Source organism: Pyrus communis, chromosome 5 (genome assembly GCF_963583255.1).
Source record: "Pyrus communis chromosome 5, drPyrComm1.1, whole genome shotgun sequence".
Classification (NCBI taxonomy): domain Eukaryota; kingdom Viridiplantae; phylum Streptophyta; class Magnoliopsida; order Rosales; family Rosaceae; genus Pyrus; species Pyrus communis.
The window spans coordinates 21794861-21935879 of record NC_084807.1 but is presented as its reverse complement, the minus strand read 5'-3'; the positions used below and the strand labels follow the sequence as shown (position 1 = coordinate 21935879).

The 141019-nt window shown below is 37.2% G+C and overlaps 16 protein-coding genes across 20 annotated transcripts in view; 7 read left to right on the top strand and 9 right to left on the bottom strand.

Annotated features, from left to right (window-relative positions):
* Positions 1-8825: 8825 nt before the first annotated feature.
* On the top strand, positions 8826-14113 carry LOC137733900 (uncharacterized). Its single transcript, XM_068473116.1, has 3 exons — positions 8826-8948; positions 9143-13010; positions 13636-14113. Exon 2 carries the CDS (start codon positions 9156-9158, stop codon positions 12999-13001), a length of 3846 nt encoding a protein of 1281 aa, XP_068329217.1. The 5' UTR covers positions 8826-8948; positions 9143-9155; the 3' UTR covers positions 13002-13010; positions 13636-14113.
* Positions 14114-22788: 8675 nt separating this feature from the next.
* Positions 22789-24654, top strand: LOC137733921 (small ribosomal subunit protein uS12-like). Its single transcript, XM_068473137.1, has 4 exons — positions 22789-22918; positions 23758-23913; positions 24021-24147; positions 24305-24654. The coding sequence occupies exons 1-4, from the start codon at positions 22914-22916 to the stop codon at positions 24443-24445; spliced, it is 429 nt and encodes a 142-aa protein (XP_068329238.1). The 5' UTR covers positions 22789-22913; the 3' UTR covers positions 24446-24654.
* A 14108-nt stretch (positions 24655-38762) lies between these two features.
* Positions 38763-42342, bottom strand: LOC137733266 (salt stress-induced hydrophobic peptide ESI3). The gene is made up of 2 exons (XM_068472412.1): positions 42262-42342; positions 38763-38846 (listed from the first exon to the last, which is right to left on the bottom strand). Exons 1-2 carry the CDS (start codon positions 42340-42342, stop codon positions 38763-38765), a joined length of 165 nt encoding a protein of 54 aa, XP_068328513.1.
* Positions 42343-43148: 806 nt separating this feature from the next.
* Positions 43149-45632, bottom strand: LOC137735566 (uncharacterized). Its single transcript, XM_068474989.1, has 3 exons — positions 45484-45632; positions 44382-44651; positions 43149-43430 (listed from the first exon to the last, which is right to left on the bottom strand). Exons 2-3 carry the CDS (start codon positions 44598-44600, stop codon positions 43317-43319), a joined length of 333 nt encoding a protein of 110 aa, XP_068331090.1. The 5' UTR covers positions 44601-44651; positions 45484-45632; the 3' UTR covers positions 43149-43316.
* A 3092-nt stretch (positions 45633-48724) lies between these two features.
* On the top strand, positions 48725-54151 carry LOC137733880 (protein GET4-like). The gene is made up of 12 exons (XM_068473084.1): positions 48725-48863; positions 49438-49517; positions 49833-49911; positions 50056-50137; positions 50400-50550; positions 51217-51307; positions 51695-51778; positions 51960-52006; positions 52917-53045; positions 53404-53488; positions 53594-53680; positions 53892-54151. Exons 1-12 carry the CDS (start codon positions 48816-48818, stop codon positions 53907-53909), a joined length of 981 nt encoding a protein of 326 aa, XP_068329185.1. The 5' UTR covers positions 48725-48815; the 3' UTR covers positions 53910-54151.
* Positions 54071-58187, bottom strand: LOC137733881 (uncharacterized). The gene is made up of 3 exons (XM_068473085.1): positions 57994-58187; positions 54502-54841; positions 54071-54273 (listed from the first exon to the last, which is right to left on the bottom strand). Exons 1-3 carry the CDS (start codon positions 58149-58151, stop codon positions 54208-54210), a joined length of 564 nt encoding a protein of 187 aa, XP_068329186.1. The 5' UTR covers positions 58152-58187; the 3' UTR covers positions 54071-54207.
* Positions 58188-58329: 142 nt separating this feature from the next.
* LOC137734879 (pentatricopeptide repeat-containing protein At2g16880-like) lies at positions 58330-62153 on the top strand. Its single transcript, XM_068474192.1, has 3 exons — positions 58330-60776; positions 61058-61146; positions 61241-62153. Exon 1 carries the CDS (start codon positions 58373-58375, stop codon positions 60689-60691), a length of 2319 nt encoding a protein of 772 aa, XP_068330293.1. The 5' UTR covers positions 58330-58372; the 3' UTR covers positions 60692-60776; positions 61058-61146; positions 61241-62153.
* An 8057-nt stretch (positions 62154-70210) lies between these two features.
* LOC137733155 (LOB domain-containing protein 1-like) lies at positions 70211-71504 on the top strand. Its single transcript, XM_068472317.1, has 2 exons — positions 70211-70637; positions 71061-71504. The coding sequence occupies exons 1-2, from the start codon at positions 70269-70271 to the stop codon at positions 71388-71390; spliced, it is 699 nt and encodes a 232-aa protein (XP_068328418.1). The 5' UTR covers positions 70211-70268; the 3' UTR covers positions 71391-71504.
* A 5844-nt stretch (positions 71505-77348) lies between these two features.
* Positions 77349-79400, top strand: LOC137734894 (ATP synthase subunit d, mitochondrial). Its single transcript, XM_068474211.1, has 5 exons — positions 77349-77621; positions 78112-78193; positions 78689-78753; positions 78858-78944; positions 79026-79400. Exons 1-5 carry the CDS (start codon positions 77451-77453, stop codon positions 79125-79127), a joined length of 507 nt encoding a protein of 168 aa, XP_068330312.1. The 5' UTR covers positions 77349-77450; the 3' UTR covers positions 79128-79400.
* A 2746-nt stretch (positions 79401-82146) lies between these two features.
* On the bottom strand, positions 82147-88760 carry LOC137734702 (calcium-dependent mitochondrial ATP-magnesium/phosphate carrier protein 2-like). 2 transcript variants are annotated; one of them, XM_068473963.1, is made up of 8 exons: positions 87025-88760; positions 85308-85725; positions 84807-84951; positions 84573-84688; positions 84380-84458; positions 83434-83667; positions 82551-82883; positions 82147-82514 (listed from the first exon to the last, which is right to left on the bottom strand). In XM_068473963.1, the coding sequence occupies exons 1-8, from the start codon at positions 88163-88165 to the stop codon at positions 82512-82514; spliced, it is 2469 nt and encodes an 822-aa protein (XP_068330064.1). In that variant the 5' UTR covers positions 88166-88760; the 3' UTR covers positions 82147-82511. The 2 variants fall into 2 exon arrangements, with proteins under 2 accessions (XP_068330064.1, XP_068330063.1); XM_068473962.1 differs by having other exon boundaries at positions 82147-82883.
* Positions 88761-90692: 1932 nt separating this feature from the next.
* On the bottom strand, positions 90693-93085 carry LOC137735452 (mitochondrial import inner membrane translocase subunit TIM14-1-like). Its single transcript, XM_068474875.1, has 3 exons — positions 92894-93085; positions 91686-91864; positions 90693-91229 (listed from the first exon to the last, which is right to left on the bottom strand). Exons 1-3 carry the CDS (start codon positions 93023-93025, stop codon positions 91073-91075), a joined length of 468 nt encoding a protein of 155 aa, XP_068330976.1. The 5' UTR covers positions 93026-93085; the 3' UTR covers positions 90693-91072.
* Positions 93086-94163: 1078 nt separating this feature from the next.
* Positions 94164-97874, bottom strand: LOC137735019 (protein IQ-DOMAIN 3-like). Of its 2 annotated transcripts, none has more exons than XM_068474372.1 (6): positions 97450-97874; positions 96796-96886; positions 96334-96702; positions 95705-95935; positions 95404-95523; positions 94164-95237 (listed from the first exon to the last, which is right to left on the bottom strand). In XM_068474372.1, the coding sequence occupies exons 2-6, from the start codon at positions 96868-96870 to the stop codon at positions 94539-94541; spliced, it is 1494 nt and encodes a 497-aa protein (XP_068330473.1). In that variant the 5' UTR covers positions 96871-96886; positions 97450-97874; the 3' UTR covers positions 94164-94538. The 2 variants fall into 2 exon arrangements, with proteins under 2 accessions (XP_068330473.1, XP_068330475.1); XM_068474374.1 differs by having other exon boundaries at positions 96334-96699.
* Positions 97875-103629: 5755 nt separating this feature from the next.
* Positions 103630-108663, top strand: LOC137735673 (protein REBELOTE-like). The gene is made up of 13 exons (XM_068475121.1): positions 103630-103835; positions 104168-104231; positions 104735-104843; positions 104945-104996; positions 105096-105196; positions 105360-105425; positions 105587-106117; positions 106334-106636; positions 106802-107125; positions 107229-107435; positions 107849-107938; positions 108021-108113; positions 108308-108663. Exons 1-13 carry the CDS (start codon positions 103724-103726, stop codon positions 108479-108481), a joined length of 2226 nt encoding a protein of 741 aa, XP_068331222.1. The 5' UTR covers positions 103630-103723; the 3' UTR covers positions 108482-108663.
* A 2744-nt stretch (positions 108664-111407) lies between these two features.
* Positions 111408-113483, bottom strand: LOC137734411 (uncharacterized). The gene is made up of 2 exons (XM_068473684.1): positions 113462-113483; positions 111408-112448 (listed from the first exon to the last, which is right to left on the bottom strand). The coding sequence occupies exons 1-2, from the start codon at positions 113481-113483 to the stop codon at positions 111610-111612; spliced, it is 861 nt and encodes a 286-aa protein (XP_068329785.1). The 3' UTR covers positions 111408-111609.
* A 947-nt stretch (positions 113484-114430) lies between these two features.
* On the bottom strand, positions 114431-115681 carry LOC137734410 (bidirectional sugar transporter SWEET15-like). The gene is made up of 4 exons (XM_068473683.1): positions 115477-115681; positions 115215-115376; positions 114876-114995; positions 114431-114784 (listed from the first exon to the last, which is right to left on the bottom strand). The coding sequence occupies exons 1-4, from the start codon at positions 115603-115605 to the stop codon at positions 114431-114433; spliced, it is 765 nt and encodes a 254-aa protein (XP_068329784.1). The 5' UTR covers positions 115606-115681.
* Positions 115682-140788: 25107 nt separating this feature from the next.
* Positions 140789-141019, bottom strand: part of LOC137735340 (uncharacterized) — a 4897-nt gene continuing 4666 nt past the window's right edge. For all 3 annotated transcript variants that reach the window (XM_068474759.1, XM_068474761.1, XM_068474762.1), the window contains one exon: positions 140789-141019. This exon is cut by the window's right edge and continues 337 nt beyond it. The gene's annotated coding sequence lies outside the window, so the exon portion shown is untranslated.

Genomic DNA, 141019 nt, shown 5'->3' with positions numbered 1-141019 from the left:
TAGTAGGGTCTCATTTTTTACTTCGTTGTTAGATGCTTTGAAGCTTAGAGTGATTACCTGTTCGGGTATCGAATCATCTAGGGTGACAAGGACTACGCCTGCTCTTAAACATTTGTAGTTGGACATGCCGTCGACATGCAAATGCCAAAAATCTCCATCAGGTGGAACAGGCACGACTAGGGCGTGTTCGGCTACCTCTGTTGCATCGTTGAGCCTCTATGTTGCGTCATGAATGCGTGGTAGGGAATCATAGAGCTGGGGCTATGTTACACATAACAGTAAATGATCAACTGCTGATATTGGACCACTCTAGAACTAAATTATGAGGAAATAGTCGGCTAGGGCCGTGTGATAAGCAGCATAAGGTAGTGCTCAACTGCTGGTACATGTTGCTTCTATGTAGAATCTTTTAGGGTGATGAAGATAAAACTTGTTTCCGGGTTGCAACATTTATCGCCAAAGTTAGCTTTTGGATTTCTAGTAGCATCGAAGAGAGCTTTTGAATTGTGGAATATAGATAGTTGGGCCCCAACTCTTCTCGTATGATGGTAGAGTTTATTGTTGCTTCAGATACTATCAAACATATGAATAAGTCCTCCACTGCTTTCGGTTTGGATAATAATGAAGTGATGTCGGGTACTTCTTCAAGTCCTTAAATGTGCATTGGCGAGCTTCGTCCCAAAGTGCATGCTTCTCTGCCAAAATGAAAGAGTCTGCTAGAGTTAGATCTTCTTTCATGATCAATTTTCCTAATAGCAGGTAGTATGCTGGAAGTCCTTTTTGGAAGGCTGTTTTAGCTATCGAGTCATTGCATTCGACTATCCTTACCTTCTCTACTTTAAACCTCTTCACATAGTCACGAAGCGACTCTTTTAGGTTCTTTTTTATGTTGAACAAATGGTTGGACTTCTTTTTGATCGAGCGATATGATGAATATTCTTTGGTGAAAACTAAAGAAAGTTCATTGAAACTTTGGATAGATTGTGGCGGCAGAGTGTATAACCAATCTTGCGCCTCGCCTTGTAAAGTGGTGGTGAATATGTTGCATATGAGATTGTCGTTATTTCGATAGAGGATCATTGCACTTCGGGAGTGCTTTAAGTGTTTCTCTGGGTTTTCATCCCATTTGAAAGATGTGAAATGTGGCATGCTGAACTCGCATGGAGGCTCTGCTTGCTCGATCTTGTCCGTGAAGGGTGACCTGCTTATGTTGGTCATGTTCCATCGTAATGCTTCGTTGGTGACCTTGTTACGTTGGAAATTACGCAATCGTTTAGTCAAGAGTCTTTCTACTTCTTTCTGAATTTACCTTTGTTGGGCTAACAGAACTCTCGGCTGCCCCCAGCCTTGACTTGTTGGTCTAGGCTGCTCTTCCATGTGTTTGGCTCGTTTATGTCACGGATGCGGTGCGTGTGGTGCGTTCTTAGTAGGCGATCGAGTTTTTCGCAGGCTGCCGGTTTAACTTGAGCCGGATTATGTGACTGTTTCTCTTCGTCCGTCGTGCTGCTTACTCCTATATGAGGTGAATGATGCTTATTATGGGCTTAGCCATAAATAAACACTTCGCTTGGAAGGTTGCTCATGGTGACTATCAGAGTGTGACCCCAACCATGAATGTACGCTCGTCCGTGGGCCTAGTCGAGAGTGCACGCTCCTCTACGTGCTAAGACAAGAGTATACGCTATCTCAGAGGCCCAATAAGGAGTGTACACTGCCCGAACGCTCGGTTCATGGCTAGACAAATGACTGTTTGCCGGGACGCTGCTAGAGAGGTTCTTTGTATACCATTGTCTTATTTTGGGACACCTCATCTGGGGCACGTTGCATCTCGGTGTGTTACAAAAGCTGGTTCACCAAGGTCGTCTGCTGTGCAAGGGCGCTTGTTAACTCTATGATTTGTCGAGACAAGTGTTGTTCTTCATTTGGGTTAGAATAACTTGGAAGGAATGTGTCTCCTTGAGCAGTGGAAGTGCGGTAAACTCCGGGCGCAAGATTTGAGTTGGGAAATGTCAAATCTGTAGAAAAATGTGGTGAAAATGCTCCAGGTTCAACCGTCAGTCTGGAAATTTATAGCCAGGACGATTGAATTAATCTTGGATCGATTTGGGTTACTTGGAAGGCCACGGGAGCAGGTTGGGCCGCGGGAGCAGGTTAGGCCACAGGGCAGGCTAGACTACGAGAGTGGGCTGCTTGACAAGAAGAAGTTAGACCACGGGAGTGGGTTGCTTGACGGAAGTAGGTTGGACCACGGGAGTGGGCTGCTCTGCGGAAGCAGGCTAGGCCACGGGAGAGGCTGAGCCACAAGAGCAGGTTAGGCCATGAGAGTGGGTTGGGCCACGAGAGTGGGTTGTTCGACGAGAGCAGGCTGGGCCACGAGAGTAGGTTGCTCGGCAGGAGCAAGCTAGGCCACAAAAGTGGGCTACTCAGCAGGAGCGGGCTGGGCCACAGGAATGGGCTGCTCGGCGTGTGGCGCACGTGCGTGCGAAGCTTGGGCTCGGCTTGGCAACGTGTTGGGCTTGTGTTAGGATTAAAGTGACATGGCTTGGGCCATAGCCTTGGTGCCGTGAGTTTTCGATGACACAACTCGGGCCGTGGTATTGACATCATGGACCTCGCCGTGGGTGGCTACCATGGTGGCCATCGCGGTGGTTCCCGTGGTGGTGGTGCTGCTCCACTTATTGTCACATTTAGCCTTGTGAATCACCGTGGTCCCATCCCTTGAATATTGGAATTTTCACTTGTTGAATTTTCTAAATTTCTAGCCGTTGTACTTCTCTTTTACGTTTTATCAAAGAATCTTTGCAAATAAAAAATTCTAATAATAAAAACGTAGGAAAAATATACAAATGGACAAGAAAAAATAGAGAAAAACCTTTTATGCAAGAGTCTTCTATGAGTGTGTGTACTTCAGCTTTCAATGAAAGCACCAATTTGTGGATGCAAATTTCTTCCTCCTTGATCTTGGACAAAATTGCACCTACAAAACAAATAACATCTTTGGTCAAGGTCAAGAGCCTCACGAACCCACAATGAATTTGGGAGGGGGGCTTTGGCCGAAAAACCTTTGATGCCAATGTTAGAATTTTGAGAGAAAAAATGTTTAGGGAATTTTTGAGTGTTTAGCAAGAGTCAATACCTAGGTTTTTAGAGGAAATGAGGTTGAATGTATAGTGCATGGCTGGTCCATTTGGGAGAGAAGGTGACCGGCCTTTTGTGTATTTTTTGGGTGTAATTAGTGGTTTAATTGGCCATTAATAGATTAATTAGGTAATAAATCCATTAACTGGCCAATTAACATAATTTAAAAGAAATGTTTTGGGGATTACCTTGTAGAGATGATTTGATGAGGATGGATGAAATAGGTTTAAAAATAAATACTTATTTGGTCTCTTTTGACTTGATTGTGGGATCTTTGTCCACTGCTCATGCATAGGAATTCGAGTGCGGTAATTTTGTCCTTTTTGCCCCAAAATCCACGTGTTGCCTCTTCATTATTTTTGGCTCCACAAATCACAGCCCTTGTCTTTTTTTTATGCATTGATTTTTTTTTATTTTTGGGAAGAAAATAGAGTACGCATGTTCTTTTGAGAAGAAAAATAAGTATGGCATATGGATTGGCTTTGTTGATGATATCATTCTTTATACATGTATAAAATTATACTCTTACCACATATTTGTATCATCATTGTACTATCTCTCTAATAGAGAAGAGATGCGTTGACGGGCCCTACCTTTATTAGAGAAATGATACAAATGATAATACAAATAAAAAGTAAGTGTAGTACTACTCTTCCGTATAATAAAAGACACGTATATTTTTGTCAGGGTCACTACTAGTCAGTTGTGACCAATTAAGGATAGCCTAATAGTGTTATTAAACTTCTTTTTCTTTTTTTAAGTCTTTTTAAGTCGATTTCACTTTGGGTGAGGAACTTCAAAATTGAAGAAATCGATTACAAAATGTTAGATTAAAAAGGTTATAATTTAAATTACTACTTAGAATAAGTCATTTAAAATTAGTTCTTATAAAAAGTTGTAAACTTGTAGTTAGAAGTGAGTGTGGCGAATCAAACCAGTATGATCCGGTTGTCGATAAAAAGAGTCAAACGATTCCAATATTGATTCTGGCCTTATTTGGCACATTTTATAGGACACTGAATACGACTATTTTATACAAATATGATGTTTGGGGCATTTTCGTATTAAATAGCCATCAAATAAATAAGTAGGCCCATCTTTATTAGTACGCTCCACGGCGTACTAATAATCCACTTCAAAAGCCATGTATAATTAGTCGGGCTCAAAATATACTAAACACCAATCCAAAACCAAGCCTCGCATCATCATCATCCTCCTCTTTATGCTGCCCGTTGGCTCGTCGTCTTCTACACAGGCAACAACTCATCATCACCATTTGAACCCCATCCCATGAAATCCGTATCAGAGCATCTATTTCTCCACTTGCTCAATGATCAATTACGTGATTCCAATTTTTTATATGTCGATCTGAGTTCTCCCATTTTCACCTTTCGATTTCATCCCCAACAACTCCGGCGAGCTCTCCACCTCTAGCGAGAGTAGTCCCATAGTCACCGAGAAAGTCTCATCTAATAGACCCTTCCTCGTCCATTCGCCGACCCTTCCTTCCTATCGATCCATTGACCCATTCCTTTCCTGTCCACCTGCCCCACTCCCTTATTCTTTTCCTCCTATCGTTCCTTTGCTTTTCGAATTCTTTTTTAATTTTATGTATTTATTTAGTAAAATTTATGGTTTTTAGAAAATTATATTTGGTTTTCTTTTTTCTTTTCTTTTTCCATTTTAACATCAATTATTCTATGAATTTTTTTAGAAATTATTATAGTCCAACGTATTATATGATACACAAATTAATCCGATGCATCATCAAACGTCTGACAAATTTAGTCACTACTATTCGGTGACTATTTATCTTATCTGATTGAAATAGTCAGTATAGTTCGAGATGTCAAACAATGTCTTTGATTTGTTAGACCTCGTTTGGTTATTTGATTTTGACTAATCAAATCTATGTGAATTGAATGAGACTGATTATAATTTTTTTTACTTTAATTTTCTAATAATACTGGAACTACTAGATTTGTAGACTAAAATTTATAAATTAAATGATATAAAAATTGACTATTTAAATATTAATTAATGCACTTAATTTTTATCTATTACACATCATTTGAGTTGGTTCATTGATACGATCAACTTCTAAACTTTTGATTTTGTGGTTAGGGGAGCCAGACGAGACATAATCCAAGGGGTTTTATTTTTATTTTTTTTATCACAAATGGTCCCTGAAATTGATCATCACCATCAAGATGGTCCCTGAAATTAAAAATCAATCAATGTAATCCTTGAAAATAGGTGCTGCAAATCAATGTGATCATTCCGTTACAATTCTGTTAAAAAATATGTTAAGTGTTGATGTGGCACATAAATGGGCCCCACAAGATTTACAGGTTTTTATCACAAATGGTCCCTGAAATTGACCCACACCATCAAGATGTTTACAGGTTTTTATCACAAATGGTCCTTGAAATTGACCCACACCATCAAGATGGTCCCTGAAATTAACCTCCACCATCAATATTATAACAACTCGTCCCGAATTTTTACGGAATGAAAAGGTAATGTTGTAATTTCATGTTGGGTTGGGATATTGGTTTAAAATATTATTTTTGAGGGCCTTAATAGATGTGCCCAAGAGGCCCACCTTTAGAGTTTGTCCCCGGCCCACTCCATTCTCTCTCTCTTTCTTCCTTTCGTAAGTCTCACTCTCCCTATCACTTTATCTCTCTCACTCTCACTTCACTCCCTTATCTCTCAGCAAGCACCGAAGGGTGCCATGGGGGAAAACACCACCTGAGAAACCACTCATTTCACCCTCTAACCTCATGAGCTCAAACCTGAGCCCTGTAATGTAGGAAAAACCGAGCCGTGAGACTCTAGCTCCAAGCTCTGATGAGAACAAAGTTCCCTAATACGACTTCGAATGATTTTGTAACTTTTCCGATTTGGGTAAGCCTCAAAACATTCCAAGTGTTTCTCTTTTCGTCCCTATAGTTCTTTTCTAACCATGTTGTTTTTTGATGTTAAAATATGAAGAAACACCTTGGATAACTATATTCCCAATTTTCCAACGAGGTGTCAAGACTTGCAGACATTTTACGATCGTATTCTAGTCATAATTGGCCACGAGGAAGGTATATTTTGACTCCTTGCTTCACGAGCTTCATTTTGGTATTTTAGTTCACTTGTTTTGACTAAGTTTTGAGCTCTGTCGGAGCTCGGGAATTCTTCGGCCGATTTTCGGCCTTCTTCTTCCTTGGGTTTGATGACCCACAAACCTTAGACCCAAAACCTAGCCCATTTGAGCAGCCTTATCCCTTAGCCTTTTAAACCAAAAAACCCAATTAAATAACCGGGCTTTCAAGCCCAAAACCCTAGTCTAACCAGGCCCTTGGGCCATGCACCTAGGCCCAGGCCCATCACCAACCCAACCCGTTGAACCCAAACCCTTGACCCTTTGAAGCCAGGCCTTTGGGCCTAGGACCCTTCGGCCCAAACCCACCAGCCCAACCCGGATGAAATATTCTTAGTGTTAACTTTTTGTTGACTTTTTCAAAATTTACCTGGGACCCTTCTTAGGGTAATTCGACATCCTGAATCCATTTTGGACATTTGTTTTCCCAAATTCAATCATTTTAGTATAGTTTTATTAATTGGACCTTTATGTGCTTAGGGGCAATTACTTGTGGCGTTTTCGCCTTCACTAGTTTGCGCGACTCTTCGGTAGCGAAGTATCTGTGAGTGGACCCTTTCTAAAATGCATGTTTTAATAGTAGAAATGCATGTATGAAAAGCATGATTTAATGATTACATTTTATGAAACGTTTTATGAGATATTATGCTTATTGAGAATATTTTGAATTACCATATTTTATCGAACTCATGTTCTTTGTAGTATAGATGAGAGATGACTTTATACTGCATTGGGCCGAGAGATATTATTATTGGATACCACTATTTATCACACTACTTATGAGATGTGTTTATGAAAGATTTTATGGCATGCTAGGGTTTCGGAAACCTATTACATATTCTGCTATTGATGTTTTCATAAAACTTTGGGGGTTAGTATGTTGATAACTGTTTCGGTATTATATATATATATATATATATATATATATATATATCAACTTGGTCTACTCATATTTGTTTTGCGCCCCTTCAGGACTTAGAATTGAGTTGTACAATCCTGGCGTCAAGATACTTCCACATCGACATCTTTCAGTCCTCTTGGTGTAGGACCCATCTCTTAGTTCATTCAATTTATATTATTTCTTTTTAATGTTCTAGATTAATGCATGCTCTAAACACGTTGCTTAAATACATATTTATTATATTTAAATTTCTATTATTTTATTCATATTTCATGTTCTTATGCGTTCTAATATGGCTTCGTCACATTCAGGTGTCAGCCATCACGTGCCTACCCTAGTGTTTGAGAGATTATCAGGGTCGAGCTTGTCAAATATGGTCTCTACAATTGAAAATCAATCAATATAGCCCTTGAAAATAGGTGTTGCAAATCAATATGATATTCCACCATAATTCTGTAAAAAAAATTGTTATGTGCTGATGTGGGTTTAATAATTAATTTAAAAAATTATCTAAATATCTTTTTGCATAATGGAATTTTTTTTTCTTATAGTAGGGCCTACTCCAAAAAAATATTCATTCCATAAATTTTCAAAGGCACAAGATTTGACCAAGGCCTAAGAGAGGGTGTGGATATAGTTTTCAACCAACAATGGACGCACATTGGTTATAAACACATTATCTCAAGGCAGACCTCGTTGTTCTTTGCATCACCGGACCACCAGGAAGTGCAAATAAGCTCTCCAAGATTAAGGTTGTGAGGATGTTGATCGCCTAAATGTTAACCGTGATGTCCCAGTAGTCGTTGCTAATGGGTCAAGTTGTCACCAAAGGTGATCTTGATCTAGGTTCAATTCGGTGAAGGATGTCGAAGTGTGTTTTGAGATTTGTTTAGAGAATAGAGAGCTAATGAGGTAGAGAAATGTAGACTGAGATCGGAGGTGATTGCAGGATTGAGTTTTTGAGTTGACAAATTTTTATTAACTATTAAATTATTAAGCCTATTTGTAATTTTTTAAATTTAATTAGACTTGTGTGACCCATTTATGTGTTACATCAGTACATAATAAAATATTTTACAGAATTATGACAGAATGACTACATTTATTTGAGACACTTACTTGCGAGACAACATTGATCAATTTCAATTTCAGGGACCATTTTGATGTCGTGGGTCAATTTTAAGGACCATTTATGAGAAGAAAGGACTTATGTGGTCCATTTATGTACCACATCAGCACTTAACAAAATTTTTAACAGAATTGTAACGGAAGGACCACATTAATTTACGACACCAATTTTCAAGAACGGTATTATTGATTTTCAATTTCAAGGATCATATTGATGGTGAGGGTCAATTTCAATGATCATTTGTGATAAAAACCCTAACAAAAAATCGCCGCGTAGCAAAATGAAAGCAACACAGCTATCTTCGAACACGTGTTCCAGATTTATTGGCCCTTCACAATCCATCCGTGACGGGATGAACTCAGCCGTTAACTCCAATAAACTCACGGAAGGCTGAGCTGACCAATCATTGAAAAGTGTGAAAGAAAAAAAATGGAATAGGCACAAAAAAGCAAAATTGATCAGCTCCTGCGTTCAATTTTAATTTTAATTTTTTCTAGGTCTCCCAAAAGGACACTACTTCCCTCGTACCCAAAAACGCAAAACTCACAAGCTCTCTCTCTCTCTCTCCCCCTCTCTCTCTCCCCCCCAAACCTCGAGGGCTTTAATCTTGTTCAGAAGATCTGGAGGTAAACACACACAATCACAATCCCTGAAGCTTTAAACTTTCAAGTTTTGTTAATTTTGTGCTATACTTTTCTCGATATTGCTTGGATTTGCTCGGTTTTGTGATTAGGGTTTATCATATTTTCGATTTTTTTGGTAATTTTTGGAAGTGTAAAATGAAAAGAAGTTAAATTTGATGGTTTTGGAAAATACCCAGATAAAATATCTCAATGGATGAGCTAACGGATAAAGATGTTGATGTGGGTAGTGGGTCAGAGTCCACTGTGAGTGCTAGTGGGCATGTAGCTGGTGAAACCCTAGCTGGGTCCGAGGCTTGTGTGATTGAGGGTCAGGTTGAGGGGTCTTTTGGGGAGGATGTTGGTGACGATGAAGGCGGTGATTGTGATGGGGGTGATATAATGGTGGAGGTTCTGGGTTCTAATGTCTATGTTGGTGGAGTTTGCACTAGTGGGGATGGGGACAATGAAGGGGTGGGTCATGATGATTCGGTTGAGGTTGATATGGGGTTGGAGGGCAATGTGAGATCTTCTGGAGGAGATGGTGGTGAAATGGGTGAGCTGGATTCGGTGGCTGCAGTTGTTAGTTCAACAGTCATAGAAACCGAGGTTTTTCATTTTGAGGAAGCTGAGATGGTTGTGAGGCAGGATGTGAATTCAGAGGAAGTTCGTGTTTTGGATGAAAAAGCACAGGATGCCACAGCAGAAAATGGAATTGGGGGTTCCTTGATTGGATCTGTAGGTAGTGAAACACAAGATGTTGTCAGTGAAGTAGTTGTGAAGGAAAGTGTAGAAGTTTCTGTGGGAGGATTGGTGGAGGTTGTGGAACAAGAAAGGAAGTTGGTTGTTGGTGAGGTTGATGCACTCAATGATTTGAAGGCACAAAAAGCTGGTTTTTCAGATGATGTAGTATTGAATCCCGGAATTGAAAAAGCTGCAGTGGTTGTTAGTGAAGAAGGTTTGAATCCCGAACCCTCAAGTGAACAAACCAAAGTTTCTGTTGCTAGTGGTGATGTTGCTGGGTTGGACAATGTAGATATTTTGACTTCCGAAGTTGCAGGTAAGGAAACTGATAAAACTAATGAAAATTCAAGTCATCCAGTAGAAGAACAGCTGGTTAAGATTGAGCCAGTGGGTGGCTGCACCCATAGTGGCAGCAATGAACCTGAAGATTCAGTGTCTTCTCCTATGCCGCCTCAAGTAGTTCATGGAAGTGACACGGGAGCAACAGGTGCACAAGATTCTGAAAATTATCAGTTCTTGAAACCTGAAGAGAGCGTAGAGGACATGGTTCATGATATTGCGTTTGTTTCAACTACCTTATCTCTGCCAGCTCAAGTAATTCCTGGAGGTGTAGTTTCAGTAACAGATAAGGGGGGCCTTTTGAATTCCAAAAAGGACCTTCACTTGAAACCTGAAGAGAGTATAGGCAAGAACACGGTCCATGATACTGCACTGGTTGAATCAAATACAGGGCAAGAGATGGAAGTGGACAGACACGTTAATGGTGCTGAACAGGATAGCGTAGATGGAGCAGATCAATCCCTGGAGTCTGGAAGGTGTTTAGAAAAGACTGCGACAGCTTATGTTGATCGAGTTCATCCTGATATTGAAGCGGAGGAAGTGAATGAACAAGTGACTGATGCTGAGGGTGTATTAAATGGAGGGGAACAGATAGAAGATGAAGGCCAGGACATAATGGGTGGATCCACTGAGATTGCAGCAGCAGATGATAATATTCTTCTGAATCCATGCGTTGAAGTAAATAACTCTATTGATCCGAACTTGAAAAGTGAGACTGTTCAGAGGAGATCACAAGCTGATATCCACATCACTGATAGTGGGGATATTACTCCCATGGACACTGAGGAGGTAGGAGTTAAAGAACAATTTAATGATGCTGTGCTAGATGGTTTACATGGAGGGCAATACATGGAAGGCGAAAAAGAAGCTACTGATGCTGAACAACCAAAAGCCGGTGAAGATGAAATTCTTAAACAAGAAGCTATCCAGGGAAGCTCAGAAATTGTGCCTCAACCGAGATATGAGCTGCCACCAGAAAATCATGTGTTTTCTGCATCTGATTTAGTTTGGGGTAAAGTGAAGAGCCATCCATGGTGGCCTGGACAGATATTTGATTATACTGTTGCATCTGAGAAGGCAATGAAATATCATAAAAAGGATTGCTTTTTGGTAGCATATTTTGGGGACCGTACTTTTGCTTGGAATGAACCATGTAGTTTAAAGCCTTTTCGATCTTACTTTTCCCAGTCAGAGAAGCAATGTAATTCAGAAGCGTTCCAGAATGCTGTCAATTGTGCTCTGGAAGAAGTTTCGAGACGTGTTGAATTGGGGCTAGCATGCTCTTGCATACCAAAAGAAGTCTATGAGAAGATTAGGTTCCAGAAAGTTGAAAATGCCGGGATCCGCCAAGAATCAAGTAGAAGAGATGAAGTGGATGAATCGGCCAGTGCCAGTTCTCTTGAATGTAATCAATTGCTGGATTACATAAAAGCTTTAGCACGGTTCCCATCTGTTAACTGTGACCGATTAGAAGTTGTGATAGCTAAGGCTCATATGCTAGCATTTTATCGCTTGAAGGGTTACTACAACTTGCCAGAATTCCAATCTTGCGGAGATATATTGGAAAACAGAGATGAAAGGATTGAGCATGCAGCTCCTAATGGCAAGGAAGCTAAAGGTACTTTCTCTGGCCCCGAGATTATTACCTATTCTCACAAGCGTAAACACAGTTCAAGAGATTCTAAGGTAAAAGAAAGAAGCCTGTCTGAATTAATGGATGGCGGCTTAGATTCTCTAGATGGCGGTGATTGGTTGGATGGGAAAGATACTGGTGGTTTGGTCTCACCATCCTCTGGCAAGAGACGGAAGGGTTTTGAGTATCATGTTGATGACGATGGAAGGAAAGTTAGCGGAGCAAAAGTTTCTAATACCACGCCTGTCCCAAAACAGTCTTTTAAGATTGGTGAATGTATCCAGAGAGTTGCAAGCCAACTAACAGGGTCTCCTATTGTGAAGTCCAACAGTGACAGACCTGCCGGGGATGGATCTGATGTTGCCTTCCAGAGTTCTGGTGATGTCCATAGAGGGAAAGCAGTTGATAGATCAGAGTACTCGTCGTTAGATGAATTGCTGTCACAACTTCAGTCGGCAGCAGAAGATCCACGGAAGGATAACCAAAGTTTGAAAACTGTTGTTAATTTCTTCTCTGATTTTAGGAATTCTGTAGCTGTAGGTCAGCTTCCTGGGATAGAGCATTTAGCTGTGGACAAAGTTGGTGGGAGAAAGAGGAAGTCGTCAAATTCTGCTTTTGGGTTGCCTGAAACTTTTGAATTTGATGACATGAATGATACTTATTGGACAGATAGGGTAATCCAAAATGGCGTTGAAGAGCAAACACCTCGAAGGGGCAGGAAGGCTAATTATCAACCCATTGTTCTTGCCCAACCAGAAAAATCCCCTCAAGAGGGTCGTAGGCCATACACCAGGAAGCGGTATTCCCAAACCATTAATGCTTTGCCGCCAGAGAAACCTGTTGGCTATGTGGATGAGAATGCCCCAACAGAACTTGTTATGAACTTCTCTGAGGTGAATTCTGTTCCCTCAGAAGCAAAGCTGAATAGAATGTTTAGGCGCTTTGGACCTCTGAAGGAAGCTGAAACAGAAGTTGATAGGGAGAGCAGTCGTGCTAGAGTTGTTTTCAAGAAATGTTCTGATGCAGAGGTTGCTATTGATAGTGCTGGAAAATTCAAGATTTTCGGATCAATACCTGTAAATTACCAGCTCAACTATACTCCATCTCAGCTCAACTATACTCCGTCTATCCAGTTTAGCATTTCTCCCAGTGCCACAGCGCATGATCAGGAGATGCAACTTGTTCTCCCCTCCCATGATCATGATATGCACCTTGATCTCTCCGCCCATGACCAGATGCAACTTGATCTTTCCACCCACGACCATCTGCAACTGGATATGCAACTTGATCTTTCCTCTCATGACCAGATGCACCTTGATCTCTCCACCTTTGATAACCTATGAAGTTGTCAGGTAACGATGGACCTGGATTAAATTTAATTGCACTGATCTTTGAAGTTCTGCTTAAGCTTGCTTTGTTACAAACTTTAAACTACATCTGTTGATTCCGATGTGATCTGAGGTTGTAGTATTTAAAGGATTTATTTCTTTAAAAATAAAATAAAAAAACTACAGTAAGTGAACGGATAGACAGGTTTTGGAAATTAAGAATTGACAAAAGGCCTTCGTATGCCCTGGTTGGTCTCAAATAGATAACCTGTGCCAAGTTTCTTTTTTCATTTTCTTTTGTTTGATGGGGCCCCGGGGGAGGTGAAATTTATAGAATGACATTGTGTCCTGAGCAGAGCTTTTGTAGTTGTTTCCAACTCTATACTTGGTATTGGGAGTTCGATATCAGACTGAATTTGATCTTACCTTTATGTTCCCTGGCACTTGGACCAATGTATGGGAATAAGGTTTTACTGTATGTGGCATAAGAATAATGAGCAGTTTTAATTCTATATCCTTCTTTGATATTATGCAATTATCTGATGTATTCTTTCAATTTCTGATCTTTCACAACTTAGGTTTGTAGTCTTCTATCTGATATCATTTTGCTTCTGTAGTTAACTTTTCTTTCATACATGTTTTATTGCAGGGAGAGCAAATGCTGAAGAAGAAAAAGGAGACAGTATGCGGGAATCTATGCCCTGGGAAGCCCTAGGACGTGCAAAGCTGAATCGGCTGCTGAAGGAGGTAACCAGACCATGTATTCATCTGGTTATGGTGAATTTAATCTGTGCTGAGGTTTCTTGCTGTTTTCTATTCACAAAGATGCCTGTATTTTTTGCTTCCTTCTGTACTCTTATGTGTTTGAGGGTTCTTAGTTTGAATGTACAGCAGAGATGGCTGATCCTTCCTTGATGGCTACAATTATGGCATCATTTTGTATCCAAGAATGGGGCCAAAAGATCATGTATGATTGTGCATTATCCCTAGTTGAATAACGGTGACCGATAAATTTTTCTAAAACCATGCTGATTGCTGGAGGGTCGAGGGTCGAGGGCCGTTTTGGCCCTCGCAGACTTGGAGTTCCAAAAAGCATGGGGGAAAAGTAATTTGCTTTGGCTATGTGACATGTTGAATGCGCCTTATCTACCCGGGAATGCAAAGCAGGATATGCAAAGTCCAGTCCTAGTTCATTCCCATTGGTAGGTATATTGTTACCATCGTGGAGGTTTTTCACGGGTGCCGGTTAAATCTTCGGTGATGAGAGTGAACTGTCCGGCGAGACTTATGCCTGTCTGGCCTCCCCCGTCCTGCAACCATCCTCTTTTCTTGTCCTGATCGGTGAGTGGCTGCCGTGTGTTTTTGTTTCCTGGGCTGGTATGTTACCCAGTTGGTCGATGGATCCAGATGGACCAGTTGGTGTGTGAAAGATTTTCCAACAAAGTCTAGGCACTGCCCCAATCAACCAAATGATTATCCACAGAATCCATTTGTTAAATATATGGATTCGATAACAAAAGGTGTTTTTTTTTTTTTTTTTTTTTTTTTTTTTCTGAACAAATCATATTAGCTATACTAAGGGATGTGGTGTTAATATGGTATTTGAATTTCACAAAAACGCAAAGCATTGGTCCTTCAAACCAATTTTGTAAGAATATTTCCGTTAAAAATATAGGGACATTTGTGCAGTTTCTTGATTTACTTCTAAGAGAAATGTTAAGGAGATTCTCGAAAGTGTGACTTTCCATGGACTTTCTACCAAAATATTTTACAGTGTGAGCACGGGAATTGACATTAATCAGTAAAGCAGTAGAGAGTCTCCTTAGCATTTCGCTACTTCTGATCTTAAAAGCGATTTATGTGCATTTCACATCCTCAATTTTAAAAGAAATTCTCACAAGGTTTGTGAAAGACCAATGCTCCACTTTTTGACAAAGTTAAAATACAAACTAATTTCTTTCTCCATGCAACTCCAATATCATATGAGGTAGTAGCATACTTTTGGTTTGAGTTCAACGGTACGCCAAAGTAGAGTCGATGGCTAGGTCGGTCTTTGAGATTTTAGAGGTCCTGTGCGAAATTTATAAAGGGCCCATCTTAAGATAGTTTTTCAAAATAAACTTTAGGACTTACTGATTGTAAATTTACAAATATCATTAAATAATAAGTAAAAAGAGCTACAATCGTAACTTTCACTAAATATTCAAAAAAAAACTTCAATCTTAAACCAACCAAACAAGAAAAATAAATAAATAAAAAAAGCTTCAAAAACTCTACCCTCAATTTTTCACTTGAATATATAACATTCTTATATAATAAATTTAAAAAAAAATAATTGTTTTTTTTAGTGTTGTTATCGGCATTTCAAATATCTAGCTGTGCGATCCAAATTGTTATATATATTTAGGAAAAAAAAAATTGGAAAATACCCCAGAATGGGACCATTTTTAATCTTGGGACAAAATAGGATAAACCGGCCCTGCACACCATGCACAAAATTGAAATTACTAAAATACCCACATATCAACAGGTTATTCCTCCCATTTTCTGATTTCTCTTTCTACTCTCTCTCCCTTCCTCTCTCCCTTCTCTCACTTTCTCTCTCTACTCTTTCTCCCTTCCTCAGATCTCTGAGCTCTGATTTTGAAGCGATGGAAGTCTAAAGAAAGGCGAGAAGATTGAGTTGGGCTTTGGGTTCACCTCATACCTTTGATTTCGAACAAAGGGATGCAAGAAAGAGGTGAGAAGAGTGAGTTGGGTTTTGTACCATATTTTCTGTTTTGGCCAGAAAGTTCCATTTTTTCTAGCGACTAAAGCTTCGGCAGGCATAGTAAGGTAGGGTGTTTAGTTCTAAGTTCCTTCATTAATGATTTATGGAATAAATGCATTGTTTGTAAGATGAACTAATACTTAGAAGTTAAATCAGGGTTGGTGTTTCATGTTGGGGCGTATGGGCTGTGGAATAAATTTCATGTTTGACGTGCTACAAGACTAGGATGGAACAATTTCTAGTTTAAGTGTTCAATTGTAGAAATTTGTGAATTTTTTTCTGTAATATGCATGTGGTGCGCATATGGTGTGCATGGCTACATCTTAATATGAGAAACGGGAATGTTCACTAGTTATGATGCACATATGTTGTGCCCCAAAGTTTAGTGAGTATGACCACAACCTAGTTGGCCTAGGCGAAAAACAAAATTTAAAAAAAAACTTAGAGGACGTTAAGGGTCATGCATGTTCATGAAAATAACGACAACGAGTAACATGTTTTCCATGTGTAAGGTTAAGCGGTGGTTGATATACGTAACAAGACTTTTCAAACTGTCACGATAACCTTATATACATAACAATTATGTTTTAATTGTATCCACTATACCAATATGTTGTCGTTGAAGTTTCTCTCGTTTTGTGCATATCATGTGCATGTATTGTACATATTATGTGCATGTGGTGTGCATATAGTGTATTATGTGTAGATGGTGCATATTTACATCTCCAATACTCTTCGCATTAACGTAATTTACTACTTTTTCCTTTGATTCAAAGGCAGGTCCTGGAAATAGGAAAAAAAGCGAACGAGTTTGTGAAACAATTTCCTTTGATTCAGTTGGGTTCTTTCGTGCCCATTCAAACTGCAATTTTTTCAAACCCTTGAAACATTTGAACCCAATCAGATTTGATACCAAATTCAAATTAATGAATCTTCGATTCTTCATACAAAGTTTAGGGTCATTTTTCTAATTTCGAAGAGAGAGCTATGAGCTATGGGTTTTTGGATTGAGTCCATATTTGTAAGCATAACATGTGCATGTCCTGTGCATGTCATGTACATACAGTGTATGAGCGAGCTTAATACGAAGAAAACGAACGAGTATGTGAAACAATTTCATCCATATCCTTCTCTCTTCCTTCTTTCCACTTTGATTTCTCTCTTTTCCCTCAAATTTATCTCTTCTCTATAAGGCAACTGACATTTAATACGTTTTTTCATTTAATTGTAGCAAAAGCCATACCCTATTTTAGTGCTTGTAAATTTGGATCGAGAGAGGGAGAAAATATAAGAAATGAAAATCCACATATAAATCAGAGAAATGATAAAAAAATAAAAAATAAAAAATGAAGGATTTGGGTCTCCTCCAAGAAACATCAAACCAATCACTTCAACTCCATAAATCCATTAATCAAAAAGCAAAATTAAGTAAACCCAGTTCACAAAACCAATGAATGAAAAGGTAAAAATCGAAGAAGATGAATGGGTTAGAGAGAGAGCACTTAAGCGATTTTTTTAAAGTACTAATAAAAGTAATTTTTTTTTTTTTAATATGTAGCATTATTGTATATATATATCGGGATCCTATGCGATTGCAGCTTTCATTCCCCCTCAACGCCTCTTCTGCCCAAAGAAGCATCCGTGAGAGTTCAGACTCGAGAAGATCAAAATCATGCTTCGATTCGACCATAGGTAAGTGAACTTACATATCTAGAGAACATTTTGTGATTGTTCAAAGGCATACATATTCATGATCCAACAACAAATAAAATAAACATCGTCATAGAGGAAATGAAAGAAAATAAAAAGAAAACATCACTTTTCCCCTTTTTTTTGTTGGTGGTAAATTGCATACATCGTTGACTGCAGTTGTCCGTTGACAAATGGTTTGACTATATATTCAGAGTCGCAATATTGCATGCATATCAAACGGATGATTTTTCACCGAAAAATATGTACAAAATAGGATACCAGTAAATCAGGCGTTTCTTTCAGTTTCGGTATCTCCAATAATCGCCGTTGATTGATTCTCAACACACAAATTTGATTTTTCTTGCTTCGAATTGTCCCTCTTCTCTTAACTTCTCTTTCTCCCTCGTCAATCGTCATCCAGTAATATTAATCTTCACTCCAAGAAGCTCCAGAACAACAGCGATGTCCTCCAATGGCGATTTTCAACTTGGCTTCCCAGGTCCTCTCTCTCTTCAAGAAACTCATTTCTTTTTCTTTTTCTTTAAATTCTGTTTTTTTTTTCCTGCATTTTCCCAAAAGCCAATCTTCCCAATTCTGCGAAATGAAACATGAATTCCGTAAAAAGGTGACAACTTTGGTACTAAAGCAAAATTCTGATTTGTACCCAATTCAGATAACAGGGAGAAGCTTGATGGGTCTGGACTGTTTAAGACTGGGAGTCCACAGGACACCACGAATCCCAAGTTTAATGTCCGAAAGAGTTTGGCTTGGGACAGTGCCTTCTTCACAAGTCCAGGTTTCTTATTCAGATATATATATATATATATATATTTATATAAAATATGTTGTATATAAAAAGGTCTTAATTTCTTTGATATTTCTTGCTCACTCTGCAGAAAGTTTACACTTTGTGCATATTTTTAGGGGTGTTGGAGCCTGAGGAGCTGCTTCAGACTATGAATTCTCAAACCACAGGCAACGCCATTAACTTTTTGGGGTATGAGGAAGCAATGCTATTGCCTTCGGAGTCTTTGGAACCCGAAAGAACACGAAGAATTAACCGGTGTAGTTTTCGTAAAAGTTTAGCTTGGGATAATGCCTTTTTCACTTCTGCAGGTATGTGTTTTTCCTGGTTGAAAAAATCACTATTACATGTGCTTGTTATAGACACTCTCTCACTGCATAGATTTCGGGTTTGGTTTCTTGTGATCAGGGGTTTTGGATCCTGAGGAATTGTCTATAGTTAACAGAGGATTCAAGAAATCTGAAAAGCATCAGCTTCCCAGGATTCAAGAAGTTCTCAGGCCTGCTGAGTCAATGTCTACAATTAATAGTGGATGCTCCTCTTTGATGGCAAGCCTTGAGTTCGAACTTTTCGAAGATAACAGATCATCTGCACAGAAACCGACTAGTTTATCGGGTGTAACAACTTCAAGTCTCAAATCGAAAAGAGGCAAAGGCCTGCAAAGTGTTCACTGTAAGTACACTGACTTTCGCTTGTAACAAATCAACCCCACCTTTGCCTTCTATCATGTGGTTTGTGTAAACGTATCCTCGTTTTGCTTATACATTTCAGCTTCCAAGAATCCTGATGCTTCTCCTCGGATGAGGGTAAGTTTCTTTCGTTATATTTTGGTGAGTAATCATGTTTCTGAGGTTGTTTCAGAATGAATGTCTGTTTTGGAATTCAGATGAGAGCTATTATGTCAACATCCGAAAGGCAAAGTCTAAATGCGCGTGGAACGGAGAAGATCTTAAAGGAGGCTTCTGCTTTCTCACAAAAACAGGTATGTCATAATTAAGTAGAATGATCTATTTTTTACTCATTGTTTATGCGTAAATGTGTCTGTGATTTTAGTGCGTTCTGTACTCATATTTTTATCTAACTGAGTACTGATGAAATGAAGCGTGCTGCTGGAAGTGGGAAACTGAACTCATCAACATCTCGCAAACCACCAAAGATATCTAGCCGGATTAACCAATCTTATACACTTGCAGCGAAAAGGGCTTGTTCGGGTGGAAATAATGAAAAAATGGGAACTGCATTGGCTGCACCTGGTAAGATGGAAGATGACGTAAAATATTAACCATACCAGTGTTTCATTTTCTTTCTGCAAATTTGAAGTGTAACTCAAACAAAAGCTGATATGATCTGCTTGCAGGACAATCTATGAATGTGTCAAAAAAACCTTGCTTAAGCGCATCGTGCAGCATCACCAATAGTCTTACACCGCCCACAAAAACATCTCCATTCTGTTCTCCCACTACAACACAGAAGTCTCGGGTTTATAGTTCTCCCTTGTTCAGTAAATCTCCATTGTATTCGAGGAGCAAAATTGATTCCTCACTTGTCAATTCGGCCTCCCGTGGTTTTACCATGGGAACTCCTTTGAAATCCACAAAGAAAAACAGCGGTGAACTGGAAACTTATTGGCAGCCTTCAACTCTATTGTGCACACCAAAGTCGTCCCCTTATACATCACCTGCTAGTTCCTTTGATGGCTGGTCCTCAGCATCTTCATCAACGTCTGTGAATCAAAGACGGAAGAAGTCTGAGGTCGGTCTGAATACTTTCATCGGCGGACAGGCTTCTTTTGATAGTGATATCTCTCAGGAATCAATTCTGGAGAGCCATTCACAGGATCAACCCTGCATTGGACATGGAAATCAAGCAGCAATGCTCTTGAATCCACGCGATGGAAATATGTCAACGGGAAGTAGCCCTATTCCTAGCAGTGTTTCTAAACATATCAAGCCCTCATGTCTCCGAGCACCATCACCAAAGATTGGCTTCTTCGACGAGGTCAGTTCATATGGATTCTTGTACTAAACAAATGATTTCAGTGTCTCAAATTCGCTATATGCTGTTGAGCAAAAACTCATTAAATTGTACAACATCTCTTCAATCGACAGGAGAGTTCACTGGTGAGATCAAGTGGAAGTATGCAGTTTCATTCCGGTATACAAAACAGCATAGTGTCTAGAAGTCGAACAGGTAACGGTAACACTAACAGAAATGGATCTGAAAATCAAAATGGCAACCTTCAATCTCCTAGAACATCTGACAAGACGAGGAATGCGAAGCTTGCATTGCGGAAAACTGGCTCTCCCTGCCCTACGTTCAGCATCAGTCCTCGGCGTCCAGCGCACATTGAAGTTCAAAATGCTGCAGAAATTGAGAGTGATGCCGCAGAAAGCAAGAATATGGGGAAGGCCCTCAAGAGGGTGGGCAACCAAGCAACCAAGGAGAATGAGGAGCCCAACATGCATTGTCCTGCAGGAAATAACAAGGAAAATAATGCATATTACTTGAAACAACAATTGGATTGTTTGGCTAATAATGTTGCTGCCGTTGATCTTGGATCGTAATGTTGTGTAGTGAAAAGAGATGAAGGCAGACAAGAGTGCCTGTCATGCCTAATAATTGGGGATCTATAACTTTTGTAGAATGACAATTCTGCTACGACTTGAGCCAAAAAAAAAATCATATCAGTTTTGTTTTCGGTTTATTCAATTCGATACTCAAAACTAAAAAACTAAGTGTAAAAAAGTATATATATAAAAAAAAAAACGTGAAAATCATCCTGTCATTAAAAGTTAGGTATTATGTTGTAAAATTATGAGAATGAATGTCTACAGTAATGTGATTGTTATTATGTGATGTTTTCAAAGAGGCCACAGTAGTGTAGTGTGATTGATATTATGTGATGTTTTAAAAAATGCCACAATAATGTAATTGTTATTATATGAAATTTTCAAAAAGAGAAATCAGTTCACTTTTTGGTTTATCAAGGATGTGGCTCTATATAAATAGCACTTCGCGTGTCATTACAATACATAGAAAAGAAATGAAATGAAAACAATAATATCAGTATCTCTCCCTTTCTCTTTCTTTGCAATCTTTACAATCTTTTGTGTTATAGTACGAAACTAAATAATGTGATATCTTGCATCCGCTTTTCTTCTATTACTAGTAAAGACTATCCCTCTAACTTTTCCTTATTTATAACATATTACAAATTTTTGATGAGATATGTATCAAAATGAGAGCGCCATTTAACACTTAAGAAAGTTATGCTACTGAAAAGTTATTTATAAGAGAATTATAACTCCGTCTGTATAGTACGACGCCGTTTCGACTACCTGAAGAAGCCAGTACAGAGCTAAGAGCAACTCCAGCGTTGGAGCCCTTCCCCTGGCAATACACTATTCAATCCACCTAATGAACAGTAATTGCCCTTAATGAACAGTAAGTAGCCCTGGCAATAGAATTTACATCTCCACCGTTACAAATATAATGAAAATAAGTAAGAAGGCTTCAAGTTTAGTAAATAATGAAAATAAGTAACAAATAAATAATTATAATGAAAATAAGTAACTAGCAAATATTATAATAAATAATTATCATACAAATGTATACCTAGCAAATATATATATATATATATATATATATATATATGTCATGTTAATCATAACATGGGGCTAGAGTTCCAAGTTTAGTAAATAATTTTAACCTTAAATATACACATTTTTTCTTTCTTAATGTAAGTGATATTATACATTAATTTTAATGAAAATAAGTAAAAAATAAATAATACAAACAACATAACAAATAAATGTAACAAATAAGTAACAAATAAGGTAGATGATAATGAGAAGGTATTTATAGAAAAGTAAAAACATTTTTTTTTACAATTTTTTTCAGATTTTTCAGATATTTTTTTGAATTTTTTTGAATTTTTTACAATTTTTTTTAAAATTTTTATTCAATTAATTAATCTCTGCCGTTGGATATAAAAAAATTTGAATTCCAACACTCCAGATTGTGCCACGTGTCACAACGGTAACTTTTCAGATTTTTAAAACTATTTTTTCATTTATTTTTTAATTTATAAAGCATTTTAATATCCACCGTTGATCTCAGATCGAACGGTGGATATTAAATCTGACTTTTTTTTTTTTTACCGTTGAGATCTAACGGTCCACATTAACTGACCGTTAAGATCTAACGCACCGTGGGAAGCCACGTGGCTTCCCAACGGTAACTGACACTTTATTTTTTTAATTTTTTTTGTGTCGGCGACGCGCCCCCACGCGCGGGTGGGGTGCACGCGCCTGACACAAAAAAAATTAAATAATGCGCTGACGCCACCCTGACGTCAGCATTGCGTCACCCCCACCTCGGGCTCAAGGCCTGGCAATCCCTCACGGGCCTGGCCCTCGGGCCTCCCCCTTCCATCCGGCTCCCCCACGCTGGAGCCAAGCCACCGGCCCTCGGGCCATTGTTTTGGACCCCTTCCCCCGAGCAAAACCCCACGCTGGGGATGCTCTAATCCTATATAAAATCTCTCATCTCTGAATTGAAAAAGCGGAGTTTAGGGTTTTTCAGCAGCCGGCATTTTCCCCTCCGCCTCACACCTCACAGTACCTTCGCTGCAGTCCAGAGCCCTCTTCTCTCAGCCGCCATGGGGTACCAAATTCTCTCTCCTCTATCTCTCTCTCTCGCTCTAAAATCTCGTTGTTTTGGTTTGATTAAGAGTACTGGCTCGGATCTGGTGTATTGGTATTTTCCCAAGCTTTCTGTGCAGCCAAACTGAAAATTTTCGTGATAAAAATCGAAACTTTAAGGCATTTCGGTTAGGGTTTATGTTTTCGCAATGTATCTGTGTGGTTAATTTTCTGTTTTCAAAAGTTTCTATTTGGTTTGCCTTGAAAGCGTTTGAAGCAAAAGAGAATTAGTTAATAGTTTTTTTTAATTATGTTTGGGCAAAGCTTAGTTTGTTGTTTGATTGGGGACAATGAGATTAGGACATGATTTTTCCAAGGAAACATGATGTAATTAGAACAAATGTGATTGAAGCCTCGGTTCTTGTATTCGAGATCAAGGCGACATTGTACTGTTAAGGTTCATCGGTAATGTGAACAAGCTGTGTTAAGTTTACGGGCGATATATAGGAGTCGTATTATGAATGATTGGGAACAAGTAGCGTATGGTCTAGGAGTGAATTGAATTATATGTGGGTATTGATGTTAAATTGTGCTATGGGGCGTCTAATGGTTTGTTGGTAATCATACTTGAACTCTTTTGTTGAATGCAAGGAAGCGTGACCAGTTGCCTTTAATTTTTTTTTGCTTGACTAATGCTTGCCTGATTGTTTTGAACTTAACGGTGGTGCATTGATGCTTCTGTATCCTTGAGATTGGATTGCATTTTCTGGCCCTTGTAAACTGGTTTTAAGATTGGATTGCATTTTCTGGCTCTTGAATACTGGTTTTAAGTGAAATTAAGAGATTGTGTGTGTTTTGCAGGAAAACACGTGGAATGGGAGCTGCTCGTAAGCTCAAGATCCACCGCAGGAATCAGAGGTGGGCTGACAAGTCGTACAAGAAGTCCCACCTTGGGAATGAATGGAAAAAGCCATTTTCTGGTTCATCTCATGCCAAAGGCATTGTTCTAGAAAAGATGTACGATCTCTATCTCTCTCCCTCTTTTCCCCAAACATTGTATTTTGTTTTTTATGCTACGTTTAGGTTTAAATCGAATTGTCACACATCGTGGATGGTTAATGCAGTGGTATTGAGGCTAAGCAGCCTAACTCTGCTATTAGAAAATGTGCTCGTGTTCAGCTGATAAAAAATGGAAAGAAGATAGCTGCTTTTGTACCCAACGATGGTTGCTTAAACTACATTGAGGAAAATGTAAGTTCCATCATCATCCAGTATGTCAGATTTTGTTTCAAATCCCATTTCAATGATTGTGATCTTGATCTGCAAAGAGTTTTAATTCTTGTATAACAGTCCTGGAATGCTTGTTATCATCTCAGTTTTCTTAACTTACGTGATTGGGTTTGCGCAGGATGAGGTGTTGATTGCTGGATTCGGACGGAAGGGGCATGCAGTGGGAGATATTCCCGGAGTCAGGTTCAAGGTTGTGAAGGTATCTGGTGTCTCTCTGTTGGCCCTCTTCAAGGAGAAGAAGGAAAAGCCAAGATCTTAAGCTTATCGAGGGAGCTCGTCTATGCCTCAAGTCTCTGTCGTGGTAGCGTTGTTTCCCATTTAGATGATAGTTGTAACAACTTATCAGTTACTTTTGGTGAGAATCAGTTTCTGTTATTCAAATCAGGATGTGTCCAACTGAAACAAAATTTTGGAAATGTAGGACTAACAAAAGTTGATTTGGATTTAATCTATGGTTTGTGATCACAATGTTTGCATGATAAGATTCATAAGGATGTCTATCATCTGTTCGTAAACCGGGGTATGTGTCCATCCATACTTTATTGAGAGGCGAACAACGATGAGGCGGAACCGAGACTTACGTGAACTGGTCAACCGAGACTTACGTGAACTGGACTTGACCGTCGGACATCTCAAGAGCCTTCAAACGCCGATGGCTTTGGTGGCAAAGACCTTGGTGGATCTGCTTCTTCGACTTCCATGGAAGTAGGAGCTCCGAAGGACTGCATTTTTAACCGTGTTGAATATGACCCTTAAAAGATTTAATAAAAAATTTGATCACAGAATTAGTATAGCAGCAGATCGGTTTAAACCAATTTTAGCAACCGAAAACCAAAAAGAAACGTCAATTTCCGACATCTATTCCAATTAAGCTCTGTATTGGCTAGTGATGGATTCCCTAGACATTGATTTCTTTTTCAAGTTTGGAACCTTTGCATGGCTGTGAGCTGAAGAGCTATATTCAACTTGATATTAGTTGCAACGTTGGTTCCATGAAACCAAACAAGAGGTCTGATCCTATACCAAAATCGACATATCTCAATGTCTGAGAACGTGTTCGGTATCATATAAATATTTCTCTCACATTGTGTTTATAAGGTTTGTGTTTTTCGGATTAGTGTATCTAACTACTAAAATTTCTGGTTTATTCTTATATTGGATTTTTATCACAAATGATTCCCTGCATATCATGAATATTTTCGCCAAAACAATACGAATCTGATCAACCCTTGTGTGAAGTTGAAGTAGATTCAGATAGGATTTATATAGGAATCATATATGAATATCCTAAAAATTCTTTGTTTACTCTTGCCTACCTCAGTAAAATGACATGTTTGCCCTTTTTACTTTTTCAATCATAGTAATGTTATTCTTATCATGTTTTTATATCACATTTATATATCATCTTATGTGGCATTTGATGTGGACAATCACATTATTTAAATTAATCAGCATTTAATTTAAATTAAAAATCATTTATTAAACCAATAATTAAAGAAAAAAAGCATAAATTAAATGGTGATTGTGGCATACGAGGAGTCTTCTTTTTCCTTCCTCGTTCAATGGTGATTGCGCACCACTTTGTGCTATTTTTGCTGCTCTTCTTGCCAAGTTTCGCTGCCATCTAGGTCAAGGAAAATCTTCGACAAATTGTGGTATGTGGGGAAGGGGCATGTAGAGAACAAGAGCTCAGAGACATCCTGGAGTTCTCATAGTCCAAGTTCGAATGTTCCTGGCGATTCAAAGTTAGTTTCAAGACACCGGAGGCATTCCATCTCCTAAATCAGGGTTTCAGGGTTGACTAGAATTGAACGAGTTTCAAAATTTTCCACTACAAGTGTACGACAAGGTTCATTGAAAAAAATGATAGATGTGTACCAATAATCCAAATAGGGAAGCGCATGAACCTTGCCATATGAGAATTAATTTAGATTGTGGTGGATTTGACAGACCTGAAAAAATGGCATGAAAGAATAGGCATGGAAAAAGAAACGGAAGAAAAAGTAGGATTGAACGGGAAAAGAAGGAGAAGACTCCTCGTATGCTACAACCACTATTTAATTTCAGCTTTTTTTAAAAAAAATTTTAAATTATTGGTTTATTAAATAGTTTTTAATTTAAATTAAATTCTGATTAATTTAAATGATGTAGATGTCCACATTAGATGTCACATAAGATGATATATAAATATGGTATAAAAACATGGTAAGAATAACATCACAGTTTCAGTCATGGATCTGTTCTTACGTCCTTGCATCCCTCATCGGAAAGAGTAATAATTTTACTTGGCTTTATAAACCTTTGGGGTAAAATTACCAACGATGCCACCGGACGAAGCGATCGGGCCACAAATCTGTGAACGGAACGAGGCCCAGGAAAGTCCCCGGGTCCATGATCTGCAGAGATGCAGGCCTGGAAACAGGTGACCTCCGAGTGTTTGGAGTCTTATCGACTTGTTGTTCGATGGGCTGAGACACGCGTGGAGCTTTATAGGCTTCAAGCCCGGACATCCTCGGCCGACGGTATAGTTATTCGCTTGGTCATTTGCTGGACTAACTGAACGGGGCTTACGTTCCAGTGGCATCAATTTTTTTTTATGGCACTCGTCGATGGAATCTCATTGACGAGTGTATTATACATCTATGAATTTATTTTTGGAACCCGTCCATTGATGGGCACGATCATCTTGTGATCTGTGATTAAGTCGAGGATAACGATAGTCCGACATTTTGCTTGTGTTCAAAACATCGAGTTGTCAGGACTCAGGACCCCTAATGCTTGAAACAAAATGAAGAGCTTTAAAAGTTAGATGAGAATGGTGTGTATATATATATATATATATATATATATGTTGTTTGTATTGATTCTTTAGGGATTTGAGAAATGTTCTGCATAATGGTTAATGCAATTGATACGTATGTTATGGAACTGCATGCGTGGGACCAGTTGGCAGCTTTGGCGGATCCAAACCGGGCCCAATATTTTTTGTAGATCCGACGAGGTTGGTGGTTGGACAGTTAGTTAATTCAACGGTCTAAATTCAATTTTTTTTTTTAATTTTAATTTATAAATACATCAAATTCCATAGCTAAGGTCGAACATGAACAAGTCTAATAGTAGAAAGGGATGTGCTATCCACACACCCCATTTTACTTCTCTCACATCTCTTGATAATTTACACACCTCTTGATAATTTATGTCCGTTGATCTTCTTCAATTCATCCGATTCGACAGCCGAAAATTAAAAAAGTGTGTGAGAAGTAAAATGGGGTGTGGATATCACACCCCTAGTAGAAAAAGACTCAAAATCAAATTCAACGGCTAAAATGTTCATAAAAATAAATTATGCTAATCTACATAAACTTTATTATTTTAAAGTTACCAAATTCAATATTTAATAACCCATGCCAAAATTTTAAGCCAAAACCATTGCAGGAAAAAAACTGTTCTCAAATTCGAACCTAATGGTATGTTTGATACTTTACTTGAATCCAACTTTTTAAACTCAAAATGACTTTTTAAGTTTTAGGCCTTAAATTGTTTTGTATAACTATTTTAAAAAATTGAATTCAAGACTAACTTAAAAATATAATCTATTATCTTATAACACCAAAACACGTTTTAGAGTTTTTAAACTTAAAGCTCTCTCATTTCTTTTTGTCTCTCGTTTCCTCACACTCCGAATCTATCTCTCCCTTTCTATGTCTCTCCTCTCTTTTTTTTCTTCCCTCTCTCCTGCAATCATCTTTCTTCATTTCTCTCTCAAATCATGATACCTGAGCTCCCTCCCTCAGCTTCTCTAAAGTTGACTCCAAGTCTCCAACCCCCACCATCTGCTCCTCTCAACTTCAACCACCACCTCATGGTCATGAGTCTCCTGACTCCTAAGTTCTGACCAATCCATTTCGAAGCCATAAGGTATTCAAATTTTAGCCTTTAGGGATTTAAGGAATTAGGGTTTTTCTAGATTTAGGAATTTTGAGTTATTGTGTTCCATTTTGGTTTCAATTAATTTTGTACTCTAGGTCTGGGACTTGGGTTTTTGCACTTGTAGGCTCAGCAACAAATAGAGTAAAAGAGAAGCTGAAGCACTTTAAGTCTTTTCTGAGCTCCAAATCAACGAACACAAATTCAAATATCTATAACTATCATACCTTGAACAATTTTTTTTGTATGTTAATTAGGTGGCGGAGCCAATGAGGGGCATTGGCATCCCTTGACCCCAATGACCTTGTAAACTTATCCTTACTTCAAAAATTTTGACCCCTATAGCAACACAGCAGCACTGCATCAGCTTGTAAACATGTCCCCAATAAAAGCACCGCGGCACTTCAGCAACAGCATGCACACTGGTTCTGTAAGCTTTATCCCAAATAACCTAGCAAACTTATACCTTTATGAACTTATCCTTAAGAAATAAAATGATTTGTAAGTAATATTTTTTTCATTTAACCAAGCTACGTCGTTTTTCCTTTTCACTTTAAAAAGGAAACATGAACTTACACGCTGCTTCTCTACCACAGCACACACACGTCTTTTGGGTTTCATCTGCACATGACTCCTCCACCACAACACAGGTGCTATATGCAAAAGATAGTTCATCTTACTCAATTTTATCCAACGGATTTTTCTAATATAGAGCTCATACTTCTTGAAGATGCACTTAAGAATTATATTTTTGATGTGCGTTTGCATAATGAATTTTCTAGGTTGAAAGGATTTAGTAACCTTGCATAAAAGTTGGTGGAGACAAAGAGGGATAGACATTATTTATTGGTGTACTTGCTAGTGAAATTAACATTGATTTTACCTATTACGACCGCTTCACTTGAACGAGCTTTTCCAGTGATGAAAATTGTGAAGAATCCACATTGTAATAAGATGGTGACCAATATCTCAATGACAGTTTGGTTGTGCACATTGAGAAATTTGTATTTGATTTTATTGATAATGATGTTGTGATACAACGTTTCCAAAATATAAGAACACGTCATGGACAATTATAATTGAAAGTATGATCAATTTTTTGAAGCTATTTTTTGACCCAATCATTTTAAATTCCTGGCTCTGCCACTATGTTAATTATCAGCTCCTGTAAGTGTAATATGTGCTGCTGCAATGATGATGTGCATTGCAGTGCAGTGGTTGCAACCTTATCTTATAAAAATGATGTATTTTATAAAAGGGGAAAAAAAAAGTTGGGTCGTTGGACCCGCTCCGTTTCAAACGGGCTGGGTAAAATTCGGTTCCAAAACTAAAAATCTCTGTACCCGATCTGGTCCGTCCCGTTACAGATTAAAATGAGCAGAATTAGATTCCTTCAAAATTAGACCCGACCCAGCTCGTGCCCACCCCTAATTTCCTCTGATCCTTCTCTTCTTTCTGTCTCTTCGGTTCTCTCTTACTTTCTTTCCCCCAATGTCCTCTCCCTCTCATGCAACCCCACTTTGGACTTCTTTGCTCAATTTAAGTTTTAAGATCTAAAAATGTTAAATCTTATACCAAATAAGTTTTTGAGTCTTAAAGAAAATTATTTTCAAATGATATTTTTAAGAAATGTTTTGAGAAATGATACAATTTTTTAATAGAATACCAAATAAGCTCTAAATTTTATGACCTACACATCCATATATATACCAAGCATTGGAGTTGGGCTAAGAGACTGAAACCAAAATATGATATTTGAGGGGAAATAACGGCTAGAATGTTACAACTTCCAATATAATAACCCGTTTTGAGAAAAAGCCATGTTTTTTTTTCTTCTAAAATGTCTAAAATGATAGAGGGAGTCATAACATTCATCACCAATTCAACGAGTTTTGTAACAACTTTTTCGTTATGATATTGTATTTACATTGTAAATAGTATAGGGTTGGTACCTTTGTAATCCCGGTATAAATATTGTTTTACCTAGGAAAACATGGTATCAGAGTTCTTCACCTTAGGTTCGGTCTTGGCCTTCTTCATGCTTTCTGTCATGGCATCCATCCCTTCCTCTTCCTCTTCATAATTCTCCTCTTCTTCTCTCACTCCTAATATTGCTACTCGTCTCCACCAAAATCACTTGACTCTATTAATGAATCGAACCTAGAACCTAGGCTGTCAAAGAGTTTGGTGGAGACGAGTAACTATCACTTAATCAACAAATAAGAATAATAAGAGTGAAAGAAGAAGAAGAGAAGAAGGGGGAGAAAGTTATGGATGCCATGAAAAAAAGCATGAAGAACACAACGACTAGGCTAAAGAAGTCTGATACCATGTAGAAAACAACTTCCGTACTTTATGAAATGTACATTATAACAATATTTATAAAGGGATTACAAAGATAACAGCTCTATACTAATTTGGAAGTAACAAATAATTATCATAACGGAAAGCTGTTACAAATTTCATTGAATAGGTTTAAATCAAGTGTAAACAATTTTTTTTTTTTTTTTTTAAAGAAGTGTTACTTTTAACCTTTTATACCAGGAAAAAAAAATAAAAAACCAAACATTTCCAGACACTTCCTCCAACCAGCATTGCAATCTTCGTTTGATTGAAACAAATCATGCAAACAGATGATTTTCACAACGAGCTATAAAAACATGACTTGCATAATCTTTTCCTTCACGTTGTGTTCATACGTTTCGTGTTTTCGAGACCATAACATTTTTGTTTTGTTTTCGAACAATTTACTTGTGAGTTTTTAAGATTTCCACTTCGATATTATTGTTACGTTTACATATTTATACATATCCACTTGAAACTTAAAAACTTGACATTTAAAGATTTGACAGAAAAAAGAAAAAAAAAGCATAACAAAAACTAAAAATAGTTGCATTAACATGTACAATGAAAAGTTCAGATCTGGATTACAAAAGTTTGACCAAACTAAACACTCACACCGAAACACGCTTTTTCCATCATACATTGTTCTGCTTGATCATCCAAAGCTTTTAATTATACGACAAGGACACATAATGCATATATGATTCCGGGTACAAATCCCAATATTGTCAGCAACAAACATATCCAGAACTCCACCTGCACTTTCCCACAATATACATATAAAAGGTAAATAAACTACACGACCATAAATCAAATCCCAATTGCTAAACTGATCAAAATCATATACATGGTATGCTAATAAAAGAATCATTTCAATTGCTGAACTGATCAAAATAATATCAACGACATACTAAAAAACGAATCATTTCAGCAATTGAGATTCAGGACGATTAATTTCTAAAAATGAAATGGCATTTGGGGAATATAGGGTGAAAGAATAACTCACTCCACAGCCAAAACGAAGGAAGACTCCAACAGGTGGGAGGATGACAGCCAATATCAATTCCAGAAACGTTTCTGAACCCCTTTTTTTTTTTGTTTATTGAAAAATGAAAACCACAATTTGTGCTAAATTTGAGAGGATTTTATGCTCTACTTTGTGCTTTAGATTTACTTCAGTCAAAGTATAGATTTATATAAAAGAAACAAAGAGCCAAAATCTGTTAGTTTAGGTGTCACAGCCTAGAAATCTTGGTGCTACGTGGGACACTTGGTGGTCAACACGTGTCGAGTTTTGCCCTTTCTGTGGATTTATCCGTGCATGTTCGATCCAGTGGAAGTCTAGGCTGGATAAACTTTGTGCGCAATATGTTGGGTGTATAAACATTTCTGCCTATAACACTCGCTTGGGAGATTTGGGATAGAATTTACAGCATAATATGATTTCATTACCAATTATTATTAACTTATTTGAAAATACTTTTGAAATGGTCGAAGAGAAAATAGGATGCTTGAAACAAAATGAAGAGATTTAAAAGTTAGATGAGAATTGTATATATTATATGTGTTGTTTATATTGATTCTTTAGGGATTCGAGAAATGTTCTGCATAATGGTTAATGCAATTGATACGTATGTTATGGAACTGCATGCGGTGGGACCAGCTGGCAGCTTTGCCGGATCCAAATCGGGGATAAATTTTTAGTTGTGACAGAAATACGAATAGTACATCACGTGTTTTTATGCAAATGGTGAAAAATTTTAATTTTTAAGTTATTAACCTTTTAGCACACATAACCCATAATTTATATAGAGACACATAATGTACCACCTCAAGTGATGGTCACACTGAAAAATCTTTCCAAACGGAGCTCAATGGCTTTTTGTAGATCCGACAACCTTGGTGGTTGGACAGTTGGTTAACCCAACGGTTTAAATTCAAATTTTTTTTTTTAATTTTAATTTATAAATACATCAAACTCAATAGCTGTGATCAAAGATGAACAAGTCTAAGAGTAGAAAAAGACTTAGATTTTAAGCCAAAACCATTGCAGGAAAAAATTGTTCTTGAATTTGAACCTAATGGTTTGTTTGGTACTTTACTTGAATCAAACTTTTTATACTAAAAAACACGTTTTAGACCTTAAATTGTTTTGTATAACTATTTTAAAAAACTGAACTCAAGATTAACTTAAAAATATAGTCTATTATCTTAAAACACCAAAGCACGTTTTAGAGTTCTTAAACTTAAAGCTACCTCATTTTTTTTTGTCTCTCGTTTCCTCACACTCCGAATCTACCTCTCCCTTTCTATTTCTCTCCTCTCTTTTTTTCTTCCCTCTCTCCTGCAATCCTCTTTCTTCATTTCTCTCTCGAATCATGACACTTGAGCTCCCTCCCTCAGCTTCTCTAAAGTCGACTCCGAGGCTCCAACCACCATCATCTGCTTCTCTCAACTTCGACCACCTCCTCATGGTCATGAGTCTCCTGACTCCCAAGTTTTGACCAATCTGTTTTGAAGCCACAAGGTATTCAAATTTTAGCCTTTAGGGATTTAAGGAATAAGGGTTTTTTTTTCTAGATTTAAGGATTTTGAGTTATTGTGTTCCGTTTTGGTTTCAATTAATTTGTACTATGGGTCTGGGACCTGGGTTTTTGCACTTGCAGGCTCAACAACAAACAAAGTATAAGATAAGCTGAAGCACTTAAAGTATTTTCTAAGCTCCAAACCAACGAACACAAATTCAAATATCTATAACTATCATACCCTAAACAATTTTTATTGTATGTTAAACACAAATTCAAATATCTATAACTATCATACCCTAAACAATTTTTATTGTATGTTAATTACCAATTACTGTATAATTTGCACTCAGTTAGGAACCATGGATAGATTACTCCAATGTTCTTTAAGTTTTCAAAGGGTTTTGTTGATCCTAAAAACTACCAAGCCTACATGGCACGTAGGCCGAGTAATCAATAAGCTAACTACGTCATTCGGTTGTGTGCGGGGCGTGCCAACTCGTCGACCGAGCTTGGCCAGGGGGTAAAATATGTTGATGTTGCGTTGAACGCGATGCTGACTTCTTGATCTTGCGACTGTGGCCGATGAAGGAACACGTATCGGCCTTTGGGTTCTAAAGCTTAAAGACAAGGCTGCTAGTTTTGCGAAGTTCACGGATCGTTGGCACCGGGTTCGGTCATGGTGATTATATTCGTAAAAGTATAAGCACGCTGAACTGGCACCAAACTATATGGACACAAGTAATCAAAAGAGATGTATGTCTTAATGGTAAATATGGTTCGGCTGTCAGGATGCTGAACTCTAAAACTTACTTATGAATATCTAATCATAAAACAACTCGGCGTTCAATACGCCGAACCCAGTAATCTGTAACACCTCACTTTGTTGAAAAGGATAATGAGATGACCTCTGCCAATAAGGATTCAAAATCCTTCTCAACCGAGACTTGGATAGATAACCAGTCGGCCTCGACGCAGTGTTGTTTATCCAAACTGAAAGTACTCCGTAGTCGGTTGATTCTACAGCAACAATGCTGTTTATCCAAACTGAAGATGTCACTGGTTGCCTTTACAGTGCTGTTTATCCAAACTGAAAATGTGTTGGCGGAAAAAGAAAATAAAAATCTCAAGGTTGTTGAGAGGTTCGCGTAGAGCGAGAGTTTGCGTATGGCAGTTTGTGTGTTGAATTGGAGGGAGCTTCACTTGTTGCAACGCACCTTATATTTATAGCATTCATATCTTTTTTTAGGCACGACTAGATAATTTTGTAGAGTCCAACTACAACTCTAACTTGTGGAACTGAAATTGCTCCATGTCAAATGCCAAGGCATATCCTTCAGATTTTGTGACTTTTCAAACAAAATAAAGCCTATCTGGGCTTTATCACATCACATCAGAAACCTAGCCCACCTAGGCTTCTTATCTCATCAAAAACCTCCATCAGAAGCCTTTAAACTCATCTGATAACTTCCATCACCATGCAAAAAGGCCTAGCCTACCAACGTTTCTTATCTCATCATTATCCAAGACCATCAAATCCTAGGCTTATCACATCATCATATTTAGCTTCCAAGTGCCGTTAGACATCCCAAATCAATTCATACTGTACTGCTTGCTTGGGATATAATTCGCATCCTATTTATCTGGTTTAAGAAGATGCAGATAATTCATATTAAAAGATAATATTATGATAAAAACCATAATATTATCCTTTAATAATAACAAAATTATCTTCACTTTTCCATCTGATGGTGTAAATTTGGGTCCAAACAGGTTTATTCACTAATTTTTCTTTTGGGTTATTTTGGATTTGAATGTTATTTTGAATTTGGATTTTGCATTGGATGTCTTGGAGATGTTAATTTGGATTGGATTTGGATAATAATATTAATATGTGCTGCTGGGCACAATCTGTGCTTCAATACTCCCCTAATATGTGTTGCTGCAGTGCACTCTATAAGTGTAATATGTGTTGCTGATGTGCATTGCAGTGCAGCGGCTGCAGCCTTATTTTATAAAAATGATGTATTTTATAAAAGAAACAAAATCAAGTTGGATCGTTGGAACCCGTGGGGAACCGTCATGTTTCAAATGGGCCGGGTAAAGTTCGGTACCAAAATTAAAAATCTCTGTATCTGCCACGGTCCATCCCGTTACAGATTAAAACGAGTAGGGTCAGGTTCCTTCAAAATTAGGCCCGTTTTGGCCCATATCCATCCCTAATCTCCTCCAATCCTTCTCTTCTTTCCGTCTCTCATGTTCTCTCTTACTTTCTTTCCTCCTCTGTGTTCTTTCTCCCTTTCATGCAACCCCTCTCTTTGGATATCTTTGCCCAATTTAAGTTTTAAGATCTAAAAATTTTAAATCTCATACTAAACAAGTTTTTGTGACACACCCCGACCGAGATCAGGGCATGCTGGCCGTCACGTGAAGGTGACGTAGCCATGTGCGCGTGCGGAAGCTATTAAGAAGGTAAAATAAAAGTACTAATAATTAAAAACTAACTAGCATACAAAGTACTAGTGTATGTGAGACACAATTCAGAGCAAGTCTACAACAGTCCAAAAGGAAAAGATACGACATATATACACCCGAAGGTGACCCTACAATGGTGAGTGTCTGTCAGAAATGCCGGGACGCCCTCTGGGATAAACCACCGAACTTGCTAGACCACTAGAACCTGGAGGGGCTCAAAAACAAAAGCGTGAGTGGGAAAAAACAAAGTTCTTTGAAAACTCTTTAGCAAAATACATTCTAACCCCTCGCCGTAAAACCTGTATACTTCCCAGAAAATGAACATATATACGTATGTATAGATATGTCAATCATGCTCCATGATATGCCATTCATGCTCCATAATATGCCACAACATAATCTCATAATCAGATATAAATACTCAAGCGTAATTCACATCAATAACATATAATATAGCAGCCGGGAGTCACCTAACGTGACCTGTACGGCTGCATCTAGAGCTCCACTCTCACTCAATAACTGAATCTGCACACAAGTCGGAACCACCTAACGTGGTCTGTACGACAGGCTGGGTGTAATATATATATGTATGCTCTAGTGCTACGATCACGTGAAGCTGTGCGATAAATCGCGGGTCACCTACAAGTCGGAACCACCTATTGTGGTCTGTACGACAGGCTTGCACCTATCTTGGATCCAAGGCGAGCATGCGGTGCTGGTGAACATACACGTGAAGGCTGTGCCCTGGCCTCGGGCGGGAGCACTAACACCGGGGGTGCAGATTATAAGCTCTCTAAGCATTTCAAACTACTATTGCATAATAAACAGGAATGCATAACCACAAGAATACCGCTTACCTGGCACTTACCTGTGCGTCCACAGCACCAAATACACATTTATATATATGTATGCCGCTACTAATGCATGTGATGATGCATAAGTATTAATAATACAATGTATGGCATAAAACAATTACTCTTTTCTATTTAATTTCTGGGAATTAATATTTATATAGGTATATACGGAAAACAAAAGCCCACTCACAGGAAATTAGAAGGGTCGTAGCCCCCCTGCCTTGAGTGTGAACGCTCGTCCTCGGAAAACGAATCACCTAAACGCGACAAAGTTACGAAAACGTTAATTTAAAAGCACCTAAGCAACTTCTCGTAATAACTTCTCATACATTGCTCAAATTGGACAAATGAATATACCAACGTGACCTACACAACCTCAGGATCACACCCATATTTTTAGAAAAAAATTTTGGACCACGCACGCGCCCCCACGCGCCTGAACAGGCACGGACCTACGCGCCTCCCACGCGCGGCCACGTGACCTGCACACTGACGGTGTCAACAGACACCGTTAGGAATATTCCGTTAACTGACGGAATATTCCGTCAAATCTAACCAGATTCCGTCACTGCCGTTAGGAATATTCCGTTAGACTTAACGGAATATTCTCCTTTCTTCTCCGGCGAGCCTCCGGCGCCGGAAAACTGGGAAAATTTCTAACTTAGTTTTCTCCTTCGTTTTTCAACCATTTTTCACGATCTTTATACCAAAATGAAGCTTAGGACTAGTAGAATCACGTTGGACTACTTTTAAAGCCTAAAAATTAAGGAATCTCACCTGTCTTCAAGGTCAAAACTCGGCCAACTTTGCACAGGACGATCCCGACGTCCAAACTCACCCAACGAACCACTCCGAGGCTCCTTGGGACCTCACAAACACATCTACAAGCTTAGAAATTCCAAAAACACACTAGTTTAGGTTTGCATGAACAGTGCAATAATCGGACCTCGTCGAAACGACGTGAAAACAACTCTATCCTTACCTGAAAATGGCACCTCTGAACTCCTCTCAGCTCCACGAACACGATGGTGGTCTTGGTTTCTTGATTGGTGAAGGTTTGAATGTGTTTGTGTGTATAACCGTATGTAGAATGAAGAAGAAGAAGAAGAAGATGAGCTCGGGGAGAGTGAGAGAGAGAGAGAAAAGAGATAGAGAAGAGACAGGGAATGAGGGAATCCCGGGGGAGTGAGACGAGGTGTAGGAGTGTGTGTGTGTGTGGTCCTACACACCACACAACACAAAACTACACGTAAAATAACAACTAGGGGGTAAAATTGTAAATTCACACGTACGGTTCGTTAGTTTCGGGACGGGATGTTACATTTTGAGTCTTAAAAAAAATTATTTTCAAATGATATTCTTAAGAAATGTTTTGAGAAATAATACAGTTTTTTTTAATAAAATACCAAACAAGCTCTAAATTTTATGACCTACAAATCTATACCAAGCATTGGAGTTGGTCTAAGAGACTAAAACCAAAATATGATATTAGAGGGGAGATGACGACTATAATGTTACAACTTCCAATATAATAACCCGTTTTGAGAAAAACCATGTTTTTTTTCTTCTGAAATGTCCAAAATGATAGAGGGAGTCACAACATTTATCACCAATGCAATGAGTTTTGTAACAACTTTTTCGTTATGATATTGTACTTTACATTGTAAATAGTATAGGGTTGGTACCTTTGTAATCCCGGTATAAATATTGTTTTACCTAGGAAAACATGGTATCAGAGTTCTTCACGATCTTCGTCTTCTTCATGCTTTCTGTCATGGCATCCATCCCTTCCTCTACCTCTTCATACTTGTCCTCTTCTTCTCCCACTCCTAATATTGCTACTCTTGTCTCCACCAAAATCACTTGGCTCTATCAATTAAACCTAGAACCTAGGCTGTCAATGAGTTTGGTGGAGACGAGTAACTATCAATTAATCGACGAGTAAGAATAATAAGAGTGAAAGAAGAGGAGGAGAAGGAGGAGGGGAAAGTGATGGACGCCATAACGAAAAGCACGAAGATCACAACGACTAGGCTAAAGAAGTCTGATACCATGTAGAAAACAACTTTCGTAGTTTATGAAATGTACATTATAACAATATTTATAAAGGGATTACAAAGATAACAGCACTATAATAATTGGGAAGTAACAAATAATTATCATAACGGAAAGCTGTTGCAAATTTCATTGAATTGGTTTAAATCAATTGTAAACATTTTTTTTTTTTTAAAAAGAAGTAAAAAAAAAACCGAATATTTCCAGACACTTCCTCCAACCAGCATTGCAATCTTTGTTTGGTTGAAACATATCATGCAAACAGATGATTTTCACATCGAGCTATAAAAATATGATTTGCATAATCTTTTCCTTTGACCAAACTAAACACCCACACCAAAACACACATCATGTTTGCAATCATCCATTATTCTCCTTGACCATCCAAAGCTTTTAATTATACGACGAGGACATACAATGCATATATGATTCCAGGTATATATCCCAATATCGTCAGCAACAAACATATCCAGAACTCCACCTGCATTTTCCCACGAGGATTTATCAAATATAGCCAAATATTAGCCCCTAATTTCATAAGAGTGGTAATATTCCCACCTTGGTGTCTTATTTCCCCACCCACCATTTAATGAAAATGCTAATAACATATTTATCATTTTAAAAGAAGACTCTTAAACCCCTATTTAATTCAGTACTAAAATTTTGAAAAAACAAAAAACAATAAATAAATAAATAATGGTGGGTGGGGTGTGATATCTTGGTGGAAAGAGGTTGGGAAAGATTTGGATTAGAATGGACGGAAAGGTTGGAGAAAGGAATGGGCGTGTGCTAGATGAAGGCAAGAAACTTCAATGGAGAAAAAAGAGAATTGGGTGTGAGATTTGCGGTTTTGATAAAAAAGGACGAAGAATAATGGTTTGGGGATCCGAGGTCTTTGCAGCATGGCATTAGGTGTGAAGGATATGATGAATGTCTAGGTTTTAGGTCTTACATTTTTTTATTTTCTATTTTTATTTATTTATAATATTATTTAAAGATATATTAGAGTTATTTAAAAAAAAATATTATGGTTATTTTGGGAATAATGGTGGGTGGGGAAATAACATTTTATTTTTTTAATTTTCTATGGTGGGTGGGATTATCATGTGGGTGGGAAAAAAAGACATTGGGGTGGGTCTAGTAACACTCTTTCATAAATGTCAGTTTTTATAAAAAATTTCAAATATATCCAAAATATTACTTAGATAGACACTAATACCGTTAAGCTTTTAACCTAATAAATTAAAAACCAAAACCCAATTAGATGAAGAGTTCTCACAGCTAAACCTTAAAATTGGAGGAGACCTAGTGAAGACTTCGACGGTTGGTGAAGAATTGTGCACCCCTAAACAAAGATGAGTGTAAATGGTTAATTTTTTGCACTTTTCCTCGTTTACGTTTTCTCTTTGCTTTTGTATTTTCTTCCTTCGATTGAATATTTATGGAAGAATGAACTGTCAATTTTTGTAACATTATTTATCTCAATTTTCCTTTGGATTATATGTGCTTTGCATTTAATTTTCCACCTTTGCATTATTAAGGTTGTTGTCTGTGTCTGGATTCTGTTTTGAAGGTTATCATTGACTATGGTAGTGAATCGAGAGATTTGTTGTGTTTTAGAAAGTGCAAAAAGCATATTTTAAGATTTACGGAATAGAAATTCTTCAGGTGCATATTAGAAAAATTAGTGAAAGCACCACTTGATTATCGCACAAGAATCTTTTAATCAACAACTAGTTATTTGTATGAATTAAGGGTATTTATGTCTATTTAAGTGATATTTTGGATATATTTGAAAGTTTTTATAAAAACTTACATTTTTGAAATTAGAGGCTAATATGTGGCTATATTTGATAAATACTCTTTTTCCCACAATAAACATAAAACGTAAATACACTAAAGTGTAGTCAATTTAGATTTCAGAAGATTTTAATGGACTTTTTTAAGTGACAGATTTCTAAGGATTTTAATAGATTCTACAATTCCATATGAATTTTGACAGATTATTATGGATTTCTATTATAGATTTCTATGGATTTGTAAGAATTTCTTTTTTGACTCATACAACTTATAAATTCTTTTCTCAGTACACAATCTGAAAAAAAAACCTAAACATATATTATATTGATATGGAAATATAAACCAATCAAATATGTCTTTTCTTTCCCTTTCTCATTTGAATTGTGATTTCTTTACGAAAAATGATTTTAACTAACCAAAACAAGTAGTGTGACATCCCACATCGCCGAGGGAGTGATCTTTAAATGTATATTCTCATCTCTACCTAGCACGAGGCCTTCTGGGAGCTCATTGGCTTCGGGTTCCGTAGGAACTCCGAAGTTAAGCGAGAAGGGGGCTAGAGCAATCCCATGATGGGTGACCCACTGGGAAGTTGCTCGTGAGTTCCCAAAAACAAAACCGTGAGGGAATGGTAAGCCCAAAGCGGACAATATCGTGCTACGGTGGTGGAGCGGGCCCGGGAAGTGATCCGCCCCGGGCCGGGATGTGACAATTTGGTATCAGAGCCTAACCCTGACCGTGGTGTGCCGACAATGACGTCGGGCCCCTAAGGGGGGTGGATTGTGACATCCCACATCGCCCAGGGAAGTGATCCTTAAATGTATATTCTCATCTCTACCTAGCACGAGGCCTTTTGGGAGCTCACTGGCTTCGGGTTCCGTAGGAACTCCGAAGTTAAACGAGAAGGGGGCTAGAGCAATCCCATGATGGGTGACCCACTGGGAAGTTGCTCGTGAGTTCCCAAAAACAAAACTGTGAGGGAATGGTAAGCCCAAAGCGGACAATATCGTGCTACGGTGGTGGAGCGGGCCCGGGAAATGATCCGCCCCGGGCCGGATGTGACAAGTAGTGCTTCTTAAATCAATCAAATGTCTCAAAATTAATCATTTTTTCTCAACATTTGATTAGTTCATAATGTGTTGTTCAATAAAAGTACAGCTACCAATATAAATAGGCGTTGGAAGATGTTTGTGCCCTTGCACTAACATGATTACACGAAAAAGAACAGAAAACTTGAATTGGCAATAAGATTCTTAGTAGGAATTTCCAAGAGTTCAATTAACATGGTAAAAAATTAACACCTTCAGATAGAACACATAAATATTACAAGAACTGCTAGTAGCCATTAACACTTCCCAGCAAAGCATTACAAGAAATACTATTACACAGTCTAAAATAAAGGAAATAAAAAATTCAAAAAATTCAAGTTTGCAACTGGGACGGTGATGGATGAATGTGAAAGGAAATCAGGTTGGCAGGTTCTATGTTTGGAAGAAAATGGAGAGTGAGAAAGAAAGATCGAATTGCAGAATGGAGATAAAGAGAGAGTAAGAGTGAGGGGTTGAAAATAAATCTCAGGGGTGGAAGTAGGATTTTGTTATGCTTATAATCCCTTCTCAAATCCTACAAAATCTCTTATTGAAAGAAATCCTTAAAAATCTATGATTTTTTTAATACCTTTAGATTTGCATGGACTTTATGAAAATCTTAGTTGACTACACCAGGATTTTAAAGTCTTTTAAAATCCTTTAATTGACTACCCATGTATTTAAATGGATTCTTTTAAAATCTTTTAAAATCCTAACCAACTACATCATGATTCTAAAGTCTTTTAAAATCCTTTACAATCCTTATTTGACTACACCCCCCTAAAATAATCCGAAATCAAATCCCAATTGCTCTGCATTGGTCAAAATCACGTCCACGTCGTACTAATAAAAGAATCATTTCAATTGCTGAACTGATTAAAATAATATAACGACATGCTAATAAACGAATAATTTCAGAAATTGAAATTGGAGAAACGATCATTCCGGACGATTAATTTCTCAAAAAGAATTGGCATTTGGGGAATATAGGGTGAAGGAATAACTCACTCCACGGCCAAAACGAAGGAAGAGTCCCACAGGTGGGAGGATGATTGCCAATATCACTTCCAGAAACGTTTCTGAACCCATTTTTTGGTTGATTAGAAATGAAAACCACAACTTGTGCTAAATTTGGGAGACGATTTTATTCTCTATTTTGTGCTACAGATTTACTTCAGTCAAAGTGTAGATTTATATAAAAGAAACAAGGAGCCAAAATCAGTTACTACAGTCTACAGGTGCCACAGCCTAGAAATATTGGTGCCACGTGGGATACACAGAAATCACCACGTGTCGAGTTCAAGCGCTGATGAATTATCCGGAATTGGATCCCATCCGGATTCATTTTATGGAAATATTAAGGATTTTCACATCTTAACCATTTATCATGTATTATGCGATCAAAAATCATATGATTTTTTTTATTTAAAATTAAACTCAAATAGTATTTGACGAAAATTGATCACACGATGTATGATGAACGGCTAGAATATGGGGATCCAAAGTGAATCCGGAGAGGATCGTCTTCCAAATTATCCATGCATGTTTGATCTAGTGGAAGTATAGCCTGGATAAACTTTGTGCAATATTTTAGGCGGAGTAACATTTCTGCCTTCACACTCACTAGGAAGATTTGGGATAGAATTGTAGCATACACTGGTTGCTGGCTGCATCTAGGGCTAGTTCAAATGTGCTTTAAAATGACTGAAAACATTTTTAATTTTGCAAGTGCTTTTTCAAGATTCACTTGCATTTTGGTTCTAAAAACATATTCACAAAAAATGCTTTCAGCTATTGTAAAAGCATTTTCAAACGAACCTATCAAACCCTTAGTGGAATCATTAACTCCCAACATTTGAAATATTTTCTTTTCCTTAGGCCAAAAGTAAAAAGGATTGATTCAACTGCTGCAGCAGAATTTATTTTTGTTAGAACAAATAACCTCTCAAACAAATTGTTTGGTTCGATAGGTTGGCAGCAAACAAATAACATTTTAATTATTTATGAATAGAACACCAAAATTCCTGAGGATATAGGATGGAGCATATGGACCCAAGCAAATGTCAAGGTTGATACACCTCAGGAAGTTGAAGACCCACACTTGCAGCCGATTTTCCGAGCACTCTCTTCATCTCATCTGATCTATCCACAGCAATGTTGTAAGAGAACAGCAAGTCCTGCACAGCATTTATACAAAATTAGAGGGTTTGATGAAGATAAAGCGAGAACGTTACGATCAAGCTCCATAAGACTCGTTTAAAAGTGCTTTTAAAATGGGTGAAAGCGCATTTGGTGAAAATATTTTTGAAGCAATCCATAGTTAAAATTCAAGTGAATTCTGGAAAAAACACTTGAAGTGCTTTCTACAAGAAGCACATAACCGGTGCTTCTTGTAGGATGCACTTCAAGTGCTTTTGGAACCCAAAAATATTTTTTCTAAAAACGCCTTTAGACATTCTAAAACCACTTCCAAAGAAGCCCATTGTTTCTTAGATAACAAAGTTAGTGCAATAGAAAGTAGTAAGTATTAGATGCTAGTAGGCACAGAGATGAAAATGCTGCATACTCATCACTCAGCCTGGAGGAGATTCCTGAGAATACTAATTTTCCATCACCAAATGTAGAAAAAAAAAAAAAAAAAAGATCGAGTAAATTAGAAATTACACCCAACTATAAGTTTAATAGGAAAACATTTCAAGAGCTCAATTCAAGAACACTCCACATGGAGACTGTTTAGATTAGTTTATGAATATTTACATGAACGTTTTCGAGGGGTTCTATTTGATTATTTTATGAATATTCATTCATACAAAATGGTCAGTTGTATTATAGGATCATCCAAGAGTCAGTCACACCGCACGCGCAAAGATAGGGTCAGTTGTGTGTGGGCACGAGTAATGACTCTTAACTGCAGACATTGAACTAGTAATGAGTCTAATGGCAAAACTAGAACTTGATACATCTAAAAACAAAACCATTTCAGTATCCGTTTATCCTACAAATGCAATGCATATATTCAATAGAGCAATCATGAAAGCAAACTAGTATAATGAAACATCCAAAAGCCTTAAAATTGGCAAAGGGTAATGAAAGGAAACTTTGATTAGAGCCTTGAAGTACAGAAGTACCTTGTGATGATGCACACTGTTAAGAAGTAAAGTGTAGTTCTCGGCAAGCTTAATCTTATGCTGAATAGAAGATGGGTCTGATAGTTTGCAGTTGTTCCTAAATTCTTCAGTTGCGTACTTTATAAAATGCCTCTTATTCTCTTCGTTCGCAACGTGTTTCTTCACGGCTTTGAGAAGCTGGCGGTACACCTTAGCAACTTGCAAAGCCCTGCTGCTCATTTTCAACCTTCGTCTCAAGCTTATACTATCTTTCTATATCTCCGCTCCACCCTGCATCAGGAACCGGATGTTTTCTTTTCACGAAAAGGGTTGAACGTTTAATGCACACCAGAAGCAAATCTTTCAAATATCATGAAAAACACACGAAACTTCTTATTCACAATGAAAATACACTAAGACAGTAAAAGTTTGAACAAGGCTAATGAAAAGAAAGTAAAATTCAACAAGAATATTGCTTGAAGATCTGCATAAGGAAACGAAGAAAAAACCCACGGAAGTAGCATAGTCATGAAGCTGTAATTTCATGAAATGGTTATATATAACAAGGTTTGGAGTGGATAAAGAAAAATGGGGCAAGAGGTATAAGACACTACTAACCGCATGGCTGCACAATTACAGAGCAGACTTGCAAAATCCTACCGCTCAACTGCTGACATAGCAGCAAAACAAAGTGCCACCACTGTCAAAGGGCTAAACGTAATCCCACCTAGGAGAAAGAACCTCCTCGAACCTGGAATTCCACGGTGGCGGTTTCCCGATTCAATCAGGCAATGCCATATGCAAAAGAAAATACATGACATTGCATGATTGACGTGAGATGCAGCCGCAGTGACATCCCAGGTGTAAGTAAGCTTTTCTCTCCATCCTACGCGCCTACGACTAATGTAGGCTAATGGGCAATCCAAATTAAGCAAAAGGTGCAAAACCAATTTGCTATTGCTATCTATCATAAACTTCACCAATTTAAATCAAAATTTCTTTCAGGAATATTCACAAACAGATGGTCTGCAACACCATTGTCACACCCATCTCCCCATGTAAATAGCGGTAGATTAAAAACATAATAAAAAGCTCAGAAATGAAAACCCGGAAACCCACTAACCTTTTGGAGCAAAACCCAGCAACGAGTTGAAGACTGGAGAGGAATAGAGGACTCTGGTTGCGGGACAGGGTCAAAGCTAGCTACTTTGGCACTTCTGAGGGGTAGGACGAACGTTTTTTTTTTTTGGTTTGGGTTGGGTTGGGGACGCGATTGGAATTAACTTTTTAGGTCTTTGAAAGTCTTTTTACAAAAGATTTTATATTATAATTTTAGTTTTCTTATATATAAACAAAGTTTTGATGTTTTTTTTTTTAAAAACAAAATAATATCTACATTAAGATGTGGGGAGTGAGTCAAAGACTCATAATAGAACTCGAGATCTCTCACTTATAAGTGAAGAAGATGAATAACACTAGACCGTTGTAATAAATGTACGAAATTTTGAATTAACAATTTAATTTTAATTTTTTACTAGATTTTAATTTTAATTTAATCTGATAAAAATAACAATTTTCATAATACAAATTTATTATAACTTTAATAATAATATATTTTTATATGTAAATTTTAATATAATATTTAATTATTAGACTGGAATGCCAAGTAACGATGAATTCAAACTATTCTCCTGTTTCACGAGGTGTTAAAATAATTTGGGTAAATCTCAGTTTATTACTTTCAAGTTTCGTGGTTTTTAACATTTGGTACATGAAGTTTTTTTTGTCCTAAAGTCAGACCTAAAGTGTTAATTTTGGGACAATCTCATACATCCTTTAGTCTAACTGTTAAGTCCTCCGTTAACTGATAATGTGGCGCCCATGTGTACAATGATTGGGCGCCATGTGTCATTAAGGGGTCCACGTGGAAATTAAAAACAACAAAAAAACCAAAAAAAAAAAAAAAAAAACCCCTTCTTCTTCCACCTAACCCTCCATCTCCCCCAATCTCCATAACCACTAGTGCACCAAAAAATAAAATAAAAAATTCAAGAAACGAATCACCATTTTTCATTGTCGCAAAACCCAAATTCAATCATATACCAAACCTAGAATTTAACAAAACAAACTACGAGAAATTAATACCAGAAAATTAAAGATTTCACAGTAACCCAGAATTCAATCATATACCAAACTCAGAATTTCCCCCGCTCATTCCTCCCTCGGAGGAGTTCTCAGCTCCATTGCCGTTCGCGTTGATGTCAAGAGATTGGTGATGGGTTGAATTGGATTTCGAGATTTCAGCAGAGGAAGCGATGAGAAAACCGAGGAAGGTTTTGAGGTAGGGATTGAATCAATTGGGACTTCATCGTCGTCACCAAGATTTGGGGATTTTGGAATTAGGGTTTGTTTTGGTTTGCGAAGGGATTGGAAGAAAGAGTGATTTTGGGGTTTGGGTTTGGGTAGAGAAGAAAAGAGAGAGGAAGTGGAGGAAAGTTGAGAGCTGGCTTTTGGGGGTAAAGATGTGTGTTTTTCTGATGGGAGGGGAGGTGAAGAGACTGGAGGAGAAGGAGAAGGTGTTGGGGAAGAGTGGCGGTGCGCTGGGGGTTATGGAGATTGGAGTAGATGGAGGGTCGGGTGGAAGAAGAGGGGGTTTTATTTATTTTTTTTGGTTTTTAATTTCCACGTGGACCCTTAACGACACGTGGCGCCCAATCATTATCTACATGGGTGCCACGTCATCAATTAATAGGAGACTTAACAGTCAGACTAACAAATGTATGAAATTGTCCTAAAATTAGCACTTTAGATATGACTCTGGGACGAAAATAACTTCATTTACCAAATGTTGAAAACCACAAAACTTGAAGGTAGTAAAGTGAGATTTACTCAAATTATTTTATAAGGTAGGACTAGAGGTGAGTTTTAACGGGTGTATATGTAATTAAGTGTATCTACCAAACCCGAATTCATTTTGTGTTTTTGAGTTTTCTTTTTTGGGTTAAACTCTGTTTACTATCCTGAAGTTTCGTGGTTTTCAACATTTAGTACATCAAGTTTTTTTCATCCCAGAGTCATACTTAAAGTGTAAATTTTGGAACAATCTCATATATCCGTTAGTCAAATTATTAAGTCCCCCATTAAGTGATAACGTGGCGCCCATGTGGATAATGACTGAGCGCTACGCGTCATTAAGGGGTTTACATGGATTTTTTTCTTTCTTTCTTTCTTCTCTTCAGAGGTGACGTGGATTTTTTTTTTCTCTCTCTCCTCTTCTTCTTCTTCTTAATTGCGTGGGTGTTCAGCCAGGAAAGGGGCGGATGATCCGATTGAAGCAATGGCGTGTTCAATAAGGTATCGTTTGGTATGCAGACGGGACGGGACGGAACGGAATGGGACGGGACGGGACGGGACAGGACGGAACGGAATAGAGCGGGAGCAAAGATGTCCTCGGATGGAAACAAGGAGGAAGAAGAAGGAGATTGAGAGGTTATAATTTTGTGTTCCACGGATGTGGAACGAGTCGTTCCAGGAGGGTGAGGTGGAACGAAAATTCACCCAAAACTCGTCCCGTGGAACAGCTCGTTCCACCCGTTTGGTACGTGGGACGGGACGGAACAGAGTGGGACAAGGCGTTCCGTCCCACGTTTGGTGCGTCTAAAACGGGTGGAACGAGCTGTTCCACGGGACGAGTTTTGGGTGAATTTTCGTTCCACCTCACCCCCCTGGAACGACTCGTTCCACATTCGTGGAACACAAAATTATAACATCTCCGTCTCCTTCTTCTTCCTCCTTGTTTCCATTCGAGGGCATCTTTACTCTCGCTCCGTTCCGTTCCGTCTTATCCCGTCCCGTCTGCATACCAAACGATACCTAAAGTTTTTGGGAGAAATATTTGTGAAGATGGAGAAGAGGAAGATGGAGATGGTGGGGGAGATGGAGAAGATGAGAATGAAGGTGGAGATGAAGCAAAATCAGATGATAATGGAGTCGCAGAAATAGATGGTGGATGCTTGTGTGAATGCATTGTGGGAAACCAAGAAGAAGAAGAAGATGAAGGTCGTCTCACTTTATGATTCGTAGATGGAGTGATCTGAGCAGCTGAGCGGAAAGAGAAGAGGGAGGGATCGGGGAAGAGGGAGGGTGGGTTTTTTTTTTTTTTTTAATTTTTTAATATTGAAGCGGAGTCATATTGACACGTGACGCTCAATTATTGTGCACGTGAGCGTCACGTCATCCGTTAATAGAAATTCTAACTACAAACTTAACGGATGTATGAAACTGTTTTAAAATTAAGACTTGAGATGACTCTGAAATGAAAAAAATATTGAAAACATGAGGTAGTAAACAGTGTTTTGCCCTTTTTTTTTTTTTTTTTTTTTGTGTGATTGAGTTAGAGAGTACAACCTTTGCTCACTTTGAACTCGACGCTCAAAGAAACTGAGACCCATCATCATGTCGCGGGAGAGACCCAAAAGAGGCGCACTGCCTCCCGCCCAAGAGGTACGCCACCTCAAATCCTGCTTTCCAATCTCTTGGTTTCCTCAAGTTTTCTGTAATCTTTGTGTTTCCGCAATTCGGAAACGTTTCGATTGGAGAATTCATATGACGGGTTTTGTTTTCTGCGCTGAAATTCATGGAAGTTCTCCGATTTGAGATTCTGATTCGTAATTTTCTCTACTTTTTGAAGAATTGTGATATATATAAATATGATCAGCTCTCTGTTTTGTGTTTGTTTGATTTGGAATGTGATATGCTCAATGTTAATCGTATTTGCTGATTCTAGTCCATAACGCTGCTTATTGCTTTTGGCTTTTGACTTTTGATCTAAAAACTTATAATTTCTTCCACAAAAGGTTTTTGCTTTAGATTTCCTACATTCCAAAGTAACAATTGCAGCCTGAATTTGGTTGTTGAGATTATGGTAATGTAATAAATCTCGTTTTGAATGCTTGCTTACTTTGATACTCGATGCTTAGTTTTGATGAAGAACAGTTTTCAGTTTCATTCTATCAGCCAGTTGGTTTCAGGAAGGATGGTTTCCAATTGCATTTTTGTTTTTCTACTTTAAATGCAGAATATTGAGAAATTAGAGAAAGTTGTAGAGGAAGGTAATTACTATGGAGCTCAACAAATGTACAAATCTATTAGTGCAAGGTACGAGTCATATGCTCTTTATAATTTCTGCGTAGATAGTTTCTGTTATTTAGTTTCGAGGCTCAAGAATATGATCATTCAGGAAAATATTGGGAATTGTACCAACAGAAATTCTCCAATGTGGGATAAATCTTGTGGGATGCGAGTGCCTGCTTGATTGGCTGGGTTCACATCTTGCAAGATTTTTCCCACATTGGAGAAAGCCTCATTTTATTTAACAGTGAGAATGGCTGTTGAGGAACCCAGGAACCCATTTTCTTCATTTGTCTTTCGTAAAGGCATGCACGTTGATCAAATACAGATGCTTTATTGCAGATATGTAGCTGCTCAGAGGTTTTCTGAGGCTGTGGATATCCTTCAGTCCGGCGCATGCAACCAACTGAAACATGGGCAGGTCATACTTTCATGGCTCTGCGTTTTGAGATACAAATTTGCATGATTTGGACATAGTCAAGATACAAACATGCAGAAAATATATCATGACATTTCATAGTCAAATCCGTATTACTGACACCGTATATATGGAAAACAAGTTCAGGTTACTTGTGGTGCTGAGTTGGCTGCTTTGTTTGTGGAAACACTTGTCAAAGGAAGATTCCCTTATGACGATGAAACACTAGGTCAGTTGTTATCATATGGTATTGAATTAAATTCTCTATTGGTTCACTGTTGGCTTGTTCTTACCTTCTGTAGTAATTTTGAACTTCTCGTGGTTGGTTCTTCTAGTGGGTTTTATTCGTATCAGAGTATCAGTGTTATGATAAATAGAATTTTTGGATATGATTCACATGTTTTCCTAGCCATTTTCAGTGTTTTGGTCTTTCTAGTACTATAATGCTTCTATTTTTTTCGTGATCATGACAAAATTTATTTTTTTGTCAGGTCGTGTCAGGAAAATTTATAAAGCATTTCCTCGGATACCTGTGCCACAGCAGTTAGGGGATTTAGATGACATGCAACAACTTTCTGAAACACTTGGGGAAGCAAAAACATGTGTTGAGGGCTGCTCATCGTTCCTAAAATCTGCTCTTAAGTGAGTTTTGTTCAAGATTTTCCTTTTCCTGATTTGGAGAGAGATTTCATGGTTATGGTTTGGTCTTTTATGTGTGAGTTAAGATATTTGATTCCTCTTTATCTGAATATTCAATGCTATTTGATATTCATGTGGTTTTTTCTTTTGTCTAATCCATGCGTTTTATCTACAATTAACTCTAACTATGTGTTTAGTTGGTGGGAAAAAGGGGCTTGAGAATGGGAAATCATTTACCTTCCCATGTTGGATAAGTGCAAGGAAGAGAAGAAATTTGGTAATAAATGATAAATGTTGGGAAAGAAGAGAATGTCGTTACTCATACCCTTTTAACAAAAGCTAACCGGCCCCCTCCCCGCTTTTTTCAACATTTACTAGCATTTTTTATAGGTGTTTAGGACAAAATTGCCGTAATTAATTATTGAAAAACCAATTATAACCCACATTTGCACTTCATATTGAACTTCTTTTTTTTTTTCCCAACTTTATCCATATTAAGGAAATTATCAATTTTGATCCTTTATTTCCTAGTTACTTTCCTAATTATACTAAACATGTGTGTACACGACGAGCATGCACACAATATGTATTACATATGCACTTTACTTTATATCAGATCCTATAGTGTCATCGAGCACTGAAAATGCGTTGCTGTTTCTCTCTTTTCAGGTGGTCTAAGGAGTTTGGTGCACCCAAGGGTGGAGCTCCAGAAATACATGTCATGTTAGCGAACTACATATATTTTGAATCTCCTGAGGTGGTAAGTAGCATCTTGATTGTGTTCTTTGCTGTGCTTGCGGCTGTCCATAATCCTTTAGTATTTGGCTCTCGAGTGCATACATTTCAAAGATTGTCCCCATAGTCCGCTTTTTTGCAAATGCCTGCTTATTAATTGCTAGCAAGTTCAGATGGAATATTGGACCAACAGATCATTATTTATACAAATTTGTTTACTGTCATTTTGGTGATTGCGTCATCTTTCCAATGTTTTATTCTGAAGCACTTTTTGCGCTTGAAAATGTTTTGGAAGACATGTTGGAATTGTTTTTTTTTGTTTTTTTTTTTTTTTTTGGTAGTTCCATACTGTTCAAACTATTCTTGCTGTAAGTGCAGAGTGAACACCATTATCTGTTTGATTGCCTTGCAGGACATGGTTAGAGTGTCGCATCATTTTGTTCGAGGAAACAACCCCAAAGAGTTTGCTTCAACTTTAGTAAATTTTATGGGCAAGGTGAGCTACAAAATTATAGTTAGTATCTCCTCTTTTAGCACTAGAAAATCATCTTCGACAAAAAAAAAAAAAAAAAAAAAAGAGATTAATTTTCACAAATGCAGAAAAAGGTATGTTACAGAATTATAGTTAGCTTTTTGATAGAAAGTTTTTATGGGGTTCATACTTCTTGACCATGCAGTGTTATCCGGGGGAAGATGATTTGGCCATTGCACGAGCGATTTTAATGTAAGCCTTTTCTCCACTATGTACTTGTGTAGGCAATTCACTCTTCCGTTCTGGTTGATATCATTGATGATAGTTGAACAACCAATCTGGATCCTGAATCCTGAATTCGCTTACAGAATTTTAATATAGCTTCAATTCTGAGGTTCACAATGAGTGCAATAAATCCATGGCCTAATTGAAGTTTCCGTAAAAACTGAGAACAATAACTTAGTTATGATGTAATGTGGGAACTTCCCTTCTAATTTTCAAGGGTAGTCTAAAATACATTGTGGATTTTATGAACATAGTGCAATTTAAAATTTTGATTTGGGCTTTTTAGCCAAAATGGTCCCTAAGATTTTCATTACACATAACTTTGGTCCCTGAGATTTAAAATCAATAGAAGTGGTCCTTGAGATTGTCCACCATCCATTATTTTGGTCCTTACATTAAAAAACTCCGCTAAGTGGTCCCTGAGCTTTTTAACGGAAGGACCAAAATGATGGATGGTGGACAATTTCAGGGACCAAAGTTACGTGTTATGCAAATCTTAGGGACCAAAGTTATGTGTTATACCTTCAACTTAACGGAGTTTTTTAACGGAAGGACCAAAATAATGGATGGTGGACAATCTCAGGGACCACTTCTATTAATTTTAAATCTCAGGGACCAAAGTTACGTGTTATGCAAATCTCAGGGACCATTTTGACTAAAAAGCCTTTTGATTTGTTGGGTGGCACTATGAGTTCATTTGAACTTGCTTTCAAAGTGTGCACTCAAAATTGGGAGATCCTCGACGAATATACACATTCAACTACCGTTTTGTCATGTTTATGTACTTTTCATTTGCCTTCATTCTGAGATTGAGCAGTAGGCTAATCGAGCTAATTCTGTTTTCCTATAGAGCTGATTTTGTGTCTTTCTGGTGTAGGTATTTGGCAGTTGGTAATCTGAGAGATGCCAATATTCTCGTGGATGAGATAAAGAAGCAAGTGGAGTCTAAGCAGCTCGACTTTCCCAAATCCAATTTGATCCAGTTCATCAATTTTCTTTTGCAAACGTATGTTGCTTTCAATTCTTTCTTTTTATTCATGAACCGTAACAATCATATATCCCATCTCTAGAGAAGGATCCGTAACAATGTCATCAGTCTTAACGGAATTTGGAGTATGATATAAGAAAATGATATGTACTGTTGCTTGTGCGATTTTTGGTGACTTGGGCAATCAAATATTGATTTAGTAACCATACTGGAAATATGCAATTTAGGTATGCCCCTGATCTTCATGCCTCAAAATATCAATAGCCAAAGTCCCAAGAGATCATAAAGATTTAATTAGATTATGAAATAAGGAGCCTCAATTATTGATGTGTATGGTACAAGGTTTACACATTGCTGAATGTTATTCTCAATGCAGGTTGCTGAGAGATGCTCTTCCGCTTTTTAATATGTTGAGAGAGAGATACAAATCAAGCTTGGACAGAGAACCAACATTTCATGAGGTATGCAGTTTTTCTGCGCGACCACCTTTTACAAATTTGTGTCAAAATGTCTCTCTCACTAAGGTGTGCGGTGTGTTTTGTGCTAACATTAAATTTATGGTTTAGTTGCTGGATGAAATCGCGGAGAAGTTTTATGGAGTACGGCGCAGAAATCCGCTGCAAGGGATGGGAATGTTTGGCGAGATTTTCAAGGTAATTGTGCATTGTCCACAATACTGTAGGTTGCAATGGAGTTGAACTCTTGTGAATGATTAACTATAATTTGTTATGAAAACTTCAAAAACTAGAATGGCGAGTAATTCACAAATAATAACGATATTACTGTGACAGAAACTGTTCCAAAAATGGAATCTTGAAATAATCGAGCGGCATTCTTATTGCAATCTCAATCCTTGTTATGCAGATGATGGGGGCTGAATAGTGACGCAAAGGAACTTAGCGTTCTTGCTTCCTTCAGCGGAGCATTGATGCGAATTTCTTGTGCCGGTTGGAGTGTTGGAGTGTATTTATATTTTTTGATTCTCTAGAAACAATTTTCATGAAGTGTTTCTTAATGTTGTAAGATTTATATTATCTTTCACCAAGAAAGATACAGATTCTGAATATTCCAAATTGTAATTCTTCCGGATTCTGAAATTTGAGTACAGAAATCCGTTTATTTAAGATACGCATCTCTGAAACAAGTTCAGAAGTGGAAATCACAAACGGAAAAATTACAGTCACTCGTCGATCAAGAACTTCACTCCATTCTCCTTCAGAAAGTTATGTGTCGTGTGATCAACCTCCTGCAACAAAAAATGGCCGTCTGATTGAGGTTCCATTTCCAGTTTTGCCCAAACCAACAGGTAAGTCTCAGCTGTCACCGAGATATCTCCCCATGTTCCTATAGCGCCCATCAGGTGACCAGGTCACGGGCGTTAGGAACATGGAGACATATCCCCAGTTTCACGCAAGTTTCTCAACCAAACCCGCAAAAGCATAATTGAAAGAGTAGAGGAAAGGCCGAAGCTCACGTTGGTATCGCTCAGCTCCAGATTGTAGAAGTCCATAGTCCCCGCCCTGAACAAAGGCCCCGCATGCCACGTCCCGATATTAAGCTTCAGGAACTTGGGACCCGTAATCTTGAAAACCCGAACGTCCGCCACAGCTGGCGGCACGTAGAAATGGCCGGAGGCACAATGAGACTGCACCACATTGTTGCCTTCACGGTCCTTGCTTTCAACAATGGAAGGCTTGGCCACTCCGAGATACCAAACGTGGCCGCTGATTGAACCGAGGCACTGCGTCACGCTAGCATGGTGTGTGATCGTTGAGAACTTGAGCGGCCTATCTTGAAGATTCATTATGTAGAACCTGTAAACATGAACCAAAGTTGAAATGTGACACTAAAAAGTAATTTTGTTTTGCTTCTCGAAATTATACATCGTGTTATTTTGCTAGACCGTAAATCAATATCGTGTATTGAATAATATAATCAATCAGATATCTTGCAATTGCTCAAAATAACTACAAAATTTCTGAATGTGAAGGTCACATTGTCACTTTTCCTAGGTCTTTTGACTTTGCTGGACTGTTTTAGTTTTCCACTTTTCCTATGCTACTGCTGGAGTTCTGCTTTTGCAGAGCGTACATGCTAGGATTGTGATTTACTTGATCACAATTATATAGCCGTTAAGCATTATTAGTGAACTTAAGTTGTTTTACTTAGTTAATTAGTTTATTTAGTGAGTGGCCAGCTGGCAATGGTTGTTTGTGAAAGGGAATATAAGCACCAATAGTCTGAGAGTCCTTGTAACGGTATTTTGATTAAAAAAACAATATTACAAAAATATTCAGTTCTCTCTCTATCTTCTTCCTCCATACCCTCTACCATTGTTACTAGCTACTTGCAGGTTGAGCTAAGGAGCTGGAGCATTGATCCTAACAGTACAGCATATCAATGGAACATGATTGGGGAAAATGAAGGTTTACAAATTGATTGGTTACTCTTACTCTCTAGAATTGTAGATTGTTGGTCCCGATCCGTTCCGAAATATCGAAAACATATTGTGATTTCCGAAATTTCGGTTTGGGGTAGATAAAGTCCCGTCCCAAAAATAGTCAATTTGGGATTTGGGATCCCTTTCCATACCGAACCAGCCTTAGCAGATACTATCTTTCGTTGAAAAAAAAAAAAAAAAAAAAACCTGGGCTTTGCTAATTGTATTTTTTTAGGATTTTTTTAGATATAGACCCTTGCAACTCTTATTTTCTAGATAAAAATCCACCTAATTCTAAACATAAAAATAAAATCCAAATTTGAAAAAAACTGCCAAATAGAAAAGTAATTGACCTATTATTACAAAATATTTACAACTTGTGCCACAATATTCAAATCAAATCAATAAATATTATTACTTACCTTAATTTTAATGAACAAATAATTATTGCACATACTATTACCCCTAACATATATAAAAATATAGACACACACACACACACACAAATACATTCAAAAGTATATCATACTACTAAAAGTTCAATATACATATAATTTACCTATATGTATATAGTACTGCTATACGTTCAAATATATATATGTGCAGTACTAACATATATGTTAAAAAATTATTATATGTAATTAGTTTACCTATTTGTAAATTTATGATTAGCAAATAATATATTTTGTAGGTAAATTAATAATATTTTGTAGGTAAATTAGTATTAAATAAAATAATATTGCTTTATTATGTAGGTAAATTATTTTGCATATATTGGGTTTGTTTATTATGTAGGTAAATGATTTTTCATGTATTTTACATACATAGGGTAAATTATTTTGAGCAATCTAACAATTTAAAATTTTAATAGTAGGTGCCCTATTTGAATCAAATAAATTTTTTTTTTTTTTGGTAAATTATTTTGCATGAAGTTTTACATATATTAGTCATTTTTTTTATATGTGTGTGAAATATTTACCTACATTAATATGTAAAATATAATTTTAGTGACTTAATTAAGCATGTCAATATATTACATTTGTATTGTTATTATATATTAGGCAATGAATTTATAACAAATGTTTTTTTAGTAAAATTATTAATTCTCCCTTATAATTCACATGACATTAATTGTGTACATCAAACATTCAAATATGGGTATTTTAGGCATTTACAAAATTTTAAAAGGGAAAATTAGAATGTCCTACATCTTTTCTGTAGTTGTTAGATTAAATATTCATCACTTTTAAAGATTTAATTAAGGTGCTTTGACCAATTGCTGCCTCAATAATTTTCTATTTATTTAATTTTCATGTCATTAATTTAAATGCATTTATATAGAGGCATAAGATAGATTAGCAACTAATTACCTATAATATAGGAATTTAATTTCGTCAATCCCCTTCTACGCATTAAATGACATTTTTTTTAATAAAATAAAATAAAAAAATTAATGAACTAATTCCTCATTACCGTATTATCAGTATTTAAAAGGAAAAAAAAAATCTCCTTCTATTAAAAATGTCTCAATAAAAAGTCTTCAATACATATTTTTTCACGTATAGATATATATAAAATATACTTAAAACTTATGATACATTTGAGAATAAAAGTATAGACTTTTGGTACGTTTAGATTTCAAATATACCGAGAAACCAAATGTACCAAAAATTCAAATGTACCATAAAACTAAATGTACCCATTGTTATGTAACCCTTTTGGTACGTTTAGATTTCAAATGTACAGAGAAACCAAATATACCATAAAACTAAATATGCCTATTTTCAAGTAACCATTTTGGTACGTTTAGATTCCAAATGTACCAAAAGAACAAATGAACAAAAAATCACAAATGCACCACAAAACCAAATATCTCTATCAGATACCCTTTTGGTACATTTACATTTCAAATGTACCAAGAAATACAAAAAATCAAATCCACTATAAAACTAAATGTGTTCATATTATAGGTAACTAGACGTAGCTATATAATCAAACAAATCTTTATTATGTGTTGGCTCTTCTAAATAATAAAATATGACAATTTTTTTTAAATATTCTACTATATTCACAAAAAAAAAAAAAAAAAAAAAAGAGAGAAAGAAGGTAAAATTATAACAAACAATAAAAAAATGCATAGAGATGGATAATAAATGCATAAATATAGGGATAAGAGGAAAAGAAAAAAAAAACAAAATGTCCAGGGAAAATCGTGAAAAATTAAAATTCTAAACAAAATTGAACTTATGTGAAAAACTGAAATTAATAACCAAAATTTTAGGAAAATGTTTGATCAAATTTTCAAAATGAATGTATGTTTAATCTAAAAAATTAAAAAACGAGACACCTATATCAAAATGTCCCGATTTTAAATATGTCAAGTCAAACATAATTAATAATTTGCTGATGTGGAATCTAGTAAATGAGTTCTATTCGAGTAAAAAAAGATTTTATGTGGAGAAAATTAAGTTTTATAGGCTAACGTTATATTTTCAGATTTTTTTTTATTGGTTGTAAATGTATTACCTTGGAACTCCATGGCTGAGGTCCAACTGAGCATCGCTAGGACCAAACACGTGGCCGTCCGGCGAAGCCTCCACCACCTGGCCGTACTCTCCAAAGCTCTCCGGAGTGGCTTCGACGGCCTTCAGCTTCACCCACTTAGACTCGCCGGAGATTTCCATCTCTCTTTGTTATTTCTTTTCTCTAAATAAAAATCCAAATATAAATATTTTCTGTTCCCTAACCGTCCTTTTATACGGATAAGGATCGAAACAATGCCGTTTCATTCAGGTCTAAATGAAACGCACCGTTTCGGGCTTCCCCAAACTCTAAACACAGTAGACTTTATTCCTCGTCTTCTTCAACCTGCTGCAACTCACACTCGCAAGTCACGGTTGCCTCCATGGCAGCTCCACCTCAAACCTTAACCCAACCCCAACTCCTCAAAACCCTAACCAACCTCTTGACCTCCACAAAAACCCTAAACCCAGAAACCCTAAAACCCCACATTCCGCATCTGACCCAACCCCTCCTCCTCTCCATCATCTCCTCCAAAACCCTAGCCTCCCAGCCCACCACCCTCCTCTTCTTCTTCCGGTGGGCCCAGGCCCACACGCCCTCCCTAACCCAATCCCCACAAACCCTCCTCGCCCTCCTCCCCTCCCTCTTCACCCACCACAAGTTCTCCGATGCCAAAGCCCTCCTCGTCCAATTCATCGCCGCCGATCGCCAGAACGATCTCCACCGCCTTATTCTACACCCGGACCCCACCGTCCCGAAGCCCTCGAAGGCCCTTCTGGACACTTCCATTGGGGCATATGTGCTATCCGGGAAACCCCACCTTGCAGCCCAAGTGTTTGATAAAATGAAGCGGCTTCGACTTCAGCCCAATTTACTCACCTGCAATACTCTGATTAATGGTCTGGTAAGGTACCGGTCCTCGCATTCGATTTCATTGTCTAGAGGTGTGTTTAAGCATGCTGTTGAGTTAGGGGTTAAAGTGAATACGAATACTTTTAACATTTTGATATATGGGTATTGCTTGGAACATAAGTTTAGGGATGCTGTAGAGTTGTTGAGTAGGATGAGTGAATTCAGATGCGTGCCCGATAATGTGAGCTATAATACGATATTGGACTGGCTGTGTAAGAAGGGGCAGTTGAATGAGGCCCGGGACTTGTTGTTGGACATGAAGAATCGAGGTTTGTTTCCGAATAGGAACACGTATAACATTTTGGTTTGTGGGTATTGTAAGATGGGGTGGTTGAAGGAGGCAATGCAGGTGATTGAATCAATGACACGGAACAGTTTGCTGCCGGATATTTGGACGTACAATGTCTTGATTAAGGGGTTGTGTAGGGAAGGTAGGATTGAGGAGGCTCTGAGACTTCGGGTTGAGATGGAAGATTTGAAGTTGATGCCTGATGTTGTCACGTATAACACATTGATTGATGGATATTTTGAGTGGAGGAGCGATTCAGAGGCCTTTAAGTTGATTGAGGAGATGCGTGAAAAGGGAGTGAAAGCAAATGCAGTTACTCACAATATAATAGTAAAGTGGTTCTGTAAAGAAGGGAAGCTGGATGAAGCCAGTGATACTTTAAGGAAGATGGAGGAAGATGGGTTTGCTCCTGATTGTGTCACTTATAATACTTTGATTAGTGAGTATTGCAAGGCAGGGAAAATGGCAGAAGCATTTAAAATGATGAATGAGATGGGTATGAAAGGTTTGAAGATGGACATCTTTACTCTCAATACTCTTCTTCACACTCTTTGCAGTGACAAGAAGCTCGATGAAGCATTTGAGTTGTTTCATACTTCAACTAAGCGGGGTTATATTCTTGATGAGGTAAGCTATGGAACCTTGATCATGGGATGCTTTAAGAACGAAAAGGCCAACAAGGGTTTTGAGCTTTGGGATGAGATGAAGGAGAAGCAGGTTGTTCCCAGCATTGCCACCTATAACACTATAATTGGAGGGCTCTGCCAATCTGGAAAAACTGATCAAGCATTCGACAAGTTGAATGAGCTTCTAGAGAGGGGTCTAGTCCCTGATGGAACTACATACAACACGATAATTCATGGTTACTGCCATGAGGGGAATGTTGAGAAAGCATTTCAGTTCCACAACAAAATGGTTGAGAAATCATTCAAGCCAGATGTCTATACATGTAATACTCTTCTTTGTGGGCTATGTAGAGAGGGTATGTTAGAAAAAGCTCTGAAGCTTTTTAACACATGGATTTCGAAAGGGAAAGACATTGATGCTGTTACTTACAACACATTGATCTCAAGCCTTTGCAAAGAAGGAAGGTTTGATGATGTTTTTAATCTTTTTTCGGAAATGGAAGAAAAGAAATTTGAACCGGACCAGTATACATACACTGCCATTTTAGGTGCACTTACTGATGCTGGTAGGATCAAGGAAGCAGAAGAGTTTATTTTGAAAATGATTGATATGGGAAAGTTACCGGGTTTGCCCTCAAAATTGGAGGAGGTGAAAAATGGAGTGACCGAAACTTCAGTTGAATCTGATTCAAGCACAGGTGCTTATTCAGAGAAAATCATTGAGTGTTGCTTTCAAGGTAAATACAAGGATGCAATGCACATTTTGGAAGAATCAATGCAGAAGGGCATGACCTTAAGTCGAGATGTTTATATTAATTTGATGAATGGGCTGATTAAGAGGCGAAAAAGCACATCAAAGGCTGTTAAGCTGTAATGAGACCTTAGGCTATTTTTGACAATGTCAGAGTGCACGAGCCTTGCCTGCGTGTTCCATTTGAATTTGACCACAACTGGACCAGGTACTACCTCTTGTTTTCTTATCTTTTCATGTTTCTCTAATCTTCTCATAGAATCCAGTTTCAGGTTTAATTCCCATACAATCTTCCTTAGTTCAAAAGAGTTAGCGGGAAGAACATAGATATATTGACAGTATGATTCACTTTGTAGATGCACAAGAATGAAATTTCATGGTACCAAGCAAACTTATGTTATTCACAAGTTTGCACTTTCTGTCTATTGTGAAAATACAAAAGAGCATCACTTTTTGTCTTGGAACTGAGTCCTGTTCAACATTTTGCAGTAATGACGAAGCCAAGGGAGATCGCAACAATATTATTTTGCTAATCTTTATGTTCTCTTTGGATATGCAAATGGAGCAAATGCAAATTGGTAAAGGAAGATTTATTTTACGTTTTGTTGATGTTTTTATTAGTGAGTGCTGATCAAAGATAAAATTAAGTTTGACATTTGTTGAATGTCACAGGTTCACATGAAATGAATGATGTTTCTTTGTCCATGCCATTAAATATGAGGTGTGGTCAGGTCCAATTAAAGGCGGGGCATGGAATCTTGTTCTCCATTCTGAGACCAAAACTGAGAATAAATGGCAGCTGAAAGTGGGCCTAGTTTTCGTGAAAGGCGTTTCTTATGGCTGATGTGAGGAGGAACTGGTTCATGAGGTTAGTAATAATCTGCACGACGTAAGAATATAGTTCAGTTCTCCTTCCAATGTATTCTTAATTTGAGAATGCTAGAGGGAAGAATGAAGGTGGTGAGGTTCCATATCAGCCTACAGTTTCGTACAAGAGGAAGTTTTCCCTTGGAACAGACCGTGACGTTTAAAAAGTGATTTGTGTCCTCTTGCATCTTTCTTAGCCTTTTGGACAAGATTTGAAGGTTTTTTTTTTTGCATCATTATTGACAATGGCGATTTCCGGGGTTTAAAGCACGTTTCAAGTATAATACCATCATCAAAGACTAATTCTCCCTGACTTCCAGACTTCCAAAACCATTCCTCTTACGAAAGAAGGGAAAGCCATGGTCAATGAAGGGCTGAAAGATACATTACTCATCACATATGCCTGTCAGAAATGAATTAGACGGTACTGATTTCAACGGTTCAGATTCATTTCGTTAGGGTTGAGCTCCAGAAAAGTGTCACCTCCACGCCTTCACGAGGATCCCTGCAATATCTGGTACAATTTGTGCTTTTCTGTAAAGTTACTTGTCAATAGTGAAAGGAAGATAGCGGTATTGAATAAGCTGAAAGGGTTGTATGCTTTTGCACACTGTATCATAGATGAACTGTCTTATTTCTTCCTGAAAAAAAGGAGCCGTGTAAATTAAGCGTTTGGATGATGGGAAGGGAAAGAAATTCAATAAAGCTTATGAAGGATGCTTGGTAGTATCTCCTAACCTCTACTTTTGCATTTCTCTAATGTACCACACAAAGAAATTCAATAAAGCGTTTGGATGATGTGATACACTTCTCCTTTCGACCTTCCAACACCAGGCAGGTGTCAAACTCCATACATCGTGTTACCACTTGGCACAAACAATTTTCTTTGTAACTGCACACACAAAAAAAATAAAAAAAGAAAAAAAAAAAGATATTCGCACGCCCATAGTCTCTTGCCCAATCTTTATTCTTGTCATTTGAGCTCACTAATAAATAATAGGAATCACTGGCGCAGAGTAAAAAAGTTACATGCAAACTTTTTGAAGTAGTTCAAAGAGGACTCGAATTTTACACTCTTTAGCACAAGATTTTGAGTCTCGCATGGCTACCATTTTAACTTTATTTTATTTTATTTCTTTAAAATCGGTTCATAAAATGGAAGTTTTTTTTCTTGGAGATTTATTTGATTTGTCATATTTTGTATTCAAAAAAGAGGTCATAAAATGTGTAGAAATCATTTTCCCTATCTAAAAAGCTATTTTTATCATCTCTCTAATAGAGAGATGGTACAATAAATCATAAGTGTAGCACTACTCTTTTCCTAAATATTTTACAGAAAACACATCAACGTTTGTCAAAAGTTGCATTCCTAACTCACTAAGTGAAAGCTTTAATTTGAATCTAAAATACAGGTAAAAAAAAAAAAAAAAAGAGTAGGGTTCCTTAGAAAGAGATGTACATACAACTGTTTTAGCAAATATAAAATTTTATAGTTGACTCTGTCAATATGATAAAGCAAAAGCTTATTAAACTTTTAAAAGTTTGAATTTGTCTCCAATTATTTAAATTCCTCATAATGATAAAGCAAAACCGTACTCGCTAATAACTTGCATGAGCTTTTGATGTTTTATCATTCATCATCTTTTTGCGTACGTTTTAGTTAATCTGAAACATTCAATTGCAAGATTTTTGTGGATTTGCAACTTTATCTACACAAATAACTGCAGTTAGGTTAACATGCCACAACATTTGGAATCTTTGCAAGTCCTATGCAACATTAATCTAAAGCCACTTTTGGTGCGTCAAATGTTTGGTCAGATTGTTTTTCACATCACCTCGTCGATGAAGTGAGTGAACTGTGGTTATGTGAAAATGGTCAATCATTCTACTTTTTGGGATTGAGGGAAACAGATGAAGGATGATGGGGATAAACTTGTCCTACGTATTATCGTTATGTCTCATCCTCTTCACGTATAAACAGTGACCGCTTAATCAAGAATTTCTCTACCATTAGCGTATGTATAATGTTTCAACCTTATCAGACATCAGTATCCATTTCCTGTTTGCAGTTTCATGTACCATGTTGTCCTATTTGGAAATTAAGAGGGCCTGCAGTACCAGTTTAATCAAAATTTTCAAAAAGCAGTACACCAAATGACCAAAACAGTGTTTTTCTTTGATTTTCTGAATCCCATGAACCAGAACCCAGAACCCAGAACCCTCTCTAGTATGAAACCATGAAAATTTGAAGACCAGGTGGATTTATCATTTACTTACGTTTGCAAGTTGGTTTCTGAGTTCTGAGTCTTCTGACCCCGACCTTTGAGAGAGAGTTTTCGGGATGGGGTGGGAGAAGTGGCATCCAACCGTTCCTAATTATTTGGATTGACATCTGATACGAATACATATACAGTACCGAGCATTCACATGCATTTTCTATTTCTCTTGTTTTCTAGTAACTGATGGTTTTCGTAGTGTTCCACAATTCCAAAATCTTCTTCCGGACAAGTTTGCATCTCTGGAGTGCTGCAAATACTGCCAGCTTTGCTTATCGATCTGGCAAATATGTACGAAAGCAACTTAGCATAAATTTAACCAACTATTTTTTACTGCATGCACAGTACTCTTAGGCCTCGGTTTGTTAAAAAATATTGGCTTGGGTAGGAGTATCACTATATTGATGGTTACTCACAAAGAAAGTTTTCCATTTTAATCTTACTATTTTTGTGGGGATTAGTAGGGATATCTTTTATTCATGGTAGCCTTTAACTTGGACAAATATGAAAGTTGTCACCTAATGTTTCCTTCAAAATACTTTCAATACAGTGAATAGTTCAAACCAAGTCAATCTTTTCTAATAAACGAGACCTTAAATTATAGAACCAAGAATGATACTATGGTTTAGACTCTCCATGGTTGTGCTACGAAATACTTTTAATACAGTGAATAGTTCAAACCAAGTCAATTTTCGTATGACCGTGATTGTCACTTACTATATACGTGATGAAGACGGTTATTTCATACTTTAGTCCTCCTAGTTAATTTGATTCTTGAATTTTTAGTATTTCATTTCGAATTTAATATAAAAAGAAAATCACGCTTTTTTTATTTCATATTTGAAACGATTCACATTCATGTTTTTAGTGTATGCATGTAAGAATTACAGTTCCTATTTTATTTGGGCAAGCATGCTTTAAACGTCTACGTGAATGGATCAATCACATCACTTAGAATCAAACCGATAATCTGTCGTAGACTCGTAGAGTTACAGCTAGCCAAAAGTAGTGAAAAAGGAGTGATTCTCTTTTCTATTATTATTTTTTTTCTCTTCTTCTCTTCTTTTTTATTTGAACGATCACAGTTAAATCACGTCAACATCTTATATTAATTTTTTATGAAAAATAAAGACAAAACAAAATAAAGAATATGAAATGAGAGAATGAAATGGAACAAAAAGATGATAAGAAAAAATTCTAGTCCGTGAAAAATAACGAAGGATCATAACCTATATGTCCCATCAGTGGTTGCTCACGTATTACATCCAATATTACCAAAAGACAGTATATAAAGGTTGATCGATCTACATCTGCAGATCACAAAGATTAATTAATTAGAAACCAAGAAAGCGTGTGAGAGTATTATTGGGGAAACCCAACCCATGCATGACAGAATTGACAGATATGATACAACAAAGTTCAACAAAGCAAAGCAACCAACGCGTGGACCTTATAAACTTTGTTCCATTGCTTCTCTACGAACAAATGGAGGACAGTTTGCAAATTCCATACACATTTGTCCGACCCAAATCCTACAAAAATGCTTCCTTGATTTGCATGGAAAATAAATTAATTAATATTATATGAAGAGAGAATATTTTTGTCTAGGGGAAGGGGTCCAAATTAGTCAGTTATTAGCCTTTGATTAAGTTGTACAAACTTAAGGAACATAATGATTATTGAATATTATTGAAGCAAAGCATATCTAACAACAACAAAAAGAAAAGTAAAGCATATGAAAAACATATTGTAAATGTGCATCACCATGTTGACTAGCATATTATTTGATCATTCAATTATTTCGATAAGATACCGATCGATTAATTATGCGATAGAGAGAGAAAATAAGACACGCAATATATACATGCTGCAGATAAGTTATTTCTGCAGTATTGTGACTTGACAGTGTGTACGAGTATATATATATGCCTTTGAAAGTTTTTTGATATTGTCGATGTATGTGGAAATATTCGAAAAATATATATAAAAAAAAAAGATATGAAAGAGAGGTGGATGAATCTAAACTTCACCTCATATTAAAGAAACTTTTAAGTTTAATTAGGTTAAAATTGACATATTTATCGATATTTTCGACCTGTGTTTAAAATATAGGTGTCGGTGGAAATTTTTACATTTCGTCCAAACCAATGTTTGACATTCTCTTTAAGTTTCATTTTAAATTTTCATTATTTTCATCGAAAGCAATCAATATCAATATTTGATATACCCATCCATATTTCCATAAAGTTTTATATCTATATTTCTACATATACCGATATTTTAAACATTGTATGCATGTCATGTATGGTTTGATAATTCATCAAACCACAATCTAGCTAGAATTTGGTCGTGTTTGTTTCGTTCTTGAAATTATTTTTCTTGTTTTTCTCCTCTTTGTTTTTAATCTAATTTGGAAAGATGATGAATCATGCATACGAACATGGAACTTTCAATTCATCTACAATTGCAGAAAAACTTGCAGTAAACGATTTGATCATTACAGTTTCTTGAGTAAGTGTGGCTAACGTTTGTTGAGTTCAGTCTTCTTTCCATAGGCGTGCATGATGCATGCACACTGGCCTAACTCAATAAAAGCCACATGCAATATATGCATGCGCAATGGCCTAACTCAATAAAAGCCACTATTTTAAACTAATAGTGCTTTTTTTTTTTTTAATTTTCAATTTTTTATAATTACAAGCAATATTATTTTGTCATCTAAATCTAAAGAAGGTGATAAATTTGAACCTGAGATGCAGTGACTTAAAGAGTATGAAAACTTTAGTTCCGATCCTTGATTAACTAAAATGTTAGACTGAAACTTTATTAATTTTAATATTTTACTTGAAGGAAAAAATGTTAAATTTTAATCTTAATTAAGAAATTCAATAAAAAAAAATTTTTGAACAAACAATATTAGGGGGGGTGAATTTAGCCTCACAATGGACTAGCAATAATGTGATTCAAATTTGTCTTTGGCGAGAATCGAATCTAAGACCTTTCACTTACAAGTGAGGAGTGGCAATAACAAAAATTACTAAATCCTTCTTAAAATCATGCAAATATTAATTCCCAATAGGGAATTTTAATTTCTTTTCCTCAAATCTGAATAGTGTGAAATCTAATTAGATTTTTTTATTATTTCAAAATAAATTTTTTTTATTTTTAGTTTTCCATATTGGTACGTTTAAATTAAAAAGAGTACATTTTATTATAAGATATGTGTACATTATAAATAAAAAAGTGAATAGATTTTGCACAAAGAAATACATTTTACAAAAAATAATTAAGTTAGTACATTTTACATATATATAACAAAGTGGTACATCTTTTTATGAAAAATGTGTACATTTGTAAATAAATTATAAGTATAAATAAAAGATTATAAAAATATAAGGGTACAAGTAAAAGTTTAAAAATATGGACGCAGAAAAAAAATTAATTGGTATTGGTACGTACATACTACAAAAATGGTTGCAAATTAAAGGATGAGTACAATTAAAAATAGAAATATATGATACAAAATTTGGCCATGAATATATATATGTCAAATGTAATGTTTCTAACACTAAATGGATCTATTTGGAAATGGTTAATTATTTTTTATTATAAAATTTAAATATGCTGATATGTAAATATTTTATTATTAAAATAATAATGTACATAAAAACCAAAGGACCTTGATGAAAATTGAAAACATATAAAGTTTTAATCAATGAAATACAAAAATGATGGAAAGAATTATCAGTGTAACTACAAATTTTTAATTGCTTATTTAGTAGCTTCATTAATTATTGAAAACATGTTTTTAAGTCAAAAGGAATTTGACTCTTGATCTAAGGAATAGTAGACAGTGGGTAATATTTATCTACGATTCTACAGTCACTTGTTAAAGCATCATTACTTTATAATGGAATCCCAATTCATTGATTTGTTTAATTAAGGGTGATTAAACAACAAGAAGTTTAGTTTCTTTTCTTCAAGTTTGGTTAAAGTCCACACGCAATAGACTACTATCACTTTCTATTTCTCTCCAATTGTCTTATCCTACAAATCCTAAAATTAATAAGCATCTTAATGGAAGAAGACTTACATCATCTCATTAATCAACTACATGCATATGCATGCATGTCTTTCTGATACATGCATGATGCATGTCCAACAACACGTTAATTTGTTTTGACAATGATACCAATTAATAGTCCTATTTAAAATGGTAATGAGTTACAAATCTAAGATAATTATGTTCCTTTCTCTTTTGAAAAATAAGCGATAAACTATTATTGATTCGAAAACTATTACAATGCTCACAAACAACACAACTTGAACAGAAAAAAAAAAAAAAAAAAAAAAAAAAACGGTTGTTCAATTGCAAAAGACATCGACATGAAGAGCAAACTTGGAGCATAAATTGCCTAATACGGGTAAGTCTTCTGAACATCACCATATACTTCCTTGGTCAAATTCCGTTGATATTTTGTGTAGAAATTTTTAAAATGCTTTAATTGATTACCATATATAAAATGAGAGAGTGATGTGAACCTTTAAGCGGGAAAAGACTTTGGTTAGAGCAAAGCCAAATTAGGGTGAGGAATAGATCGAGACTAAAACATAATCAAGTGGAAATTTTAGATATTAAAATGTGCAATGAGCCAACAAATTCTACGATGGCGTCCAACTACTTCCACCACGGCCACATTAAAAGAATTAGTTTTTTTCCAAGTGTAGGGAAAGAAAATGGCACTTGAATCGTAGAAATATTAACATACTCATATGATAAATGTCTCTTTTAAATGTCACATTCTTTTTGGGACCTTCTGGAAATGGATCCATCGACTGATTAGCTCTAGCCTTTTAACTTCTTAATTGTTCCATGTCTCATTTTCTTATTTCCCACGAGCCTACTTGCAATTCTCACCCAACTCCCTCTCGAACTATAGCTGACTTGGACCAATCAAGTCCCTGGCTAATTGGGGTCAACCTTCTGTCAATTCCATATGCCACATCATCACTTTGATTAGTTGTGTATTTAATTGGTTGCTAGAAAATAGTTTCTCTCTGTTGTGGCAGCATGCAGTTAGATAGCTAGTCCATAACACATATTAAAGAGGAAACTCATCCTTAATATTTTGATTATTTTATATGAACTACATAGTGAAACTCACCTATGTAATTAGTGTAAGAGCTATATATATATAGGGTAACCATATTTAAGGATTTTGATCACCTAAAAGCCTAGGTAAAAGTCATCATACGATTTTATCTTGTTTCAATTTTATTTATTATCCTTGATCCGGAAGTAACCTTTTCCTTTCCGGATGAAGTGATAGGAGGAGATTCTGTTAGCTAATTCTAATCAAATACTTATAGGCCACAATGTCTTAAGCGTTTACAGACACACTTAGCTAGTTTAGTAGCTAATCACAATAAATATAAGGTGTTAATGAATACTCTCAACATAAAAACAGCCACAAAATAAGTAGGATGTCCCACGAGTTTTAAATTTGTAAACTAAATGATGTGTCACTGATAAGAAATAAGCATGTTAATTCCTACAGCCAGCCATCATAGTTTTAGCCACTAATACAAGAATATATGACAGTGGCGTTAATTTCCTTATCATAGTTTTATATAAATCTATGTTTGCTTATTTTTTCTTGACTCTTTTTTTATCGTGTTTGCTGTTTAAACCACATGCATGAAACGTACGATCACAAGTTCCCTACTATGTAGTCGGGTTGTCTTCGCTACCTGTTGCTCAATCTAATGTCATTTACAGTGCTACGACGGCGTGGATGCGTAGATTTTTCCTGAGTAGGTATTTATATGTCCCCATGCATGAACGAGTATCATGATTTCAGTCCAAAAACGATGTACGTACGCTAGATGCTGATGAACAAGGCTTTCTTCTTCTTGATAGAGTTTATTTACAAATTTTATTTTTCAATCTTACTTGAATTTTAGGTTTTGTTGGGGAGCTACCTCAGTTGAAATTCTGTTGCAGTGTGAGTGTGTCATCACGACAAACTTCATTCACTATTACATTTCAAAAGTTGCTTGTACTAATTAGCACGAGATATTCTTCAAAACGAGTGTATATTGATATTTCAAATATGAAAAACCTTTTGAAAAATTACTTACCATGTCATATACGAAGAAATAATCACTTGTTATGAATTAATGCATGCAGGATCCATATATGCAAATAATGGGCTTACGACATATTAATTTGTACTAAAACATCCTTATCTCTACCAAAAAAATAGAGGATTAAAAAAATAAAAAAACCGAACAACAAATAGAGATTATATTAATTAAAATGGGCAAGTGATTCCAAACTGATGACGTCATCTCACTACCACAACCTCGCAAATGCTGACTCCACCTTTGACATATTAAGCCACCCCCTCCGTTCCCTCTTTGTTGTATCCAGTCCTGAGTGCTTGGTGCACTGCTCTCCATCCCTCTATATATATGTGCACTAGACATTGCCTCTTTTACTCCATAACTCAAAGCAACTCATAACTAAAGCAAAAGCTCGCTCAAAAACAACAAAAATGGAATTCGATGCCAAAACTACCACCACAATGAGTCCACCTCCATTCTCCTACTCTCCATCTTCCTCTCCTTCTTCTCCCATTACTGCATCATTTCCCTCCCCTAACTCTCATCCCTTATCTAGTTTATCTTCTCCTCATGCTGCTGCCAGTAATAATATTAGTACTAATCCGCTTCCCACCTCTCTTTCACCATCACCACCCCCGGCGCCACCTGTTGTTCTCAGCCCATGCGCCGCCTGCAAGATTCTCCGCCGCCGGTGTGCAGAGAAGTGCGTTTTAGCTCCATACTTCCCTCCTAATGAGCCCCTCAAGTTCACTATTGCCCACAGAATCTTTGGAGCTAGCAACATCATCAAGCTCTTGCAGGTAATTAGTTCAGTAGGTTGTAATTATTTCTGTTTACTGCACTAACTAATACACATATTAATCATGGGATTTTGTCAAAAGATCAAGAAAGTCATGAGGAACACTTTTTCAACTTTCACTTGTAAAAGTAGAATTTGTGGGCTTTTATTAAATTCTACAATGATTGTGACAGTAAACGCGTTGTAAGATTGCTGTTTTGGAATTGGGTTTTGCTTAAAAGAGTTATTCCGTTTTCACACTTGCGGTATGCAGCTATGAATCTAAACCATATATTTCAACAAAAACCAACATAATCAATGGTTCAGATTCACAATTTGGCAATAAAGCAGACTTGCTTGAAATATACCCTTGACCATAATTAAGTACTCTATTTGTGTATTTGGTCATGCACATTTAACAGTTATATGTACGAAAATTTTGCAGGAACTTCCAGAGTCTCACAGAGCGGATGCAGTGAGCAGCATGGTTTACGAAGCAAATGCCAGAATTCGAAACCCGATTTATGGCTGCGCGGGAGCAATTTTCCAGCTCCAGAAACAAATCGGTGAGCTCCAAGCCCAACTGGCCAAGGCACAAGCCGAGCTCGCTAACCTGCAATGCCAGCAAGGCAACATGATTGCCCTAATTTGCATGGACATGACACAATCTAAAGAAGAAGCCATTTTGCAGCAGCAACAGTCTAATTACATTGACACAAGCTGTTTTCTGGATGAAAACAATTCGGGCACGGCTTGGGAGCCTCTCTGGACATAAACAGTAATTTGTATGTCGATCATTTCACATTTGGAAAAAGACACTTCGAAAAAGTTTCGAAAAAGACACTTTGAAAAAAATGTCCAAAAGATTAAGTGTCCATCTCTTAATTAATTAAGGCATATAGAAATTATATATATAGGGGTTATGATGCTTTTTAAATAAGATTATTGTTAAACTTTAGATTCCTCTAGTTCTAATATTGGGAAATATATAAAGGGAGGGGAATGAGGAGACAGGAGGGCTGTCTTATTATTCTTAGTCTGTGCTAATTAATTCTTGTATCAAATTCAAAGCAATGATTTGGTAACCTAATTTTATATACATGTGGTGATGTATTTGCATTGTCAAACTTTCTCTTGACCTTCAGCTTCTTCTAAGTTTCAGCTATCCAGATCTCATGTCACAGACTCACAATGCCATAATTATTTCTTATTACAAGCGATAATAATACTCTAAGCTACAGTAAAAATAGAAGAGAGAATTTGAACCCGGGACACAATGACTATTATGGTTAACCATTCCATGACCAACTTCATGTGACCAAATTTAAAACTTGGTTGAATAAAACTGAATTCAGTAACATTACACTGATTAATATAATGAAAACATACTCTAACTGTGTGAAGTAGTCTTTAGAAGTGAACCACATACATCTTGTGTTTGCATGAGCTATTCAGTCCGTCAATTGCTTTTGCGTAATCAATTTACTTCTTGTCTATTTATCTTCTTTGATTCATTTATATGCATCAACACGTATCCCAGTATCTTAATGCAAGGAGAAAAGAAATGGCCACCATTGTATTTTGGGGTAGTAGTACATATGAGGACCAGAGGTCCAACAAAGAAGAAGAAGAAGCTTAGATATGCATGCCTCCATTTCAATGCACTCGAGCAGACCAAAAAGGCCTTGATGGTGAGGTTTTTGCTGAAAGTCAAGCAATAAAGAGTAAACCATCTCTAAATTTCTTCTATATACTGAATGAATGATATAATAATGGTTACAATTCCATTTTACATATACAAAGAACGCAATAATGTGGAATTCATAACTAATGCTTACTAATTCTAAGTGTCTTACAAATGTCACTAGGGAGATACTCTTGTGTAGGGATAGGCAATGGTTATGGCGGATAGGAAACCACGGTTATTTACCCATAACAGTTTAGGTTCATACCCACATAACTGTTTACCCGTTGGGTAATTGTATAAATGGTTATACTCATACCCATAACCGTTTATATACGGTTAACCATACCCATAACCGTGTACCCATTTAACCATAGCCATTTACCCGTTTACCCCTTTTTGAACCCGTTTATCCTTTTTTACCCATTTATCCTTTTTTCACCCGTCTACATGTTTTTTTTTAACAACTTGAAAATTACAAAAGAAAAATTTGTCATAATTTTTGTTTTCTAACAATTAAACACTGTTAGACTGTCTCCAATGGTTAGGCTAAAAGCCAAATATTTTAGCCTAGAAAATTTAGCTTTTAGCCCAGAAATAGTTTTTCTGCTCCAACCGTTCTGGCCTAAAATTTTAGCCCGGGATTATTAAAGAATGAACTTAGGCTATTTTTTTCTTAAATTAAATTTCTTAAAAAAATAAATAAATATGTAGACTATCGTATTAATTTTATGAACATTTTAATCTAAAAAAATTTTAATTCCAATAAATATTGAAAAATCACTAAATTTTCCACAAAGCAACCCTTCAACTTTTACCAATCTTTCAACCCTGAGCTAACTTTCAATTCACCAACCTTTCAACACCAAATTTTCAATTCACCAACTGTTCAACACCAAACTTTCAACTTTCACCAACCGGTCAACTTTCATCAATCATCCTCTATATAAACATATGTCCAATATTTGTTGATCACACAACCCTTCAACCTTCAATCATCCTCTATATTCACCAATATTTCAACTTTCAAAGAGTATTTGTTTCCTAAAAATCCTCAATATCTCATCAATGGGTGATAGAAGAAGGCGTAGCATGGCAATGCAGATGGCACAATACAAAGCAAGGATCGAGATTGAAGATGCAAAATTGTTCAATGCTGAAGTTGAACTTATCAACTCGTTTATGCAATCTGAGCACCATGGCGAAATTAGTCATCGTGGTTCTGTCACGGGGCGTTTATATGTGTAATGTGATAGAGAAGAGTGTCATGACCAAATGATGAAAGATTATTTCATCGAGCGTCCAAGATTTCCTGCTCAATTTGGAAATGGAAAGAAATAGTAGAAAGATAAATTGGAAGAATTGTAAGAGAAATTTGAGTTTTGTGTTGGAACAAATACATAGGTATTTATAGAGTTTTTGGGTGAATTTTGAGTTAAATAATTTTTTTTAAATTATTTTAGCCGTTGGATTTAAATTTGGGCCGTTAGATCTTTTTTTTTTTTTTACTGTTAGATTTGATTATATTCGATCTCAGCTGTTGGATTCAATGTATTTTAAAATAACATATTTAAAAAAATCAAATTTGAATCTGGACTGTTGGATCAACCAACGATCCGTGAAAACCAACCATCGGATTGAAAATGTAGCCACTGGAGTGCATTGGGTGGCTGACAAACCGCTGCTAGCGGGGCCCACCCCTGTCGGGAACACCTTAGTTAGGTTCTCTAGGTTGTTTAGAGACTTTTTTGTGCACTGCACGCCTAATTTGTTTATGGTTGGATGCAATTTCAACTCGGAAGAAATTCCCCAGATTTCCGGTGAGGCCCGCAAGTTTCAGGCTGATTTTAGGCTGTCACCGACCGCCCAATGGCCCTGAGGAATGTATATTTTGAATCCTTACCTTTGTAGCTCTTTTTGGGCTTTTGAATTGCTGAAATTGATTTTGTTTTGGACCCAAAACGGATTCTAAAACCCCTGGTGCAGCTGCAAGCGGTGGTCGTAATCGCACGCGTAAAGCTGTGCATGGTACTCCTAAGGAAGGCGCATGGAGCATAGACGCCTCCACCGAATGATGAATGGCTGAAAGGAAGAATATACGTTTGACATTGTTGCCTTGTTTTTTCTTTAATTTATAGTGTTGATTACTTGGTTGAGTCTGATATGTCAAGAAGAGAAACTGAGCAATATTTTCCTATTCTAATCTGGTGTTTTCAAATGTTTGTTTCAAGTTGTAAGGTGTTACGATGATGTTTTTTTTAATATTTAACTTTGTGTTCTAAAAATCGGCCTAGGTGGCGCCTAGGAGCTAGGCGGAGACCAACCGCCCCGATTAACTCGTTATCGGTTGCAAAATCGGAGAAAATATTATACGGACGTTGGGTGGGATTAGGTGGGTCTAGGCGGAGCTATGCAGGTCTGCATGGGGCTGGACGGGGCTGGGCGGAGTCTAGTCGGCCGTATTTGAAGACACCAAAAGCAGGAAAAAATTTGAATCTAGAAAGGTCAGGTTGCATAGTCGAGAGGAAGAAGATGATTGGTGGGGTCCATCTTTTTTTTTTTCTTTCAATTTAAATCGACAAATGTGGTCTTTATGGTCCCACCACTCCTGTTTGGTTCCACGTTTTCACTATTTTATGTTCTTGTATTTCTGTTTGTTTTTTTTTTTTTGGGTCAATATTCTTTTGTTTCTTTTCTCATCCAAATCAATCATTATTTTTTGACCTTTTAAATATTTTTGTATTGTTTTATTATTCCTTTTCCTTTTAAGACCATTTATATTAAAAACCATAACATTAAATATATATATATATATATATATATATATATATATATTAAAAAAAACATATTATTTATATAATAAATTTAAATTTTATATTAAATTAACTTAAATCCGTCTAGGCGCTAGGCCCCTTCTTGCCGCCGACTAGTGCCTAGCGTCTTTTTGAACCTTGATTTAACTCATAGGGCACAATTATAAAATTGTGCTAACATGAATTTGAAGTGTCATCTAACATAGGTGTCAGAGCAGGGCAGAAAAAATCTCTTATCTGTGCTCAACCCTTTGAGCACCAATAGTCATATCGTGCCCTCTAATCAAAGGTAACACCCATAGAGGGCACATATACAAATATAGTTGCTACACTGTTGTTATTGGTCTATGAGCACATATGTTGGTGCTCTTTGGCCTCAAATGGCACAGATAATTTATTGTGTACAGTGCCCATATTTTTTGTAGTGCATTCATCAGTTGATGACAAGGGAGAAGAGACTACAAGGGTAGCCATAGGCCGGGAACTAAGGACCACCAACCTTCATTATTCAAAGTCTTGTACCTTAATTGCCGGCTATAACATGCCAACGTTGTTCACGAAGATCCTTTTGGCCCATCGGTATTCAGAGACATGTTTCATTATCACTAGCACATATTTTTGGTACCTCGAATCATGATGAAAAAGATTGTAAGCAATTGCAGTTCTGTTTCTCAAATTCTTTGGGGTTGACTTCAACATAGGAATAGGATGTACGATCACTTACGAAATTGCGTGCTAAAGTTTGTGTGAATTATTGAATTGTGTTTCTCTTTCTTCATGAAGAAGCATATATATATAAGTTTACGTTACTTACATGGTAGGCTATACATTCTAAGTTATATGATTACAAGAAACCCTAATTTAAAATAAGTTAACTAAATCTAATGAGCTAGACTCGCGTAATTAACATTTTGTCTCCTAGAGTTTCCGCTTCTTAATTACTCTGAATTTTTTATCATGCATTTCTTTTGTAAGTGTTTTTTCTTTTTCTAGTGTTACATGGCGGCCAAAGGCCAAACAAATTAAGAAACTAAAAGCCTGGGTCGAGTACAACCGTCTTTATCCTTAAACAATGCCGTCAGGAAAAAGTTTTAAGTTAACAATTTGATTTGTTCTTATGTTAGAGTACCTTTCGTTATGTAATAATTTTTTCTTCTTTTATCGTTTATAAGTTTACGAGCCTTGAGTTCAGACTAGAAAACCCATTTACAAACGCTTTACCAACCTTCTTCCCCATGTCCCTCTGTTGTGAAATCATAGCAACTTCCACCTACCTTCTTCCCCACATCCCTCTGTTGTGACTGATGAGACTGAAAGATTGAGACACTATTACAAGTGTTTACTTATTAGAACAAACTGCACACGAGCTTGATGTCGAAGGAACTAATGACTTGGTGAGCTGGGATGCATTGATCATAGTCACCAGATGACTGCCACCGTTTTATTGGACTGGATTTTGAATCTTGACTAGTTGACTTGCCTCGTGCCTCAGGTGAACCAAAGATCAAGACCAATATCATGACTTAGACTCACCAATTCTGATTGGAAAATACTTGGTGGTGGCAGAAGAATTTGGACTAAGCAACACGGTAAGTTTATCATAATTTAGTATCAAACTAATTATACAAGAGAGATTCAAAGCTAAGAGCTTACAACTAGAGAGGAATAACTTTAAATCATATTAATACCGACTTCTATGATTAATAGGTTGCTTTTGTATTTCTGTATACGTATCTAACTATGATTTGAAGATAAAAATGAACAACATCCATGTAAAAACTCAAGCTTATGTTCTTTGTTTTTCATGTATTCTATCTCTAGACAGTAGAAAGACGATGCTCTAACCAATTTGTCTACAATCACAATATCAAAAGCATATCATTTCGTAAGTGCTCGTTCATCCTATATCAAAACCATATATGCTCTAACTAATTTGACACGTGACAAATGATTAAAGGTGTGATGAACATATACTATAGTTACGGTGGTAAGCAAAAATTCTCTTTTAATATAAGAATATAGCGGGCCGGTCATGTTTATGGGGGATAGTAGGTCCAATCTATTTTTTTGGGTCAAACATTTGCTAAAAATATTTGGGCTTTAGAAGCCCAATTAATCACCAACCAACCACAACCACAACCACAACTAAGCCTCCAGGCCCAAATAACAAGAAACAAAGCCCATGGCCTACAACTCCAAACCCAAAAGCCACCAGAACTATAGAGAGTGTAACGCGTTTCCCCTTCGGCCGAAGCAGCAGCAACAGGAACAGCAACAAAAGGGGCATCCGATCATCTGATTCCATATTTGTTTGGCCAGCGAGAAAGCGAGAGAGAAAATGAGCGGCGCCGGGAAGAAAGTGGCCGATGTGGCTTTCAAGGCCTCGAGGAACATCGACTGGGAGGGCATGGCCAAGCTCCTCGTCTCCGATGAGGCTCGCAAAGAGTTCGCCTCTCTTCGTCGCGCCTTCGACGAGGTCAACACTACCCTCCAGACCAAGTTCAGCCAGGTCCCTACGAACCCATCTCTCAATCTCTCTCATCGTTTTTTCTAAGATCTCTTTGATTTCTAGCTGTTTTTTGCTTCATTTCTTAGTTTGTTCATCTGGGTTTTACTGATTTGATTGTATTTTGTTAAATTAGGGATTTTTGTTTGTTTGTTATGTATTATTTGATTGATTTGTAAAATGGGCGGGTTCGAATTTGTCAGATTTCATTACTTCTATGCTGAATACTGATATGAATTTTTGGTGTAAGCCTTTTAAGCTGTTAAATTTGATTTGAATCGATGGCCTCGGATAATTGGGATTGGAAATTTTGTATATAGCAACTAATTATATGGGAAATTGTGTCGAAATGGCAAATTATGTATGGGTTTTCACACAATTGTGTTTTTGTGAAGATTTCTATTGCGCCTATAGTTGCATTTATTTCACTTTTTTGACATTACTGTAATGATTTTCAATATATTTTCTGATTCCCACTTCTCATTTTGTGCAGGAGCCTGAACCCATAGACTGGGAGTACTACAGGAAAGGAATCGGGTCTCGGTTGGTGGATATGTACAAGGAGGCTTATGACAGTATGTCTTCTGACTTGATGAATGGATGCATTCAACAAGTGTAATGCCTGTGTTATTTTGTTTTGTTTCATGCAATTGCATCTTGCTTTGAGCTGAAAACTTGGCACGTGGTATTTGATAACGATTTGTAGTCTTTTGAGAAATATCTTGTGCCCAATAAAGAAGACGTTGTAGTGCTATTGTTTAAATTTGAATTTGTGGTTCTATTCTCATATATTTAGTAACCACGATACTTTCAGTGCTTGATTAACGATATAAAATCAGACACTCTTTCTTGATGAGTTGGTGTTTATCAAACTTGTGTAGTTAGCTGAGTTGACAAGAATGATGGGTGTATAGTGTATACTAGAGAGAGAGAGAGAGAGAGAGAGAGAGAGAGAGAGAGAGAAACAATGCCGGAGTATTAGCATTTAGCCTTGTTTAGTTTGCTTATTTATATTGTCACTTTCGTATGCATATTTCTTATCTAAAAGTAAAACAACAAAATTGGTGCAGGCGTTGAAATCCCAAAGTATGTAGACACAGTCACACCTCAGTACAAGCCTAAGTTTGATCAATTGGTTAGTTATCTCTTTCTTGCTGTCTCTCTGTTTATCTGTTTATCTCTATCTTCATCTGTCCTTCAGTCTAACTTTCTGAGGTGTTATGTTTCTGTGGAGTACAGTTGGTGGAACTAAAGGAAGCCGAGGAGAAATCTTTAAAGGAGTCGGAGCGTTTGGAGAAAGAGATAGTTGAAGTGCAAGAGTTGAAGGTAATGGAAAGAAATAGTCTTATGTGACTTCGTACTTGTAGAATATACAGTTTCTCACAGCAATTGTTTTTATGTGAACAGAAAAAGATAAGCACCATGACCGCAGATGAGTACTTTGAGAAGCATCCCGAGCTGAAGAAGAAATTCGATGATGAAATCCGAAATGACTACTGGGGCTATTGATAACATCCAAGGTTTCACTATTTGGCAATATTTCTGGAATGGTCGCGTCGTGTTTCCCCCTTCTGTTTAATAATGAGGATAACCAAAATGATTTTCTTTGTAATCTGGTTACTTTCGGTTTGAAGAATTTGAGCTTCAATAGAACCCCGTCAAGAGGGCTTGTTTTCCAGTAGGCGAATGCATCTCGTTACATTTACATAATGGCAGTATCCGGATTTGTGGAATGCTTTCTGTTACATTCAGAGCTTTGTTTATATATTCAATGTTTCTCCATTTACAAATGAGTCGAATGTAGTTTTCGTATCGATTTCTTTGTATTCCATTGGATTTGTGAGGGGAGGCTCTTGTAGAGCCTGATTCTGGTTCAATTTTATGCCTGAAACCTTCAAGCGCTCTCCATGCCTGTAATCTTATGAAGACGTGACAGCATTGTAGGTTCAACCGTATTGCTTTTCATTTGGTTGTGGCCGAGAAATACTTAATCTCTTTTCTTGCATTAACAAGAGGAGATTCTAACTTGGGGTCACCGGCAGTCTGCTGAGGGTTCCAAACTTAACGATGGTAATTAAATTGGGAGTTAACCCAACACCTTAGAACATCTCCAAATGAGATGTTAAATCTTAAGTGGAACGTCATGTAATCAAATTTGAAGGTAGGGGCAAGCTCCAACCGATATATTAATCCTGTGTGGATTCACATATGAGAAAATGTGATGTTAAATAATTTTTAATTACTTTATTGTGTAGGTCCCATTAATGCACTAATTATAGATCTTGAAACTATATTTTAATTGATTTCTATTTAAGATGAGTCCTACAAATATTAATTATAACAAAAAAACATATCAGTTGGAAAAAGATAAAATCTAATATTGCCACATCAGCCATCAAATTAACATTTGGCATTTATTTGGAGATGCTCTTAAGCCATGAGCTGACAACAAACGTTCACTACTGTGTCCATTTTCCCGAAGGCACCCCTTCAACTTCTAACTTTGACAAAGAAGTACTAAATTAAGAGCTAATTGATCCTTACTCTTACATTTGACGTTCTTATTTCTCTGTATTGTTGCGTAGACTACACGTCAATGTATAGTATGCACACAGTATTCCCGGAGTTCGCGTCCAGGCATACAAATATGTAGTCTATTGTACCATATATTGGGCCTTAGTATTTGGGTCTCATTACTTAGCCCATGATTCATGTAAGAGATGCAGAAACTTTTATACTATAAAAGGATCCTTCATGGTTCACCCTCACTTTAGATGGAGGGCAAGGAGAGCAAATTCTAGCCTCTATAGCCTCCATGCGCATTGTAACCCTCCAATTTACATGGTGAAACCATATCAACACCAGTGTGAACGTGACCCCAATTTGAGGTGAACCACGATATATCTTTGTGTTCTCGTGCATATGAGTAATTTACGGTCGGATTTACATTGGACCAAGACCGACCCGTTTTTATGCACCAACACATTGCATTGTATGCTCCACCCACTATTTTAATGAGGATTCTATAGCGAACATTTTATATATACTAAAACCCGGTGAAAACTACTGTTCATTAACAGTGCTCCACCGGTTTTGCCCCTCTTTCTCTTCATGTTTTTTCAGCTTTAGTGGGGTTGAATGGTGAATTGGCCATTTTGCCCCTCTCTCATTTTTCTTTCCATCCGTGCGTGCGTGTTGTGTTTTCTAGGGTTCCAGCTTCTTCCACTTTTATCTGCTGCTGCGTGTTAGTTCCACGTGTTCGTCATCGGGATCATTTGGCCCGTAGTGTCAGGATTTCCATTTGCTTCCAGTGGCTTCCAATTGCTTCCAATTGCTTTCATTTGCTTCATCTCTCCTGAAATGAAAAAAAAAAACCCTGCGTTCATCCAACCTTAGAATCCCGAAACCAAAATTCATCCAGATCGTTCCAATCTCCAACGGCATATCGAAATATCCAGTCGCTTGATTCTCTATCTAAAATACCCACTCATCCTTGCCTTATCTCTGATGATTCAATTGGCCGGCGACGGCTTCTAGGATTCTAGCTCGACTTCTCTTTCAAAACTCAGCTCGAGTGCTCGGGTATTTGTTTTTGGGTGGCTTTTGCTGAAACATCCAATAAGAAGAATAAAATAACTATGGTAAGAAGCAACCTAATTTCAGAAATTTTATGTGATTCAGTTTTTAAATTATAATCTTCTAAAAACCTTTTGTAGATTGCTGAGCCATTGGAGAGAGGACTTGCTGAGGACATTGAGAATGTATATAAGCTACAGTGTTCCTTTCTGCAATGCTGGTTGAGTATGATTTCCTATATTTGATTTATGCCATCCATTGTGTTGAGTCGGTTAAATGTACTATTTGGCTTTTGGGGTTGAATAATGCGATCTGAATCTTGGGTTTAAAATTTTTGTAGCCTTGAGTTGATCTTGATCCAGAGCTAATGCAAATGGATTTTTATTATTCCTGTATATAAATGATGGCTGTTGAATTTTTTTTTTTCATTTATTGATATCATAGTTTGCCATCGTCTGTCCAATTCATTCATGTAAAGTATTACTGCTAATTAATTACAACTGTATTAACATTTTGTTTCAGTTGTAACCTTTTTTTTTTTTTTTTTTTTTTCCTGATGATCCAAATTGTTTTATATGCAGTGACTGCTTCAAGGAAAATGTGCTCTTATGGGATATTCTATGTTCAAGTAACTGTCAATGAGGAATACTTGACTAGCCATTTTTGTATATCAATGACAAGGCATTTCACAATGTCTTTTCTGTAAGTTACATAAACTTAGACAGCTTTGTAAAAATATTTGCTCCATTTTCTACTTAATATTTATCTTAGTCTTTGGTTATTTATATGTTAAAAATATAGTCTATAGTTATATTTTCGCTTCCGCAACAACGTGCGGGTAAAATTTACTAGTTCAATCTGCAATGTATATCACACATTGATGTAATCTTGAATTTTCGAACACACTCGTCATGAGTATATACTAGTCCGTACAAAAGGAAACAGATAGAGCGATAAAAGAAAACCATCACTTATGGAAAATGGCATGTACATTTAGACATTCTGGTTAAATGTAAAACGGAGAGAGAATGACGGTACAAACTGCACAGAGCGTACAAAACTGTGTATAATTCATTAAGTACAAAATAACGTCGACGGCATTTCCAGTGTCGTCGCCGGAAGACCAAAAAAGTTCAAAACATAACCTATGGAACTGGGCAAGTACAATTTCTGACCCACGAAGCAAAAAGGTCGGATGGAAATTTCAAGCAAATGCTGCCGGTAAATGTGGGAAAAAAAAAGTCGAAAATTTCCGGCAGTATATAATTGCTTTAATTTCAAAACAACTGGGAGACGGTGCGGTTGATAGTAATCTCATTACTTCAAAGAAAAACGAACTTATCCGCCACCGGCCACCTTCTTTTGTTGGAGCTGCTCGCTGTTTGGCTCCTCATTTTTGTCCATGGCCTTCCTAGCAAGCTCATAGCCTGCAAAGTTCATGGCACCCAACGGAGCAATCCAAAAAAACCTGGGTAGCGCTCCTTTGAATAAGCCAAGCGGTCCCTCGTGCCGTAGTATAGAGAAGGCCACTATTGACATTGACACAGGTCGACCCGGTGGAGCGGTCATCATTCTTGTTTTCATCACATCAAACGGTGTGGTGACAACAGCTGCTAACCCGCCAGATAATGCCCCAACCGCAATTGTTTCCCAAGGTTCCAGATCCCGCCCTAAAAATTGCTGGGCAGCCTAAAACAGAAAAACAGTCAACTAATGAAAACATATCAAAATTATTATCACACTAATTACCGTTATATATATACATATTAATTACACTCAAAACAAGATAAGCATGTTAAAAATAAATAATTAATTGTTGATATGAAGAACAGGATTTAGCAGTGGAACAACACTTTAGAAGACGAAAGCCAAATCCCAGAACGCATGGCATTAACGCACAGCTGTTAGCTATCATCATCGCCACAAAATGCCGTGGTAACTTGTATTTGGGCATGAGTTGTGTCGAGTCATATTAAATTTTAAAATCTTCCTTTTCCAGTTTTGCTAGGTAGTTCTATAAAAAAGATGAACATATTGTAGCCAAACTTTGCCTTCTCCCAAAATGAAAATTGTAACTTTTTTAGTTCGTATCTTAGGGATGCAACTTAGGCAATTTGAGCAGCAGGCTTCATGTTTAGGTTAAAGAACCCTGATCTTAGAGTTGCACGTTCAAAAGGTAAATAAGAGAGGAAGATAAATTTTGTGCCTAGAAAGGAAGGTTCCATATGAAAATACTTACCTTTTTGGATTCAGCATACAGCCCCATGCCAGCGACATAAAACGGAACTTCACGGCAAAGAGTGGCACCAGTCCCACGAAAGAAACCCTTAAGACCATCTTGGTTCCAAGTGCCCACAAGAGCCTCCCCGACATTGTCAAAAAGGCCAGCCTGACACCGCTGCTTTAACACCTCACAAGGAATTCGCACTGCTGTTCCCAAAAATGTGCTACAGAATGATGCTATAGATTGAACCTATTAAGATGCCAAAACATAAATTTTATACTGTTTCAAAACAGAATTAATAAAAAAGAGTGGCAGATGCATCAGACAGACCCGTTGCCACCCACGTCAAATTCATATTTCCCTTATTGGAACTACAACAGACTTTAAATTCAGTTGTTTTGATTGGGCATAGCACATGCTCGAAGGGGAGAATGAAGGGGAGGGAGGGGGGAGCAAGCCAGCAACAGCACGAGAACCATTTTCAAAGGGTACTAATGTTTGCATAAGGATAGGGAAACTACCAGTTGAAGTTGCTCTAACAGAGCCATACTTATTACTTTTTTACTTTGGGTAGCAAACACCATGCTATCTGATATAGTTGTAATCATACGAAGAAGGAAAAAAGTAAAAGACATGACACTTAACTTTTTTTTTCAGACTACAAAGTAGGATGGTTAATTACTTCTTTAAGAAGCTGTTCTTACTTCTTAGTACTTACTTAAGATGGAAAAGCAGTAATTTTAAGTAGATGAAGTCTTCTTGAGAATTGTGGAGAGATAGAAATAAACTATAATTTAATATCTTTAGAACGAATGAAAAGAATGAACAGACAAAATGAGCCTGCATTCGCTTAAATAGATATCAATGTATTTTGATTTTCAGAGGCATAATGGAAGTATGATGCTAGTCCCCAACGAGAGAGGAAAAACAACAAAACATATAGTAAAATACCAATCAGTACCTGTATATCCGGGAGTGTTGGAGAAACATTTATCAACACAAGTTTACTTGCCTCAAAAATCCCAGTTCGCAAGCCATGACTGTAATGCGACGATAACAAATCAGCCAGAAGGTGGAGAATTACACAAAATTTAGCTAAAATAGCTAATTCATCTTTATAATATTATGGTTGGGAAGGGGGCAGAAAAAAAAACCTTGAAAACTGTCCAAGAATTGCAGGAATTGAGCCCCTGTATAATCCCCGCACTCCAAGCTGTGGAAGCTTGGAAATAATTTCAGGGAATGTCAATGTTGATGCTTGTACTTGAGTCTGCCAAACGTAAAAAAATGATGCATTTTAGGATAGAAGACTAAAGAGAAGCATCACCGATTACAGAAATTTTTAACTCCGAGTACATGAGTACAAGTTCCTAGTACAAAAAATTTGCCTTAATAGTATCAACTGGGTGCATTAAAGAAGTAGATAGAGCACAAGCAAGCCCCCCTGCTAATGCAGACCGTAGTACGCTTCCAGCAGGTATTTCCACTGGTGGAGCAACGGCAACAACGGTTGCAGCTTCAAACCAGATACTCCTGTATGTATTTTGAAAGAAATTACTATCAGCTAGGAGTATCCTACTAACTTGTGAACACTAGCCAAATGGGAATTTCTTAAATATACATGGATATTATTTCTGAATTTCAATTTATTCTGCTTTACTAATTCATTAAAAATTCATTCTCCGCATAAATGTATCAATTACCAAGAATGGAACAGTTACCATTTCAGACCCAGAATGAAAGAAAACAAATAATCAATACTTGAATCAAACTCCATGCTATAACAACACTATATCCAGGAACCAACCATGGAAGGTTTCAACAGAAAAACCAGTCTGACATCAGCTGAACTTAAAAGGGAAACTAACTGAATGAAAAATCCATCTTACCGAGGATCATCTTGAAGTCTATCAGACGGGAGTAAGAGCATAAAATTCCTGAAATGTCCATAAGATATAGAACCTTCTGTATCACCATTGAGAAACCGCATCATAGCAACAGCATTGTCTTCATTAGCTGGAAGTCCTGCATTTTTAAGTGAGGCCAATACCTCGCTTTTCTGCAGTGTTCCAGACTTGCTCAGGCATAAAGAAGTATATGCTCGTAGAATGGTTGGTTCCTTCTGTTCCATCAAGGATAAAAACTGTTTCCAACCAAATGATTTTGAAAATATGTGACGTCTAGTACGGCGCATAAACTCATTAGCATATCTCCGTGGCAATTTTCTCTTTCTTATTGCAATTTCGAGATCTTCGAGAGTGACTTGCCCATCACTATCTCTATCCAGTTCTTCAAAGAATCTCCTTCCTAGACACGTTCATGGTGTAAAATGTGTTAATGAAATATCTTACAAGAAAAAGGACATATTTGATGAGGCCAAACAAACAAACTATTTAAGAGCTTCATCACTCTATCAAATATAGCAATTAGGTAAAGATGGGTGATAATTACTTTAGCTCTCCCACTCAAAGGTATCAATGGAAAGTTTATGGATGCCAAAACAATGCATTGTATCACTTGAAAAGTGCAAGCATTTTGTTGGCATTCTCAGAAATTCAGACAAATATTAACACATGCTTAATTATCATACTGCTGTATCTCGGTCCATCAATGCTCTACGTACTTTCAGGATAGTTGATGCCCTTACAATTATTCCTAAGTAAGATATTGGATGGACAAGTTATGAGGGCCTTCATTTATGGAGTTCATGTAATGTGCTAATTTATTTCGTCCAATGCAAAGCTCATATGAATTCGACAAAGTTGAAAATAAGATGATTTCTCTTAGATTTGTATTAGGTTGGTCTCTTACTACCATTTTTTTCTTTTATGACTAGCATGCATTGACAAGATAATCATCAAACAAATTATCTTAAACTTACTAGTATCCTCCACTAATTATAACATGGTAAGCCAGTAAAGAGTTGTTTTTTTTTTTTTTTTTTAAAGCTAAGAGAAAGGGAACATAAACAATCGCAGAACAGGCACGCTGATTAAGGATGGTATTTGCAATCCAGGAACATCTTGAATCAATCAACTTGTAACTTTAAAACACGTGTTTCACTAAAGAAACTGTGGTTAAAGTATCTTATAGCTAAATTTTTCACACACCAATATAGAAACACGTGTACGCGTACATACTATGAGTGGAAAATAAATAAATTCTTAGACAGGATTCAGTAAGAAACAGCCTCACTAAGAGATTATTTATGCATGTATTTGTGTATGTAGTATTTAAGTCAATATGAGTATATATTACGAGAATTCAACAATAAACAACAGGGCAATATCTTTCTTTGTTTACTGATAATCCTATCCAATGGTAAGCTAAGCTGATCCAGTCATCACAGAAGCATCAGGTACATAAAGGCAGTGGACAAAATAAAGGCTCCTTCGACAATAAGGACAGGCATGGAAATGAAAAAGTTAACGTCATCGTATAGCTTTTATATTACAAATTCAATTCATAGAAAGAGTAAAAATCAGCATGAATAAATTTCCTTTTTGAAATTTTTTTCTTTTACGAAAACAAGCATCAATTTCTAGGCAAAACAACATGCATTTCCACAATTAGTAGCAAGTGCCAAAGTTACCAGAGACAACATACCTTCAGACTCTGTGTATCTAAAGAAATCTTGGACAGAGAATAGCTTCTTCTTGTCAGGATAGTCTTTAGAAGTTCTCCCCAGCTGAGGTACAAGTTCAATTAGTTCGGTGAATGAAACAGTGGATAGCGTGGATCTCAAACGCTCTACATTTGATAGGGGAATATTAAGTAAATCGCTAGCAAGCTTCTGTGGTGAATTGCCAGCTGATTCTGCCGGGTTATTTGCAGTAACATCCTCATCACCCTCTTCATCAACTGAAGACGATACTCCAACAACGCCTGATGGCACTCCTCCCACTCTAGCAAACGTCAAGTTTCCCAAAAACCCATTTACATCTGCTTTTCGACCTTCAAACAAACCCATGATCACCCTGAAATGGTCATTCTGAGAGGAAGAGGGCGGCTCACTGGAAGTGTCACAAGGTTTACAATCACTCTCTTGAACACCCTGATCAAACCTCTGAAGATTCTGAGTAAGTTGATCAAAAACAAAACCAATAAGGCATTCTAGTGATACATGTTTTCCTTCTTCATGTGACACGGCTTCATTCTGAATCATTTTAATATTTTGTCCCTTAGACTCCCTCTGTTTCAAGTTACCTAAAACCTTTGGCTTTTTACAAGAACACGCTTTGTCGTCATCGCTCATTTTCTGGACCCGCTTCTTACCCAATTTGAATGGACCAGGAAATGCCTGAACAAAACTATTAACTAACACAGACCAAGTGACAGCAAACTGCATGCAATTCGCACAAGACCCATCCTCCTTATCACAATCCTTCTCTCTCAACTCACTATTCGACAACTCAGGTCGATTTCCATTCCCCGAATTTGGCGAAAACTTCCCAAATAACGCCTTTATCGGAACCTTAACCAACATTCCTTTCTTTCTCTCCTCGCCAACCATCACACAGTCACCAGCTTTCTTCTTTCCCCCAAAGATCTTAACTTTACCATTGTTACCACCACCACTGAATTGGGTAACAAATTCAGCAGCATTTAACTTATTCTTATGGCCTGCCCAGCAACACTCAAAGTCCTTGGCCGCTTTTCGAACGCCCAATTCGAGCGGCGAAAGCGCTGCCTTAACCAGCTGAATCGAATTGAAAAACGATTCGATCGGGTCATTCGCAGACACCATTACTAACACCACTTCAAAATTCTCAGTCCGATATATGTAACCACCAAACTTCAATCCACAATCACCGTTACATACACAAGCATACAAAAAAAACACAAATTTTCTTCCAAATTTAGCAAACACCGATTAGATTCTTCAATAAAACAGCATAGAGTAAAAGAACTACACCATACAGAACTGTGGACCAACCGGATGAGATCCGAATACGAAGCGGTGCACCGACCGTTGAATCCGAAACGCCGAAACCCTACGCGCGCATTAAGGGTTGCTCCATTTTTCTCCAATCAGCTTCAAATCCCTCCACTTTTCGCTTCTGTCGACCTTTCAGAGTTGAGAGAGCCAACTTCTGCATGGCAGAAACGGATTGAAAGCCATATGAAACGGTAAGCAAGTGCCCAAAACAGAAAAAGGGGTGCCCAGATTCAGATAAAGACTGCAGATTTTGATGGGCTTGGACAGAATCTGCGTTTCATTTGGGAGCGAGAGGAATTGGGTGCGGATGGAGGAGCAGGAAGAAGAAGATGAACAAAAACAAACAAGAAGTGAAGAACAAGAGGGAGCTAAAGACCAGGCCTATCTATTTTTGCAATTTTTTATTCTTATATTTTGAATTTATTTTTTTGTTTATTTAATTATTTATTTGGTTTTTGTAGTAATCTTATTTATCGGATAATGAATGCTGAATGGATAAAAGGTGACGTCAGGACTGCATTGAGCTCGTGGGTTCTTCTGTTTTTGCCACTTAGTTTTTGTTGTAATTCACAATTCGTTTTTTTCTTTTTTCTTTTTTTTGAGAAAGGTAATTCACAATTTTTAAAATCCTCAAAAAACCAACCAAATTTTTATCCATTTATATATCTAAATTGTAATAAACAACCAAAAAAATTGTTATGCTTTTGAATTAGAATCTCGTGGTTTGTGGTAGTTTAGGGGGTAGATAATTGGTCGATCAAAAGCTCGACAAAATTTTTCATAAATCTGAAAATATAAATAAATTATAAAAAAAAAATGACACTTGATTTCTCGCCATTCATCAACTGTACAAACCAATAATAACACAATTTTTGTCTCCTCATTTGATAAAGTCATTGAGACTAAAAATTAAGAAATATACGTATTTTTATTAATTCATGTTATTAAGTGAAAATATATAATTAAACTAGTATATGCCTATACACTTTATGTGTGTGAATATTTTTAATTTGTTTTTTAAATGGAAAGGAGAGAGTTACAGAGACAAGGTGGGAGTGGGAATAAAGGTTTTCGTTTTTTATCTTTATTTTATAATATTGGATATATAATAAAACCACATGTACGTGAGGCTTCAATAAAAACAGCAAAATTTGGTTTTGTAATGTTACATTATTCCCCATCATTTTTTTCCGTGATAAAAGATTAAATAGTTTTTCACCTTCTTTTAATTAATAAAAAGAGTTATATTAATAAGTAGTGTAGACAACTTGGTAGGTTTGACTCAATCATTATTTTTACACTTTTCATGCTATCCAATAAGAATATTTACCGCATTTTGATAGACTACATTGTACCACCTTTCAAATAGAGGTGTACGGTATAATCTACATTGTACCACTATTATTAAGAGAGATGTACAGTATAATCTGTCAAAATGCAGTCTCCAAATATTCCAAAGGTGATGTCTTGACAAAGGTATATGAACAAATAATAGAATGTGTAGCATATGACCCCATTATTTGTTTGTACATAAAGAACCACTTCTAAGGCCACATCTGTGGACTTTTCACATATAAAACTTTTGAGTGATTGTCACTTATCCAAACATCTTAATTGGAGATTCTTTTGCTGTTTAGCAATCCATATGTACTGGATATATATACAGACAAATGCTGAGGAGATTCTCTTAAAACTGAAACTCTCTGTCACGTTTTTTGCACAATGTTTTATAATATTAACACATAAATTAACATTAAAATGTGAGATAACAGAAATTCTATAAACATTTCACTTTCAGAGAGTCTCCTTAGCATTTTTATATATAATGCTCTAAGCAATTGCTTTGTGTGCTCTAATTATTGGTATTGCCTCCTTTGATCACAAGGCACAATGACCACTATGATAGCTAACGGCCACCTGCCATGTAATGTATTAGGATTGTTGTATGCGTGTTGTAATCTTTATTTATTTATTTTTTTGTAATAATCTTATTTTTCAAACCAGCTCCTTCTTACAACTTAATCACGGTTTGACATATACGCAAATTCCTTATGTGTTTTTAATACCCGATTTATGTATTATATATACTTATTAGTAGAATACTTTTTTTGTGTTTTTCAACAAATGATGCAATAATTACATTATATTCATCTAAACTACAGAGAGCAGGTTTTACACTTAGGCATAAAGGGTAGAGCACACTACTTTAACCGGCTTAACTAAACCCAAGTCTACCAAACGACCCTTTGGTTGTAGCCATATCTGATTAGATTAGGACAATATTTTGTTTCGTTTATGTTAGGGGGAGAGCGAATGTGTACATATAGGAGTATTGTTCAAAACCAGAGTGCTCTATCTTTGTATCCATAAATTTCAAAGATCACTGCACACCCCTTTTCTCTTTCTACACAGGAGAAAAATAGTGTGCGGAAATCACCTTTCGTCTCAAATTGCATTTCAACTGCTAAAAGTATGTTAAAAGCATCTGAAAGGCCTTTCCTTTGCCCTCTTTTTATGACATTCAATATCACAAACTCGAATACAATCAATTTGAACAAAATTTGAACCTACACAGACAGGTGCAATGGAATTTCCATGTTTCTCAAGATCGTACATTCCAGCAAAAATACCTTAGAGAGAGAAGGCGAAGGGGGGCATTTTACTGATTAGCACACTACTTGAAGTCGAGGCATTTTCAAAGGCGTCGAAATGGTGTCAAAATGCTGATCCGCTGCCCTTTGTCTTCCCGAGCATCACATCTTTAGCTTCATTGATTTTGGAAGCAAGGTAATGACTGCCACCTGCATCAGGATGGTTCGCGACCATGACCTTTCTATGTGCTTCCTTGACCTTGTCTGCAGCTGCACTTTCCCTGTCAAACCATCCAAACGAAAATCAATTTTGCTTAAAAACCAATAAAAAAAACACAGGAGAATACAACACGAGCACGGCTTCAACATTAAAGCGTCAAGTATCACTCTCCAACCTTTCCTATCTTCATTCTTTTTAGAGTTTGACTTGGTTCAGATAACTATATCTCTTCTAAGACAAGTCAAGTACAAGGTATTTGACTCGAGAAAATAATCAATTCTCTGTTTTTATTTTGGTTGAGATGAAGACTTACCAAATGATGAAACAGAAAAGCACCTACTATTTAATTCTCCAAAAAAATGTTGTTTCCTTATAATTTGACGGTAGACAATTCAATTTCATAATTTATATACAAGGAACAGAATATTCCTTTTAGTTTCCTTGACCATGGATGAATAAACAGCAATGGATAAGCTAGGAAAAGATCCTGCATTCTACATTACAAAATCTTGCTTACCTGATACCAAGAATAAGAGCTGCTTCCCTCTTTGTCATTGTCGGCTGGAAGCCACCTTCATAAAATTTCCGCATTCTAGCTTTTGGTGGTCGTGTCTTGAACGCATGCCAAGCCTGGATACCATATCTACCAGCAAGGGCAGTAGCAGCTACTGCAAGACCAGCCAACAATGGTGTAGCCTGAAGTACATCTAAAATTTCGTTAATTCTACAGAATGTAATTTGTCATTTTAACTCTCCAATCTTTCTGAACTAAATGTAAATGGCATTTTTAGTCTGATAAAACTCCTTCCGACTTCGTTCCCCTCCAATTATTCCAATGGCCATTTGCCCCATGTCATAACAAAGGTGCACTCCCACTAGTTTTTGGAATAACATTTACATAGTTCAATGCAGAAAGACACCATCATCTAACAGTCACACACCACTCCCACTAGTTTTCGGAATAACATTTAACATTTACATAGTTCAATGCAGAAAGACACCGTCATCTAACAGTCACACATGGTGCCAAATATTAGACCGCAAAATCTCACTTGGACAACCAAATGAAGGTACTAACTACACAGTCCTGACCTCTAAATGTGGATAACAATAGTTTTAAACAATATATGCATGTGAGACAGATACATCGATTCAAATGCATATAGGGCATGGAATCATGTGACAGAACAGTCCTGCCATCTTAAAGCCAAATTTGAACATCCGCTGAATGTGCACAGGTTTCTAACAAATCAGACCAGAAAACAGGAAGGATGCATATCAAAATGTGGACATTTTATCAAAGATTAGATAAAATAATTGGATTAGCGAACCCAAAGAAGTTGTTTAACCATTTTACTCCTAAGATTAACCCATGATCCAGTTTTCTCCATGTGGCCGTTACAATTCTTTTGTTCTACACCTCCCAATAGAAATATATATCTACATTTATGTACGTATGGATGTATGTATGTACATGTACATACAGCAGGAAGCCAATAGGACGAGTCAAATTTAGTAGAAATCCTGTTGTACCAATCTATCAATGCAAACCCATAATTTTTCAGCAAACCCAAATTCAATGCAAACAACCACGATTCAAAATTTCTACAAAAATTAAAACTTTACGAACCCTAGTACCAAAATCACATTAAATTTTGAACTTGGGAATATAAATGGAGAGTGAAAAAACAAAAGAGCCAGCGGGGAAGACGCGATTTTGCTCACCATATCGTTGAATGTGTCGTGACTGAGCTGAGTATTTGCGGTTTGTCTTTCATTCAGAGGCTTCTCGAAGCTGGTTGTGGCTTTGGGTTGTTGTGAGTTGGGGAAGAAGAAGCTGTGTGCTCTGCCCAGCATGTTTTAATCCCTAAACCCTAATTCCCAAATTCTAATTCGTCCATTAATTTTTGGTACCTATCATATAGCGACGTGTAGCCGCCATTTAAACGCACCGGACAAGTTCTGGAATGTGCGCGTTTATAGGCTACGGACTAGGCCCATTTTGCACCCAACAAGTTTGTTTTGACTGCTTTTGTAAGAAGTATTTTGCTCAAAAGCACCTACGTTATTTTCTTATAAATATGCTGAATTTTTTAGGGAAAAAAAAAAACTAAAAGTTTTTAATTAGAAGCACTTTTGACTATTACAAAACATTTTTACTTGAAAAGCCCCAAACATATTTATAATAATTACACAGATGATTTCAAAGTAAGTTTTCAACAAACACACAACTTTGAAATAATTACCCACACACTCCATTTCAAGGTATAAAATTTTGAATGGACAGAAATATTCTCTTGGTCATCAAAACATAACTCCTTAATGGGGTATCAAAATCACATATTAGTAATGCTTTCCATTGGTAAAAATAAGTTGAGGATTTTTTTTTACGTTAATGGGATTGTTAATTGTTTGAGAGGAGAGGAAGCAGTGAGAATCGAACCTACATCAGAATGTATAACGTAATTATTTTCCATCACTATAGTAGAGCGCTCCATATGGAAAAATGCAAGTTTAGGATTCGATTAGCAAAAAGTGCTAGAATGATTGTGGAAGTGTTGAATGCGTTTTTTAACAAATTAAAAACATGGGGCATGCTTCCACAAAAAAAACAAAAAAAAAAAAAAAAAAAAAAAAATGCAAGGAGAATAAATTCCTTGCTTGGAAAATAACTGAATTTTGGAAACCCACCTCTCTCTAATGAAAAAGGTTGAGGGTTCAATTGGATGGGGCATTCACCGTCTTTGATTCTAAAGTGTGTACTTCAAACCAGCCATGCTACACGACAATTTCCATTGAAGTTTTTTTCCGAAAAAAAAGTCTTAGCATGGCAGTTCCCACCGAAGTTTTTCTCCGAAAAAGAAGCCTTGAGGAGGTAAAAGCTCCAAACCCACGAGATTCATGGTTGTGTTGATGAATCTTAGAGGCGTAACAAAAAGAAAAGGGCAAAAACAACACTATCTATACCACTGAAAACTCAAGCAAGTGATGAGTCAAAAGATATCAAAAAACGACAGCAATCTGCACACAACAAAAGAAACCATATTTCTGCTACCATGAACCAACATTCAACCCTACAAACCAATCCTCCTATACTACAACATTATAAATGACGATCCCGAAACACAACAACACAAAGGTTTTTGAGAAGAAGAAAAAAATGTTGACATTAATCGTGAAGACAACTGAAACAGACACGAAAATCACAAACCGGTTGATTTTTCCTCTCTTCTCTTCCTCCTCCACCTGCTAACAAAGCCCTGGCCAATCTTTTATTCAATCTTCTTCACCTCAACGACATCTACCTAAGTTACATGCTTAAGCTTGCTTTTATTTTACATGCACTCTCTCACATTAGACTGATCACTAGCTACCTGCTGCCTTTCCTCTCGTGCACTGGAGGGCTTTTAACGGAGCTAGAATCAACCCTAGGAGGACCGGAGTGCCTCCTTGGTCCAGCTGGGGATGCAGAGAATGACAGCCGCTTCTTTGCAGAGGTCACTGATCCCTTCTCTGATGGTGTCCCGTTCTTCTCTGACTGGTTTGAGCTTGGGGTTGCCAACCTCGACCTGGCCTTTGTTGATTTCGTGGGTGTCATGTAACTTGGAACAGAAGGCGAGCTTGCAAGGCTCTCATCATCTCTGACAGAGGATCCTGCGATGCTATGCCTCCTATTGAAGCGCTCTGACTGGATGCTGAGTGTGCTCCTGGAGTCCTCATCTCCACCCCAGCCATATCCTCTTGGGGTTCTCCCGGTTACTGATGCTGATGATGGTGCCCTGGAGAAAGAAGTTGTAGGGGATTGGCGACTGGCAGGCCTGCTTGATCTTAGGGCAGTAGGGGTCCTAGGAGAAGGCTTATCACGAAGAGCATAAGCTTTGGTGATTTCCCCCACTGGCATGGAGGCACGGCTTGCTGCACTCCTCATGGAGGCCCGGTCATTGAAGTCTGCTGTACTTCGGCTCTCCCACGGCCTTGCAGCCACCCATCTCTCTAACCAACTCCAACCCCAGTGGGGATTGCTGGGATCCATAAAGGTCGGGTGTGCAGATTTCGAAGAGTTCATCTTCTGTCAAAGAGATTTATTGGGTCAGTTTCAGGTAGATGGTTAATTCAATATATTAAAAAGAATAAGAAGATTCATCACAGCAGAATCTAAAATCAGAATTCAAAAATCGCCAACGATAGGCTTCCTGTAATCCTGTAAAAATAATCAAAACGGAAAAGTACACCACCTGGTGAGAGAATGAATAAGCCAACGCCCTTTCTCGTCTCATAGCAGCCTCTTGTTTCAGTTGTAGCCTTGCCTCGACCTGTTCCTTCGATTGAATGCTATCATCCCAATCTTCTCCCATCTATCACGACGAGTTTAGCATATCACAAAATTGAAGACGCCTGAAATAAATATAAAACTAGAGGCCGAAACAAATTGATGAACTCAAAGAACAGAAGATGGAAGCAAAACCTGAACGGGCATGATTGTACAGGAGAGCTCATGGACAACTCATATAAACATAAAATATTGGGGGAACTTACAGAATCTTTTTTTATTTTCTCAAGCTCTTTCTCTTGTTTCTGTTGGAGCTGTCTCTGGAAAGCCTGATTCTCCTCGGACATTCTAATCCTCCTTGCACGAATCTCAGACTGCACACGAGCAAGAGTCTGCATGCATCTTAACGTTGTAGTTGCTTGCCGTTTAACAGATTGGCCTTGTAGCAATGATTTCAACCTCCCCAACCCCCTCAAAGCTCGTAACGCCCTTCTTGCCTGAAAATCACATACAACAAAACCTCATTTAAAACATACAGCTCATGGCCTGAGAATAAATGTATTGGAGTTATTATAATAGATCGTTATTTACTGCTTTACTAAATTCAACGTCCCCTTATAAGATGGCAGCTGACCTTGATCAATGCAGGCATTAATTCAAAAAAATCAGATCTTTCTCACAAGAGGTAAGTCAGTTAACACGAGGCCTATTCTATAGAATGTCAAATCCCTCGTCTTGTTCAAGTTGAACAACCAACCGAAAGTTCAACTGATTTGATACAACTAGGCATACCATCCTCTAGTACTTTTACATATTATCACAAATCAAACATCTTATTTCCAAAAGTACACAAACCAAATAGGACTAGAGAACAATATAGCCCAATAAAACATACCATGTGCCCTCGGAATGCAGTCTGAATCTTGATAGCTGCAACCTCCTGCATCGACTTTCCAGGGTAACGGGGCATGGGCACAGCAATAAGGCGAACAACCTCTGCGGCAGCCTGAGCAGCAGCCACAGCTGCCTCTGCAGCCGCGGCGGTAGCAAGTGCCACAGAGTAAACATGTTTGTTCTGTGCATTCTCAGCCTCAGCTAATTTGACATCTTCTTTGGGAGGCGGGGTCGGGGGAGGAGGAGGGGCGGGGGCATGGGCGGGGTTAGGGGCGGAGGCAGGGATAATAAATGCGGTTTTTTCCCAGGAAGATACCGCATCCTCGTTCTTGTGCTTCCCAAACCATCTCTTCTTTGACTTGTGAGTCTTCTGGAATGAAAGTACAAACGTTTCATTTAGAAACTCGTATTAATTTTCGATACAACCACGATGTAAGATCAAAAGTAAACCAATTAAACAAACCTGGTCTTTCTTTTCCTTTGGATCAGGGGTGAGGGCTTTCTTCAATGCAGAAAACCAACTCCCTTTCCTCCCCATTTTCTAGCAAAGCATGCTGCCAAAAACAACAAATTTATGAAATTTTAGACGCACACAATACAATGAACACGAAAAGGTCGAAAAGTTATGAAATTTCTCAAATGCTTAAATTCAAATAACCCAGAAATTCAAAGGAACAGTGGACAAGGAAAGTTGGAACTTGAAAGTCAACGTTCAACCCTCAAGATTCTGACTTTTTGGTAGGAAATCTGTGTCTTAATATGCAGAGATCTAATTAAACACGCACTCAACACAATTGATAACTTCCTAAACCTAATTACAAAGGGTAAACAACGGACAATAATAAACAAAAAAGCTGCCAACCCAACAAAGAAAGGTGCAAACTTTCGGTTATCCATTAATGCAAACAATAAATGGTCCAAAACCCAGATTGCAAAACTGCAAGATTTTCAAAAAATTCCACAGAACCCAGAAAAAAAATCCTACTAGCAGCAACTGAGAGAGAGAGAGAGAGAGTGACAAAATGACAGAGCCCACAAGTTAATTTTAGGACAAATGCATGAGAAAAACACAGGCAAAAACCAAAAAAAAAAAAAAAAAAGGACACACTTCCAGTACCTCTGCTCGAAAATTCCCAGATCTCTGTGAATTTCGGGAACTCCCTCTCCCCTGAAAAAAGAAAACAAACAGAAAGTACCCGAAGGAGTTTATGATTTGGGAGTGTGAGAGAGAGGGGGGACCCGATAATTTGGTGAGGAAAGCTTCAACGTTCGAAAAAACAGAACATGTTGCAGAGGAGCGGAGGGAATGGAGGAGGGGTTAATTTGGAGGGGCCTACAGATATTGGGGTTTCTATTTTAGTAAGAAACAAAAAGCAACATTGACGACAAACAACAACCTCGCTGTCTTTGTCCCTTCTTCCCTTGTTTTACTCTTTCAAACTGTACCCCTTAGCAGTTAATTTTTGAGGATTTTTTCTGGATACAACCATCGTTCTTATCTGCTGCAACATGAACCACAGCGACTTCCTCTGCTTCCTCCAAACACGGCATGCCTCACAGATTTAACTAAATTGTGAGTATTTGTTAATTTCGTAGATAAAAGATGAAGGGTTGCTCTTTTTACAAGCAAACGATACGATTCGACCCAAAAAAGGATACAAATTAATCACAATTTTTGAGCTGATATGCAAGTTAGTGGGAGGTAATGATAGCAATTTGGTATAAGATTTGTACAACTTGCATGTCAAGTTTAAAATTTTCTTCGATTATGGAAAACATGAAAGCTCGTTTGGAAGTGTTTTTAAAATGAGTGAAAGTATTTTTAGTAAAAGTGTTTTTAGATTCTAAAAGCACTTGAAGTGTTTCTTGCAATAAGCATCAATTATAGATGTTTCTTCCGAAAAACACTTTAAGTGATTTACCCATGTTTACTTGTATTTTTACTAATGATTGGTTTTAAAAACACTCTCATCAAAAACGCTTATACTGATTTTAAAAGTACTTCCAAATGAGCACAAAAGCTAATTTGGTTGGATGTAGTGATTTCATATTTAGGAATCTGGTTGACATTAGAACGTAAAATTGTTTATTTAAAAGATTCAAATCCATGTATGCTAAGATTTGGACAATAAACAAATTAAGAAAGCAAATGGATTCAAATTATTCTTTGCATATAGTCATTTTAAATCGAATTCAAATTACTACTTCTACTTATTCCAAATACATTAAACTTAATATTTTCAAGTTTATTCTCTTGCCAAATCCAAATCATTTCTTCCAAATTCTTGAGTTCTGATGATCATTTCTATATTTAGACGTTGTTGCGGAGCTACAGAATAGTTATTGTCATCAATTTACTTCCTCTATTAACAATTTTTGCCTCTATCGCTATGTAAAGGTAATGAGAAAATAGACTGACACCAACTTTTGTATCGTCCAAACTCTAAACGACAGAATCTCACAACTATACAGTCTTTGTCTTTAACCATAAATCTCGACTCTCAACTAATTCAATATACTCAACTCTTTTATTGTCCTAACTCTGAAAATTGACTTGTCTAAAAAATTACGAGATCGGTTTAATGATTAAGTAATCTAAGTAATTAACATTAATGACTTATTTTTATAACAAAGGAAGGTCACATTCTCAAACTTACATATGTATGATAGTTTATACATAAAACAAGAAACAAAGAAATAAAAACAAAACTTAACCTTGTGCAGTTTTTAGCTGCATATATAGTGCTCCGAAAAACCCTAATAGTTGTGCCCTACAATATCCGTTTTAGGTTAAAGTTTTTGTACAAAGAGTTGGTCCCATTAGCCAATAAAATATGCAAATGCCAACAACTAATTAGTCTAATTATTATAAAAAATGTCCCTGCAACTTGTGACTTGGTGAGGTCAGGCCACCACTGCACAGAATTTTAAGAGATGAGTGCATCATTTGGTGGCAACAATGATGGTGTCACATGCCAATTGCCTCATTTGCACGTGAACCTTATTAAATTATTTACAGCCTTGTAAGTTGTAGCTCGGTAAAATAGAACAACTTGTATGATACGAGTATACAGTTGTAATAAGAGAATCTCCAGTGATGGGCTCTATATGAGACTAGAAAAGTGGTGAATATAGGATATTTTAGAGTTTCGATGAATCTTTGAGGCTTTATAAAAGAATCTCTCCCAATGAGAGGTTATATCTTTCGAATTCTATATGTAGATATTTATATTTATTTATGTAACAATTTGATTAAGCGATGATTTTTTTTGTGTTAGTTTTTCTTAAGTTGATTTTTGGACGTGTTATCTTAAAAAAAATTTATGAACCCTTCAACCTAAAAAATTCAAATTGTGATAAAGTTATATTTCATCACTTATGAATCGATCGTTGTATTAGATTTCCTTATCTCAATCTCATCTATTGAAATAAACAAACTCTCACTTTCTTCCGAAATAATTTGATTTTCACGTATAACACAACAATTTACCCAGCATCAATTGGTAAATTAGTATCATACAATTTTGAAAAAAAATTATTTGAAAATTTCACCCATCAATACCCATGAATATTGAATCAATTTAAAACTTTACTTCTTATGAAATTTTAAACAATCATTAATTAGCCAAATTGCAAGAAAAATAAGTAAGAAAAAAGAATTAAAAAAAATAAAAGAATAGTATAAGTGTATTTGCAAGTGAAGGGAGAGTGATAGAATTTTGCTCACATGGGTTGCTACTTTTTTGTGGGTCCTACTATTTTTTGGGGCTAGATGTAGCCCAATTTTATGATACCCAAGAAGTGAAGTTGCTAGCCCCAATAATGGATCTAGCCCCATTTTTCGGCTTATTGGCGATGAAATTTCTCGCTAAGGCTAGAAATGTAGTAGCCTCATGGAGGATAAAGCCCCCATTGGGAATGCTCTAACGTTTTGTGTCAATATAATAAAGATGTGTGTAAGTTTTTATTTACATGTATTTGATTCAATGACGCTAAATGGCACGTTACAGTGTTTCATAACACTAAATGATGCGTGACGGCATACTCATACCATGCAAATTCTTTTCCAGCATAGGAAAAAGGAATGCCAGCCTGTAGAAATTGTATATAATGCCTTCACATATTCTTCTCCTTGTGGGTCACATGATCAGTATCCAACTTGTATATAAAAAGGGTAGTGTTATTTACACATATATTTTAACTTCACACATATTTTTTTTAATTTTCGGCTATTGAATCAAAATAATTGATGAATATTAATGGGCAAAAATTACCAAAAGTATGTGAGAGGTAAAAATAAGTGTGTAAACAGCATTATCCTATAAAAATTGATTCTTGATCCATTCTAGGTTTCGAGTTTTTGTTTTTGTGTGATTAAGAGCGTTTATTTATGTATTGAGATTTTGTATTTAAGCAACTAAAAGCATTTAGACATGCATGAATATTTTGTGTTTTGTTCCAGCCGCATCAAGATTTTGTAGTTAGTTTCGCTCCGTCTCCCTTAATATCAATTTGTATTAAAAAGTTGGGAATAAATGTTGAAAAACATGTTTGAGTAATGAGTTTAATCTTTATCTTTGTCAATTATGGAAGTCTGAATTTGGAGTGCACGTTGAGTGATCTTCACTCCGTTCGAGTGCTAGACATGAAGTCATGCTAATCACTTATGACTTTGTGATAGTTTAATTTAATTGATTGATTTAGTTGGAGCTTTCAAGTGGATAACTATGTTGGAGCTTTCAAGTAGATAACTATGTTAGAGCTTTCAAGTAGATAACTAACTGCCACATTTGTCAAATATCCTAGTCAAATTCTTGATCAACTCACAAGTGTTTTAATTTCTTAGTGCAATGACGTGGTGTGCAAATTGGATAAAGGTCGGAAAATTGAGTTTGTGTTCAATTATATAGTATCAAATTCTAACAATGACTGGTAAATTATTGAATTGGTGAATTTGATTCGTATAATATACAATAGTCAAACTCAAGACGTTTGATTCTTAACTTAAGTAGCATTTTCTACGCATATACAACAAGTTAAATATTTGAAACAAAAAAAACATCTATTGTTCACTCATATGTTGGAAAGTGGTTAATTCCATAATCCAATTCAGCTCCTTGTCATTGTAAAATTTCTTAATTTTTTTTATTCTTTTTGGGTAAACTGGAAATAGCATTTCAAGGCAAAAGTCAATGAAGTACACCAACAGATCAAATATACACAAAAATTCAATTACATGATAAGCATAAAGCGAAATATATGGACTCTAAGCAAAATAAGACAAGACCCAAAACATCATTTGAAGCCCAAAAACAGAAAATAAGACAAGACTCAAAACATCACTTGACCCCTAACCACCTGCTACCACCGACGTCGTCGGAACAGTACCTCCCAACCACCGCTAGCCAACATCCCCAAACGGCTGCCAGAAATCAACTCCCCATAAGTGAAGAAAAGGGAGATGTCTTGATGGAGAAATTTTTCATTGTGATAGGAACACGGGTGATACATTGTTTGTTTTTATGTAAGTGGTAGGAAATTTTATTTTTTAAGTTATTAACTTTTTAACACACATATCTTATCATTTGTACAGTGACATGTGATGTACCACTTTATATGCCAGTTATACTAAAAAATCTCTCGATGGGGTTGGTTAATTAATTATAGTAATTAATTGAGAAGATCAGACTTCACTCCACAATTTTCATCATTACTTTTGGAGTGCTTTGTGGAGTCCATTTATGAGGGAGGTATTTTAGACAGCTCGAAATTGTCTTTTACTAACCACTATATGCCCTTACAATTATGATGACACTATATGCCATGTAGTTGATTTAATTCCTGAAAGTTTTAGAGATTCGATTACAAAATTTACACAGAACTCATACTATTTTTTAAGGTGAAGTACAAAAAATTACTTTAATTATTGGTGTCACAATACTTTCATACCTCATCTTTTAAAATTGACAATGTCATACCTCATCTTTAGAATTTGGTCCAATGTTATACCTTCCGTTATTTGGCCGTTTACTTTTTAGTTAAATGCTGACGTGGCTTGATTCGGGATCAACTTTCTATTAAAAAATTATTAAAAACTAAAAAAAAAAATTTAATATTTTTTAAAATAATAAAAAAAAAGTAAAAAATAAAAAAATAAAAAAAATCCCTTGTTAGTCCCTCCCCCCCTTCTCTCTCCCCATCTTCATCTTCTTTCCTTCTTAATCTTCAACCAAACAATTTTTTTTTTTTTTTTTTTTAAAACCCCCCACCTCCGCGCGGAAGAAGAAGGAGAAGGAGGAGGAGGAAGGAACAAAAAAAAAAAAAAAAAAAATCCAACCTAACCCAGTTCATGCCCACCCCCCAAACCCCTGCAACCTAGAAAGAAAGGGGGAGGGGGAGGGACGAACCGAGGGTTGTTTTTTTTTTTTTTTTTTTTAATTTTTTTTTTTTAACTTTTTAATATTTAAAAAATATTAAATATTTTTTTTTAGTTTTTAATAATATTTTAATGATTTTTTAATAGAAAGTGGGCCCCGAATCAAGTCGTGTCAGCATTTAACTGAAAAGTAAACGATCAAGTAACGGAAGGTATAATATTGGACCGAATTCTAAAGATGAGGTATGATATTGTCAATTTTAAAATATGAGGTATGAAAGTGTCGTGACACCAATAGTTGAGGTAGTTTTTTGTACTTTACCCTATTTTTTATTTCACATGTGTTACTACAGGAAAAATCAAGAATAAAAAAAATCAACACTTGAGTTTTTTAAACAAAGGAAAACTAAAATCAGAGTATTTCTACGGTTTATTTTTAGCTATGCTCCCTAAAATTAGATTTCGATCCCACTTTGTCTCCTAAAACTCAAAAGTCAACGCTCTACTCTTTGAAACTCAAAATTCGCTTCACATTTCCATGTTTCCACTATTTATGTCCAAAAACTGTCAAATATGCTGGTGTGGATTAAAAATACATTTCAGAATAGGGAATTATTATTGACACTAAAAAATTCTCGTTTTTAACTCCAGAATTTCTTTATTTAGAAGTAAAGATACAGTGAGAAGTATAAAATAAGATTTTTGAAGTGCCGATAACAGTTTAGAATAAATGAAATAATATGTCAAGCCACCCAAAGCGCAACAATCTTAAGCTAGGCCCATATTTTCTTGTGCGAGTTTAAAGCAGGCCTGAGTCCAAAGTGTAAACCTTTTTAACGGGCAGGTCTCAGACTTTCAGCCCAACACAGCTCTGTCGTTTGCGGTTGAGGGGGGAAGCCGAAATCAGGTTAAACGAAGGGAAGCTCGTACCCCGTGACTGTTTGAGGCTTGAGGCGCCTAAGCAAATAATACAAAGCAGCTTCCTTCGTCCATTGCAGAAGAGAAGTGAGCAGCCATGGGCAAGCTGGGGAAGAAGGCGAGGAAGTTCTCGAAGAAGAATCTTCAGTCCGTTCTCAGAAAAAACCGCAAGTTGAATTCCAAGTTCAACAAAAGGAGAACTTCCAAGAGTATGCCCTCTCTCTCTCTCTCTGCAAACCCATGTGGGCTTTCGGATTGAAAGTTTGAAACTTCGGTTGAGTAGAAAATAAATAAGCATTAGAACTTGCATCTTTTGGGGTGGTCTTACATGGGTTGTTGTTACATTTTGTTTAGAATTTCTGTATTTTTACGTGGGATATGGTGTGTGTAAATGTGAAAGCTTTGGTTTTTGAATGCATGGAGTTTTGGCTTTGTTGAATTTTGTGGGTTTTAGTTATATTTTGTGTTTTCGCTTTATTTGGAGATTGTTTCATGCTTCTCTGATTTCTGTTGGGGAAAAATGTTAATTCAATTGTTGCAGATGGTGGGAAAGAAGATAGTGGTAAAGAACAGAAAGGGGACGCAGTGGAGTTGTCTAACGCAAGGTACAAAGAAGGACATTTTTTCGCATTTCGTGATCTTGAACATATAATTTTCGAATGCCATTTATATAGTACTTGTATCTTTTACTCTTTTTTTAGTTTTAAATTTCCGCCATTTAGTAGTTTCCGTTGATGGAGGATAGAGCTTTGGAGACCAAGTTTTCCAGAAGAATAATATATGTCAGATATTGGTTTATGTTTTGATGAAGGCTTCAATCTAACATTCTAACCTAAGTGTCAGAGAAGTTTTCTTCCCTTAAGATAGCATTTCCTGAAGAAGAAGAAAAACTAAGGAAATGTCTCCCATGAAACGCTTTACATGTCAAATAAGCTTCAGGATATTTTGCATCCGGAAAACTTTCGTGTTGAACTGTTTTCCATTGACACAAATGGAGCCAATGCGTTTTTAAGTTTCACTATGTACTTTCATTTTTTAGTTTACTTTAACTGCATTATAGTGTCATACCATCATTACGGACACACTAATTTCAAAAAATTGTTTTCAGAAATACTGAAGGAATCTACACAGAAGACACTCCTCTTGATGCGATATTCAGCGAAGATGAGAATGATGTGTTTGGAGATGATTCAGACAGTGATGGGTATCTTTCTGAGGTATTGAAATTACATTTTTTTTCCAGGAACTCTTCTTAACTTCAGTCACTTTGCTGGGAATTTTTGGATTGAATTTTTATTTTCTTTCAATGTTTGATTAGGACTCAAGTGATCTGCATCTAGCTCATAGTGAAACTGAGAATTCTCAAGAAGGTGAGGTCATAATTCCATCTGTTTATTTTGTATCATTCCGATATTAATTTTGCTTCTCTTCTCCTCTCCCCTTTACATTTTTATGACCTTTATATGCAGGAAATTTTGGCAGTAGTGGTAGTGATTTATCTGTGCAGAACAGGGAAATTCAACTTGAACTTGTGAAGAAAATGAAAAAATTAGACAAATTGAAGGAAAAGGTAATGGTCATGGTTATTACTTGAAAGTACATGTTCTTAAGAAGATTGTTTCTTTTACCAGTTACCACCCCTTTCTGCTCATCCTACCGACTATCTTCCTCCACCTCCCATCCAGTTGTTTCTTTTTCTTTTTAATGATCATGTTTGCTTGGAAAATTTTCAGGACCCAGATTTTTCTAACTTTCTTGAAAACTATAATAAGCGGTCTGAACAGTTCAGAAACAAAAAGGCAAGTAATATCTATTGTGGCATTTAGCTTCAGTTTTTGAGTTTTGTTTGGAGCAGTACATTTGTCTGCAGTTTTAAATTGCAAACCTAATTTCCGTCTGTAATCTGGGTCGGCTGTTTGATGTCCCTTTTTTCTCCCAATTATGCATGTGCATGTTACAGTATGCTGATGAGGATGAGATGAGCGAGGATGATATGCAGCCAGAGAATGTTGATGGTGTTAACACTCACGGAAGCAAGTTGTTGACCAGCTCTGCCATTGATTCATTGTGTCAACTAGTCAAAGAGCATCAAAGTGTGCCTGCGCTTACTAGTCTATTAAATGGGTACCGTGCTGCATGCCACTATGGAGCTGAAACAACCAGTGTCTTTAATGCTGATTCTTGTCGTGGAATTCAGAACAGTGAAGCCTTTTGCAAGATATTGATGGTCATGCTTAATGAGGCTGATAATGTATTTAGGGGGCTACTGGGGATATCAACCTCCAATCCCAAGAAAGAGAAGAGTTTGGACTTGAGCAAGAATTCAAAATGGAATACTCTTAAGCCACTGATAAAATCGTATTTGAGGAGTACCCTTTTACTACTGAATGAGGTTAATGATTCTGAGATAATGGCCTTCTCCTTAGCACGGATCAGAGCTTCTATGATAATTTTTGTTGCTTTCCCTTCGTTGCTTCGCAGACTTATCAAGGTATATCTAAATGAATGAAAAAAATAGTTCAAACTTAATACACACACACACACACACACACACACACACACACACACACACACACACACACACACACACACACACACACACACACATAAAGCACCAAATCATTCTGTATAGAGATGCTTTATACATCGTCGTGCTTGTTATATAGGTCATGCAACTCATGCTTAACACTTCGAATTGAAACTGCAGCTTGCTGTTCATCTGTGGGCAACAGGGAAAGGGACTATATCGTCTCTATCCTTTCTCATCATACGCGATGTGGCATCTGTGTTTCGCTCTGATTGTTTTGACACCTGCTTTATTAACACATATAAATCATTTATTGGTCATTGCCAATTTATGGAGCCTGTTATATTTCAACACGTACAGTTTCTAAGGAACTCCTTTGTTGAGCTATGCTCTGTGGATCTGCAGAAAGCATCTAGTAAAGCAATCGTGTCCATCAAGCAACTTTCTAAAATACTGAAGCAGGGTCTGCTGACAAAGAAGAAGGTGTTGCCACTAACTCAATCCTATTGGTGCTTGTTTAATTAAATTCTGAAACTTGAGCTTTTTCCTCTTTCAAGTTATATGTTTATGTGCGTGTGGGAGTGTAGTTTATAAGAATTTATGGTATTTCGGATTCACCAATGATATTTACTGATTTTCTATGGCCAGGAAGCTGTCAAGAAGATATGCGGTTGGCAATACACTAGTTGCATTGATCTATGGGTTACGTTTATATCAGCCAACATACCTGATCATGATCCCCAGCCGTTGCTCTTTATGTTAATTCAGATTATAAACGGAGTGGCTGTCTTGTTTTCTGGACCTAGATATTTGCCTTTAAGAGTCAAATGCATTCAATGGTTAAATCAGCTCGCGTCTTCCTCAGGAATTTTTATTCCTATTGCCTCTTTAGTGGTGGATATTTTGGAATATAAAATTGGCAAGGATGTTGGTAAACCTGGAAAAGACACCAATATTATGTGTTCTGTAAAGGTTGGGAATTCGTAACTTTACCGATAGAGAAGTGTGTTTGGAATTGGGTTATGCAATCTGCTCTGATTTGATTTATTATTGTTATTCCATATTTTTTGTGCAGTTTCCAAAGAATTGGTTAAAATCGAGGAACTTTCAAGAACAGTGTGTTGTATCTGTTATCGAACTGCTTTCAGCACATTTTGCTCAGTGGAGCTATCATATTTCTTTTCCTGATCTGGCGACTATTCCCCTTGTCCGCTTGAGGAAGTTCCACGAGATAACTACTATAGAGAGTTTCAAGCGTATAGTGAAGCGCTTTATTGATCAGGTAGTCTCATAGAAGATTTAGTCTTTTACTTGCATATCTCCTTGAAAATGAATTTATTTTCCGGATTCAGGGACACTCAGAGACATTGATCTCTTTTATCCTCTTGAGTAGAAATTTGCTTGATGGTTGTACCTCAATAAACACGGGAAACCTGTGGAGTCCCACTATTCGGGCGGGCTGTCTTTAAATGCAGGCTGTACTTATATTATTTTACGTCTGTGGTATCTATCGTAAAAAATCATATGGCAAAGAATGTCTAAGACAGTGACACATTAATGGTTCCTTTGTTGGCTTTTGCAAACTCCCCAACATTGTTAATAAACTGCTTCCTTGGCCTCCATGGCTGGCAATCAAGTTAATGCGTTTAGGAATATTGGTCATGTGACAAAAAGGTTCTGTTGCTTGCACTGCAGGTGGAGCAAAACATTGAATTTGTGCGGAAGAAGAGAGACGAGGTGCCTTTTTCACCAAAAGATCAACAATCTGTAGAATCATTTCTCCAGGTCTGCAGCCATTACGACTGTTATTTTTTGGACTTCGATGAATATTACTTGTTTTTTTATATGTTAAATGGTCAACATGCAGCTAGAAAGGCACAGTGGCAATACTCCGTTTGCACAATATTATAAAAGCATCATCGACAAGGCTGCTTCTAGAAATTTGGCTCTATTTGAAAAGGTGCAGCATACTTAACCTTATTTTTTTGTGTTCTTATACCTTTTTCCGATTGACTGGGTATGGCACCTTGAATGTTAACTATGGAGGTAGTTTAGCTATTGCACAATGGCATTTCCGGTGCACAGGTAGTTGGAATCAACCCTTTTTTTAGCAATCTCATTAAATTTCTACTCTTGTGATGGTACTTGATCCAGTTCTCTGAAGTAGAGAAAATCAACAAGAAAACACAAAAGAAAACAAAGCAGCCTCAAAATGACAAGGTAACTCAAGGTGCCAATGGTAAACATTCAGAGAAAAGAAAAGCCAATGCGTCTATTAACGGTAGCAGACAAGGAAAGATGAGGAGAAAAGAAAAGTCTGAATCGTAAATCGTTTCTGAAAAGACCAATTTCTGAACCTTCATCAGACTCGCCGAGCCCGTTTTGATCCTTTTGGCAGAACAGACATCTTAGGTCAGTGTTCTCTATATAAACAAAGACATCTAGTCTGTTGCTTGTAATATTGTAAGGAAAGTTTTGTTTAACATACATGCAGAGGTGAACTCCTATTACTGATGACAAAGCATTTCTTATATTTTTTTTTTTTTTTTCCTATTGATTTGAAAACGGTGTTTTTCTTCTGAATGCTGGAAGATGTCTTAAGTTCGTATCCCCCTTCCCCGTTGACTTAGAAAAATAATCAAGAAAAGAGCATTATATAGGGAATCTTAGAGGCATGATCATGGTTGACTTTCTTTTTTTCGTTTTCTTGCTGGCCAAGTTTACTGGTTGACTCTAGTCTGCTATATTTTTAGGGTTCATAATATTTGTGTTGCCTTGTAGCCTATCGTTCTAGAAGAGGCAAAGTACAAAGGGTAAGAGGGCCGGCATTCGGCGCCCATTTGCCTTTGGCAAAGGCCAAGTTAGTAATGCAAGCTACTTAACGTTAATTAATATTGATACCCGTTGACATGAATACCACTACTAATCTGGGGTGTTTCCGTAATTATGATGAAATTATTATAATAAATCATGTATTTACGTGTATTTAGGCGCACATAACGCGTTATCTGCCATTATATTTTAATGTTTTTATTAAGGGGCGTCAAGTCTGTTTTATATTATTAACTTGGAGCCAGATCCTTCAATCAAGCTATGGAACAAGAGAAAAGTTTATCAACATACATTGTTATCTCCTTTTTCTGTGTATGGGGGCATAAGATTGATCGAGATTTTGATTTCTGGTACTGACGAGTGGTTGGTTTAGTGGTAAGACTTTCGAATATCCTCATAGCCGCTCGTTGGGGTTCAACCTCTTGTTTTTAGCGCGGTTTGGAGTGAAACCCACACTTTTTGCTATGCGGTTTTGAACCCAAAACCCAAATGAAACCAAACTGTTGGGTTCAGTTCGGTGTGGTTTCAAATGGTTTCAGTTTGGTTTTTAAAAAGAAAATATACATTTTAAAATGACACCTATCTACGCATAAAGTGGTCTCATTTTCTGGTTTCCACACAAGACATTAATTAATGAAGCATGTCAACTATCAGGGCATTGAGCGACAATATTTTGATAATTTATTTTCATCTAAAATTGGAACAATATCTGCAGCAAACCGAACTGTTATAAAAATGTCATAATCCATATTTGAAATGAAACTAATCCCTCATTAAAAAACAATACAAGTCCTCATAGAGCAGCCTTTTAGCTAGCTAGGTGCCAATTGCCACGCAACAATTGAAGGCTTAGGAAGAAGAAATGAATGAACGGTTTGCAACTTTACATACATACTCTGTGCAGTAGATAACATCAATGATCCAATGCCAAGGCAGATGTATATTAATCGCCCACAAACAGACTTGCACCCTCAAATCTATGACAAAGCTATGCATTACCCTTGCAATTTACGTTTGCATAGTATCCCATATCTGATGTAGGACAATGATATTCTGTCGAAGACTAAAGAAAGAAAGTGATGAATGATGATATTCTAGTGTGGTTGAATGATGATTTTTAGTGTGGTTTGTATAGACTCTAACAAACAACCAACTAAAATGTTTATTAATATTTACGGTGCGGTTTGGTTTTCAAAAGCCAAAACCGAAACCAAGTCGTTTCTTACACTGCAGTTCGGTTTCAAAATCGCAAAACCAAAACGTTTGGTGCGGTCCGATTTAGTTCGTGTTTCGGTTTCGGTTCCAAGTGCCCACCCCTACTAAAAAATGACTTGATTTGTCAAAAAACTCATTTGCAACAGATGGTTGAGTTATAATTATATAGAGCCTACCAAATTATTACTTGGCCAAAGGGCCAAATGTAGGCCTCCTCTTAGCCCATTTTCTGGGACCCAGCTCCTCAGTTGCAATAATTGATTCAAATTTAATGGCTAGATTTGAAAACATTCAATGATAGTTTAATTAAATTAACTAATCAATTTAAAATATAAATTAAAACTAATCAATTATTTTCGGGTTATATTTAGCCTATTCGGTTAGAATTGATGTATGAATATGGTCTGATACTGTTTATTTAAAAATAATTTTTTGTAAGGATATAGTTATGAGCGGGGCTATATTTAGCTCTTTTCGATTGTAGATTGCATAAGTTTCGACGAGGTCCTCTGTAGAATTGTCCAAATCACAAGTACTTCAGCCCTATATTTTTCTGCTTGAGAAGATGAACGAAGCCATGATATTGCACCAAATTATTTATGACCCTTGGATCAAGTATTACAACCAGATTATGTACTCAATCACCAATTTTTGTCAATACCATATTCTGAACAATGAAGAGGAATGAGGATCCTCTCTAGATCCTCTTTGTGAGGATCCTAAAGATTCTTCAATCACATCCGTTTATCATACATCGTACGTTTAGAAATCATTATAAATTTTTTTATTTAAAATTAAATATAAACAGTATCTGACAAAAAAACTGGCCACATGATATACGATGAACGAATGTGATTGAAGGATCACAGGGATTCTCTCCGAATTATTTATGACCCTTGGATCAAGTTTTCAACCAGATTATGTACTCAACCACCAATTCTTGTCAATATCATATTCTAAACCACTTTAATATGTAAACACTGGTGAATGTGTAAGAGGACGATGACGCTGCCCTAATCAGCTCACATGATCCCGTCTCATAGTCAGTTGCTATTATTAGACAACATAACTAAAGTAAATGTAATGATAGTCATTCTCTTAGTTATGGGGTTCCAATTAGTGATATTCATGCCTCCATTCCAAAAAAATAAAAAAATAAAAAAATACAAAAAATACAAAAATGTAGGATTCTAATATTGCAAAAATGTGATTGAATATTTAAGTCACTATCTTATCCATCCCCATGTGTATTACAATGAACATCCAAAACACGATGTCCCTACATCACCTCCACAAATTAAGTTTGCAAGGTCAAGCATGGCTTCCTGAAAAACTCCCACACGCGTGAGCTGAGCACCAATCAAGCTTCTAATTTACACGTGTGGAAACTGGAACTTGTAGCTCACCAGCTAAAGAAGTCCTGCCTTTACGACGGCGTCTGCATGTGGACTGCTACACCCCACCGCCCTCAACAGCCTCCACAACCCCTTTGCCCTGCTTTTACTATCACTCCTTCCCTTATTACCCTTCTCATCACCGCCTTCATCAAATGACCTAAACATGGTCGACGGCATCCGTCGGCTCTGCCGGTTTTTTATGTCCCTCAGCTCCATCTCCGTCGGAAACCTCGCCATTTGAAACATCAAAAGATACCACTTGGACCTCGACGGCGTGCTGGAAAGTATAGACACTTTATTCACCTCACACTTTCTGTAACTTACCGATGTGGGATTTTTCGGCTTCGAAGTCTTGGCCGTGTTTGAGGGTTTGGTTATCTTGCGGAAAGAGCAAGATCTCCACGACCAAAAAAACCCTTTTTTCTTCGAAAAGCTAAAGCTTTTCGTTTTCGTTTTGTTTACGGTTTCTTGGCTCTTGATCTTCTGAGTCTTCTGATGACATTTCTCCGCTGCAAAGTTTGGTGCTTCTTTGTTGTAGGGTATAAGTTTTCCGCAAAAGATTATGTCCTTCTCTGCTGGGTACGTCGAGGAGGTGAACTCCTCGCTGACGAACTCGAAGAAGTTGTCATCGTCTTCATAGCGGTCGAACGATGAGCTTTGGTAATCTTTGGAGAAGTCCTCCCAATGAGCCGAGTCACTGTGTGTGGGAAGATCACAGAGAGATAGGGTTTCTTCTGCCTCGTAGGGATCTTGGTCTTGAAATTGTTCTACTTTTTCTTCCAGAGGTGCTGGGTTTCTAGGGCAACCATTTTTTGGTGGGTTAAAAATTGAAATGGAAGTATTCTGTTGAGCTGGGTTTGTGGAGAGAGAGAGCAAGAAGTACCCAGATATATATAAGAGGCTCGTAAGTAAGCATATTCATAAATAAAATTGAGATTCTTTGAGCCTTGTGTGGGGTATTTTTCAACTTTTGATAGGGATGGCTTCTAGATGGAAAGTCACAAAATAAAATAGGAAAATAGAAGGATTAATAAATGAAGGTTTCAAGACGGCGTGACACTACGTCTTGAATTTACTTAGCTCTTCTAGAAAGAGCAGGCTGTTAGGTATTATTTGGAATAAGTTGTGTGGGAAATAAATTAAAAAATGGGTGAGAGTTGGAGGATTGTATTGTAGTCTTCTTGGGTTCGAAGGGATAATATTTTTTTATGGGTAATGCTAACGAAATTAATTTTAAAGATAAAATTTATAAATTAAATGATGCATTATTAATAAAAATGATATTTTTTAACGTTTAAATGATATAATCATCAATTTTTATATTTTATCTGCAGATTTAATTTCTTGTGATTACCTTTTTCTTTCGGTGCTTTGTTTAGATGTTTATGTTTGCTTCTATATACGTGAGAGGATGCTTTTCTTGTCACCACGTGGTTGATTCTATTTGTGTCAACGTAGAGGAGGTGGAGAGACTTTTCAATGTAACCGTCACACAGAGTAGTACATCATGTGTCATTACATAAATAGTGAGATATGTATGTTAAAAAGTTTATAACTTAAAAAATAAAATTTTTCACTACTTATATAAATATCACCCTCTTAATTTCCGTTGTGAGAGAGAGAGAGAGAGAGAGAGAGAGAGAGAGAGAGATTATCAGTTTGAGTTTTCTTAGTTAGGGTTTACAGATCTAGAGAGATTATGGCTACAGTAGCAGACAGTCACCATCCTTGGGCATTTACATTTGGAATTCTAGGTAAACAAAAGATGCATAAGTAGGTGTACATTACTCATTGAGATTTTTCTTTTTTTCTTTTTTTTAATTTTTGTTACATTAGAGAGTTTCGAACTCTGTACTTAACATACATCTACTGATCACCCTATTCATCCTTACCACTAAATTAACTGCGAGTGGCTTGTTAAATACTAGTTGTTTCCATGAAATTTTTTATTTGAAGCAGGTGAGTTATTGTGATGGGAACTAGCTAGCTGGGTGTACCAAATGAAAGAGTAGAACAAACACGATATAGTGCCACATACGTGTAGTGTCATTTTTGGTGTTCGATCATATGTATTTGTTTGAGTGCCACATACGTGATCTTGTTTGTTATTGTCATATTCTTCTCTCAGTTACGACACCTTTGAAACCTAGTTGGCCCGCATTTGTTACCTAATCTTGGTCATCATCTTGGCCATATTCTTTTTCGGATCCGTTTGTGAATTGTCTGAAATGACCACTTTTTCTTTACAGAAAAGCCTAGCTAAATACATATATTTACAAACCATGCGACAATAAATTTTCTTTGTATGTACACTATTCAAAGATTAGTTGTCCAATTTTTACTTCTTAATTTGTAGGTAAGTTTTTATGTTAAGTAACATTGTAAATCAGTGTGATCTTTGATGATCAACCTTCCTCACCACTATATATTATGTTACCCACTAATAAATATATAAAGAATGAAAGTGTTATTTATTTTAATTAAAAGTTTTTGATAGTTAAGAAAATTCCATCTGAACGACCACTACTAATATTATTTCTTTTGATGATGCCAGGAAATCTAATATCAGCCATGGTTGACTTATCCTCAGTGTAAGTGATACATATATATATATTTTTATTTTTTATAAAAGGAATATATATATTGTGTGTGTGTATAGAGAGACATATAACCAACTTGTTAATTATTAAATGCAGGCCGACATTTTATCGAATTTACAGGAAAAAATCAACGGAAGGATTCCACTCGGTGCCATATCTGGTAGCATTGTTCAGTTCCATGCTTTGGTTCTACTATGCGTTGGTAAAAACGAATGCTATGATGCTCATCACCATTAACTCATTCGGAAGTTTTGGTAAAAACGAATGCTTTGGTTCAACCTAAGTTGAAGCTCGACGGAAGCATTTTCCACATGACGATGATCATCCGTTTGTTCATGCTCCTTTGCGTCTCTAATGGCGGCGTTATTATTAACGTCGGTGTTGTAGCGATTGTTCGGTTGATCATCCACCGGATGAACGTCGGAAGTTGCTAATGTGGCTATGATCACAATGTTTTTCACGTTCTCATGTGTAGCAGCCGGTAGCTTTTTCTCATGATCGTCTATTATCACCTGTTCTCGGTTTCGGTATATCCCATACAGCAGAATCTGAAGCAGTCCCAACACAAAACCCAGAACGTTTGGAATCTACATGTGACAAATTAATTGTGGTTAATACTGTTTTTATATAGGGATGATTGATTTGAAAAAGGATTTAATTTAGTGTAATTATACTTACTACAACACATATGTCCTTGAGGAGCAATCCATATGCAAACCACATAACGGCACTCAATGTGAGGAAAAATGACAAGCCAAATGGCATAAATTCCACACTTCTTGTTCGGATAACCTGTGCCTGCAATACAAATAATAAATTGAATGAATATGTAGTTATTGATATGCGCTAGGGATGCAAGTAAAATTAATTAAAAACTGTTACGGTTCATATTGCACCTAAATTTAGTAGTTTATTATCTTAATACACTTAAAAAATAATAAAAAATAAAAAACTGAGAATGTGAAGAAAAAGAACACTAACAACTAATAGGGTCATGTGTATGATTGATTCACTTACCACAATGCTTAAGGGCGCAAACAAAACACCGGTAGAAATGGCAACATTAATCCATCCAAGAATTGGGACCCGGTATGCACTCCCCACTAGAAAGTGAGAAACGACAAGGATCATGGTGAAAAGTCCCACGTTCATAATACCAAATAGTTTCACTGTCAACTTCTGCACGCAGTAAGTTTATGGAATTAGAACATAAATATATATGTATATATATGTATATATATAGAGAGAAAAATAAATATTAAACATGAAATATACGAACCCTAGCTTCCTTTGGTGCATAAACAACGAACATGACGATGTAGATGATCTCTACAAAACTTCCGAATGAGTTAATGGTGATGAGCATCATAGCATTCGTTTTTACCAACGCATAGTAGAACCAAAGCATGGAACTGAACAATGCTACCAGATATGGCACCGAGTGGAATCCTTCCGTTCATTTTTTCCTGTAAATTCGATAAAATGTCGGCCTGCATTTAATAATTAACAAGTTGGTTATATGTCTCTCTATACACACACACAATATATATATTCCTTTTATAAAAAATAAAAAAATATATATATGTATCACTTACACTGAGGATAAGTCAACCATGGCTGATATTAGATTTCCTGGCATCATCAAAAGAAATAATATTAGTAGTGGTCGTTCAGATGGAATTTTCTTAACTATCAAAAACTTTTAATTAAAATAAATAACACTTTCATTCTTTATATATTTATTAGTGGGTAACATAATATATAGTGGTGAGGAAGGTTGATCATCAAAGATCACACTGATTTACAATGTTACTTAACATAAAAACTTACCTACAAATTAAGAAGTAAAAATTGGACAACTAATCTTTGAATAGTGTACATACAAAGAAAATTTATTGTCGCATGGTTTGTAAATATATGTATTTAGCTAGGCTTTTCTGTAAAGAAAAAGTGGTCATTTCAGACAATTCACAAACGGATCCGAAAAAGAATATGGCCAAGATGATGACCAAGATTAGGTAACAAATGCGGGCAACTAGGTTTCAAAGGTGTCATAACTGAGAGAAGAATATGACAATAACAAACAAGATCACGTATGTGGCACTCAAACAAATACATATGATCGAACACCAAAAATGACACTACACGTATGTGGCACTATATCGTGTTTGTTCTACTCTTTCATTTGGTACACCCAGCTAGCTAGTTCCCATCACAATAACTCACCTGCTTCAAATAAAAAATTTCATGGAAACAACTAGTATTTAACAAGCCACTCGCAGTTAATTTAGTGGTCAGGATGAATAGGGTGATCGGTAGATGTATGTTAAGTACAGAGTTCGAAACTCTCTAATGTAACAAAAATTAAAAAAAAGAAAAAAAGAAAAATCTCAATGAGTAATGTACACCTACTTATGCATCTTTTGTTTACCTAGAATTCCAAATGTAAATGCCCAAGGATGGTGACTGTCTGCTACTGTAGCCATAATCTCTCTAGATCTGTAAACCCTAACTAAGAAAACTCAAACTGATAATCTCTCTCTCTCTCTCTCTCTCTCTCTCTCTCTCTCTCTCTCACAACGGAAATTAAGAGGGTGATATTTATGTAGAAGAAGCTAAGGAGGAGGACTCAGTTGGTGATGAGAAACCCTAGAGCTCTCTCTATCTCTTCCTCTCGACTTATCATGCAGAGAAAATTAAAGGACTACTAGCCGAGGATGGTCGATGGGTTTACGCAGCGTGTTAATTTATATACACAAAGTGTGAGAAAAAGAATTAGGGTGTGCGTATTGAACTCATTCATGTTGCATGACAGATGGAGGATTAGTAAGTGGTGTACCATAAACTCATTCACTGAACCACAAATTTTAAGTCCCACGTGCACCACCATCGCGTGCCCGTTACCTCCGTCCAACGGCAATAAAAAAAAAAAAGCTAGAGCATTCACCATACTTCTTGACACTACTTTGGATAAGAATTAGGATCCAAATCATCACCATAATTAATCAAATAATTAATCTCACCATAAAACGAATTAGAAAGAGTTATAGCTTAGTTATGGTTAATCGGCAGTAATTTACTAAATGTTTTATGAGTTTTTCTAATAAAACATGGATTCCACGCTCCTTAAAAAAACTAATGGCTTCTTCCTACTAAAATATGAGTATGATTTTTTACGTTACTCTTTCTCGCAACGCAAAGCCGTCCTGATGATAGTAGAGCCCGATTCACGTGATTTCTCTATCTCTAATTCCAAGCACTAGTGCATGCTTTATGGCCATTGGCGCTTCGAGCCGTTTCTCTCCATCTTCAAAAGCCCTAAATGAAACACGCCTTGCCGCGTCAGCCCTAGTTGTAACTTGTAAATTCTCACAAGTCACACAGATAAGAAATTAATTTGCATATGTACGCTGAACACTTGCCACAAAGTGTAACATTTGACGTGTTACATAAGAGTATATGACAATATTGATATGATTAAATCTAAAAAATAAATACACATGTTACAATTTTAATAGAATAATAATATGACATGCGGTATTATACGTACAACAAACAAAATCTTCAAGCCTAACACACAAGTATTCACATTCACAAAGCTTATGTTCCATGCCGTTGAATATTTGTTTGGTAGTGCTTAACTGTTCATGCAATATTTACAGGCTCTCGTGTGCATCGGGGGATCATCTCACTGACTTTTTTCTTCTTCAAGTAATCAAATTCCACAATCCAAGCAGGCTGGCCAGCTTTTTTTCATATTTTTTGCGGTTATGAGATGGGAAGAGGGAGGGAGCTATTAAGTTCGGATTTCTTCAAGGGCTTTTGGGCTTGATCTTGAAGGTTGATGGATGAACGGATCTTCAAGGCTTTTGGGCTTAATCTTGAAGAACGATTGGATGTGTGAATTTGTTGAGGTTGTTGATCCAAAGGGCCGTTGGGGCTTGATCTTAGGATGAACGGATGATGAATGATGAACACTTTCTTCAAGGGCCGTCGGGGCTTGATCTTGAATAATGGTTGTGTGGATTTCTTCAAGGGCCGTTGGAGCTTGACCTTGAAGGAGGATTTGACGAAGAACGAAGAGTGCTTTCTTGATCCTTCGGGATTTGCTTGAGAGCTTTAGAGTTTCAAGGCTTCAAGGTTTTGGTGTGATGTGAATTCCTTTCTTTCTTTCTTTTCTTCCTCCCTTCCCTAAAATGAATGTCTTGGCTTCCTATTTATAGAATTCCAAAAATTGATTTTTGGATTTAAATAATCAGATGAAATAAATCATTTCTGCCAGGTATTGACACGTGTCCTATTTGATGACTTTTCCAATTTATTTCGATTTTTCGTTGAGTCACACGTTACATGTAAAATTTATGTGACACGTGAGCGTTGAAATTTTAATTATTGGTCAACATTCATTTCACCGAAATTTCGATGTCTACAAATGCCCCCACTTCAAGGCGCGTCGTTGACATGTGTTTGTCACGTGTAGAAGAAGCGTTTTGAAGTCCCTTAATGTAGATGTCAACCCAAGGGCCGTCGGGGCTTGATCTTGAATTGGGCTGGAAATTTCTTCAAGGGCCATCAAGGCTTGATCTTGAGTTCGACTGGAAGATTTTCTGGTTTCCTCCAATCGTTGATTTTCCACAAGCTTAATCTTGAACTGGGCTGGAAGATTCTTTTGGTCTCCTCCGAAGGTCTGAACTTACTCCTTTTATCTGGAGTTGAATTTGATTCAAGGGTGGTGAACACTTGATTTTGAATCGGACTTGTGATTTCTTCAAGGGCCATTGAGGCTTGATCTTGAACTGGGCTGGAGGATTTTTCTGGTCTCCTCCGCTCGTTGATTTTCCTTTGTGCTACTCTTGAACTGGGCAGCATGATTCTTTTGGTCTCCCCCCGAAGGTCTACGAGCGGTTTCAGGATATGGCAGGCAAGTACGAGGTGGAGGTGCTGACCTGTTTCTTTGTTCAATCTTTCCAATACGAATACGAATGGGAAAGATTGAAGTTTCCTTGTCCCTTCTCTGGCAGTGTATCAACCGTTGAAGATGACTACTCGAGAGCAATACTAGGTAAGCAATCAGGAATAGATTCCAGGTAGTCGGTTCCAGATCGGAAGACTGACTCCAAGTGCCGCTGACTGCTCTCTTTCACTTTGCCATGCGAGTAATAACAAAGACAAAGGAAAAGACAGGGAAAAAACATGATATGAGATACCTTTGCTTTCGCCCTTGATGATGTGAGATACTTTTGCTTTTGAAGAAGCAGCGAATGAATCAGCACATATATTTGTTGCGCTTATGTCCACATGCTTCGATCTACCATTTCCTCCTGCCTCATCTGTACTCCAGGCATCTGGTATCTTCAAAGGTTGAATAGGTTTTCTCAAGGGAAGAAGAAGAATTGAGTATTTCGAGAGGCTTTGCTGGGAGTGCGCCCTCAGAGATGAGGAAGAGTTGGGCATTTTCTTCAGGTCCGCCTTGCCATAAGAGACGAAGGTCGACACATATAAGGATTTCTTAATAGCAAGTAGTGGTACCGTTCTTTTACCCTTGTCGACAAACGTCTCTTCGATATCTAAACGACGCCTCTTCGATTTCTGAACGAGCGCCACTTTTGACAAAGTTGCACGCGTTTTCTGAAAAGCAGAGAAAGCGTCGCCGAACTTTGCGCTTGTCGGCTAAAGACGTGTAGTTGCGATGATGGCCTCCACGTGTTCTCGACTTTGTCAGATATCTTTTGACAAAGTTGAACGCATTTTCAGAAAAGCCGCGAACGCGTCGCCGAACTTCACGCAGGAAAATCCGGATTTTTGAATCGGTGGTCGTGTCGCTTGGCTTTTTACAGAGGTATCGATCACTCCAACATACACACTCTGAAAATTGCCCATTCTTGAAAATCGTCTCCGGCCTTTTGAGAATTATCTCCATCCACCCCTTCTCTCTGAACACCTTTGAAAAATGACTAACTCATCGAACCTTTGCTTAGATTTGAGTCTCAGCAGCGATCCGGTTGCACCCTGTCAAGGTAATGTATGGCGCCCTTCTTTTTTATCTTCTAACGGTCCTCTTACAGGTGAAGACTCCATGATGACGGATGCAACAACAGCTACGATAGTAGCTAGAAACCTCCTCACTCCTAAGGATAGTAGGCTGCTTTCAGGACGGTCCGATGAGTTGGCCGTTCAAGAGTCCCTCGCTCTCAGCGTTCAGTGTGCAGGCTCTGTGTCCAACATGGGCCAACGCCTACTTGCTCGCTCCCGTCAGGTTGAATCGTTGATGGCAGAGGTGGAAAGTCTCAAGCAAGAGATCAAGCAGCTGAAGTATGAGAATAGAAGTTTGCACGTGCTTGCAAACAACTATTCGACGGGCATGAAGAGGAAGCTTGATGAGCTGCAAGAGTCTGAAGGTCAGATTCAAAGTGACCGTCAAAGGTTTTCGTCTTTCCTCCAGAGGCACCTTTTTCCTGGGTCATCTAGCGTTCCACCCAGTATTGAGGCCTGGAATGCTCTAGCTTCAATGCCTCCCGTTCCGATGCCTTCTGCTCCGATGCCTTCCGCTTCTAGAGTTTTGCCAAGTAATGGGGCTTCACGTGAACATCCTTTGTGAAAGCTCCATCTTTTTTTTTTTTTTTTTTTTTTTTTTTTTTGTTTTGTTTTTGTACACACTTGTAATTTCTTGGAGATTAATGGACATACTTTATTTTATTCAGTGTATTGTGCTAAATACAGATAAAACATATACATCACCGTCCATCATTATTCCTTTTTATTTTATTTTATTATTTATTATTATTATTATTATTATTATTTTTTTTTTTGCTTTTCTTTGCTTTCGGTGGCACTGATCCACCATTCATTTATATCTATATATATATATATATATATATATATATATATATATATATATTTTTTTTTTTTTTTTTTTTTTGGATGGTGCTGTCCCACCAAAGTTTTTTTTTTTTTTTTTTTTTTTTTTTTTTACTTTCATCATTACTTCCCAACATAATCATTTCCTTTTACTTTATTTTATTATTTTTTATTATTTTATTTTATTTTACTTTTGCTTTCGATGGCGTTGATCCACCAAAATGTTTTTTTATTTATTTTTTATTTTTTTTATTTTATTTTTTTATTCTTTACTTTCATCATTACTTCCCAACATAATCATTTCCTTTTACTTTATTTTATTATTTTTTATTATTTTATTTTACTTTTGCTTTTGCTTTCGGTGGCGTTGATCCACCAAAATGTTTTTTTTTTTTATTCTTTACTTTCATCATTACTTCCCAACATAATCATTTCCTTTTACTTTATTTTATTATTTTTTATTCTACATCGTCAGTTTTTTTTTTTTTTGTAAGAAGGTTGAGGCTGCAAGGTTAAGGCTGCCAAACCGACGAAGAATCCAGAAACGCATCGAAAGTCTGCTTTGCTTGACTCAGTCTCCACGGGCCTCAAATTGTTACAAAAATTCCATTGATGGCACATGCGGAAGGCGGTTTGGCAGCTGGTGCTGTCTTTGAAAGATGTTTCCCAACATCATTATTGCTACCTCTTTTTTATTAAGGTGCTTCCCAACATCATTATTGCTACCTCTTTTTTTTTTTTTTTCCTTTTTCTTTTGAAAGATGCTTCCCAACATCATTATTTTTTATTTTTTTTATTTTTTATAGTGATCTGCAAGGCTGAGGCTGTCAAACCGACGAAGAACCCAGGAACGCATAAATTGGTGGTGTAGAAAGAGTTGTGTTGTGCAAATATTACAAAGGGATTTTGCTGTGTAATGCCTTTTGCCGCTGCTTGGAGCTTGTTGCAGTGTGTCACTTTTACCGTGTGGGGTTATGCAAAAGACTGCAGCGAGTTTATGCTGTGTAGTGCCTTTTGATCATAATTTTCCTCGGTGGTGACGTTGTTGTGCCTCTTGCTGCTGCTTGCTGCACCGTCATCGCTGCACTGTTCGCTGCACACTATTGCACTGTCTGTTGTCCTGCTGTTCAAGTTTTGTGACATTTTATTTTATTTTATTTATTTTTTTTTTTTTTTGCGATCATGGTATTTTTCAAATGTTTTAAGAGCAACACCATCACCATTCTCGCGAAGGAAGGTGATTCGCAAGATAGGGGAACAACGCTGAAGATTTACGCCCCACTGACTGGCCTTAAGGCGCTTGCTCTTCCTACAAAAGACAACTCCATGCATATTAAGTCGTGGTCTTCTGAAGTATCTTGGAAGGTGGCAGACTTCGTTCGATCAAATACGGAGAAGAAGGCGTGCACACTGGGGATTCTTATCTTGAACCCTTCGCACCATGCTCGTGACAATCATCCGGCTCCGTTTAAACTTCTTGGAGATCACATCCGCAGCGGAGCTATGGCTTGGAATGATGTCTTGTCGACTATCGGAGAAGCTGTTTTTGCTGAGTCTTATTGGGAGTGGCTTGAAGATGTCTTGGGCCGATCTAAACATGTGCTTACTAGCATGGGCATTTACCATGCCGTGTACGCATCTTTGTTTAGTTATGATCTCCATCATTCTGTCATTCACGCGTTCTTCGAGCATTGGTGTTCAGCGACTAACACGCTTCATACAGCTCAAGGAGAGATGTCAATTTCACTTTGGGATCTCCACAAGATAGGGGGATTGCCAATCCAAGGTAAGTTTTATGACAAGGTCGTTCCTAGTGCGGAGGAACTTTCTCTCTGCAATAACCGAGGATTGCCTGCGAGTTGTCGCTGTTTATTTTGGGCATACCACAAGCTTTCCCAAGATGCTCAAGGCAAATCAGGCGTGAAAATGTCTTCATGGATCCGCTTCTGGTATTGGGAGGACACAAGGTACAAGAAGTCCTCGAAGAGAAGAAGTTGCAACAAAACCACTAAGCCAAAGGGAGACTCATATCCGTCTGGTGCCATTGGTTCAGCTAGGCGCCGTTCCCCCGCCGAGTTGAGAGCGTTTGAGGACCTTGGCATAGCATCAGAGCATGTGGAAGAATCTTACCTAGCTGCTTTCTTAGCTTGTTGGCTTTGTAAGTTTGTTTTTCCAATCGGCGACGTCAACCTTGTTCGTCTTGGGGTTTTCAAAGTTGCTAGCAAGATGGCTGCAGGTGAATCTTTCAGTCTTGCTATCCCGGTTTTGGCCAATATTTATAACGGCTTGAGTGTTGTTTCGAACTCGGCAAACACTTAAGATCGTGCTGCGGTTCTTCCCTACCACTATGTGTATAGTTGGTTGGGTGAGTACTTTGGCACTCATTTTTTTTCTTCAACTCTAAACAAGTTAGGGCATTTGATGACGAAGTATTCTGGCGTGCTTTCTTCGAAGAGCTTCGATGATTCCCAGGCGCAAGCACTGTTTAGAAGCTGCGAAGGCTTGAAGATGGACTATCTGGCGCGAGTTGGCTTGGTGCGGCGAGGCATCATGGACGATTCGCATCTTCGCTTCTCAGACTTATCTTATCTTATAAGTCTTCGCTCAGGGTATGTTTCTTTGCGGCAAGAAGATCGATGCATTGTTCAGTCGTATAGTCCCCACCGTTTCAGCAGGCAATTTGGTTTTGTCCAACATGTGCCAGGCAAGCTGAAGGAAAAAAACCAATTAGACTCCTTGCAAGCCGTGTATATGCATTGGGAGTCTTGTACCCGTGCATGTACAAATGCTTCTATCACCCTGCCGGCAAAAGACGAGTTCAAGAGTAGTCCAGTAACATGTGCTTACGTAAGTTGGTGGTCAAAGGTATATTATGAGAATTCGGGGATGGCAAGTGGTACCAATTCTTCTCATTCACACCTTAATGTATTGAAGGAGGGGTGTTCTGTGGTTCCTACACAACTGATATCTTTTGATTGCGCGAGTGCTGCTACTTTGCAAGATAGACCAGTGGTTTTAGTCCCTCAATGCCCACGCTTGTCTTCTCAACATCTGGATGTATCTGAAGAGGCTGGTGATGAAGTTGATTCGCACGAAGATGGACTTGTTTTGCGGCAGGGTCAACAAGTTTTAAACAAGCGACGTCTTGAAGGCGCTCAGGCTGATAGCGATGTCAATTTTCATCATAAGAAGAAAGAAGTGTTTAGGCTCCCTCAACTCGATGGTAGTGTGTCGTTTGGGAAAGACGTATGCATCTTCTTCTCTCTTATGACTTCTTCTGCTTTCATTGTTCTAGCTTTTGTTTCTAACAGCTTTCTTTGTTTTCTTTAGGTTGGGCCTTCTTGTTCTTTTGACTTGGCGACCACAGGTATTTATTCTTATACGGAGATGCTATTTGGAGGCGACCTACCCACAGGCGAGGAGATTGGGGATCCACCTGGTACAGAGCTTATCCTAAGTTCGTCAAGTTTCCCAAGTTTGCCGTGTGTAGGTGGAGGCATGCAAGATCCTGTCATGCATTCTACACCTTTGCCAGCTAGCTCTGAGATCTCTCTGAGAGGGCCAAACCTTAGTGGTACTGAGCAGCTTATTCATCGCATCAATCTTCGTGCGGCAATGGATATCAAGAGCCATATTGAGGGGAGGATTTTGAAATGCCCGTCGGAGGACCTTGCGTTGCTTAAAGAGGACTTGTCGAAACTTATTTCTGCAATTGACAATCTTAACATTGATTCTTCATCCTTGAAGATCAAGATTGCCGAAATTATGGCCGCCTCAACTGAGTATTCTTCCTTGCGTGTTATTTCCTCGAAGAAGTTGAGTCCAGATGTTAGAGCTCACCAACTTGCTGCAATAGACTTGTCACTAACCCAAGCCCGGTCTTCTCAGCAAGCTGCTTCGGGAGATTATCAATCTACAGAGACTTCTTTAGCTTCCGTCCGGGTACGTCTAGATACGTTGATGCGAGAACAAGAACAGCTTGGCATCGAGGCATCAAAACTTGAAAGTGTTCTCGGGGAGCAGGGAGTTACACTTTCTCAATGCCAAGAGGAGATTTCACGCCTAGAACAAGAGAAAGACATGGCTATGGAGTTGCCCATCCTGTCTCTCACTAAGGTAGAGACTTTGAAGGCTTTGGAAGGCTTGCTTGAAGACCGCCTCCTTAGTTTTAGGGACATAGTTTTCGAGTAGTGTCTTTTGCCCTTTTTCTTTTGTAATCAGACTTTTTCCTTCAAAGAAATAAAATGTTTGCATTCTTGAATTTGCTCTTTATTCTTCAAAGCGTTTTTTTTTTTTTTTTTTTTTTTTTTTTTGAGATGTGACTGTACTTGAAGTTTTGAAGTTTCAAGTTGCCTACGTACCCTTGGTTGAGGAGGGATCAAGTCATGACGTAGTTCAAATGAGTGATGGTTTTTTTTTGATGATTTTGCCGTACACAGTTTATGCTCTTGCGGGCCAGGAGCGTGGTGCGTTTGCTTTAGGGGTAGTAGCGCTTCAAAAATCTGCCGTTGATGGGGCCGATCTTCAACCCGTCTTCTGCCATGATTAAGTAGGCGCCATTGGTGTAGATCTCTTGTATTACGTAGGGTCCATCCCACTTTGATGTGAACTTGCTTTTTGTCTTATGAGTTGTAATGATAGGCCTACGCAATGCCAGCACGAGATCTCCGGCTTGGAAAGACCTTGGGCGGACTTTCTTGTTGAATGCATTGGCTAACCGTGCTTGGTAGCATTCCAAGTGTTGTTGAGCTTCGAGCCTTCTCTCATCCAGCGCTTCCAACTCCTGAAGGCGCAACTTTGCATTTTCTTCATCAGTCAAGCCTTCTTGTATAGCCATCCTTAATGAGGGGATTTGACTTTCAAGCGGTAGAACAGCTTCTACGCCATATACGAGAGAATAAGGTGTAGCTTGGGTAGGAGTCCTATGTGTAGTCCTATATGCCCAAAGTGCTTCACTTATTCTTTCATGCCAGTCTCTCTTTGTTCGGCCGATTACCTTTTTCAGGAGGTTGCACAGCGTCTTGTTGAATGCTTCCGCAAGGCCGTTGGCCGGAGCATGATACATGGAAGACTTGTGCTGCTTGAACTTGTATTTGTTGCAAAGCTCGTCCACGAGTCGGTTGGAGAACTGCTTTCCGTTGTCAGTGATAATGTAGCGAGGCACCCCATATCGATGGATGATATGCTCCTTGATGAAACGAACAACATTTTCCTTTTTTACTTCCCTTAAAGGTATGGCTTCAGCCCACTTGGAGAAGTAATCTGTTGCAGCTAGGATGTAAGCTTCCTCTGCAGATGACTTTGGCGTAATTGGTCCTACAACGTCCAATCCCCATGCGTCGAACGGCCATGAAGCAACTGTAGGGTGTAATGGTTCAGGCGGTTGATGTATGAAGTTGGCGTGGAATTGGCAGGCTTGGCACCTTTTGGCGTGTTCCAGGCAGTCCTTCACCATGCTCGGCCAGTAGTAACCCATTCTTTTAAGCTGGAAATGTAGCTTTGGTCCAGATTGATGTGCCCCACACATACCTGAATGTGCTTCTTCCATGGCTTGATTAACTTCTTCCTCACCTAGGCATCTCAGGAGCAGTCCTTCAAAAGAGCGTCGGTAGAGTGTTCCTTTGTAGTAAAGGAAGCAAGGTGCTCGTCGACGTATTTCGGAACGGTGTCTAAGATCATCTGGAAGCTTTCCGTGCTCTAAGTAGTCGATCAGCGGCTGTCTCCACTCTTCAGCATCAACTGGAAGTACTGATATGACATTTGTATCATCTAGTGACATTTCATTAACGAGCGGAATCACCCATCTTTGGCAAACTGGCACGTCTGCAACTTCATCTTTTCCTAGTGTCATACTCGAGGCTAGATTGGCGAGAGCGTCCGCCATTTGATTTTCCTTTCTTGGCACATGTTCTAGTGTCACAGCTCCGAACTTTTGTAGCAGTTGGGTTGCTAGCCGGAAGTATGGGACGAGATCATCCTTCCTCACCTCATACTCAGTTAAGAGTTGATTGATTATGAGCTTGGAATCGCCATATACCTCAAGAGCTGTGATCTCCATGTTGATCGCCATTTGGAGCCCGATGATCAATGCTTGGTACTCAGCAACATTGTTGGAGCATAGCTCATTCAGCTGGAAGGAGTAAGGTAGTATGTGCCTTTGTGGTGACATGAATACTACTCCTGCCCCCGCTCCGTCTGCTCGTGCGGATCCGTCGAAGAACATCGTCCATGTCGGGAAGATGTCGATGTAGAACACCTCCTCGTCAGGCAAGTCGTCTGAGATTTTCCAATCAGCCGGGATTGGATGATCGGCAAGGAAGTCTGCTAGCGCTTGTCCCTTGACACCTTTAGCTGGGACGTAGATGATCTCATATTGATTAAGAAGCAAAGCCCATTTAGCGAGTCGCCCTGTCAAGACTGGCTTAGTCATAACATATTTGACATGGTCGGCTTTAGCAACCAAGTGGATGGTGTAAGCATGCATGTAATGTCTGAGTTTCTGAATGGCAAACACTAAAGCGAGGCACATCTTTTCTATTGGGGAATAGTTCAACTCAGCGCCTGTGAGAGTTCGACTGAGGTAGTAAAGTGCTCCTTCTTTTTGGGATTCATTCTCTTGCGCCAAGAGCGCTCCGATTGAACTTTCCTGAGCAGCAATATACAATATGAGTGGTTTCCCGGGCACAGGTGCCCCCAGGACAGGTGGACTTGACAAATATTTCTTTATGCTTTCAAAAGCATTATGACATGCTTTGTCCCATACGAATGGAACATCTTTCTTCATAAGGTGACTAAACGGTTGACAACGCCCTGCGAGGTTGGAGATGAAGCGTCTGATGAAGGCTAGCCGTCCTTGTAGACTTTTCAGCTCGTGCAGGTTTCTTGGCTCGGGCATGCTTTGAATGGTCTTGATCTTTGATTGGTCTACTTCAATACCACGGTGCTTGACGATGAAGCCGAGGAATTTTCCAGAGGTGACGCCAAACGCACACTTTAACGGGTTCATCTTGAGGTTGTATTTTCGCAGCCTTTCGAACACTATTCGCAGATCCTTCAAGTGGTCTGATCTTTTCTTCGTCTTAACCACCACATCATCTACGTAACATTCTACGTTTTTGTGTAGCATGTCGTTGAAGATTTTCTGCATTGCCCGTTGATACGTAGCTCCAGCGTTCTTTAGACCAAAGGGCATCACCTTGTAGCAGTAGATACCTTTTGGAGTACGAAAGGCTGTTAGTTCCTCGTCCTCGAGGGCCATGCGAATTTGATTGTACCCAGAAGAGCCATCCATGAATGATAATGCCTCATGGCCAGTGGTTGCATCCACCATGATTTCAATGATTGGCAAGGGGAAGTCATCCTTTGGGCAAGCATCGTTGAGGTCCCGGAAGTCTACGCAAACACGTATTTGTCATGATTTCTTAAGGACAATGACGATGTTGGAGATCCACTTGGGGTATTGCACTTCTCGAATAAAGCCTGCTTTGGTTAGCTTGTCGATCTCGACCTCGATTTATGGGATAAGCTCAGATCGATAGCGTCTTTGAGTTTGCTTTATCGGTCGTGTTCCAAGCCTGACCGCAAGATGATGAACAGCGATGATAGGGTCTAGGCCGGGCATTTCTTTGTAGGTCCAGGCAAAGACGTCTTTGTACTCTAACAACAGCTGATAATACTCATTTATCTCATCTGTACTTAATAATGCACTTACAAAGATAGGCTTTGGTTCCTTGCTTGTACCTAAGTTGAGTTCCTTGAGATCATCGACCGTGGCTTGCCCCCCATCTTCGAGCTGTGGCGGTGCAGCAGTGACATCTTCCTCGGGGATTTCGTCTTCTTTACCTTCTTGAACCATGATGTGGAAAACATCTTGGATCTCCTCTTCAGTGCTGTCTTCTCGAGCTTGTTGGCATAAGGATTGTCTGGTGTTCTGGGAGAGGCGTTCCTCGCAATCTTCATAGGCAGGAGCCTTGACCGAGTAATTGAAGAAGTCTTCTGGGAAGAGGTCGCACATTGTGATGGGAATGGACGATCTTTGTGTCGAAATTTCATTATCTCCAACACTTTCACATTGTTCTGGAGGTTGACAGGAGCTGCTTTCCCTCTTTTCTGATTGATAAACTTGTGGACAATATGGTTGCTGCTTGTCCAATTTCTTCGAAGCGATCTTCGAAATGCATTCCTCACAATCTTCATAGCAATGAGCCTTGATCGAGTAATTGAAGACGTCTTCGAGGAAGAAAAGATCCCGCATGAACGATCTTTGTGTTGTAATTTCATCATCCTCAACATTTTCATGTAGCTTTGAAGGTTGACGGTAACTGCTTTGCCCCCTTTCCGATTGGTGAACTTGTGGACAAGACATATGTTTCTCGTGCAATCTTTTCGGAGTGACATGAATCCATCCTTCATCTTCACTTGACTTGACTGACATGGTTTTGGAGCATGCCCCCAGCGGTTGAGGTGAAGACTTTGAGTCGAAAGAGCCAGAAGTGACATCTTTCTTAGGGATTTCATCTTCAGTGCCATTCTCTTGGGTTTGTTGGCATGAAGATTTGCCAGTGTGGACGATGATGCGCCTCCTTACCTTCAGCGGTCCTTTTGTGTCAACCTCTAGGATTGCTTGGCACTTCATCCTTGAAGGAATCAGGGTTCGAACGTTGTCATTTTCTCCTAACCCATCGAGCTTTTCTCCCTTTGGGGTTGTCTTCCTCTTTCCAAAAGGCTTCTCATTATCTTCAAATCTTTCTGAAGCTGATCGTCGCAGAGGAGAGATAACTGTGTTGCTTTGTTTCTTAAGCTTTAACAACCTTTCAAAAAACAGAGCTTTGGGATGTCGACGCGTTAAGTCTCTTGAAGACAGAGGTTCGATCTTGACTACCAATGCGATTAAGCACTGAAGTTCTGGAGCTTGAATGGCTCATCCTATCGAAGACCGACGTCCGAGGGGAGGGTTTAGGCTCTTCTTGATCTTGTTCAATGCTCATGCTGACATATTGAGTGCTAGTGTTTTTCACTTGGTTTGAAATCATCATAGGTGCATTTGGTGTGAAACCAAGTCCGGCTTTGTTGTTGTCAACTCCGTAACCATGCTCCTTCAACTTCTTTTGAGTTTTGGTGAGGTTACGTTCTTCTTCATTGACAGTGTTTGAAACCTTCTTTCCAGCCACCGCAGAAGAAGCGAAGTCGTACCCGGCCTTTGACATGAGTTTGTAGGCGCTTGGGTCGAAACCTTCCTCGGTCCTCTTGGTTGGAAGAAAGCTTGATTCCACCTTCTTTGGTAGAGCTTTTATGAAGCCTTGTGGTAGTCTTGCGGCTTTAGCACCCCCTAGCTGTGTCAGAGGCAAAACTGCATTCGTCTTGAGCAACCTCACGTTATCCGTGTGCCACTGTGTGTCGGCTTTTCTAGTTTCGAATGGAGATTAACCATTCTTTCTTCTTGATATCGGGATATACCGGAATATGGGTGCGTTCGGTCCTTCTGACGGCATCCTACTCCTCGATTGAAGTTGCTCCAGTGGTCATGACTTGCATGGTTGTACTGCCGCTCAAATCAGCGTCGGAGAGTAGGAACTCTGAGTATTTCCTCGGGCTTTCCCCCTTTGATGTCCTTAGCGAGGCTAGGGTGATCACAGGCTCGTACCTCAGGTGCTCTTGTTCCTTTGACAGAGTCAATGCAGGGGCGGAAGCCGCGGCAAAAAGAGCTCTTGCCTTACTTCGGGTTATGATGCCCGAAATATCACCACTTGCGGCGATGATGTTCTTGTTCTTTGCTTTGATTGCAGGAACAGCTTGATCTTTTCTTGATGCCATTTGCGTTTTTCGATGATTTGAGGATAGAGATGAGAGGTAGAGAGGTCCCACTGGGCGTGCCAAGTTTGTAAACACGAAAAATTCCTGTAACAAGAAACAAGAATACCGTGTACAAAATATATTTTTGTATTTAATGATTTTGGGGTTACAATCTCTTTGTAATTTGATCATCTGATTCTATCTTCGTAGGGTGTAGGTTTGTGGATGAGCTGTTGATCCAAAGGGCCGTTGGGGCTTGATCTAAGGATGAACGAATGATGAACACTTTCTTCAAGGGCCGTCGGGGCTTGATCTTGAATAATGGTTGTGTGGATTTCTTCAAGGGCTTTTGGGCTTGATCTTGAATGAACAGATGATGAACGATGAACACTTTCTTCAAGGGCCGTCGGGGTTTGATCTTGAATAATGGTTGTGTGGATTTCTTCAAGGGCTTTTGGGCTTGATCTTGAATGAACGGATGATGAACGATGAACACTTTCTTCAAGGGCCGTCGGGGCTTGATCTTGAATAATGGTTGTGTGGATTTCTTCAAGGGCTTTTGGGCTTGATCTTGAAGGTTGATGGATGAACGGATCTTCAAGGCTTTTGGGCTTAATCTTGAAGAACGATTGGATGTGTGAATTTGTTGAGGTTGTTGATCCAAAGGGCCGTTGGGGCTTGATCTTAGGATGAACGGATGATGAATGATGAACACTTTCTTCAAGGGCCGTCGGGGCTTGATCTTGAATAATGGTTATGTGGATTTCTTCAAGGGCCGTTGGGGCTTGACCTTGAAGGAGGATTTGACGAAGAACGAAGAGTGCTTTCTTGATCCTTCGGGATTTGCTTGAGAGCTTTAGAGTTTCAAGGCTTCAAGGTTTTGGTGTGATGTGAATTCCTTTCTTTCTTTCTTTTCTTCCTCCCTTCCCTAAAATGAATGTATTGGCTTCCTATTTATAGAATTCCAAAACTTGATTTTTGGATTTAAATAATCAGATGAAATAAATCATTTCTGCCAGGTATTGACACGTGTCCTATTTGATGACTTTTCCAATTTATTTCGATTTTTCGTTGAGTCACACGCTACATGTAAAATTTATGTGACACGTGAGCGTTGAAATTTTAATTATTGATCAACATTCATTTCACCGAAATTTCGATGTCTACAAGTATGTGCGTTAAGTTTTCAAACTTTTAATTTGAGCCTTATATTCAAACAGAATTGTGTTTGATTAGTAATCTAGCTAGATATTGATATTTTGCCAAATTCGAGAAAGAAAAGTTTCTTTTGAAGTGTGTTATCCACACATCATTTTTTACTTCTCACACATATTTTGTTAATTTTTTTATTTTGATTTTCTTTAATTCAGTTGATTCAACGGTCGCAAATTAAAAGGGTGTGTATGAAGGGGTGTGTGGATGGCAAACCCCTTTCTTTTTAAGGAAAACTAATGAAAATGTCTTAAAAACTTTGAGTTTTTACGATAAAGACAAAGTAAAAGAAAAAATAAATAATATCAAAATAGATTTTTTAGTATAAAAATATAATTTTTTATTAAAATAAATAGTATTAGAAATTTTTCGTTAAATTCTCTTCTTTTTATCACCCAAAAGCCAAGTATACAGGGGAGTGTGTTGACTTTATGACGTAATAGTCCTTTGCCCTCCTGAAATGATTTGGGCTTTTTATTAGACCTGGCATTCGTGTCGTGTTTCTCGTGTTCGTGTCGTTTTCGTGTCATACCCGATAGCTTAACGGGTCGTGTCGTGTAATACCCGTTAAAATAAACGGGTAATATGACCCGACCCGAAATCAACCCGTTAATATTTTCAGGTAATATGACCCGACCCGTTACCCGTTAAGAAAAATATATTTTAAATCAATAAAAATGAAAATGAAAAACATAATTTGACCCAAAAAAATGTAAAACATAATACTAAATCAATATATGCATACTAAATTTCGGAGTTGACCCCTTAATGAAAGTTGTAAAGCTTTTTATTACGAGTGATTACATTTTTCACACTTCTACAATAATTATTATTAATTTTATTAATTTTTCACAAAAATAAATAACATTGTTCATGAGATTTGGAGGGTTTTAAAAATCTAAACGACCATGTAACCTTGTCAATGGAACTCAAAGCTTACATGTTATTCCTTTTACAAAATCCTCAATTTTCATAGATCATCATGACATAAGATTTTGTGGTATATATCCACTTCTGTAAATATTTTAAATTGACGATCAAATTAGTTCATTGTATTCATATAGGATCAAGGAGTGTAGCTATAAAAAATCATCAAAATCAGAGTTAAAATAACCGTTAAATCATGATTTTTCGTTTATAACCGTCGAAACATTTTGTCTCGTTACTTGATCTCTGAATGTTTGTTTTTTGCAATTTCTGGCGTATGCGATCTCGAAGCATATATAAACACGTTTGATGGTTGGATCATTGAAATTAGTTTCATATGATGCGTATCCCATCAAAACGATACATTAATTAACACTTAGAGTTTATTTATATTTTCATTAAGTATAACATAAGATTTTGTGGTATCCACTAATGTAAATATTTTAAATTGAAGATCGAATTCATTCATTGTATTGATATAGGGTCAAGGAGTGTAGCTATAAAAAATCATCAAAATCGGAGTTAAAATAACCGTTAAATCGTGATTTTTCATTTATAACCGTCGAAAAGTTTTGTCTCATTACTTGATCTCTGAATGTTTTTTTTTTTTGCAATTTTTGGCGTATGCGATCTCGAAGCATATATAAATAATTTTGATGGTTGGATCATTGAAATTAGTTTTGTAGGATGTGTATCCCATCAAAACGATAAATTCACTAACATTTAAGAGTTTATTTATACTTTCATCAAGTATAACATAAGATTTTGTGGTATCCACCAGTGTAAATATTTCAAATTGAAGATCGAATTCATTCATTATATTCATATAGGGTCAAGAAGTGTAGCTGTAAAAAATCATCAAAATCGAAGTTAAAATAACCGTTAAATCGTGATTTTTCGTTTACAACCGTTGAAAAGTTTTGTCTCGTTACTTGATCTCTAAATGTTTGTTTTTTGCAATTTTTGGCGTATGCGATCTCGAAGCATATATAAACAAGTTTGACGGTTGGATCGTTAAAATTAGTTTCGTAGGATGCGTATCCCATCAAAACAATAGATTCACTAACACTTAAGAGTTTATTTATACTTTCATCAAGTATAACATAAGATTTTGTGGTATCCACTAGTGTAAATATTTTAAATTGAAGATCGAATTCATTCATTGTATTCATATAGGGTCAAGGAGTGTAGCTATAAAAAATCATCAAAATCGGAGTTAAAATAACCGTTAAATCGTGATTTTTCATTTATAACCGTCGAAAAGTTTTGTCTCATTACTTGATCTCTTAATGTTTGTTTTTTTCAAATTTTGGTGTATGCGATCTTGAAGCATATATAAACAAGTTTGACGGTTTGATCATTGACATTAGTTTCGTAGGAAGCGTATCCCATCAAAACGATAGATTCACTAACACTTGAGAGTTTATTTATATTTTCATCAAATATAACATAAGATTTTGTGGTATCTAGTGTAAATATTTTAAATTGAAGATCGAATTCATTCATTGTATTCATATAGGGTCAAGGAGTGTAGCTGTAAAAAATCATCAAAATTAGAGTTAAAATAACCGTTAAATCATGATTTTTCGTTTATAACCGTTGAAAAGTTTTGTCTCGTTACTTGATCTCTAAATGTTTGTTTTTTGCAATTTTTGGCGTATGCAATCTCGAAGCATATATAAACAAGTTTGACGGTTAGATCGTTGAAATTAGTTTCGTAGGATGCGTATCCCATCAAAACGATAGATTTACTAACACTTAAGAGTTTATTTATACTTTCATTAAGTATAACATAAGATTTTGTGGTGTCCACTAGTATAAATATTTTAAATTGAAGATCGAGTTCATTCATTGTATTCATACAGGGTCAAGGAGTGTAGCTGTAAAAAATCATCAAAATCGGAGTTAAAATAACCGTTAAATCGTGATTTTTCGTTTATAACCGTCAAAATGTTTTGTCTCGTTACTTGATCTCTGAATGTTTGTTTTTTGCAATTTTTGGTGTATGCGATATCGAAGCATATATAAACAAGTTTGACGGTTGGATCGTTGAAATTAGTTTTGTAAGATGCGTATCCCATCAAAATGATAAATTCACTAACACTTGAGAGTTTATTTATACTTTTATCAAGTATAACATAAGATTTTGTGGTATCCACCAATGTAAATATTTTAAATTGAAGATCAAATTCATTCATTATATTCATAGAGGGTCAAAGAGTATAGCTGTAAAAAATCATCAAAATCAGAGTTAAAACAACCGTTAAATCGTGATTTTTCGTTTATAACCGTTGAAAATTTTTGACTCGTTTCTTGATCTCTGAATTTTTTTTTTTGGAAAATTTTGGCGTATGCGATCTCGAAGCATATATAAACAAGTTTGACGGTTAGATCATTGAAATTTGTTTCATAGGATGCGTATCCCATCAAAACGATACATTAACTAACACTTAGACTTTCTTTGGATTAAATATTAGGCGGGAAATGGATGGATATAGGCTGCAAAATTTCCCAAACATTAGGCGGGAAATGGATGAAACTCTTGAAATATTAGGTGGGAAATTAATTATTATAATTTTTTTATGTGTTTGGTATTTTTATATTACTTGATATTTTTATTTTTAATGTGTTTTATGATTTTTAATCTCAATCTTTGCCTATAATATACTATAAAAATAAATAAATAAATAAAATAAATAAATAAATAAAACTTAAAATTTAAAGTTTATATAGAATCATAATTAATAAACAATATATACATATTCATTATATCTATTGCATTTTATAGTAAGTTTTTTTTAGTAGTTTAAAAAATTAAAATCATCAAAATAGCATTTTTCTTATCGTGTCGAAACAGGTTACCCGCGTGTCACTCTCGTGTAAACCTGTTAAGGACCCGTTATTAACGGGTTATTATCGTGTGACCCGATAATGACCCGATTAGTTATCGTGTTGACCCGAAACCCGTTATTTTCGTGTCGTTTACGTGTCGTGTTAACGGGTCGTGTAAGAAATTGCCAGGTCTACTTTTTATTTCATGATCATTGAAAGGAAAGTAGTATTCTCTCCTATCTTTTGTTTCCTCTTCTTTCTTTCCCTCCTATTTGAACGGTGACGGTTAAATCACGTTAATATTTTATATTAATTTTTTTATAATAAGAGAAAGACAAAATAAAAGAATATGAAACAAGGGAATGAAAACAAGAGGAAAGGGAATCCTAGTCCCATTGAGAGACCAATAATGCAGTGATATCTACTAGCCATTAAGTTTTCAAACTTTTAAATTGAGCCTTATATTCAAACAATTTCTAATTTTAGAAACTTTTAAATTGAGACAATTTCTAATTTTAGAAAGAAAAATACAACTAAACTAAAAGCTAGTTAGTATGTGCATTAAGTTTTCAAACTTTTAAATTGAGCCTTATATTCAAACAAAATTGTGTTTGATTAGTAATCTAGCTAGATATTGATATTTTGCCAAATTCGAGAAAGAAAAGTTTCTTTTGGAGTGTATTATCCACACATCATTTTTTACTTCTCACACATATTTTGTTAATTTTTTTATTTTGATTTTCTTTAATTCAGTTGATTCAACGGTCGCAAATTAAAAAGGTGTGTGGATGGCACACCCCTTTATTTTTAAGGAAAACTAATGAAAATGGCTTAAAAACTTTGAGTTTTAACGATAAAGACAAAATAAAAGAAAAAAATGAATAGTATCAAGATTGACTTTTTAGTATAAAAATATGATTTTTTGTTAAAATAAATAGTATCAGAAAACTTTCGTTAAATTCTCTTCTTTTTATCACCCAAAAGCCAAGTATACAGGGGAGTGTGTTGACTTTATGACGTAATAGTCCTTTGCCCTCCTGAAATGATTTGGGCTTTTTATTTCATGATCATTGAAAGGAAAGTAGATTCTCTCCTATCTTTTGTTTCCTCTTCTTTCCTTCCCTTCTATTTGAACGGTGACGATTAAGTCACGTTAATATTTTATATTAATTTTTTATAATAAGAGAAAGACAAAATAAAAGAATATGAAACAAGGGAATGAAAACAAGAGGAGAGAAAATCCTAGTCCCATTGAGAGACCAATAATGCAGTGATATCTACTAGCTAGCTACCTCTCACTCCTTATAGGATATATATATATATATATATATATATATATATAAAGGGATGTCAATTTAATCTTGAATTCGCATAAACATAATTGGCATTTATCTCATGTCCGGCGGCCAGCTAAGCGAACACCTAACCCTGAAGTTGCCCTGTCGTTCATGTATCTCCAAAAGAACCACACACAAAAAGAAGAAAACGAAGAAAATATTGAGGAATACCACACACTATATGAATGATTCATCATTCATTTATGATTGCTATTTGTTGTCGACGTCATCGAAACTAAAACTGCCATTGTTATCAACAGGAGTAGGCTTACATACGTATATTGACAAACATGAATATTGCCATGATTTTCATCCTCATGTACTGTGTTTGGAATGAAGTCACACACTACGTTCTATCGACAAAAAATTAAAGGTTTAAGTAACTAAAATCTTTAATTTTTGAATGTCATTTTAAATTGGTCTCAACTTTTTAAAATATTTTAAATAAGTACCCAATTTATGGAAAATGTAACATACATTAAGCCTCAATTAATTTTTTTTATTAGATTCACTAAAGCTTACTTTGTCTCTAAAATCAATAGAAGGTCATGGAAACATGACCTCCACCAACTAACGGTCACCACCACCTCCATCAGACCATCAGTCCAAACGCAACGCACATCCACCAACTCCACCCTACAACTCAAGCTGCCAACATCAACAAGAAGGTCATGAGGGTTGCTGAAATGGTATGAACTGCCATGATGCGGCCCATAAAGAAGAACTGGAAGCTTTACGAGCTAATGATTGACAAATGAGGAAAACACATGAGCAAAAACAAGCTCCGTGAAATCGTATTAGAATTCTTAACCCTCTTCTTTGTTAGATGATTACCCTCCTGTTGTAATTTCAATTTGGGTCAATTTTCGATTCGATTCAATTCAATACTCGTTTGATCATGGGGTCTCATATTATATAATCTATGTTTTAAATTTTGATTTTGAGGCAACTAATTAATGTTGACCATGATACCTAGTTGGTGGGTTTTGAATATAATGGTTGGGATGGGGTTTCGATGGTCATAGGTTGAGATTGGAAGTGGCTGGGACTTGATATTTCCCCATTTTCATTTTAGTTTTTCATTTTATTTGTGAATTTGTTACTTATTTTTATATCTCCATGTCTTTTTTATTATTTTAGTGTCCACGTAAGCTAAAAAGTGGAACCTATTGTTGTCACACGTACATCCAACAGAAAAAATTAACTGAGCCTTAATGGATATGACATTTTCAATAGGTTGGATACTTGTTCAGTTGTTTGGAATGTTTAAAAATGTTCATACCAATTTAGAATGACACTAAAAATTTAAGAGAGTCTTTAGCTTGGTACAAGAATTAATGTAGAACTAAAAATATGATTACTTACCACCCCCCAAACCCTAGCTAGAAATCTATGCTTAAACAAGGATTTGACTTTTGTTGAAATTAAGGTGGCTAGCTTAGGTACGTACGTATACCCTTAAATGATTGGAATTGGAATAAGAGAGCTTGATATATACGTGGACGGAGTTAAAAAGTTTCTTTAGTGAGGGTGACTTTAACCTTTAATTATACTTTTTGAAAAAAAAAAAAAAAAAAAAAAAGGGGAACTGTTCTCCAAAAATCCTAAATACTCAAAAGTATCTTAATATAAAATTGAACCAAATTGCTAAATTAACTATTGTCTAAAAAAATCACCCACGGTGGCAAAAACCATGAGCTTACCAAAAAGAAAACTAAACCTAAAAACTAATGCTAATTACCGATGCCATTTTCAACACAAACTTCCACCGATGATACAAATGCAAAATTCATATGCCAATGCTGAATTTCTTTAAAAAAAAACAAAATAAAAAAAAAACAAATTGATGATGCCAATTTTAAAACAACAAACTAAATGTGCTAATTAAAGGTGACACGGATCGACATCCATTTTAGACGAAACATATTACATACTATACAGTATAACCTCTATGCAAGCATAATACTGGGACCAAATTAATTTTATAACTATAATAGAGGTGCAGTTGAAAAAAATTATTTCTGACTTAGCTATCTTCAATGAGTACAAGAAACTATATTACTAGTGGAGCATGCCAATTTTCAACATTAGAAAATGAAAGATATCTATTATCTCTTAAATGCTATATTTCATCTTAGATTTTTATTATTTGTTACAATATTGCATATATTTGGACTTCCTGACAACTATATGTGGAGGCAAATCTCTTAAAATGTGACATAAGTTTAGACCGAAATTTTTTATGACTACGTGGAGGTTATTCTGGTACAAAGCATCATTACAGATGTAATACTGCATAAAAGAAAGCTAGATACCTCCTATAATCGATAAGGGTGATGCTATTGACACACCTATTTTTACTTCCTACACATCACTTGTAAATTTTTGTCTATGATCTTCTTGAATTCATTTGATCCGAGGGCTGATAATTGAGAGGGGGTGTGGATAGTAGAGCCCTAATCGATATATAGTTGGATACCCTTATATTCCATACAAGGAAAGCACATTTGGGTTGATTAGTTTCATTTAATGAGCGAATAAATCATTGATTATATGGTCACGATTACTAGTTAATATGGTGATGATAATGCACCATCATCTTTCTGATGCTCAGTGAGAGATATCTCAAGATTATTGGTGATGGCTTTGGCGTTGGGCTACTTTGCTTTCTAGTATTGGTGGGAGTCATATCACCATGTCAATTAACAAAGCCAAGAGATAAGGCAATGGGTACAGGATGACGAACAACACTATCTTCGGCAACAGGAAGCTCTCGGATTTGCAGCTTCATCTTTTGATCATGTTGGGGTCAAATTCAACGCAATAACAAAATTGGAATCAAATCACAAAATTTTGTCTTGCATCGTCGTCATCGAATACGAAAAGACTTAATTCAACAAATCATTTGATTACGTGCAGTGCAGGCAGGAGCTTGTTAATTGTGCCCTAATTCATGTTAAATTATGATTCCTTAATCCAGGGCATTACGTGCATGAGAACATATTACTCTCTTTGGAAATTTCATCCTAGCTGGAAAAGTAGCAACATTAATATATATTATATTATATAATACGATACACAAAGCTAAACTAGGAAGGAAACCATCGCGCAAAACTTTGCGCGACGCAGGTCCATCGTCGCGCAAAACTTAGCTCAACGCACCTTCGTCGCGCACTAATCGTCGCGGCAAGGCAGTGGCAGAAGGGGTTTGCGCGACGAAGATTCCCCCTACGTCGCGCAAAGTGGCTTTGCATGACGTATGGGTATGCGTCGCTCAAAGTGGCTTTGCGCGACGTAGGGGGAATGCGTCGCGCAAAGTGGCTTCACGCGACGTTCTATACGTCGTGCAAAGTGGCTTTGAGCGACGCATCCCCTACGTCGCGCAAAAACTTTGTGCGACGAAGATTCTACCTACGTCGCGCCACCCTCTTTGCGCGAAGTGGCTTTGCGCAACGTAGGGTCGTGCGTCGCGCAACGTAGGGTCGTGCGTTGCGCAAAGAGCATGGCGCGATGAAGATTCTACCTACATCGCGCAAACCTCTTTTTTTTTTGTTTTGGTAAAAAAAATATTTTTTTAATTTTTAATAAATATCTTAATTAAACTCTAAACGATAATTAATTAACCAACGAAAAGTATTTAGTTATAAATATATGAAAATATACATACAAAATGTCCAAACAAAAAAATAAGAAAAAACTACAAGTACTAGTCTTTTAGGTTTGATACATCAAGCTACTAGGTATCGGTAGGGCAAAGTGGCTCAGAAGTCGAAGGTGTAGGAATATCAGGTACTGGTAGTGAGATTTGGAGGCCAGACATCTGTATGACTCGTACAAGGTCTCTCATCTGCTCGCCCTGGGCCT

What these genes read in the sequence shown, in the direction of transcription:
- LOC137733900 (XM_068473116.1), top strand. Translation starts at nt 9,156, where the DNA reads ATGGATGAGCTAACGGATAAAGATGTTGATGTGGGTAGTGGGTCAGAG.
- LOC137733921 (XM_068473137.1), top strand. An exon ending in GGCATTGTTCTAGAAAAGAT is followed by an intron (nt 23,914 to 24,020) that starts GTACGATCTCTA and finishes TGGTTAATGCAG; the next exon opens with TGGTATTGAGGCTAAGCAGC. An exon ending in TAAACTACATTGAGGAAAAT is followed by an intron (nt 24,148 to 24,304) that starts GTAAGTTCCATC and finishes GGGTTTGCGCAG; the next exon opens with GATGAGGTGTTGATTGCTGG.
- LOC137733266 (XM_068472412.1), bottom strand. Translation starts at nt 42,342, where the DNA reads ATGGGTTCAGAAACGTTTCTGGAAGTGATATTGGCAATCATCCTCCCA. An exon ending in TCCTTCGTTTTGGCCGTGGA is followed by an intron (nt 38,847 to 42,261) that starts GTGAGTTATTCC and finishes GGGAAAATGCAG; the next exon opens with GTGGAGTTCTGGATATGTTT.
- LOC137735566 (XM_068474989.1), bottom strand. Translation starts at nt 44,600, where the DNA reads ATGAGCAGCAGGGCTTTGCAAGTTGCTAAGGTGTACCGCCAGCTTCTC. An exon ending in ACAGTGTGCATCATCACAAG is followed by an intron (nt 43,431 to 44,381) that starts GTACTTCTGTAC and finishes AATGCTGTGCAG; the next exon opens with GACTTGCTGTTCTCTTACAA.
- LOC137733880 (XM_068473084.1), top strand. Translation starts at nt 48,816, where the DNA reads ATGTCGCGGGAGAGACCCAAAAGAGGCGCACTGCCTCCCGCCCAAGAG. An exon ending in ACCAACTGAAACATGGGCAG is followed by an intron (nt 49,912 to 50,055) that starts GTCATACTTTCA and finishes AAACAAGTTCAG; the next exon opens with GTTACTTGTGGTGCTGAGTT. An exon ending in ATTGCACGAGCGATTTTAAT is followed by an intron (nt 52,007 to 52,916) that starts GTAAGCCTTTTC and finishes TTTCTGGTGTAG; the next exon opens with GTATTTGGCAGTTGGTAATC.
- LOC137733881 (XM_068473085.1), bottom strand. Translation starts at nt 58,151, where the DNA reads ATGGAAATCTCCGGCGAGTCTAAGTGGGTGAAGCTGAAGGCCGTCGAA. An exon ending in CTCAGCCATGGAGTTCCAAG is followed by an intron (nt 54,842 to 57,993) that starts GTAATACATTTA and finishes TCATGTTTACAG; the next exon opens with GTTCTACATAATGAATCTTC. An exon ending in TGGAGCTGAGCGATACCAAC is followed by an intron (nt 54,274 to 54,501) that starts GTGAGCTTCGGC and finishes TTTTTGTTGCAG; the next exon opens with GAGGTTGATCACACGACACA.
- LOC137734879 (XM_068474192.1), top strand. Translation starts at nt 58,373, where the DNA reads ATGGCAGCTCCACCTCAAACCTTAACCCAACCCCAACTCCTCAAAACC.
- LOC137733155 (XM_068472317.1), top strand. Translation starts at nt 70,269, where the DNA reads ATGGAATTCGATGCCAAAACTACCACCACAATGAGTCCACCTCCATTC. An exon ending in ACATCATCAAGCTCTTGCAG is followed by an intron (nt 70,638 to 71,060) that starts GTAATTAGTTCA and finishes AAAATTTTGCAG; the next exon opens with GAACTTCCAGAGTCTCACAG.
- LOC137734894 (XM_068474211.1), top strand. Translation starts at nt 77,451, where the DNA reads ATGAGCGGCGCCGGGAAGAAAGTGGCCGATGTGGCTTTCAAGGCCTCG. An exon ending in GTACAAGGAGGCTTATGACA is followed by an intron (nt 78,194 to 78,688) that starts GTATGTCTTCTG and finishes AAATTGGTGCAG; the next exon opens with GCGTTGAAATCCCAAAGTAT. An exon ending in AGCCTAAGTTTGATCAATTG is followed by an intron (nt 78,754 to 78,857) that starts GTTAGTTATCTC and finishes TGTGGAGTACAG; the next exon opens with TTGGTGGAACTAAAGGAAGC.
- LOC137734702 (XM_068473962.1), bottom strand. Translation starts at nt 88,165, where the DNA reads ATGGTGTCTGCGAATGACCCGATCGAATCGTTTTTCAATTCGATTCAG. An exon ending in TAGATACACAGAGTCTGAAG is followed by an intron (nt 85,726 to 87,024) that starts GTATGTTGTCTC and finishes GAACGTGTCTAG; the next exon opens with GAAGGAGATTCTTTGAAGAA. An exon ending in ATTCTTGGACAGTTTTCAAG is followed by an intron (nt 84,459 to 84,572) that starts GTTTTTTTTTCT and finishes GTCGCATTACAG; the next exon opens with TCATGGCTTGCGAACTGGGA.
- LOC137735452 (XM_068474875.1), bottom strand. Translation starts at nt 93,025, where the DNA reads ATGCTGGGCAGAGCACACAGCTTCTTCTTCCCCAACTCACAACAACCC. An exon ending in ACGACACATTCAACGATATG is followed by an intron (nt 91,865 to 92,893) that starts GTGAGCAAAATC and finishes GATGTACTTCAG; the next exon opens with GCTACACCATTGTTGGCTGG. An exon ending in GCTCTTATTCTTGGTATCAG is followed by an intron (nt 91,230 to 91,685) that starts GTAAGCAAGATT and finishes ATGGTTTGACAG; the next exon opens with GGAAAGTGCAGCTGCAGACA.
- LOC137735019 (XM_068474372.1), bottom strand. Translation starts at nt 96,870, where the DNA reads ATGGGGAGGAAAGGGAGTTGGTTTTCTGCATTGAAGAAAGCCCTCACC. An exon ending in AGAAAATAAAAAAAGATTCT is followed by an intron (nt 95,524 to 95,704) that starts GTAAGTTCCCCC and finishes TCGTCGTGATAG; the next exon opens with ATGGGAGAAGATTGGGATGA. An exon ending in CTTATTCATTCTCTCACCAG is followed by an intron (nt 95,238 to 95,403) that starts GTGGTGTACTTT and finishes TCTCTTTGACAG; the next exon opens with AAGATGAACTCTTCGAAATC.
- LOC137735673 (XM_068475121.1), top strand. Translation starts at nt 103,724, where the DNA reads ATGGGCAAGCTGGGGAAGAAGGCGAGGAAGTTCTCGAAGAAGAATCTT. An exon ending in GTGGAGTTGTCTAACGCAAG is followed by an intron (nt 104,232 to 104,734) that starts GTACAAAGAAGG and finishes AATTGTTTTCAG; the next exon opens with AAATACTGAAGGAATCTACA. An exon ending in TGCTTCGCAGACTTATCAAG is followed by an intron (nt 106,118 to 106,333) that starts GTATATCTAAAT and finishes TTGAAACTGCAG; the next exon opens with CTTGCTGTTCATCTGTGGGC.
- LOC137734411 (XM_068473684.1), bottom strand. Translation starts at nt 113,483, where the DNA reads ATGAATAGGGTGATCAGTAGAT. An exon ending in GAATAGGGTGATCAGTAGAT is followed by an intron (nt 112,449 to 113,461) that starts GTATGTTAAGTA and finishes CCACAAACCCAG; the next exon opens with CTCAACAGAATACTTCCATT.
- LOC137734410 (XM_068473683.1), bottom strand. Translation starts at nt 115,605, where the DNA reads ATGCTTTGGTTCTACTATGCGTTGGTAAAAACGAATGCTATGATGCTC. An exon ending in TTGCGCCCTTAAGCATTGTG is followed by an intron (nt 114,996 to 115,214) that starts GTAAGTGAATCA and finishes TTTGTATTGCAG; the next exon opens with GCACAGGTTATCCGAACAAG. An exon ending in TCAAGGACATATGTGTTGTA is followed by an intron (nt 114,785 to 114,875) that starts GTAAGTATAATT and finishes TGTCACATGTAG; the next exon opens with ATTCCAAACGTTCTGGGTTT.